Here is a 144,179-nt window from a genome sequence, read left to right on the forward strand (position 1 = left end):
ATTGCCACCCTTGCTGAGATTGCTCCCCACAATTAGGCCTAATTTTTTATCCCTCAATCTCTTCTTCTTACGCTTACGTACCAGCTTACGTACCATGCGACTTTGAACAATGCCGGTATTTCCCTCATGCGCAGTACAAAGCTTATAAAAGACTGATGTATCTACATTCAATTATACCTTATTAGCCCTAAAATATTTGTATTCGTCTCCACCGAGAAACTGACCTTTAAAACGTCACATGAAGTCACAATTCATGTGCAAGAAGTCGTTTTCGGATGTGGCTTCAGTACTAACCAGAGTTTTAAATTTTATAAGATTTTAGGACTGGGACTCGGTAGATCATCTCTAGTGTCTCAGCTGAACTCTTCGTTCTCTTACTGCATTGGGAGCTTGCACTATTCGGACTATTTACGTAGCAAGCTGATTCTAGGGCATGGAGTAATAATTGATGAAGGTGATGTTACCCCTCTTTAATTCATAGATGGACATTATTACATAACCCTTGAAGCTATAAGCGTTGATGGCAGAATGCTTGACATAAACCCTAATATTTTTAAAAGGGATGATAGTGGTGGCAGAGTCATCATTGACATGGAACATATGTAACTTGGCTTTTGAAAGAAGCCTGTGAGGCACTTCGTGATGAAGTTATGATACGTCTCGAAGGTAAGCAATGAGATCATATTCGTGGCCAGACGAATTGTGTTATCATGGGATCATGTCTCATTACCTCAAAGGGTTTCCTAGTGTTAGGTTTCATTTTGGGGGCGGATCTGAGTTGGCTTTGGAGAAAAAGAGCATGTTTTATCAACCGAGACCAGATGCATTTTGCATGGCTGTGAATCCGGCTTCTATTAATGATAGATACATAAACTTTTCACTTATTGGAATGATGGCTCAACATTTTACAATGTGGGTTATGAGTTATGACAATAGTGGGAAGCAGATAACTTTCCCGCGGATGGATTGTGAACTTCTTGATGATGATTGATATTTTATGATGATAGATCATTACATGGGGGTTGTAAGTTGAGCTTTTGATCATTAATTAATAAATTAGGAAAGAGTGATGGATAGAAGTATAATTTGTTTTTTTGAATTTATGTATAAGTAGAAAGTTTGATTGGATGCATAGTAAATTTTTCCACCAATTCGGTTCAGCAATAAATCACACCAAATTTTTCATTATGTTATTCAAATTTTTTGTTATATGTATTTTATTGTATTTCATTCCCAACTTTTTTATTGCGAGCTAAGCTGAGTTAGCTTTGGACATAAAAAACATGTTTTTGTAATTGGGGGTGCATGCATTTGGCATGGTTGTGAATCCGAGATTTATTAATGGTGATTACATAAGTTTGTCAACTATTGGAATAATGTCTCAACAAAATTACAATGTGGGATCGATTGTGAACTTTTTGATGATTGATACTTTATGATTATCATTAGTGATCATCGTATAGGGGGTTTGATTAAGTCTCAATATATGTTGTGATCACAATAAGTGATCAGAAGCTGAAACATCGTAATTTTTAACATTCTACAATTAAAGAGCTTAAAATTAAACAATTTATAAGTACAAATAATGTAAAGAAATGGGGATTGGTTGATATTGTACAGGTGACAATTTGAAATTACTCTCAACTCGAGGATAAAGGTAGGCTACCTTATTTATAGTTTTTAACTCGGCAATCAAAATCTCAAAGATCACATCAGCGATGAGGTTCCATTTGGTACAACTTATTAAATAAAGCTTATAAGAATATAGCTTATAAGAGTAAAGCTTATACCAGTAGAGCTTTTCACAAAAAGTTATTTGGTGTTTGGTTGTCAATTAAAAAAAACTCTTTTGAACCATTAGACTATTTGATTCTACAAAACTAAAAATTCTTTTTTGTAATTAAATTACCAAAAAAGATGTGTATTCATAATTATATAACTTATAACAAAATGCATCCAAGCTATCAATTAATAAGAAAAAAAAATTAGTTCACTCATTTCTTCAATGTTCAAAATTAAAAATGAATCAATGATATATTCTTCCAAACAAATAAAACTATCCAAATTAAAATGTTAATCAATAATATAACTAAAATGTTAATGGTACATGAGAAATATTGCAATTTGATCATATTCTTGGTCCATTTCACGTACATTGAATGAACTTGTACTTTGTTCTTCATTGTTATCTTCCCTCTAATTCTCACTTTCACTTGTTGGAAGCAATTACTCATCATTATCAAAAGGCTGAAATTCTTGGTCATTATCTTCATATTTTCTTATAAAATTGTGAAAAACCATTGAGCCAATCATAATTTTCACTTGCTCACTAAAAGGGAAACTAAGCATTTGGCGCAAAATTTTCCATTTGTTTTTCCAAACACCAAAAGTCCTCTCACTTGTGCATCTCAAGGAAGAGTTGACATGATTAAATATTTCTTTTTTTTCCTCTTGGTTGACTTCCACATCGAAAATCTGGAAGATAATATCACTCACCTTTATAATGACCTAAATAACCGGTCATGTGAGGATATCCAGCATCTACTAGGTAATACTTACCTGTAAAATAGAAATTCCATAATTGAAAAAAAAAATAAACAAACTTATATAGAAATGTAACATAAATGATAAATTATAACTAACTTGCAGGTGGATGAGGAAAGTGCAAATTCTCTCCATGTAAGACCTCTAAAAATATATGCATATCATGGGCAGTGCGTTCCCATCCAGCTCATGTAAATGTAAAACACATTAAAATCACATGCAGCCATCATATTATAGGTGAGGTGATATATAGGCATGTGGTGACAGAAAATATGACATTGTTCTGTGATTTCTTTGCATGCAATGACTCACATGGAAAACATTTATAGAAGGTAATGGTCAACTAGTTACGAAATCCATTGCAAAGTTGCACCCACACATGAACTTATTAAAGTTTTGGAAACAAAGACCGTATTTAAAAGAAACATGAAACAGTACCAAGTGGAGGCAATAAACGTATTGAATAATATAATAAAAACAAAGATTGAAAAGTAGCAGGAAGCATTACCTAGTGCGCTCCTCACCAAAAGTGTTGGCTATGACTATGAGTTTTCTCTCAATTGTTGGGTATGTGTAAGGTTTTGCATAGTTAAAGTGCCGGCTATTTTATTTGAAAATAAAAAAAATAAAAAAAGTGATGTGGCGGCAACAATTTTTATTGTGTAGGTTTTGTATATGATAGGGTATTATGTAATTAATGAAATATTATAAGGGTATTTTTGATATTAAATATTTTTTTGAAAAAACTCTCTAACCTCTACTATCAAAAGCTCAAATTCTGGGATTTTACAAGTAGAGATAAATTAGCTTATTTAAACCTAAAAACTCTACTAAAAAAAAAATCAAACACAAAATTTTTTTTTTAAAAGTGCTTATGCAATTAAATAAACACTTATGGCTATTAGATAAGTCATACCAAACAGGCACTTAGAAACTCTCATGTGAATTTTATACTAGAAATCATGTCTGTTAGAATTACGTGATTTAAATCATCAAACCTGATTATTTTATGGTTGTTAAACTTGATTATGGTTGTAGTGTCTAAACTTTATTATGATATAAAGAAGAGTTAACTAAGTCTGTCAAGACCACATAATCTAAATCACTCATTGTGGAGAGAAATTTGCATGAGACAGATTTACAACCCCAGAGCTAACGGTGCTATATTATGTGGTAAGGTTGTGAGACCTGATATGGGTCCCAATGATTTTTTAAATATAAAATATTATAGGTCCCGCTGTAAAATCCACCAGTAATCCCACCTTAGAACCCACTACTCAGCCATATGATAGAGTACCATTGGACATGCTCACCACCTTAGCATGTTGAGGTGGTAAGCTTGTCTCTCATGTAAGCTCTTCCCCTCATTGTGATTGGTGAAGAACCACATCACATGTGCTATATACAGGTAGATAAATGTAATTAATGAAATTATAGGTATAAGACCATAAAATAAGTTTTTGGGTATGAACATTTCCAATCTATAATACGTGTAAATTCACCTCATTTCAAAAAATGATTCACAAAAATTTAAAATAAAGAGAGAGTTTAAACAATTAATCAATTATATATTTTTCTTTACATAAGTCTCATTGTTAATCATTAATACAATTTTAACATAATTTAACTTAATTATTTTATCCTATAACAAAAATGACTAAATTATCTAAAACACGTGCTTTTGTGACATAAGTTTAAACAATTAACGAGGAATTGATTGGTTAATTGTTCAAATTTCTTCTTTATTTGAAATTATTAAAAATAATATGAATTTTCTATAATTACTCTTTTAAAGTGGGGTGGGTTTACAAAAACTGAGGGGTGAAAATATCATCACTCTAATTTTTTAATTAATCCATATTCCATGACAAACTTCAAAAAGCTCTGGGTACTCCAAAAAGCTCCAAATTAATTCAATTTAGCTCAATTCAATTCTATGGCTTGGTTTATTGGCTAGAATAATTTAATCCTGTACAATTCAATAAAAAAAATCATAATAATAATATATTGTTACTAAAACAACAATTATGAGTCCACTAAATTCATAATAATAAATAACATAATAAAGTCAAATAAATCAACATACTAAAGTCGAACACGATATAGACTTATATAATTTAGAAATCAACAATAAATTAAAAATCCACAATAATAAATAAAATTAGATCACAACAACATAAAAATCACATATAACAATATTAGAACTCCACATACCAACACGCACATCCACAAGACTTACATTATCTCTCAAAGTCAACAAAGAACAACAATTAAATAAATTAAAATAAATTATATACCTATCACGTTATGCTTACTTGTATTAACCAATATAAGATCTATTTTTAATTTTTAATTTCAGTTTTCAATTTTGTTCTCCTAACCATTTTGTTTGGTTTTAAACCGAATCGAACAAAAACCAATTGGTCTTGAGATTTATGAACTATTTAGTTTTTACTACTCGAACTAAACTAAATGCCTACCCCTAATGAAAACTCATATTTGCTATATTACATATTGGACTTCCATAATATAATTTTTTTATTTTTTCGCGTAAATTTTTTAACTAGACTTCAGTTTTGACATGTCAGGATAGATGCTAACAAACTTTGGACGGGACCTTGAAGTTTCGCGAGCATAATTTCAAACTGAACTAAATGCCTACCCCTAATGAAAACACATATTTGCTATATTACATACTGGACTTCTATGATGGTTCTTTTATCCCTGTTGCTAATATAAATTTTTTAACTAGACTTCATTTTGACATGTCAAGATAGATCTCAACAAATTTTGGACTAGACCTTAAAGTTTGGCAAGCATAGTTTCGAGATAAACTTGATGCATCGAGATGTCCCAACAAACATTCTACTAAAACGTTTTTTTTTTGGACTAAAATTTGAATGAGTCTAAATTTGACCGAAGTGTAAATAGGTTGAATACATATGTTTGAATGACAAGTTTATTTTTCTTTTTCCAATATATGATTGTAAGTGTTAAGTTATTTTTTTTTAAAAAAAAATTGAAATATGATATTTTGACATATTGACAAAGCATGAAAAATTAAAAAAAAAATTAAGACATGTATTTTTTTAGTAAATTACATGAATTTTTTTCTTGTTAATTATTAAGCCAATCAAGAATTGTTCAATCATTTAAATTAAAATTAATGTATTAAAAATATTCAAAATCTATTTAAAAAATTGTAATTATAAATACAAGAGTTGGATGTATTATAAAACAGATCCACTTAATTTAAAGTTCTCATTCACATTTAAAAAAATTGATAGTTGAATGCACTCCAAAAAAAGAAAAGGGAAGCTAATAAATAAAAATAATAATAAAAGAATAATTTATACAATAGGAAATAAATGTGTTTAATATGAATATTAATGAGAGAAAATATTAAAGTTCTATTCAGTCGTTTAATATTAAATAAAAGTCAGATAATTTAACTTTTTCTATTCATATTTGAAAATAAGTTATAGAAAACAAATAAATTAAAAACTCTAAACATCTAAAAATAATTAAATTTCAGACTTTGACAAAAAAATTAAAATAATTAAATTTTAGACTTTGACAAAAAATTAAAAAAGCTCTACGTTTTCACTCTCCACAGATATTAGCTAAATTATACTTGAAATCAGTTAAAATAAAAATTAAAAAAAAAAGAAAAATTACATCAACTTGTTTAATAAAACGTCATATTATATATATGGCAATCCCTATTTACATGCATGTAAGATAGGGGATCCCTATATGTATTATTCCAAATAAAATGATTAAAAATTAATGAGGAAGGAAATATTGCCCAAATAACTTCGGTCTGCAATTTAACCGGTCCAACTCAGAGAGGAGAAGAAAGGAGCCGAGACTCGGTAGTAATGGAAAGCAAAACCCTGGTAGAAGCGGCGCTTAGAGTTCTAAACACACCCGACCCTTTCGAGAAAGCCCGACTCGGCGACTCGGTTGCGTGCAGATGGCTCGACGGAACCATCACTCAGCCTTACAACCGTTCTCTGGACCTTCCCGTACCTGACCGCCCAGCTAGGCTCACCAACGTCTCTAGTCTCTACTTGTTCATCTTCTGTTTTTCATTCTGTTAAGCGTTCGATGAAATGCGTCAATGAAATAACAAAATGGGTGCAGGTTAAATTGGTTTCGCCAAGTTTAATGCCGAAGCTTGGTAAAGCTGGGAGCTTGCAGAGTAGGCAGGCTATTGTGCATAGCCTTGCGCACACTGAGAGCTGGGCCATTGATTTGTCTTGGGTATTTATTTTTTTTTTTTGACCTTTTCTGTTATGTTCATGTTATGCATATATTATATAATGCTAATGATTTAGTCGACCATTTCATGGTAAGTGGTTTAGTTCTTGTGTCAGTGAAGCCTAAGTTTCACTTTTAGCTTTAATCGGTTTTTGGCTAAGCATATATGTGGTATTATGTGGATTTTTTAGCTATTAATACTTTTGTATTTTTCATGTAGGATATAGTTGCTCGTTTTGGTAAGCAAGAAGCGATGCCAAGGGAATTCTTCACAGATTTTGTGAAGGTGGCCCAAGACGAAGGCCGACACTTCACTCTCCTTGCAGCACGATTGGAGGAACTAGGTTCTTCTTATGGAGCTTTGCCAGCTCATGATGGCCTCTGGGACTCGGCCATTGCTACATCCAAGGACCTGCTGGCGCGTTTGGCAATAGAGCATTGTGTCCATGAGGTGCATAATTCTCAATTTTTTTTTTTAAGTTTGCTTTATTAGAAGGCACCTAACAGCATAATGGAGGTGAAATAATACTGAAACTCTGCTCATGACTTTGAATAAACAATTTATTTTACTAACAATGGCATTGCACTATAGCCATCTTCTTACAAAATGCAGCATTCTGTTTGAGGCAGGGTGTGTTTAATGCTTCAATATAAGTATCATCTTTTTACTGAATTTAAAAAATAAAAAAATAAAAAAATAAAAAATTTGACCTCTAGAGTCCTACCTACATTTCAATTTCCAAATATGGCATTAATGAATGATAATTTGATGAATATATTGTATTATACTTGCAGGCCAGGGGACTCGATGTGCTGCCCACCACCATCTCTCGTTTCCGCAATGGAGGTGATAATGAGACCGCAAAGTTACTAGAAACGGTGGTTTACCCAGAAGAAATTACACATTGTGCTGCTGGAGTAAGGTGGTTTAGATATCTTTGCTTGAGGTCTAGGGATCCGGCTTTACTTCGAGACAGCTTGGCACCTCCTGAAAGTGAAGCAGGAGAGAACGTATGTACAATAGAAGAAAATGAAGAGGTTATTCGGAAGTTTCATGCCATAGTGAGAACACACTTTAGGGGGCCATTGAAGCCACCTTTTAATGAGGTAGCAAGGAAAGCTGCTGGTTTTGGTCCTCAATGGTATGAGCCACTTGCCACCAAAGAGAGTGCTCCCTGACTGCAAGCCAATAGTGAACTGATTTTAAGAAACAATATTGATGAAGACCATGAACTTGTTGCAGAAATTTCTTCTGAAAATTTTCAAGGATGATTATGTTTCTTGATTTTGTCGAGGCAGCTGTTTTGTGCATATGGTTCGCCGTCAAACCGAGTGATGTATCTTATACCGCAGGCTAACAAGATATCAATTCTCAGCTTCTACAAATTTGCTTCCCGCAAAGACGGTGACACTGAGGATTATGATATGTCAATTCCCTGGCCGTCAGCTTGTGGCTTGATTGTTGGCGCCCAGTTTAATTTTGGTTTATATTCAGTGAAAATATAATCGTATTATGTTTATTTGCTTTTAATAAGAATTCGCTGTACGTGCTGCGAAATTTTTTCTTTTTCTTTTTTTTCAAAATGCTTTCTTGAATATCCTGACCTACCCATGGAATTTTGTTACCACGCAGCTGGAAGAAACGATCGTCTAAACACATCATCACCAATCAGACCAAAATCAGCAATTTATTAGTTCAATTTTGATATTCTTGGTACATTATTTTATGAGGACAAAACATGATGCCGCGGCATGACCTGGGAAAAAATGAAGTCAAATACCTTGAAAATTTTGAAACCTAACATCACCTAGAATAAAATACATCAATCAGAACCTTAAGATTACAGTTCTCACTCTGAAAAGAAAGATGAGACCAATGAATTGAAGTGGGAAAAAATAAATAAAAATGGCGTACCAATACCAAGACGCACAACAATTGCTGCAGCAAACGGATATCCCTGGAACAATTACAATAATTTTGAAAATTTTAATAAGAAGCTATAGGACAATGGCCTCCACCATTCCTGATTTCTCGGCTTCCCAACATTCAGTTAAAAGGGTTTTCCTCATGATTACAAAAGCAGTCTTCGGATGTCACTGAAGTTAGAACACAAAGCTGAAAAGAAAGCACCTGCAGAATAAATAGCTTTAACTTTAGGTTCAAATCCCATAAAGAAATGAATAGAAGGAAGTTTCAGTTATTATGGACAGGCAGGCAACATTTGAAGTAGTTAAATAGTGCATCACATCCAGGCCAAATGAAAACAGAACCCCATTTTGAACCTCTAACCATCTTTACAACAAGAGAAAATCATAAACTTTCAAGAATGGCAATTCAGTAAATCTCAAAACTCATGTATGGTGTAATACTTCCCGGATTTTCTGATAACCAACATCATCCACTCACAAACATGAAAGAATTTGTCCTCTTAAAATTAGAAAATTAAATAAAATACCAGGGCTAAATCTGGCATTTAACGCTACCCATATGTCATGATTTCAATGCAGCATTACACAAAATAAAATCCACTTATGGCAGGAGCAGGAAATGAGCCAGGAAGCAGCCTAGTTATAATCATTAGCAACAAAAATGGAGAACTATTTTCCACATTTCTAAAGAAATTTGTTATTTCAAAGATGGATAAATTTTGCTCCATTACGTACCTCCAACTTTTCCCTCAAAAACACGATGATCAGCGGATAGTGTCAAATTCATCTTTGTAACAACTGCAGGTGTCTCGTTTCCTGCTCACAATTAATCCAGGTTATATACACAACTCATTCAATAACTCCAAAATACTACAAATACAACCCACATCTTACCGTCACTTCCAATAACCGGTTCGACAACTTGGTTTCCTCTGCCAACAGCAAGGATACCAGCCTGAAAAATATACAAGATAAATTCGTTCACAAGATAAGCAATGGCACAGTGACATAGACAACGCCAATTGTTCCTGATAGCAAATCTATTTAAAAAAATGTAGACCCAAGGCACAAAATGGCTGGGTACTTTCTTTACTTAAAACATATCTGACAAAGAGACTTCCAGAAAACAGAAAACATAGAAGAAGTTATTTTCCATAACTTCTAACATGAGTATTGCATCTAATAAATCTGTATATAAGAGTAATCCTAACTTTCAATGTTCCATTTGAGGAAATATAAGTGTTAAAAACCAACTAGTTATCGCCTACCCCAACAGCCTCTTTGTTCAGTTAAAAGAGTTCTTATTTCAAAGAGGAATGAAGAGACTAGTATGAGCAAACAAATAGTTTTATGCATTTTTTAGTACTTTATACACATGCTGTGGTATGTGCTTGTGTGCATGAGTTTGTATGCATGCGCTTGAGAGAGAGAGAGAGAGAGAGAACCTGTGGTGGATTTATAATTGCACAAAATTGGTCCACAGGGAACATACCCAGGTTTGAAATGCTGCAGAAAAATACAAAAGAATGATCTTCATCTCCCAACCAAAATAAAAAGAAAAAAGTACCAAATGCATGTTTATAATTCTGGTAGTCTATCCATTGAAAAATCAACAGCGAAATATCGAGATTAGTCACTGGCAATGCCAGTGGAAATACTATCCTTCATTGCCAGTGGAAATACTATCCTTCATTCTAGATTTAATTTGGTCAGGGAACAAAATTCCCCTTAGTTTCTGGTAAAAATAGTGTTGCCTTACACAATCTTTCAAATCAGCTTGATCTGGTCACCAACAAAAGTTTCAGCAACCACAGGTTAGACCATGTCTCCACTAAAACGAGGCCGATGAATCAAAAAAAAAAAAAATTCCCATCACAATGTGCAATAGAACTGATTGTAGTAAATACTTTTTTCACAATGGCTACAAAGCCATGACAAAGAAGGGGGAAAAAAAGTGTTTTTAGCTTGCTAGTATCATTGTGAAGCAAAAGGGACTCTAAATCGAAGGTGAGCGAAAGATATGCTAATTGATAAAATTTGGATCACTCATCCATTTACCGTATAAAAGAAATAGCAGGATTTACATCTAAGTAAATTGAGGACTCAGCTCTCTACCCATAATGTGCATAAGTTAGCGATACCCCTATAACCTAGATATTATACCTGAAAGTGCCTCCTTGGAACTCATGCGGCGCAAGCTTCCCAGCCCTTGCCTTTTCAGCTAGTTCCTTGACCTGAAATTCAAGTGACCAGATACAATATTGATCATCAAGTTAATGGAGGACTAGACTATTGAATAACTGGACAAATAAACAAATAAAGAATAAGCTTAAGGATAAAAACAATTTATCAACTCCTCATCTTCTGATTTCCAAAACAATCATTGAATTACTGAAGAATTTATGTGTAACTGAATTTAACACAAATTTATAAATGTTCACTGCAAGAGATGTTTCTTCATCTCTTGATCTAAAAGCTCCACTTTTTATGGACAGGCAGACCCCGAACAAGGTTCTCAAACTAGACAGAACAACAATTAAAGTACCTCCATGGAGATTGCAGAAATAGATTTCTGATCGGCGTTCCTTACAATGGGAGTCATTAGCCCCTGCTTAAAAAAAATTATAATGAAGTCTGGATGCTATCCGCAGATTTAAAGCAATAAATTATGAAGCATACCTTCTCAGTAGCAACTGCTATCGATATATCAATGGCATCACACAAAACAATTTCTCCTTTTTCGACATCCCAGTAAGCTGCCATGTAATACCACAATCAAATTTATTATCAGAAATATTAGTAAAAAAGCACAGATATACTACGTTAACAGTGAAGATAATGTTGATAACTAATGCTCTGCCATTTTTTTCTTTAGCTTAATTAATAGAGTTTAGTGACATTCTTTGTAGCCAACAACCAAGATTCACGACAATATAATAAAAAATATATATATTTTAACCTTCTTTATTTCTTCCGGGTGAGAAAAAGGAGAGCGGTAAAAGGGATAGCAAGCTTTCTTCCTCATCATTTTTTGACAAAGATTTAAGAATTTAGGAAACAGCATTTAATTTTCATTATTTCCAGTTGCATCGCAAAAGACAAGTTTAAAGGATATAGCCAAATATTTATCTGAACAAGATGAACAACTAACGGATTATTCATAATTATTGAATAGCAAAACAAAGGTCAGTAGGGTACATAAAAATTGTGTCTCACTGAAGGGTATCAACAAAGATTGTCTAATTCTATATGTAGAAATAATTGTCCTCATACTCAGCTAGCAGTTTAGTACTCCCTAATATAATTGTGAGCAATCTCATTACCAGTATAGAAACAGCACTTAGCTTACCATTAGCTTCTGGAACATTTTTGAGAGCGACTGCTACAGCTTTAATGACAATGTCATTTACCGAAACCTTCGTATTATGTTTCTCTGGAAATTGGTAAGCAAAATAAAATAAGCAGTCTGTCAAATTAGAATTTTCCAATAGAACAATAAAGAAATAGAAATATATATTCCATACCTTTCAGCTCCTTTCTGAAAGAAAGCAGAGGATCCAGCACAACGTCTGATAGACACCATTATATGCTTTTAGATAACACATTAAATAACATCTAAAAAAATTGTATGGGTTATAGAGTTTCAGAAACCTGAAGATAAATATAAATGTGGTGTGTTCTGTTTCGATTCTAGCAACCTTCTTGCGATAACCTGCAAAAAATACCCACCAACTTAACTAAATCAACATCCTATGTCATGAATTTAATTCTGTCATAAGAACCATAGCCTTGAATATGTTGGTTGGACCGGACTTAAAGGGTTTAATAATAAGAACATTTATTAAATATCCATTTTTTTGCACAAGATTCCCCAATATTCAGAGAATTATACATAATAACTATTATCAATATATAAATAGCCATTACAAAATACAGAGGATATTAAAAAAGTTCATAATCACACGCCAGCAATCTTCTTAGCCAAAATATATGATTCTGCACAACCAAAAGAGAGAATAAATGCCACCAAGGGCGTGGCCAAGAAGTTTTCAAGTAGCTTTATTTAGCCGGCCATTTGTGTTATAATCTTGGGTTGGGTAATTTGGGCTTTGCCCACCTCCTTACCATTTAAATAAAGGCATATATATATGTGTGTGTGTGTGTGTGTGTGTGTGTGTGTGTGTATAAGATAAATAAAAGGACTTTATCTGATGAGTTCAACTTCTTGACAGTTCTTTTCAGACAACATAAAGGTATGAATTACTGATCCCGCAAACATACAGAACTATAATGAATACCATTCAATTGGAATCTTAAGTAGCTGTTCTGTAGATAATAATGATCTCATATCCTAAGTGAAGCTCTAATAACTGTAGCATGGATAAGCCTTATATTATACACAAACTTAACAGGCATGCCTGACAAAGGAACAGAAAAACTTCCATTAAACAGCCAAAAACCTTCTTGACTTATAAAATTGAGCAAATCAAACTTTGTATTACATTCATGTTACAGTTTATACTTCTTGGTAAAAGATAAAGATATCTTATGTTTCAGGCATATCCCATTCTTTAGTCCAGGCATAAGATATAGCTTCACTACTTAGTAAGGCTTTACTGAATTGTGTGATTTGTGAGGTGCACATTTCTATTCTTTTGTAGGTATTTTTTGTGTTCAATAAGAAGTAAATTCAGGATCTGTCTAATAAATTTTACCTTGCGAATTTGAGTATTGGGAAAATCTTCGAAGGAATCTGACAATTCTAAGTCAGATTTTGACCCTGGAGATACTGCAGTTGAAGTTTGTGGGAGGGGTGATGGGGATGTCTTCTCTGTGTGTGAAGAAATTCTTGAAGATACCTTTCCTGACTTAATTGCAGCCAAAACATCCCCTTTTAGTAGAGTACCATAAGGACCTGATGCCTGCAATGATGATGCATCCAATCCATGTTCTAAAATAAGCAATTTAGCTGATGGACTGATCTTTGTAAAACTCCCTTTCTGCACTTTAACAACATCTTTAGAATCATGGTGGGTTTCTTTTTCCCCTTTGACCTCTGCACCACTGGTAACAGAATTCTTCACAGTTCCAACATCACCCGGATCTTCAACCTTACAAAACAGCAAGCATTAGTTCCATGCCAAAGGTATTCTGTTGAAATGAAAATCACAAACAAGTACTTAGTACAATGATTTCACAAATTAAAAAATCAATGTAGAAAACAGCACTGACAAGTTATCTATAGGGTTAGGTTATTTCAACATAAATTTTTGCTTATCAAAAAAAAAAAAAAAAAACCTTATATTTTTTAATTAAGCTTTTAACACAATTTTTGAGCCATTGATCTCATACAATACAACGGTGGATGAATCGGCATCATTAAATGCGACTTTGGCTTTCAATATCTACTATTGAACTGCATGAAATCAATGGCTCAAAATTTTGACAATGGCTCAAAATTTGTCAAAATTTTAAGTCAAAAATTTAAGTTGAAATAACACCTTCCTATATATAACTAGCAGTGGAGGACAATTTCAATTTCTTTTTTTTTTTTCACAAACTCATTGCAAAGTAAGCATAATTATAACTTACTGTTATAGCAATGGGTTGACCCACGGCTACATCCTTTGAACCTTCAGGTGCCAGTATCTTTGCCAAGTACCTGTACCATAAATTTTCCATCAGATAAAATAAGCAGAGGAATCAACCATCACCAATGTAGTCACATTGTACCAAACCTTTTTTAAAGTCAAATTTACTTGTAGGATAATCCCAAAACTGAATGCTATCCTAAGGAAAATGAATTCTAGCAATAATCTATGATCCAAGAGCAACAAAGCATGGAACCAAGAGAATCTTCTTTCATCTATTAAAATTTTTAGTGAAATATTAATCATATGTTGACTATTTAGAACTTTTAATTGTGTTAAACTTAAATACGAGTTGTTCTGTTACAGTTTAGTCTCATAAACCTCAATCCTCAACGATGACTCGATGAGACTAATACTTCATCATAGGTGACAAAACAAGGTGCATAAAGCTTCAGCTTTCAAGAATTTGTGGTGTCGACGACACTAAAATGCTTATCTAATTAAAACAAATCAATGACACCAAGGCATTCACTTAAATATCCACAATGAAACTCATTCCAACACTTCGAAAACTTATTTAATCTTAAGTTTTATCTCCTCTGCCTTTGTTCTATTTGTTATTTTCCTTTCTGACAAGATACTGTAGAGATTCTGCTTACTGTGCCTACACTTTGTCCTGGATAATCAGTAGCACTTATTTCATTCATACATAGAGCAAATAAGGTAGCAAATTTATCATACTGGAAAATCAAGGCTGCAAAAGATTATGTTTCATAACTTGAAACAATCAATGCAAACATGCAAACTACTACTGTTTTAAGTCAAATTAACTTCGGCCAGACCACGTGTGCTCCCAACAGATAGGTATAGCAAAACTCCCCTTCTCTAAGACTTGTTTCTCATTGTAAAATCAATGAAAGTGCAGTATAAGTATGAATGTTACCCCTCTTCAAGACACTCAAATTCAAGGGTCGCTTTGTCCGTCTCTATCTCACATATCACATCTCCCACTTCTATCTGTCAAATTAAGACATTAGAAAACAAAGCTTTTCACATGCTGGGTGATTTATACTTTCACTTGATTAGATTAGAAAGCATTTTATAAATTCAATAACTCAACAAAACTAACCTTGTCTCCTTCATTCTTTCTCCACTTAGCAATGTTACCCTGGTTCTGCAGAAGACATTTAAAACAATTCTAAGTTCTGAGATAAGGAAAGAAAGAAAGATTGGAAGGAGAGAAAAAAGGTAAAAGAGAAAATCAGCATGGGAAGCCAAACAATTTAAAACATCTGAACACAAGATTTGTTACCATAGTTGGGGATAGTGCTGGCATTTCTAGAACAACACGAGGGGGAAGTTCTGATGTGTTGATCCTAGAAGCACTTGTTTCCTGTACCGCTTCCTTTTTAACATCCTGATGAGTTGAACTTTGTTCTTTAGCCTCTGCTCCACCAGCAATAGTAGCAGGGATATGCTGGATATCATCTGCATCCTCAACCTTGTAAACACATAAAAGTAAGTGTGAACAGTCCCCTTCCCAAATGTTACTCTTAATGGAGATAATCGAAAATCGAAAACCCCATTTCCATGTATCAACATTATTGACAACAACACAAGTATAAAGTAATGGTTGAAAAATATCAAATATCCCTAGAGAACTGCACCAGGAAAAGGAAGGACAAGAAGGGAAGAAAAAAGGAGAATATATGTACACTTACTGAGGCATACATAAGGAGGGTTATGCGAACGCATTTCAATATAGGATTTTATTTTCAAGATCAAACTAGCACATATAACTGTGCACAATATTGAACAGAGAAATAATGAAGCAACTTATGTTCAAGGATTTTCAGTTTACCGTTATTGCAATAGGTTGTCCCACAGGCACATCCTTTGAACCTTCAAGTACTAGTATCTTAGCCAAAAACCTGTAAAAAGGTTTTTTTAAAAAAAAACTATAATAAAATAAAGAAATAAAAAAATCATCTAATAAAGCTTTGCCAAAAATATCCAAGGATGGAACCCCACAATCAGGTATCTACTTTGTGTGTGCCTTAAAAAATCCCACAATGAAGCTTTAACAAAAAAATTTTAGGATCATTTCTCGTGATCAGACATCTAACTTGTTTGTGCCTTTCCTCTGGTCAAAAATAATGACACAGAAAAAAATTGTAAGGAGCAAAAGAAATCAAGGTAGGATATTCAAAGAAGATAAACTGTTGAATAGGAAAATAAAAGACAGCAGATAGGAGAAAGGATTCCAAAATAAGATTATGAGAGCATTCTCATTAGAATTCCAGACTAAAACATGAGATAAAGAGTGGACCAAAAGAGGTGCCATTCCAAACTGTCATAAATCACAAGTATGAAATAATAGCAATCACACGAGGAGAAGAAAAGGATATGGTCTAAAGATTACCCCTCTTCAAGACTTTCAAACTCAACTGTAGCTTTGTCCGTCTCTATTTCACATAATATATCACCGATTTCTATCTGTCAGATAGGATCAACAAAAGTCAACAAATTGATTCGACTCTGTATGAAAAAGGGCTTATCTTTCACTTATCATCTTTAAACCATATCAAGCATGGACAGAACTGACTTCATAACTTCCATTTTAGCACCTTATAACTCACCTTATCTCCTTCTTTCTTCCTCCATTTAGCAATGTTACCTTGGCTCTGCACAAAAGCATCAAGCTCACAATGTGATTCAGGCAGAAAAGACGAATATCCCACCTAAAGACAAGATAAGGCAAATGGTCCACCTACAATCTTCCACTAATTCTTACCATTGTCGGGGATAAAGCTGGCATTCCCACAACGGTGTGTGAAGGAAGTTCTGCAAATATAGACTAGTGAGATAGTAGAACCATTTAAAACGCATACCTAGGCATTTTAAACAAATGACTCTCCATTAAGAATGATAAATCAAATTTTAGATAACAAGCCAAGAATATAACATAATTTCTATTGAAATTGTTGATGTAAGTACATGGCTATTTTGAGATTTTAGGAAGCTAGCTCTGAGAAATTAAATTTTCTGTGCAACCCCAAAAGCCTGAGGCAACATCCAACTCAACCATATAATTTATTTCAGACTGGGTCTTAGTTATTGTCATTAGTTTTATGCGCAATGAGCAGAGGACAATGGGTAAGTTAATCACCTAACATCTAATATTAACCTACGACTAAACCAATTTAACTAATGCTTGAACTGGAAAGGCAGGGGATACACATAGCTCCCTTTGAATTCACTCTAAACACCAATGACCTTCGTTATCTAATATTTCCACAGAGATATATTTCCATCAATCATAATATGTCACAAGTCCTCGTGAAGCAATATTAAATTCTAGTTTCAAGTAAAATTTATTGCTACCATTTTAACATAGATGCTAAAATATATAGCAAAATGAAAAATCCTGAAAAGCATCTTGCAGAATTTCCATGGTCATGCAGGATGTTGCCCTGCTACCTTTATCAATAGGGACAACAGGCTAAGCAGCACAATTCGAAGCAGCCTTAGTAATAGCTGAACTTGATGAAAATTCGAATGCATCAAATGTAAGTTCTCATCCTAGAATTCCTTCTCTTGAACAATGTGTCAAGACATGACACTGTCCTAACAACAGAGTAGGCTTCCTAAGACCTCAATACATTACGCAAGACCTTACGAGCTTTGCTATACTCTAGTGTAACCAAACCATCTACCCAGACTAAAAATAGACATGAAACTAAGTCAGATATATATGTTATAAATGGAAAAAAACTACACGAACAAAATTGATAAAAACCTGAAGATGAGAAATGCCGCACTCCAATTTGCATCTGTAAAATGACAAACATAAGAAGAAAGCCTCAATTCCAACTAGCAAAAGTTCTATTAATTATAAATTCAAACACTAACCTTGAGCTTTAAAGGACTATCATGTACTTCAGGGGCCAAAGTTGATGACAAAGGCCTGATGAATGACTATAGTCATCAGTAAATTGCAACACAAAGAAAACAGCAAAGAAGCAGGAAGAAAAATTAAATAGGAACTGCAAGCTGTTTTGGTCCAAATGAAGCATAACAGACCAACCTAAGTCAAATATATGGATGTATATCATTCATTCAATGACAACATCTGGCTCACATTATGAACAAAAATAATATTAGAAGATCTATTTCACCCAACTCAAGCTTCAACTAAAGTTACAAGGTTGATGAGCAGTATAAATCAACATAAGAAATGAAAAGTAAACAGATTCAAACCTTAACAAAATGCCATTTACATCCACAAAAGAGTTTTTCCCACTGGAAATACTGCATCAAAAAGCAAAAATAAGCAAAAGAATGAGCGAAGATGAGGTGAGAGTTTACACCCACAGAAACATCAAGTCTGCAAAAGGGCAGCCAGGAACACTTACAGAAATCCTAATCAAATTTGTCCAATGAACTAATCATATAGCCAAAAGGAGGGGGGGGAAACACAACTTCAACAGCATTTTGTCAGGCAACTATATACTATTATCTTTACACCATATTAGAGAATTAAAAGGATAGAACTGAGTAATGGAGTAAGAGTGCCACAACCGGAGCGTGCCTAGCCACAATGTTCAAGGACTTAAAGCATGACTTCAAGTGCTATGTTCAATAAATGCAGTTACAACTTCCTAAACCAAATGTCGATAAAATGATTTGTTGGAACTAATAGCAATAAAATAAATATTCTCAGATGAAAAAATAACGTTAACTTTACCTATAAATGTACATTTTAAGATATAAAAGTTTGGCTCTTGGCCGTCCAATTACTGAAAGTATATCTTCCTTCAGCACATAGTCAAAATTGTTCACGCTCATTGATCGCTATTCTCACAAACACTTTGAAATAAAATATAATTCAACCCAATTGACTATCATAACAACTAAAATCAATTTTAAAAAGCAATCCAGAATCTAAATTCACTTTAAACAAAATTGTAAGTGTGTGTGTATATATATATAGACACATATATATATATATATGAGAGTACCGAGCGAGGGAGGTGGAGGAGGAGAAGGAAGAGAGGCTGAGGCGAGCTCTGAAGAGTGACAGAGTTCGGGCGATCACCGGTTGTCGAAGCCGTGAAAGCGCCATCGCGGTTAAACTCTTCAAAATCAAACAAGATCTTGATTCATTCACTTCACGAATCACGCTTCATCAAAGACTTGTTTTTTTTTTTTTTTGAGAATATCAAAGACTTTTATTTATTTACGGCTTTAACAGATTTTTTTAATACACTTATTTACCTTTTTATTTCATTTTAAAATGGGTGCTGCTTGTGTTTGTTAAAAAAAATTAATTATATTTCAAAAAGTAATTAAATATAAAATAGTATTGCAAAATACTTTTGAGTATTGGGTCCTTTCTTAAAAATTTGTTCTCATTATTATTATTAACATGGTTAGAACTCTCCCTTACGATGTCCATAAGTTTGAGCCCCACAATGTATTATGAGAATTTAATTTTTTCTCAATTTGACTTAAGTAAGTCTTCTCTATTTTAAAATTTAAGTGACGCAAATGTTTTTCATTTGAGTTTTAAAAGGTAGAAGATATCCCTCATCTGGGCAGTATTATATGAGATTTATAAATTTAATCGTCTCTCATGTGGGTAGTATTATATAAGATTTATAAATTTAATCGTCCCTTATTTGGGTAGTATTATATAATATTTATAAATTTAATCTTAGTAATTATTTAATTTTAAATATCAGTAAAATAATCTCATAAAATATGAGTTATAATCTAAATAATAGTCTCATATAATTCAAAAAAAGATGTTGAAAAATAAAACTTATTGTAGGAGAATGTAAGTCAATTGAGTGTGCTAGATGGGTATAAACAAAGTAATTATTTATTTTTACTCATCATATATTATTTTTAATATTATTCTTAATAGTAAATTGTATCATGTATATTTTTAATGAATAATTTTATTAAATGTAGAATGTTTAAAGTATATTTTAGAGTGCAAGTAACCTCACATTTTTAAGATATTTTTTAAAAAAGATTTACTGCAGTTTATATATTCCAAATAAATAAATTTAGATTTTTAATTATCTTTAAAAAAATTTATGAACTTCTTATTTGTTGAATTTTATGTAGTAACTTATATAATAGCAATAAGTGCTTAATTAATTCTAAAGGTTCTTTCCCAAAAAACAATTATTGTATGATTTTTTTTTTAGTAGAGCTTTTAGGATAAATAAATAATTTTGTCTCTATTAATAAAAACTCAAATTTTCAAATTTTAGAGGTAAAGATTAGAAAGACTTTTTAGAAAGTTAAATTATCTAAAATGCATGTTATTTATTTTATAATATTATTTTACTTCTTTCGTAACATAACTTTAAAAATTTATCTATTAAAATAATTTGACTGGCGCATCAAATGGAGTTTGAGAGAATTCTTATATCATCTGAATTAATTAATTCACATGATTTATTTTATTATTGTTTATTATTTTTAGAGTTAGACTATTGGCACCCATACAAATACCTCTTGAAACCCCTTTAATTATTTTACAATTTAACCTTTATTTAAATTATATAATAAGATAATTCCTAATTAAACCTCCACTTAAAAATAAAATATTTTTTCCCTTAAAAAAATGTAACATTTTAGAAATTGAAAAGATTACTTTTTCCTTTAATTTTAAGATGAGTAATTTACCACTAGTGGTCGTAATGTAGAGAAAAAAACTCATTGACTTTTTCTTTTGAATGAAAGAAACCTCGATGTTGAAATAGGGTTTAATAATAAAAATAAAAAATAGGGTTTACATTAATAAGTTTTTATTAAGAATAGTTTTGTCATTGTTGGAGATTTTAAAAGAATTTTATATATTTTTAAAATATTTTAGTGAGATTAATTAAAAAAAATGTGCTAAGAGATATTCAAAAGGGTGCCAATAGTCCCACTATTATTTTTATTTTAATTTTCATTATTGTTTAATTTCACAGTATGTAAATGGCCGCTCAATGTTGACCAAAAATGTACCAAACATATTGGCACGTGCGCCCACCAACTGTTCTGGTGGATTTCGTTCTTCAAATACTATTGACAATGAAATATATATGTGATTGATTTCTTTAAAGAATAATAATAATGAATAAATTATCAGGCTCTCAAAAATAATAAAATAGATCAACTCAACCTTTGGAATTCCAAGAACAGTTGTACATGGAGACATTTAAAAATTTTAAAATTAACTTCTAAAGAAATTGTTTTTAAATAAGGTGGTGATATTTTCACACATAAATTCGGTAAATCCAACCTACTTCTAGAAAACGAAAGTTTATATAATTTTTAAAAATTTTCAAATAAAGAAGAATTCTGAATAATTAATCAATTAAATCTATTTTAATTATTTTATGTGACTTAGATTTTTTTATTATATTTGAATACTAAGATTGCTTCAGCCTAAATTTAAATTAATTGTTTACCCTTCACACTAAAAATAGGAAAAAATTACTTTAACTTTATTTTTTTATTTATACAAAATTCATTGTTTCTAAATGATCAATTTCACTTTATTAGTCTGATTATTAACCTTTAATTAAACTAACATAATATCTTTATGAGATAATACTCATGTAAATTGTTAGGTTGTCAAATTTATATCATTTAATTTAAATGTAAAATATTAAAAATTATTAGACTTCATTTAAAAAGTTAAATTAAAATTCATAAAAATAAGTACCTAAAATATTAGATACAAAAACGCATATCTCATTGGGTAATCCGGTCATTTTATATCACAAAGTAAAATAATTAAATAGAACTTATATTAAAGCAACTTTAATAGAAAAATAATAATCTAAGAAAAAATATAAGAATGATTTTAATTGATTAATTATACAAATATTTTTGTTGATTTGTATTTATTAAAAATAACGCGAATTTATTATAAATATTCTTTATACGTGCGATGGGTTTACACAGATAATGGGGTGGAAATATCCCCACTATTTTAAATATAGGGTTAATTTTAGATTATCTTCAAATCACTCCTTATTTTTAAAAACTTCAATTTACCCTCATTTTTTTTAAGAAAACAAAAAAAAAATTATATCAACTCACCCCTAATTTTCTCTTATTAGTTATTTTCTAGAAAAAAAAAGGCAAATTGAGATTTTCAAAAATAAAGAAGGTGATTTGAAAATAGTCAATTCATAAAAGGAGTAATCTGAGATTAACTCTTAAATATAATAAATAACTTACTTGTAGACATTCTGTATTTCTATTTGCACATTAAACAAGTAATTACAAAAAAAAATCTTAAAAGTGTAGTTTATTTTAAAGGTTATTTGCTTCGATCAAATATTTAATCATAATATTCTACTAATCTAAAATTTAAAATAACTTGGAAGATGTAATCTAAAATGAAACTTTGACTGAATTTTTAAATTTTTTGAAAATGATTTAATTAATTAATTAATTATACAAACTACTAATTATGTAAAATTGATCAATAATTAACGACTTTGTTATCCAATTAAAGTAAGGAAAAATTTGAGTCCCAATATAAAGATCAGTACCTGAACTTGTGCCCCTAAATTTTAGAGGGCTAAAAGGTCAATGACTAGTTGAAAATTTTAGCCAAAAAATGAATATAATCTTCCTATTATTTAGTGAAACTAAGAAATGACATTTTAAAATAAATCTAAACGTCTTTATCATTATAGCAATGTTATTTTACTACTGTAACCCTTTACCTTGAGTTATTAAATTAAAAATTGAAATTAAATTTATCTAACAAATTACAAGTGTATCTCAAATTCCTCTTTCGACAATCAATTGGCTGCTTTCAGTCCACTCAACATCCTCTCCAATCCTTCACTTCACTCTTTCAATTGACTCTTCAAAATTATACTTTTATCCTCAGAACACTTATCGCTCATTTCGCATTGCTTTTGAAAGACTCAAAGATGATTTTAAAAATCTAAAAATTAATTTTGGTATTTGGTAAATTTTTTTAAAAAATCACTTTTAATAAAATCATTCTATTATATAGTAAATTTTAAAAAGTAAGAAAGAAGTAATTTTTCAAAATTTAATTTTGAAAATCATAATACAACTTCGTATATATCCTCATATATATTATAAAAATTTAAAATTATCCTTATTGAGTAGAAAATAAAATCATTATCTTAAAGGAGGAGATGATGATGATGATGATGATTATTATTATTATTATTATTAATTAGCAACTATATTTAGATAACAAAAAAATAAAATTAATAATTTAAGATATTTATTTTATTTATCAATTATTATATATACAAAATTAAAAACATTTTGCATACATGTTTATAAATGTGTAAATAAATTTTAATCAATATTATTTCTAATGCAGTCATTTATATTGTTATAGTAGTTTAATAGTAAGATTCACTAAACATAAACAATTGCTTTTACAACTCACAATACTTTTAAAAAACATTTTTTATCAAATATTTAACTGATTCTCTTCATAGTTAGTTATTTTTATAGCACAATTAACAAAAATTATTTTAAAAACTACAGTATTAACAAATTGGTCCTTTACTCGTTGCCCTTCTCAATCCTCCAATTTCCTTCTCAACTTTTTTCTATGGACTGCTTCAACTTGAACCTACATCATTTAGTCTTTAAAAATCCTCAACTTCCGAAAGCATTATTTATGCCCGAAGCAAATCCTTAGATTTCAAAGACACACTTCTAATCATTTTCCCAAACACTAACAAGGCCTCCAAAAGTAAGAAATTTCTTAGTGCTATCACTCTCATTGTGGCTTCTTTAGCTTCGGCATGGCCTTCCAGCTCTAATGAGGTGACAATATAGCTAGAATTACCCAATGTGCTCTTCTTTACTTGCACAAGGAAAACATGATAAGAAAAAAAAAACAAGAGACTAAACTTATGCTGAATAATGACTTTTATTGCTCACACACTACACTTTAAGCTTACAAATTATGCTCTTTATATAGAGCACAGTCAACGAACATGAGCAGAAAAATAGGACTCTGCACCACTAAGCTAAAGACTAGATAATCAAATCAGATTTAATAACTAACACCTAAATACTAGAACAATACAAGACTTATATAAGACTTATTCTCTGCAACATAGATTAAATGAATAAAAATCTCCAACAATCCCTCCCTTAAACTGATGCTGTAAACATCAAGTTTAACTGTAACAACCCTGTAACATAAACTCTCCCTCAAATTGAATTCTCTAATACCAAGTAAACTTTTAAGCTTCTAGAATGCTGCCAATTTGAGGGGCTTTGTGAATATGTCAGCAACTTGGTCTTCACTCTTGCAGTAAATGAGATCAACCGTTCCATCTTTTGTAAGGCGTCGTAAAAAGTGGTATTTTACATTAATATATTTGCTTCTTCCATGTAGAACAAGATTCTTAGAGAGCAATATTATTGAACTGCTATCACAGTAAATGGCAGTAGACCCTTCTTGCTTGAAAAGAAGTTCCTTAAGTATATTCCGTAACCAAATTGCTTGATAAGCGCACGCTACTGCAGCTATAAACTCAGCTTTCGTAGTCGATAAAGTTACAATTGATTACTTTTTTTAGGACCATGAAATTACTGCTAAACCCATAATGAAAACATCCCCTGATGTACTTTCTCTATCATCTGGATATCCTACATAGTCACTGTCTGTATAGCCAAATAACTCTGTCATTTTCCCCTTCTTGTAGAGCAAACCATAATTAGTTGTAACTTGTAAGCATCGAGAATTCTTTTGGCTGCCAGTAAATGTGTCTCCATTGGGCACTCCATGTATCTGCTGATAAGGCTTACATAATGCATTATATCTGGTCTTATTATTGTTAAGTATATCAAACTACCCACAATTTACTTGTAAAGAGTGCTGTCAACCTTCTTTCCTCTTGGATTTCTAATAACTTTCAGCCCCATTTCAGTTGGAGTTTTAACAGAATTACAATTTTGCATTTGAAATTTGTCTAAAATTTCTTCAGCATATTGATAACTCTATGAAATGAGAGTTATTATGGCAATTCTAGACTTAAATCAAAATCACTTAGAGAGTAAATAGTGTTTTTATTGCATTTTTGTTAAAGTTTGTATAAACATTCATTTTAGTTTAGTCTTAATAAGTTTTGCTTGATTTAAAGTAATTCGTACTCAAAACATGTGCATAATTGTAGGTTTCCTGAAGTTTATAATTCATGGAAGGGATACCGATGCAGTAGGTTAGTAAAAAGGAGAAAGAATATAGTCACAAAAGAAGTGAAACAAAACCTGGAGCAGTGCAGTGTTATAGTCGTTGCTGGAGCAACCATTACTATAGCAATCCTAGAACAACGACAGAGAAAACTTAGCGCGGGATATCTGTAAAATTGCGATCTGCAGTTTCCTAATCTGACTCATGTGCACCATATGCTTTTGTTTACCCTAGTTTTCAGTTATAAAAAAGGGCACGCATCACATAAAACATCGCAAGGAATTAACATTGGAAAAATAGAGAGGAAAAGAAGAAAACAATCGGAATTCAAGGGAACCAATTCTGCATCAGGGAAGAATCCAACAGAGCTATTTGGATTCAATCTTCATCATTCTTTACTTGTTCTTTTCTTTACTCTTTGATTGAACCGATGTATTTCATGACCAATAATTTGCTATTTGTTTTTCTTTTTCAAAGTATAAACTAAGTTTGCTTGTAGTTGAATGACAAACAATTTAAATGAGTTTTTGACTGGTTTTATGAGTTGCTATATAATTGCTGTAGCATTTTACTCTAGTAGTTATTATTATAATCATTATTTCGGTTGACCACCCATTTAATGGTTCAAGTTAAGATAGAGTTGTAAAATGGCCTGTCTTAGTGTATATTATTAGAGTAATACTTGATCTTAATTTAAGTTTCCTGGATTAAGTTTTTCTTGAATCTCATAAAGGCTATACTTGAAGTTAAGACTTATGAAGAACTAGACATAGGTACTCATCTTGTAGGCTAAAGAGATTAGATGTTCATAATGCCATACCTTAGGTAGAATAACAATTGGTCATTGTTATGATACTTAAGGGTATGAGAAGTCCAACACGCGACAGCTAAGGATGCAAAATGATTCTGCCCAGTGCTGTAGCAAATGTTGTAGCAACCGAGCCAAACATTAGAAAAACAGTCAAAACCATTAAGAGAGTTTATTCACTCAACTACTCTATATTTCCATTGGTTTTATTCTTGAGCTTAACGTGATAATTTACTTTGTTATATTTTATTACTGCGTTTTTATTTTAATTAGTATATTAGTTTCAGTAATTGTTTTATTTTAATTTAGAACAAAATCTGCATTGTTAAAATTGTTGTAGTAAGTCTGATAACATCAATCCACGTGGAGACGAACTTGAATACTCATTACTTTATTACTCGTTGTGTACACTTGCACATTGACATCAATAGCAACTGAGTAGAAATTAACCAACACATATTTTCTTTGGGAAATAAAAATACAAGTAGTAGATTGCACAACTTCTAAGCCAAGAAAGTAATGCAACAATCCAAGATCAGATTATAAAGAGTGTATGTTTAAATTTTATAAAGAGTGTATGTTCATAAGGACATTTTTTTTAAACCATGCTTCAAAAAATAAGCTTCTATACAACCATACAAGCTCGTGTGCTTCAAACAATAAGCTTCCATACGACCATACAAGCTCATGGAGCTTATTTTAATCCGTATAAAGCTTTGTTTAATTTATACATCTTATGCTCACTACCATGAATGACATAACTAGGGGGTTGATCAATAAATACATATTCCTCCAAATGCCTATGTAAAAATGCTGACTTTACATCCAAGTGAAAGATAAGCCATGAATTTTGTGTTGTTAGTGATATAACTAGTCTGATTATATCATGCCTTCCGACAAAAGCAAAAACTTCCTTATAATCAACTTTATACTCTTGTTTATAGCCTTTGGCTACCAACCGCGCTTTGTATTTGTCAACTTCGCCATTTTCTTTTAGTTTTGTCCTATACACCCATTTCATACTAATGGTCTTTTGCCCTTTAGGAAGCTCTACCAACTTCCAAGTGTTATTTTTCTCAATGGCTGTAATTTTAGCATCCATGGCCTTCTGCTACTTTGATTATTTGACAGCATCTTAAAAAACTATTGGATCACAATTTGAAAAAAGAGCAAAATATGCAAGTGGATCCTCTGAATGATCAGCCCCAGCTACCTCATAATCCAACATCCATGTTAGCCGTCTTTTAACTTGTTGAGGTCTTTCTCTATTTGTTTTAATAATGGCTAGACTTAGAGGAATTATAAGAACTGTATGTATTGATTGTTGCTCAATCTCATCTCGTTGTTGCTCAATGACATCGTGCTATTGCTCAGCTTCATTTTCTGCATAAAAAACATTAGAAATTTATTGCCCAACAATGTTATTCTTCCATGACCAAAATTTTTTTTCATCATATATGACATCACGACTGACAACAATCTTTTTGGTGATAGGATTATATAATTTGTAGGCTTTTGACTGATTAATAACACCAAGAAAATGCATTTTTGTCCTTTATCATCTAGTTTTCTCCTTTTTTGATCAGGAACATGGGAGTAAGCAATATTCTCAAAAATTATGAAATGATCAACTGTAGGTTTGTTTCCATTCCAAGCTTCTTCAAGGGTCATATTTTGAATAGCAAAAGTGGGGCTTCTGTTTAAAATATGAATGCTCTAGTTAACAGCTTCAGGCCAAAAAGTTTTTGGAACTTGACTTGTTACTAGCATGCTTCTCACCATATTCAGGATCTTTCGATTTTTTCTTTTACATACACTGTTTTGCTGTGGTGTATAGCTGCTGTAAGTTGTCTTTTGATGCCATTTGACTCACAAAAAATTACAAATTCATGTGAGTTGTATTCTCCTCCACGATTAGTGTGAAGTACTTTTATTTAGTTGCCAATTTCTTTCTTAACAAGAACTTTATAATTCTTTAAAGCTATGAGAGCATCAATTTTTTTCTTGTAGAAAATAAACCCATGTTTTGCGACTACAATCATCAATGAAAGTAATGAAATAACATTTACCTCCATTAGATGTTGGTTTTATTGGCCCGCAAATATCAGAATGAACTAGCTCCAACAACTTCTTTGCTCTCTATAATTTTCCTTTGGGAAAGGGCTCGCGATGCTGTTTACCAAAAATGCAGTCTTCACAGACATCCGAGGGATGTTCAAATTGTGAAAAACTAGTAACCATGTTCCTTTGTTGTAGAGTCTTCAAATCACCAAAGTTTAGGTGTCTATAACAATAGTGCCAAAGCCAAGCTACCTCCTTTAATCTTACTGAGAAACATGAATGAATAGAGTTGTGTAGGTAAAGCGGAAACATTTGGTCTGCTGTCATGCCGACTTGAGCAATTAAGCCCAATTTTTCATTTCAAATTGGATAGACACTATCTTTAATGAGAAACTCATACCCATTCTCTTGCAATTGAACTACACTAAGTAAATTCGTCTTTAACTCTGGAACAAAAAAAACATTAGAGATGGTCTGTGTTGAGCTTCCCTTAGTCTGGATAGAAACTCTTCCTTTTCCCATAACAGAAACTGTAGAATTGTCTCCAAACTTTACTATATCATGGTAAGTTTCACCCAAATACGGGAATGCAGACTTTTCTCCACTCATATGATTGCTGCAACCGGTATCTAAATACCATAAGTTTTGTGGGTTTCCTTATTTAAATTACACACCATCAAAAGCCATACTTCTTCTTCTTCATTTTCTGTAAAATTAGATATTTCCCCACAATATTTATTTAAATTTGTACGACATTCTGAGCGATAATGACCGAACTTGTGACAATGATAACATTCAATCTTACTTTTGTCGATTGACTTTGATTTATGTTTTGTAGAACTTTGAGCATCATAACCCTTCCAGTTTCCTTGAGTCTCAACACCTTTATTTTCTCCATTTCTCTAGTGTGTATTCTTGTATTTCCATCCACCCTTTCCATGCCCTTTTGAGTTGGTTGCTGCCTGCAATGCTTGTTTTTCACTTTCGTGCCGTGTTATCTTTTGCTCATGAACTTGTAAGGAATTTTTTAATTCATCTATTTAAAGAATATCAAGATCTTTAGATTCCTCAATAGAGCAAATCATAAAATTAAACTTAGAAGTCATTGAACGAAGAATCTTTTCAACAGTCGTGACATCCTGTAGATTTTCTCTATGATTCCGCATCGTGTTTGCAATTGCCATTATCCTCGAAACATACTCTAAAACAGACTCCCCCAACTTCATTTGAAGAGCCTCGAATTCTCAACAAAGAGCTTGAAGTTGCACACGTTTTGCCCTTACATTCCCTTGATACTTCTTCTTCATGGAGTCCTAAATTTGCTTGGAAGTATCCTTGCAAAGAATGGTTTCCATGATTGAACGATCAATAGCTTGAAAGAGATAATTCTTGACCTTTAAGTCTTTCAACTTTAATGCCTCTTGTTCAGTCTTTGTGCTTCTGTTAAAAGAACCTCGTCACGCCACCTTCGATCACTTACCAATATTCTTTGGACCTTAAAAAATTCTCCATCAACATGCTCCAATGATCATAATGACCATCAAAGTGTGGGATTGGAGGCTGAACATAGTTATTAGAAGCCATGTAGAAACTACTGCTGCAATGAAAGAAAAATTATTATTGCTGCACACTTTTTTTTACTTTTCCCTCTCGGCGGCTCTAATACCACTGATAAGGAAAAAAAAATGAGAGGCTAAACTTATGCTGAATAATGACTTTTGTTGCTCATACATTAGACTTTAAGCTTACAAATTCTACTCTTTATATAGAGCACAATCAACAAACATTAGTAGAAAAATAGAACTCTGCACTACTAAGTTAAAGACTAGGTAATCAAATTAGATTTAACAGCTAACAATACAAGACTTATTCTCTGTAACAAAGATTAAATAAATAAAACCGAACCAAAACCAATCGGTTCTAAAGAAGATGAACCGAATTTAGAAACCGAACCGAATTGAACCAAAATATTTCGGTTTGGTTCGGTTTCTAAATTTGGTTCGATTCATTTTGATTCAGTTTGGTAACAACATTTCTGTTTAATCAAAATATTCAGTTTAGCTAAATACTGTCTACCACTGATAATTTAATTATAAGTTTATTTTAACTTATATAGTTGCAGTAACAACATTTCCGTTTTGATGATTTTAAAATAATAAGAAATCTAAAATTAGTTAAGAGCATGCATATAATATTGTGTTAACTTGCAACGATTACTCCGATGTCATGAGACCCAAATCGAATAAAATAAAATGAAAATGATTTGAAATTGATTGAGATTTGAGGTAGAATGAGATGTTGGGTATTGATCCGACACCATTACGATGGACCCAAAAACTCAAGTTATTGAGCAAAATCCCAATGTTAGTAATAAAGATAATTCGGCATAGAGTATGTGGTAGAGAGATACAGACAGACGAGCCATGGCATAAATTAAAAAAAAAATAGAAACCCACATGCTGCAGCCCAAGATGACCGTGTGTGAGGGTTAACGACGGCGTCACCGTGCTTGAGGGGGGGCTGTGCTGCTACTGAGAGGCTGTGCTAGGCGCTGATCGTGGTGTGAGGTGAGGGAGAGACCAAGAGGGATTGAGTTGAATTGCGCCTTGCACACGCAAGGGGAAAGATACCGTTGAGGGGTGGTGCTGACACTGAGGAGCTACACCATGAGGAGAGGGAGAGAGGCGAGGGCAGTAGTCTATAGATGCAATCGTGAATTCGTGATTTCCAATTTAGGGTTTTGATTTTTTGTGATTGAAATTTGATTTTAGGTTTATATATTTTACTTTAAATATTTTATAATTAAATTGAACCGAACCGATTGATTTTTCGGTTCAGTTTAGTTTTAAACTGAACCGAACAAAAACCAATCAGTTCGGTACTTTTTAAACTATTCGGTTTTTTATCATAGAACCGAATCGAATCGAACAAAATTTTTTCGGTTCGGTTCGGTTTGCCCACCCCTATCTCCAACAAACAGATATATTTGGAATTTTGGATTTAGATTAAAGTTAGGCAAGATTTGGATTTATGGTTAGATATTGGCAACTTTTTTCAAAATTTTGATAATGATTATGTATCTATTTTTTTTGAAAAATATGAATTTATGTTTTAATTTTATATTTACAAATTACATTTTTACCCAACACAAAGGATATAATGATTAAATTTATTAGAAAGCTAACATCATTATAATGGTAGAGAGCTTGGACTTATTTCAAGATATCATATTTTTCTTAATTTCACCAAACAACATGGACCATAAACTTCTTTTTTTTTTTTTTCAATTTTAACACTATGTACTAGATTGTTAAGTATAATTAATAAAAAAGGCTCAAGATGAAAGATATATGCACACCCATGTAAATAAGTATTACTTAGGGAGGATGAGTTGCCATGAAAACTTGAATCCAATCTATCCCCTTTATGTTCTAATATTATTGTTATTTGCTTTAAATTTTGCATTTAACATACTCAAAAATCCTATGAACTTGAACATCTATCTAGGCAACCCAACACAGTAACAATCAAATTGAGCACTAAATGGTCAAACTAAGAGTAGAGAGTTTAGAGAGAGCAAGCACAATCATGCTCAATAATATTGACTTATGTCCATGCCTCCTATCCAACCAAGTTTAAGGATTCTATTAGAATAGCCTTGTACCTTAGAGCTAAATTCTTTATGGTCAAATTGAGTAATAAATAGTCAAACTAAGAGTAGAGAATTTAGAGAGAACAAGCACAATGATACTTAGCAATGTTGACTTCCATATCTCCAAGCCAACCGAGATTAAGGATTCTATGAGAATAGCCTTGTATCTTAGAGCTAAATTCTTTATAGTTGATTTCCAAGATACCAATGGACTTAGAGGGTAGCATTTACTTTTTGGAATGAAGTAGAAATCCTGAAGAGTGAGAATTCTAAGATTGGAAGTGTAGAGTAAGAGTGAGAGCATGTTACTTACTTACACTAAAAAAGAAGTTTATAATCTCATTTATGTGTTTATTTTGTCTTAAATTGAGAGTGAATTATTTTAAATTACAACTTTATCTTTATTTAAAAATACAAAGTAAATAAAAAATATATTTGTAAAATAAACTATTAATTTTATTATTAGTTTAGTTATAAAAATTAATAATAATAATTAATATCCTTAATTATATAAATCACAATTTTTATTAATTTTATTTATATAAATTAAAAATTGATAAGAGTAACACAAATGAAAGATTATTATTAATAATCTAGTACAAAATTAATATTTTCTTAGAACAAACTATTTATTATTATTAATTATTCATATCAAATAAAAATAATACTATTATTTTTAAATAAATATAATAATATTATATTTTCAAATAGAGATATTATATAGAAATATTATTAATTCTCTATGAATATAATAATAATATTTTTAAGTAGTTTTATCTTAGACTCAATTTAAATTATTATTTTAAACTAAACATAGTAATATTATATTCAAGTAAATTTAACATCAATATTTTTAGATAAATATAATATTATATTATTTTCATAAATATAATTATATTATATATAATAAGAAATGGTGAAAAAAGAAGATTTCGACTCCCACCTCTCCCCATCGGAGTGAGAATGCCATTCCTGACTTAAAAATTAGTAGGGCCCACGCTATCTTCATTAAGTGAGCAAGTAAATTTAGGAGTCATAAGAATCCACACTCCCCACTCTCACTCAAGTAAGTGGACACAACCTTAGAAGTTTGTGATATCTCTTATACACTCAATAGTCAAACACATAATTTTTAAGAGAAAAAAGATTCCCATAGAAGAAAAATTATTCACTAGAGTAAATACACAAATCTAACTATAAGTTTGTATAATATTATGAATGAAATAAAATGAGAGTTCAATAGTATTTTCAAGTTGAGAGAATAAGCTAATTTTTGTCTATAAAAATTGTTCTCATTGTTAGAATGTAATTTTCTATAGTTCAAGCGAAAACTAGTTATTGGAAACATGGGGAAAAAAATTGAGAACTTTAAATTTGTGCAAAAACGGCTGGCAGCTTTTACTAACCGGTCTATTAGTTAACTCATTTGATTTTTCACATGATCGGTCGGCCGGTTACTCTTTGCCTCAACATTGTTAGCTGCCTGTTTTCGAGGCTACAATAAATGATTGGCTGGATATTTTAGTAATTACCCTTTGAACTCATTTATAATTACACTTATGTTCCAAAATGTTAAACTTGTTTGGATCAGTCCAAATCATTTTGAAAATCGTACAGGTGGGCCAATTAACTTGAGTTTTGAAAAGTTTGCGATAGGTCCCTATTGGCTTTTACATGTTTTGCAAATAGTTCATATGTTTATAAGAAAATACAGTTGATAATTGAATTTGAGTATCTATTTTCTTTAATCATGTTTAAAGTATATTTTTAACCAAACCATAGTAAAATAAAAAATTAAGGAGTTTCGAGAAGGTAAAGCTTGGGTGATAGTATAGACATTTGCTAATTTTGCATAAATAAAAAATATCACCTCAGCTAAGGTTTTAAGCTCAAGTTTTGTCCTAATGAATCATTGACATTATACTTAAGCTTGCCCTCACGTACATGAATCTTCTACTGAAAGAGTTACTGAGAAGAAAAAGCATAAACCAATAATGCTTAGAAAACAGAATTTGTTATTATAAATTTCGTTATTATAAAATCCAAGTTTTTATGACCATTTAGGTAAGCGCCTAGTATGAAGAGTGGTTATTAAAATACCATTTGAAACAAAAATTGGAATGTCACATGTTGTTGAGTAAGTCGTATATTAAAAAAAAATGCATTGAAAAATCACGAAATAAGTATATGACTTATAAACTACTAAGTTCTTAATAGTGGTAACCTTATATCCCCACTATTTGATAAAGTTGAGGGTATAAGTTCGAATTTTTATAGGAACTTAAACATTATTCCCATGATCCTATTATAAATGTGAGTTGGGATACATATTTTCTCAAATTTTTGGGTAGTATTGTAAGTGTATTATTTAGCCAGATTAAATTTTTTTTTGTAGAATTTAACCCACTAAAAAAATCATGTATTCACCGAAAGAAAAGAAAGAAAAATTCACTAAAAGCACTTTATTCGATGCACATATTAGTTGTTTTGCAGATGAAAAATAGCTAAAACATTGTTAGGCGTGACCACGAAATTGTTTAGATTTCCCCAAAAAGGGTATTTTGGACCTTTTGATTCTCTTTCGCAGTTTTAGTAATCGTTGAGCTATTTAGAAATAAATTTTAATTAAAATCCCAAATTTTTCTGACTTCATGATTCATGACGTGGCATGAAATTGAGCATAATTAGCAAGTAAATTTGAGTAATTCGCCGACTGACCAACAAAAAGAATAGATAGGAATTGCAGAAACCTGCGTGAATTTTTCTATCTAAATTTGAGGCTAAAAGTTCTGTTACCCACGCTCCTAAACAGTGCGTGTAACAACCGCCTAGCCAAAAGTGGTGATCCAGTAAATACGAGTTCACATTAGCACATGACAGAAGCACTCCGTCATATGATATGATAGTGCGATTCCTCCGAGCTTTGAACGCACGTGGGACTCTATCTGCCCTTTCATATCCTGTCCATGTAATTACACATTTACCCCGAAAGGTACTACTTTCTCCCCAGCACAAGGCCAATCACACTTCAAAGTTCAAACCCATCAACGCTATCAAGTCAACGTGTACCAATCAAAGTCGAATACCACACATAAGCACAAGATTTTTCCCTGTGAGTATCATACACGTAAACAAAACGAACACGTGTCCTGTAATTATAGAAGCAATTGAGGGATGTTTCGGTAATTTTAGACCTCGTAGAAAGGGTAGATTAAAAAAATTATTAAAAAAAAAGAGGTTGTTGATTAATTGCACGCCGGGAATAATTTAACGGTGAACGAAGAAAATAACGGGCGGGGGATGGGCCCTCTATTTCCTATATAAACCCCGTCACCACGGCCATTTCTCTCATTCGAATTAGCAAAACATTTGCGCTCTCTCTGCTACTCCTTCGCCTCTCGGTCCCTATTGATATACCCCCTCAATTAGTACTATTTTTCCTTCGAAGGCTTTTTATTTATTTATTATTTAGAAAAATAAAAAGGCAATTAAATTATTAAAAAATAAAAAAGGAAGAAAAAAAACAGTAAAGGAGAAAAAAACAAACTAATCTGTCTCTTGCCATTTTCTTCGAACCATACCAAAACCAAAACAGCCAATTTTTTTTTTCACCTTTTCACTTTAAGTCCCTAAAATACCACTGCACCGCCGCTCGCCGTTGTCTTTGCGCCTTCCGGCGGGATCTCCGATCTAAGTCACGGATCTAAAACCCGCGGCCGGGACCTCCTCACGCCGCGCCGTCCGCCGCATCGCGCGCTACTGCTCACCGTGGGAAATTATTTGTAAGGTTTAACGATCCTCGAGTGTTTTGTAATTAGTTAATTTTTTGGAATTTCCAATAAATATGGAATCATATGATGGTGGTTGAAACGGTATGTGATGATTATAATCTTATTAAAAATCGTTCCTTATAATTTGGTTGTTGTTTTATTTCCAGTTATTGTTCTGTTTCTCCTCACTCTGTGTTGGAAGATTTCTGTGGGGGCTAGGGTACTGGTGCACTATGTGTAATTAATTGTATTGTATGTTTGGCCTGTCGTGTTGTGAATTATTTTGACTTCAGCAAGTTAGAAAATAGTGTTTTGAGATTAGGGTGAGCCTGTAGCATTATTGGATTTTTTAGTTTGATTTGATCTAGTATTCGGATTCAAGGTTAATGACTTATGTTTGAGTGTCTATGTTGTTTCTGGGTATCATATATTAAATTCCCACATTATTATTAGGGGCTTCTTTGTTGAGTCCTTGATGTTGCTATCACCAGGCTATAAGTTTTGTGTCAATTTGTTATCATCTTCTTAAGCGGTTATTATACTTATCTACATGTCTTGTAGATAATTTTTGTTGACTTGCATAGCACACTGAGTTGTTAGAGCTATTTTGAGATGTGGCAGGGCTTTTATTTTTTTATTTATTTGTTCCTGTGCAGGTGGCATGTCATGTCCACTTTTTGCTGAAAATAACACTAAAAGAGCGGCAGCTGGGTTTATTTCAACACACGCTTTAGTTTGTATGAATTTACATATGAAATGGGCTCTCGGGGAAAGTTGTTATTTGATCTTAATGAACCCCCTGCTGAGGATGATGAGGAGAATGATCGAATCTTCAGTTCCCAGCCGCAGAAAGCACTTCCATCTGCTAATCCCCACACTTCTGAGTTGTTTGTAGCATCAGCAGCTCCTCAAGGAATAATAAATAACAATGCTTTCTCACATGCACCATCAGTATCTGGTTTTCAGCCTTTCAATCGAGCCAAAGCTGCCCAAGGCCATGGAGTGGAAGTTGAGCCGAAGAAGGCTGAGGATCAGAATCGAAGAGTTGCATCATCTTCTTCAAAGCCAGGTAATGGAGAGGACATTAAAGCTGCATCATCATCAGTTCCAGGTTCTGAAAATGCTGCAGCTGATGAAAGAGAAGAAGGTGAATGGTCTGATGCTGAGGGTTCTGTCGATGCTTATGCTAGTAATCTTTTGAATGAACAGGGTAAAGCATCACAAGGGCAAGGGGTTTCTGAAGTGGTGGATACTGCCACTGGTGTGGATATTAAAGTTCCTGAAAGTAGCCAGGATGGAAGTAATAGTCATGGTGTGCTAGGATCGGATCAAGATCCAAGTGACCAGAAAAGGAACAGAAGCCGACATTCAGAAGCCAACATTAAAGGCGAAAAATCTGTGGATGGTCAGGAAGAACCTTGCTTGCTCCCCAAACAAAGAGAAATTAAAGGTACTGAAGCAAGTCACACAACTAAGGGTGCAAATAATTTGGGCAAGAGAAAGATAGACCAGCAGAAAGAAGCAATGCTAGGAAAGAAACGCAACAGACAGACAGTGTTTCTTAATTTGGAAGATGTCAAGCAAGCTGGTTCTTTGAAAACTTCGACACCGAGGAGGCAGAATCCACCGGTTGTTACTCGCACTGTTAAAGAAGCTCGAACTATTCCTTCACCTGCTGAACGGGGTGGGGAAAAACAGAGTCAAGCCATTAATAAGGATCAAAAACAATATGATGTATCATCATGTAATGAAGGAGGCACTTCTGTGGAAGCTTTAGAACCTAAACCTGAATGCAATGGTGACATGAATTTTGGACTACCAGGTAGGCCAAGGAGGCCAAACAGTAGCTCTGATTTTCCCGCAGAGGCATCCCAACCGCCCATTCCAAGACACAGTTCATGGAAGCAGCCTGCAGATACAAGGCAACTAAAGAACTCACAGTTTTCTAATAAAAGGCCTGCTCCAGTGGGGCAAGGTTCCACAGATCCAAAGTTGGGAACTAAGAAACATCCTCCTGCCAAAAAGCAGACTGCTACTGCTAACTTGTACCAAGATACATCAGTTGAACGTCTTATACGGGAGGTGACGAATGAAAAGTTTTGGCATCACCCTGGTAAATGGTCCTCAATTGATTATTGTTCAAGTGTTGACTGATTATGTTGATTTCTTGTGCATGGATTGTTGCAATTGGATTTTTTTTGTGCACATGCATTTACGGCTCTCATGATTTTTCTCATGCCAGTTGTCCATGTCCCTCCAATTAGAACCCTATTGAGAATCGTAACACTCAAAGGACATGGAAAGGTGATGAGATTTATGTTCTGCAAGCAGGATTCTAAATTGTATTGGTACAACTTATTCACTCATTTTCCCTATATCTTATCACCCTCTTATGCCTCTTGTGTGTTACAACTTATAATTCTCATAGTGGTTTTTTGGAGAGAGGAGTAATGGGCTTTGTTGCTACGTATGCATGTTATGTAGGTTCTGCTACTTTAATTGTGTTGCAGAACCTGTTTGATTGTGTATTGTCTTTAATTGTGTATTGTCTTTCAAAATATAGAATTGTGTAGTGCGAGCCTGTTTGATGAAATATATTTGTAAAGTATGATGTTATTATGTCTCATTAGGAGAGCCATAGTTCCATGTGATTTTGAATTTCTCAGGCCAGATTAAGATTAGGTTTCTTGAAATATTATTGTCTATAAATATATGCCATGTTTGCATGGATGTATGAAGTTTAGAAGCTACTTGCATAAGTGTTACTGACTGCACAGACTGCTTGATTGTCTCTCTGTTAGCTTGAGTGTTTCCTTTGCTTGTTAGCACTTTGTTTATATGTGGGTGGTGCATTCTTGTTTTGCATTGACCATATTGTTATTTTGAGGTTTTCTCTTTTTCTCCATTTTCCTCTGAGGGTGTGTTTTTGCATATTGTTCCTTTTTTATGCTTCTGTATCTAATTAGATCTATGATGCATCAGAGGAGAGTGAGCTCCAATGCGTCCCTGGTCGGTTTGAATCTGTAGAAGAGTATGTTAGAGTATTTGAGCCTTTGCTTTTTGAGGAATGCCGAGCACAACTATACAGCACGTGGGAGGAGTTGACTGAAACAGGTTCGAGAGATACACATGTAATGGTTCGTATAAGAAATATTGAAAGGCGAGAGAGAGGTACCCATTTTTCAAAGTATATTCTTTTCTGTTATTTCCATAATTTCATTGTGAATGAAATCTCAAACTGAAGTTTTATTTACTTTAGGTTGCTATATGATACTTGCCCTTGATGTGCATCTCATTGATGAGAGAAACAAATGTATTTGAAATATTATATTATGGTTCTTTTATTTTATTACTTTTTTCTTCTAATTTTCTTTGTTCTGAGCTAGGTGGAATCTGGATTTCAAGTGGCACTCTTTTTTGTAAAATATTGTTGCTGTATATTCAGAATGTTCTAGCTGGAAATTAACAAGGTCTATGTCTTGGTTTTGACTGAAGACTTCCTTTTGTTGGCTTAGGGTGGTATGATGTGATAGTGCTTCCGGTGAACGAGTGCAAGTGGTCATTTAAGGAGGGTGACGTTGCTGTTCTTTCAACCCCAAGACCTGGTTCAGGTATGATAAGTGATATTGAGGCCTTTTTACTTCTAAGCTTCATCTCTTATAACTTCGCTCATGTTGCCAAGCAGTTAGGGGCAAGAGGAACCATTCCTTGGCAGCAGAAGATGATGAGGAAGCTGAGGTATCCGGGCGTGTAGCTGGTACTGTAAGACGACATTTTCCTGTTGATGCTCGTGATCCTCCCGGGGCAATTCTTCATTTTTATGTTGGGGACTCATATGATCCTAGCAGCAGGTTATTTCAGAAATCTTGATTGTTTACTGGTTTGGTGTGGACGCTTTTGAATGGGAACTCTGTGATTTGTCCAGAAAAATGTATAATCGTTGCTAAATATTCCCAAATACAAATTTTCTCTCTCACTTTCTAATTGTAACATTATCTTTTTCAGCATGGACGATGATGATCATATTCTGAGGAAACTGCAGCCAAAAGGCATTTGGTATCTGACTATGCTTGGTTCCCTTGCAACCACTCAACGAGAGTATGTTGCCTTGCATGCATTTTGTCGTCTCAATTCACAGGTAGCTGCTGGTTCTTTGTTCTGTACGAGTAAAACTTATTTGTTTTAGCTCATAATGCCTCTTTTTTAATGGAATTAATATTATCTCTGTCTGTAGATGCAAACTGCAATCCTTAAGCCCAGTCCAGAGCACTTTCCAAAATATGAGCATCAGACCCCTACCATGCCTGAATGCTTCACACAAAATTTTATTGATCATTTGCATAGAACCTTTAATGGACCCCAGCTTGCAGCAATCCAATGGGCTGCAATACATACTGCTGCCGGCACCAGCAGTGGAATGACTAAGAGTCCATGGCCTTTCACTCTTGTTCAAGGGCCACCAGGAACAGGTAAGACGCACACTGTGTGGGGAATGCTAAATGTCATCCATCTGGTACAGTATCAGCACTACTATAATTCTTTGCTAAAGAAACTTGCGCCTGAGAGCTACAAGCAGCCTAATGAAAGTAATTCTGACAATGTTAGTATGGGATCAATTGATGAAGTTCTTCAGAATATGGACCAGAATCTTTTACGTACCCTTCCAAAACTTTGCCCAAAGCCCAGAATGTTAGTTTGTGCTCCTTCTAATGCTGCAACTGATGAACTTCTTACGCGTGTTCTTGATCGTGGATTTATTGATGGTGAGATGAAAGTTTACAGGCCAGATGTGGCTCGAGTTGGTGTGGATTCACAGACACGGGCAGCACAGGCAGTGTCCGTTGAGCGGAGAACAGAACAGCTTTTAGTTAAGAGCCGGGAAGAAGTTATAGGATGGATGCACAATTTAAAAGGGCGTGAAGCTGTATTGTCTCAGCAAATAGCTAATCTTCAAAGGGAACTTAATGCTGCAGCATTTGCTGTTCGTTCGCAAGGATCTGTAGGTGTCGATCCTGATGTTCTTATGGCTCGTGACCAGAACCGGGACACATTGTTGCAGAACCTTGCTGCTGCTGTTGAAAACAGGGATAAAGTTCTAGTTGAGATGTCTCGCTTCCACATTTTAGAAGGTAGATTCCGTCCTGGTAGCAACTTCAATTTGGAAGAAGCCCGTGCTAGTCTTGAGGCAAGTTTTGCCAACGAGGCTGAGATAGTTTTCACAACTGTCTCAAGCAGTGGTCGCAAATTGTTCTCTCGTCTTACTCATGGTTTTGATATGGTGGTCATTGATGAGGCAGCCCAAGCTAGCGAAGTGGGTGTTCTTCCTCCCCTTTCTCTTGGTGCAGCACGATGCGTTCTGGTGGGGGATCCTCAGCAGCTCCCTGCAACAGTTATCAGCAAGGCAGCCGGCACCTTGATGTACAGTAGGAGTCTTTTTGAGAGGTTCCAGCAAGCTGGATGCCCGGCGATGTTATTATCTGTACAGTATAGGATGCATCCTCATATCAGGGATTTTCCTTCAAGGCACTTCTACCAGGGACGTCTTACAGACAGTGAAAGTGTTATTAATTTACCCGATGAGGTATACTACAAGGATCCCGTACTTAGGCCTTATGTATTTTTTGATGTCATTCATGGGAGGGAGTCCCATAGAGGTGGATCTGTTTCTTATCAAAACGTTGATGAAGCAAAATTTGGTGTTTGCTTGTATGAGCATCTTCAGAAAACTCTGAAGTCTATGGGTTTGGGGAAAGTCACTGTAGGCATCATTACACCATACAAGCTGCAATTGAAATGCCTTCAACATGAGTTCCGTAATGTTTTAAATTCAGAAGAAGGAAAAGATTTATATATTAATACTGTAGATGCTTTCCAAGGCCAAGAGCGTGATGTAATTATCATGTCTTGCGTGCGAGCATCAAATCATGGGGTTGGCTTTGTTGCAGATATTCGACGTATGAATGTTGCTCTTACTCGTGCAAGAAGAGCTCTTTGGGTATGGTTGAACTTTTCTTTTTTTTTTTTTTTTGCCCCAATCCTCTGTGACTTATTTTGTTATGCACCAACTTATCCACCCGTGTAAATGGCTTTGACTTGAGGCTTATAACTTAAAATATTGGACTTGGAATTATAACAGGTTATGGGAAATGCTGGTGCTCTCACACAATCTGATGATTGGGCTGCATTGATTGCTGATTCCAAAGCAAGGAATTGTTATATGGACATGGACTCCCTCCCTAAAGAGTTTTCTGTAGCACTAGCAGCAAAGGCACCAGGTTATGGTCCATTGCAGGGCAAGATTCCTCATAATGCAAGGGGCTTGAGATCTGCTGGGCAAAGACATCGATCATTCGATATGAATATGGAGTCCAGGTCTGGAACACCATCAGAAGATGATGAGAAGGTATCTAGAAATGGAAATTACCGCCCCTTTAAGCCACCATTGGAGAATTCCTTGGATGATTTTGATCAATCAGGTGAAAAATATAGAGATGCTTGGCAACATGGCATACAGAAGAAGCAAAGTTCTGGTGGGGTTATGACAAAGAGAGAGTTTTAGCCGTTCCCAGGATCTTTTTGTGGTGTGGGAACTTGGCACCAGAAGGGCTCTCCAAGGCTTGAGGACTTGGTGGATGCTTTCTGGTGGGTGGGTTTGTACTATACCCTGACACTTACAGGCTCCGAAGGTAAGGATTGCTTCATCTTAAGTGTTCTTGTGTGTTTTGCTATTTGGACATTCATTTCAATGATCCGAATGTGTTATGTATATAATACAGGAATTGAATTGTCGCATCAAGTTTGCGGATCTCCCAACAGCACTAGGGTAATGGATCTGTGTAAGAATATTCTTATACGTAGGCATACATAATCTTCTTGATTTTGATTTTGTAAATTACATCTGATGAGAAAAAATTCATTAATTTACATTTTTTTGAAAGTGATTCTTTTCAATGCAAAATGTGTTTTGATTAAACCATTCATACACCTTGTGCAGGAGGGAGCCAGTCGATGTAAAGATGTCGATTGGGCTGCTTTTTCCTGCACAAGTTGATGCTTTTGAATTATTATTTACATTCTAGCTATTATCTATATTACAATGTCCCAGGAGTCTTCTGGAAAATCTGCTCCAACAATGGTGAGATTTTAAGCTTTTGTTGAATTGCTTCTTCTACTGTAGGATTAAAATTTTACGAACTGATTACAGAATACACCATTCAAATGTACTTTATATGTATCATTTTTCTGCATTGCGACTCTCAGGGATTGTTGAGAAGATATTCTTGACAAATAATGGCATAGTAATGATATAGCATATGAATGAGTTTTCAAGAATCATGCTGATGTTTGTGCCACCAGCACCAGGCAGTTGAAAATTGAAAGTTGAAATTTCATTTTCATTGCAATGAAATGATAATGAAGTACTCTTGAGAAAAATTGGAAAAGTTGGATGCATGGGCGTACCTTTATCCAAAAGTTGAGAGGAATTCTCACTTGTATAATATCAATCGGTCCCCTTTTTGTTATATTATTTATACTTAATTATTTTTCTTACTAATTCATCCAGCTTGAATTCACTACAGATTCATGACCTCTAAATTGTTCAATTTTAAGCTCTTCAATTGTATTTTAGGAGTCTTCACTGCATGTCTTCTTATCCCCAGTGAATTCAGTCCTTATGTTGGTGTAAAAGTTTGACCTACCATTTACTGTGGTGTAAAGGGCATTTTTAGCCCGATAAAGGCCCTTATATCGACGTTAAAGAGTGTTCGCATTTGAGCATTTATATAAGTTGTACTTCTCTAGTCTCTTAAAATATAATATATGTAATACAAAATGTTTTGAATGAAATATAGCAAAAAGTTTGAAAAAAGTAATAAAAAATTTGGTGTACGCACCCGATTTCTAAGGAACATTTGTACAAATATACGAATCTGCTATTGCCCCCTATATACGAATAAAAAAAAATTAAGTGAAAAACATTAATAAAAAAATTAATTAAAAAAAAAAAACGTTTGTACTTCTATATATCACTGTTGTGACCGCGTCGCCGCGGTAATCAGATTTGATCAATCCCCTCTATGACGATGATCACCATAAAATATCAATCATCGAGAAGCTTACAATCGATCATCTGGAAAGTTATCTGCTTTCCACCAATATCGTATAACCCACGATGTAATTTTGCTGGGCCGTCGTTTCAATAAGTGACAATTTCATGTGTTGACCATTGATTATAGTCGGATTCACAGCCATGCAAAATGCATCCAGCCCCGCTTGATAAAACATGCGGAGATGTGATCCCACAATAAAGTTAGAGCCCATAATAAAGGCAGACTGATTCTTAGCTTATGTGGAATTGCATTTACTGGATACCTTAAAAATCGGTATTTTAAACGGAATAACATCTAGGGATGGCAAATTAATCCGGATTCGGATCGGATCCGGATTAATCCGGATAAATCGGTCCGGATTTAACCCTCACCGGAGGATAATATAATGCGGATCCGGAAAGAATAATTTGAACTCGGATATATTCCGGTTCGGATCCGGTTTTATCTTAACCCGGATGTCTGAAACCCGGACCCGGATAATTTAAGTATAAAACAAAAGAAAAACCCTAATGCCTTAAGTCTTAACCTACTGCAGCCGCTTCTTTCTTCTCCAATTTCTCTTTCTTTCTTCTCCATCTTCTCTTTTCATTAAAACCCACTGCAGCTGCTTTCTTTCTTCTCCAATTTCTCTTTCATTCACTTAAATGACTTGGAAAAATCTTTGTATTGAAAGGAAGACAAAGAGGAATGCGCCCATTAAGGGTGATCCTCATGTTTTGTCACTTTTGCTGGTTTTTGACAGCTGCTTTCCGCCACTCTTGCTGGTTTTTTGTCACCAGAAACTGCCGAATCTCCACAGCAACTTTCTGACGATGCTCTCCTCGACGCCGACGACAACACCAATGCCACCAAAAATCTGAAAACTCAACAATCCTCCCTCAACATTCATTTAGCTATGGTTTCGGGATTTTGGTGATTTGAGGAAGTAACATTGAGAGAAAAAAAAAATTGTAATAGATATCCGGGTTTGGAACCCGCAATCCGGAAAGTGAATTTTTCCGGATTCAACCCGATCTGGACCCGAAATTAAAATATCCGGATCCGGTATAGCAAAATTGTCATCCGGGTCCGGAATCGGAAAGACCGAACCCGGACCCGGACCCGGATTTTGCTATGTTGTTAAAAATCACTTGTCATGTATATTTTAATAATAATTATATAGATAAGATTTAACTTAATTATTTATTTTTTTATTTACATACTAAGCCCATCCATTGTTTTCAGCTAATGTGGGTATTTCCTTAGAGCACCTTGTCAAATAAATGTTGGCCGATTCGTAGCCTATGCGGAATTGTATCTCCTTGACACCCTAATAACCGGTCTTTTAATTTGTTCTATTTTGCTAGGTGGAAAGAAAATGTGACAAATATATTTTTGAATTAATGATATATTGTTGGTTAATATTTAGCGACATAAGTTTTTTTTTTTCCCTAGAAAAAAGAAAAATTTCATCATTTCTGATACATTATTTTCGAGCAAGATGTTTGAAGAAGTTTGAGGTCCTCCCTGATGCAAAAACTTTTTGAATCTTTTTATCAGTGACATGGAAGGTGACAATTATTTTGTGTCTCATCTCGAGTACGCAACAAGCCACGTAGACAACAACTACAGAAAGATAAGACCCTTGAGTTTTGTTGCTTGAATTGGAGATTTGAAGCTTCTACGACATCTTGACTTATCCGAAACCAAAACTGAATGCAAATTGCCACCCGAGTTCGGAACTTCTTATAGATGCGTGGCCAACAAGACCATCTCATTGAAAGTTTCATAAAGAAAGCAATACAAGAAGTATAACAGCAAGAGTACTAGATTCTATGTAGATGAGAAGACTAGCTAGCTAGGTCTAGGTCCGCTCGCACATCCGCAATAGAACTCGAGTGTTACATTATACCTTAACCGGTCGACGACTCTTTCTACATAAACCGGATAACCAATGTTAACAATATTCGGGTCCACATGCGGGTGAGGCAAATTAGTCGGTGTCCGCGGCAAAGAACTATCTGTAGTCACGACTTCAAGCTTCTGTCCTGCTTCACGGTGGCCTGGAAAGTCGGACAGAAAGTAGTAGTGGCTACGAAATTTGAGATGGATTGAGTCGGAGCCAGTGTTGAAGGCCTTGATCGGCCGAGTTCTTCGGATGCATGACTCAGACTCTCTGCGTTGAACTAGCTTCACGTTATCTGTCCGGTTGTTGTACGCGAACCCGATGGTGTCTCCAGTAGTGAAGTTCCTGGAAGATGCCCATTTCTTGTAATAATCCACGTCCATGCCCTCCTCTGGATTTGGTTTTCCCCATTCAACTTTGTGAGTTTTAGAAAAACCATCACCTCCGAGACTCACTACTTTCTCCTGACCAATTTTACCATCAACACGCAACACAGAAGTTGCCATCAGCAGCAGGAAAGCAGCTTGTATCATCTTTGTAAAAGCCATTACTGATCTGGTCGACCAAATTTAGATAATCAAATCAAATCAATACTAAAAGATCAAGAAAGAGCTAGAGGACCCAGATTAATTATATATATATATATATGATCGTAAAAGACAACAGTCTCTGCCTCCTTAGTCTTATATATACAGAAGAGAGGCTTGCTATATAATATATTCTGAATCCTGACTTGAAAATGTTTTCCTCTTTCGTTCCTCTGTTCTTGCCCATCATTGGTTTGAAATCTGGCCATAGCTGAGCCGTTCCTCTTTAAAACGACCACTAAATGCCACTAAATTATTTAATCCGACAAGAAGAAGCTCTATAACAATGCCGCTGAGGAGAACCAGGCTGGGTTCGTGTTCGTGAAGGGGTTTCGGGTCGACGATAACGGCTTAACGTCGGCGATTCAAAAGCTGAACACTTCGTAAGACTTTTTTTTTCACCGTTTTTTAGTTTTTTTAGGTGGAGTTTTTATAATTTTTGGTTAATGTGCATCTGTTCTGGTTGTCCTATTTTGTTTGGTTTCCAAGAAAATTGAGGGACAAAGAAATTTTGTTGAGATTGTGACAGTGCCTGAAGCGGAGGACTAGGTGTTGATCATAAGTTGTTGCTGCTGTCCTTAATCCTGTTGAGGGGAAGAGAAGGCAAGGAAGTTCCAGGCTACTGATTCTCCTCTATCGCATTTGCATTCTTGTTAATTCCACCAAGTAAGCCTATTTTTGGTATATTTGTTTGTTTGCTACAAATAATTTCAACATATAATTTGATAGAATTGTTTTGTGTCACTTGGGTTAATGAAGAAATAGAAACTGAAACTTTGGTGCAGTGTAGAGATTTGGACGAAATTGAAGTTGCAAAAAAATATTGGGTTTGGTATACTTCCGTTTCTGGGTAAATTTTCTGTTGTATTTAGGCTGATTTGCTGCTGTTTTGGGGTTAAATTTTTTGGTAAATTTTCCTAGTGTTTTTGGCTTTATTTGTTGCTGTTTTTGGGTTAAATTTTCTGCTGTTTTTGGGTAAATTTGCTGCTGTTTTTTAGTTTAATTTTATGTTGTTTTTAGATAAATTTACTGCTGTTTTTGGGTTAAATTTTTTGCTATCTCTAGATAATTTTTTTTTGGTGTTTTGGGCTTCATTTGCTGCAAATTTTTGGGTAATTTTGCTGCTGTTTTTTACTTAAATTTTTTGCTGTTTTTGGATAAATTTATTGATATTTTTGGGCTACATTTTATGTTGTTTATGGGTAAATTTACTACTATTTTTTAGTTAAATTTTTTGCTGTTTTTGGATAAATTTACTACTATTTTTTGGTTAAATTTTTTTATTGTTTTTAGGTAAATTCGCTGTTGTTTTTGTGTATGGAGTTGGCTGGAAAATGGTCATGATGCATTTTGAATGGGGAATGATGGGGACTGATAGTAAAAGTTTCTTGTGTTGTTCTTGCTGCTACTTGCTCCATTTGAGCTTCTAGAATTTGTTAAAAGTAGAGGGGAAGAAGAAAGAGATGATGAGAAGTGCAAACTGTTTGCGAGCTTTAGATTGATGTAACAAGCCAACAATCATATTGCAAAACATCTATATATCTTTTTTAAGTTTTTATTTTTATTTTTTTTAGGATTATAACTAATGCTATAAATGGTTATTGTATGTCACTGTTCTGGAAGCAAATACTAGTTTAACTTTCCAGGAAAGGTGTTCGTAATTCTTACTTGGGCGATTGAATTTTGTATTGAAATGTTTATATATAAAATATTTTTACAGGGTCCAAAACTTGTGATTTTTGACATTTCTTTTGATGCCTAATATCTTTGTGTACAAGTTCTTTTTGTAAACTCAAAAATGACTGAAAATGTAAATAAGGCTAGCGAGAATGATTTCGAGGAGCATGATAATGTGAACCATGAAAATGAAATTTTAAGAAAAAATCGGCCTTTCATTGAGTATTTGTAAGTCTTCTTACATTAAATATCATGTGTTTGATTGTTGGTAAATTTATAAATATTTAGTAAAGTCAAGGATAATAATGTGATAGTGCACTGACTATATTTTTTTCAAAATATTTAATTGACTGCAACAAGCAAGAATCAAAAATATTATGGGAACAAAGAAAAAAAGTGGTGAATGCGGCTACGATATCAATTAATTTCCATTAAATTTGGGACATGTTTTAAGTAATAACTTATTGTTATATTTTTTAATTTTTAAAGGATTGAATTAAATTAGGGAAATGTTTCAAAAATTTGAGTGAAAAGAGAAGGCTAAATTTAGAATGGTTGGTAGTGATATAGCACAAAATAAAGACAAAGACGATGATTTAAAGTCTTTTGCACAAAAATTGTGGTCGACTGAAATGAGATTTATGTTCATCGAGAGGAGTATCAATCTTGAAATGCAAGTTATGCAACCCAAGAGGGGGGTGAATTGTGATTTTAAATATTACGCTAAACAATTAACACAACAATTTAATCTATTGCCTTAATCAAATCAAAAACAATAAATTCAATAAAACACAATAATAAAAGAGTAAGGGAAGAGAGAGCAAACACAACAATTTTTATGTAGATCGACAATCTCCGCCTACGTCCACGCCTTCAAGTCAACCAAGATCGATGATTTCACTATCTAAACCTCTCAAGGCTTCAAGTTATTTACAATTGACTTCTTAGGTGTCAATAAACCTTTACAACCAAGAGATTATCTCACAATCTCTTCACTCAAGTGTTTCTCACACTTATACACTCACAAATTTGATGAGAAAATAAAGATTACAACAAAGAACTCTCTTTTAGAGTAGATATACAAATGATAACTCAATGAAAATTTAATCTATAATAATTTGTGAATTGGAAGTTCAAAATATGTTGTTTTAAAATTGTTTATGCTCGCAAGAGTTTTAAAATTAAAGTTGGAATTGAGTTTTTATAATTAAAGCCCAAAAACTAGCCGTTATAGACAAATTCCAGTAAGCAAGCGGTTAGCTGCTTAATTTATCCAGCTCCCGCTTCAGAACAATAAAGCTATCGTTGAATTTGAATTTTGCTACAATAATACTGTTCATAAAATTACATTTTTGCCCAATTTTATTTTGTAATTGTACTATGGCCCAAAACGTCATAGAACTTTACAAATAAGTCCTATTTCAGAATTTCTAAATAATACTTATTATTTCCAAAACTTTCTGACATTGTGATATGATCCAATATATGATAATATTTTCTAAAATAGTCCTTTTCAAAATTTAACATAATATTTATAAATTTTAAAGTTTTCAAAATTTTTTTAATTTAGTACAAAATTTGAAAATGTGAAGTTTTCCTCAGGCGGCTAGCCACTAGCCCTTAGGCGGTTAGCCGCTAACTCTCTGTCCACTTATGATATTTACACTTAGGGCCTCAAACTTTCATAAATTATATCATGGCCCAAAAAGTTTTGAATATTTGCAAATTAGTCCAACTCCGGAATTCAAAACAATACTTTTTAAAATCAAAGATTACAAAACTTTTCATTTTAGTCAACATCTTGGAAAACAACTTAATTGCATAAAATACTTGGCTTATAATTGTAAAACCTTTGGTTCATGAAAAATGATGATTTATTAATCAAAATCTTGAACTTCTCAAATTCTAAACCATTCATATATTAAATCACACCAGCTTTACAAGAATTGTCGTAATAATGAGTCATTGAGTTCTAAACTTTATTCTTGATCGCGTTGTTATCCGTTGATTGTCTTGAACTTGATTTCGCATGATTCACTTCATCATAAATATTATCCTTCAAGAGCTAGTGAAATGTGAAATACCATATTTTTCAAATTACTTAAGACACATGTTCGTTATCATCAAAATTATAATATGTGTAGCCCTTTAGGCTAACAAATCTGTCACCTCAAGATTTTGAGTACATTATGGGAATAAAAGATGGTGGAATCGACACTGATGTGGATCTTGGTATTGATGACATAGATATATTGAAGGATGAATATTGTGATGACAGTGGATACATTAAGCTGAAAAGTTTAGAGTCAAAATTGGTGAATTAAAGGGAGGTGAATGATGACTTTAAAAGAAGTTTTGTTTTGTTTGCTATAGCTACACTTATTTTTCCTAAATCGAGGTTGAATTAAGCCCCTTATTACTTGGTTTGTTTTTTTAAAGACACGAATGCCATTAAAAATTTTTTTTGGGCAATGTGGGCTTTTAAAGGGCTCGTTGAGGGCATACAAAAGTTTAAGGCAGGACAACAAAAAGTTATTAATAGTTGTATACAATTTTTGGAGGTAATAATTTTTTAAAAAATGATTTCATCAATTAAAATGTTATTTTCTTTTTGCTTTATCTGGATCATTTTGTTAGTTATGTCGCAGCGTTTTTACATGGATACTATATCATTTGCACGAAAATTTATTGATAAATCTTTGAGTCCAATAACAACATGGATAAATCGAGATGTAACTAACTTCTTGAGTTTTGTTAAGAAAAACAGTGGTTATGGAGGCTCAAAGGTATGGCATCTACTTTTTATTAATTAAATATTAACGTATCATATTGAAATAACATGTATTTAACAATATGTGGTATTTATTAGGTTAATTTGTGAGAAATCCATCCTCAACAAAACACGGCCCAAGAAACATTTGATGGAATAAGTAGGAAGAATGAAGAGTGCATACATAATTGCCAACATCAGAAGGAATTATCACTTGTTCGAAAAGATATTGGCTGCATGGCATTGGAGCTTGATGGTTTAAAACATTCAATGGGTAACTTGATGCAGCAAATGCAACAAGTAATGGAAACACTTATGGTGTGTTTATTTGTGGGTTTGGGGAATGAGAATGAAACCTATGTTTACTTGGCAAAATGTAATTTGGGAATGAGAATAAAATGTGTGGGTCCCACACAATTTGGGAATAAGGAATGAGAATCCCATTCCCATGGGGGGGTTGGGAATGAAAATGTGGGAATGGGAATGAAACATATATTTACTTTTCTATCCTTCTAATTTTTTCATATTTCCTAAATTACCCATATTCAAATCACAAATAATTTATTATTTTAAATGTCATTAATAATAATAATAACAATTATTATTATTAAATTTTATTAACTTTATTATTTTAGTTATTATTAATTATTGTTATTATTATTTTTATTAATATTATCATTATTAACAATAAAAATAATGATAAAAATTATAATTAATAAAAATAATTAATTTATCATTATTAACAATATTATCATTATTGTTGTTGTTATTATTATTATTATTATTATTATTATTAATAAAAATAAAAATAACAATAATTAATAATAACTAAAATAATAAAGTTAATAAAATTTAATAATAATAATAATAAATGTTAATAATGATAATATTAATAAAAATAATATTAAAAGTAATTAATAATAACTAAAATAATAAAATTAATTAAATATAATAATAATAATAGTATTATTAATAATAAATGTTAATAATGATAATATTAATAAAAATAATATTAACAATAATTAATAATAACTAAAATAATAAAGTTAATAAAATTTAATAATAATAATAATAAATGTTAATAATAGTAATATTATTATTTTTAATAATAATAATAATAATAATAATAATAATAATAATAATAATAACAACAACAACAACAATGATAATATTGTTAATAATGATAAATTAATTATTTTTATTAATTATTAATACTATGGGTATTTTGGTACCTTAATTTTCATTCTCATTCCTCATTCCCATTTATTTTGTCAAGTAAACACATCAATAACATTCCAGCACATTCTCATTCCCATTTATTTTTGCCAAGTAAACATTGAAATCTCATTCACATTCTTTATTCCCATTCCTAGCCCATTCTCATTCCACCCCATTCCCATTCCCAGGAAGTAAACACACCATTAAAGAGAACTTAAACCAAAAGCAAGTAGAACAGCAAAAGGAGAATAATGGCACTCTTGTTGGAATTACTTCTCCTTCCCGAAAGCAACAAAAGTTCGATGAATCAAGCCATGAAAATTTTAATTTTGACGAACTAATGAAGAGAGCCAAAGAAAGGGCAGAGGGAGATGATATTCTTGAGAAGAAATTACTTGATAAGGAGAATGTTGAAGAGAAACATGATGAGAGAATTTTGTTGAGTAAGTCATACCTAAGTGAGGGAAAGTGTAAGCAAATTTTTAACAATGCAACTACACAAGTATTTAGTAATAAATTGTGATATTCTTTTTTTCACAAGTAAAACATAATAGTGCATAAATGAGTATTAAGTTATAAAACATCATTTTTTCCCTTTGTAGGATAATGGCCGAAATGAGGATTGTTTTGTTGAAGAGGAATCATCAAACCAACTTAGTGTATTTGAGGTTAAAGATATGCTCTCCTGAAAGCGAAAGCCTGGTCCATACCAAAAATCCCCTTATAATCAATTTCCTAAAAGAAGAAGTAAAGAAAAAATTTGTCATGATTCAATCACTTGACTAAATTCATTTTTAGAGGAAGATATGAAGTTGCTATAATATATATTTCAAGAAGAATTGCCTAAAAAGTAATTAGATTTTCTCATAACCCACTTTCCTTATGTTATTATTTTTTCATTAACATTGTTGTAGTTTTAATTTTATTTTTGGATTCTTAATACAATGAGCATATTGTTGATAGAATTAGTTTTTTTTGTCTCTCACCAAGAGATGTTTTCTTTGGCTCCTAATACTTGGATCATTGACACAGTAAGCATACCTTCCTTATATTTAGTTTAATCATTCAATTTATTTATTTTCTTTCTAAGTATTTCAGTCTTCTTGTTTAATGGCTCCACTTGTAGGTTATAGATTGTCTCGTCAACTACTTGACAAAAAAAAAAGTGCAAAAACGAGCCCAGAAATGCGTAATTGGTATTTTCCCACTATATTTTCGGTGAGTTGTAAATGTTATACTATGAATTTTGTTACCGACAGTTGACTATATATGTTGATAATATACTATTTTTTTATTTATTTTATGAGTTTTGCAGCAAAACATGACCTGCAAAAAGAAATCAAGCATTGAAGACTTTGTCAAAAAATCATAACATTCGAGATAAATACATGTCAGAACTTGCAGCATGTGAAAAGGTAAGAAATTAAATGCAAAATTATGATAATTCATGGCATTGCTTAAGACATTTAATGGTAGTTATTAAAATTTATGCATTTGTCATGTAGATCTATGTTCCTATAAATAATCGCTCTGCGCATTGGTATATAGCGGTGTTGATTGTTAAAATACAAATTGTTGAAATTTGCGACTCTTTACCTAGTCATAGTTTGAATTCACATCGAGAGGAAATTGTTAGAGCAATTGTAAGTGAAGCTTGCATTTCACCTATATTATACCAATAAATACAAATGTATGTTGACTATTATCATCACTATCACAGTTGTAAGGACTTGACAAAGTTTTCCTAGATGATTATTTGAGAAAATTTCATCTACTTTGGGATTTTTTTAGTTTTAAAATTTCATATCCAGATAATGTCCCAGTACAACCAAATGGAACTGGCTGTGCCTTGTTTTTGAGGAAGTTCATGGAGACGTTATGTGATTTATTATCTATAAAATATGTATGTGACATTAATTTTATATCATAGTGATTCAAACTTTTATAATAAATGATGACTCTATTTCTTTTTTTTTTCTCGTACTGTATTTAGTATAACTCAATAATAGAAAGATATCGCGTTGCACTCCACCTTGTTAACGGAGATACAAATAAAGTAAGAGATAGTATCAAAGATAAGACTGAATTATTTCATGAGTCACACAAGAATAATCTTCCACCGAACAAAGCGACAAACAAAGTTAATGGTCAAAAGAATATGAAGAAGAAAATGTGTAGCCCAAGAGCCTGCAACATGTTAAGATTATGTTCTCTTTAACTATCTATTTCTTGCTTTTTCTTTTCTCCTGTTATGTTTCATGGTTTGTATTAGTTGTTCATTAATTATTGCAATTATAATTGTTGTTTTACATAAAATTAATTAGAAGCAATTTCCAATTCTCAATTGCCTAGCAAATTAAAAAGGTAGTTCTTACCTATTGCTATGTCAGTTACTTGGTTGTTGGTGGAAGAAACCATGTGTTAAGCAATTTAATGATCATCTATTTTGGTAATTTTCAATTCACTTGTTTCACTCACTTATTTGTTCAATAGGAATTTTGTTTTCTATATTGTTGAGCAAGAGGAAAGTCAAGCGTATACTAACATATTTTCTAAATGAGGTCTTTTATTTCATCTGGGAAGTCAATAAATTGGACGTGTACAATAAGCTTTTTGAAGTTAGCCATAGATTTGGTGATATCACTTGTTGGTATAATGTGTAAGAGCCGTGTTTGTCTTATTGATTCATTCTTTTTGGTTGGTTTGTAATGAAGATGATTTCATTTCAATTGTTCAGATTAATAGGCTCTTGCACATTGAGCAATTAAGGATCTGATGGACCGATGATCAATCACCTTCACATCCGCACATGCCAATTAGTAAATTTAGATTTTGCTAACTAATTTTAATTATGTTATATGAATGATTTATTCTTTTCATTGTCGGTTCTGGATTTAGGTTTTTAAACATTTTACTTATTTGAAAAATACAACTCTATTAAATATTAGTTGTTGTTTATCATAATTGGCTGCACCATTTTTATTGTGTAGATAAAGATCTAGTAGTAAAACAAATGGCTAAATCTATTAATCACAATCATTAATTCATCATATCAAAGATTTATGTTACAAAATAAATCATTAATCACAATCTTTGATTACATGAAAGGACATGGACAAGATTTATGTTACAAAAGAAGCTTGGAGCTGATAAATGATGCGGTATGAGTGAATTTTTTGTCAGTCTTTGAGGAATATTTCTACAAAATTTTGATGTAGCAATTATTTTGACTTTTTCTACAAAATTTTGATATAGCTATTATTTTGACTCTTGCATTGATACTCAAGAGGAAAAATCGAACATAAGGAATTAAGGTTGATTTCATAATTTTGTGGCTTGATGAGTACTTTCAAAATAAATAGAGTTGATTGTTATATTTTGACTTAATGGGGACTGGTTTGAAATTAACCCTATTAAAATTCTTTACAACTTCGTATACCAAGTAGTTAAACGTTCTGGCTTTCGACAACTTTGTTTCAAACCTATTTCCTTGCCTTGTAACAATGATATCACAATGGACGACGAATGACAAGAAGGTAAGTTCTTTATTGTCTTTCAATGATTTGTATATTGTTGCTATTATTTTTAACTATTGCTGTTTAACCTTGTGAAACAAAATAGTTTTTTTTTTTTAAATTCAACAATCAAATTTCATAATAATCAATTTCGTCCATTATAGTAGCATTTACAGTTATAACTAATAAAACAAAGAAAAACAAAAATTTTGTTCAAATTTTATTTACACTCTGTACAACTCAGCACCTGTGTTTCTCATTCATCAAATAAATTTGCCACTTCACAATCAGCGTTAAAGAATCCTGCATCAGTCATTTAAAAAAAAAACATGAATTTTTATCAACTAAGTGCATGTGTTTCTCATTCATCAAATAAATTTGCTATTCCCAGTGAGCGTCAAACCTTGCATCCTTCATTTCAAAAAATCAGCGTCACAAAAAATGTACATGCTAAAGTCTCCAACCCACTAGCATAACTTTCCTAGAACAAAAATGCCTTAAAACTTATTAGTAAATACAACATCGCAACCACTGTAAATATAGTCATTGTATTTTTTTCTTTTTTTACAATTCAGTAGGGTTTAAAGCCTTGTAAAAGTGAGAGGGTGATTTGATTGAACTATTAACAATAATGGTCTATAGTAGTCATATTTTGACTTTTATACTAATTACAAGTTCATTTCACTGATTGTAAATATGTTCTTATTGTGTTATGACAGGTATTGACAAAAATTACATAGTGCCAAAGTTTGATGTTCCGTCATCAAACAATATTCCTTCAGCAGCTATGGCAAAAAAACTATAAGGTATTTTAGTAATTAATAACAAAATAATAGTCTTACATGAATTTAATTGTTAATAATAAAATAATAGTTCTTGTTGTATTATGACAGGGAGGGATGGTTCCTCTAATTTTATTTATTGTAATGGTAAAAACATGTATGAACTCACTACCGAAGACATTATTGGAAGGCAGTTTACATCACTTGAAGAAGCTACATATTTTTATAAAAAATACTAAAAAATAATGGGTTTTAGCGTTTGCATTCACGATGAGAGACATGATACAAATGGTGCACCCATAATGAAACACTGGGTTTGTAGTACAGAAGATGAAAAGGGATAAGAAGTATATTAAGCGTGTAAACAAAATTCATGAACCTAGAGCTATTAGAAGAGTCAAATGTCGAGCAACATTCAAGGTAAATTTAGATAAGAAGTCCAAAACTTGGGTTACTAGGAGCTTTGTTCCAGAACACTCTCATGAGTTTGCAGCAAATTTTAAGACTCAATTTCTTCGATCTCATCAAATGGTTAAAGATTCTGACAATGCTATACCTAATTCAATGAAAACAGTTGGTATAAAGACAAGAGATTATGGACTTCTTTGTCAATTAGGCTAGGGGTTATGACAATTTGAGCTTTAGATTAAAGGATTTATATAACGATTTAGATAATGAACGTCGATCTATGATAATTGAAACAAACTCATAAGCAACACTGGCATACTTAAATGCAAAAATTGACATAGATAAAAGTTGACATAGATCCAGACTTCTTTTGTAAGTACTTTGTAGATGAGGAGAATAGAGTTGCAAACTTGTTTTGGGTAGATTCTATTGCTCGTTTGGATTATAGTTACTTTGGGGATGTTTTGGCTTTCGATAGCACTTACAAGACAAATGAGTATAGGAAGCCTTTGGTTATTCTACTTGGTGTTAACAATCATTATGCAATAACTGTTTTTGGATGTGCAATTCTCGCGGATGAGATAGTTGAGACCTACACATGGGTGCTTGAAACATTCTTATTTGCTATGAATAATAAAAAGCCATATTTATCATCACTGATGGAGATAGAACGATGCATAAAGCAATTAAAAAGGTAGTTCCTGAAGCTTGACATCAACTGTGTATTTGGCATCTACAAAGAAATGCACAGTATAATGTACATAAAATGCCTGAATTTGTCACAAGGTTTAAGAATTTTATGTTGGGCAATGACAGACCTGAAGAATTTGAGCAATTATGGAAGAACATGGTGGAAGAGCTTGGTTTTCAAAATAATGATTTGGTTAAGAAGATATACTCAAAACTAGAGAGATGGGCAGAAGCATTCTTACGGGGTCATGTCTTTGGCGGCATGCACACAACACAACGATATAAGGGTATGAATGCATATATGAATAGATTTCTTCAAAGAAAGTTGAAGTTGCATGAATTTGTTTGTCAAATCGATTGAGCCTTGATATGTATAAGGAATAACGATTGAAGGCAAAATTTTAAAACTAAGCATTCTACTCCAATGATTAGTACTCTTCTTCTAAGCTTGGAGAAGCATGCTGCAGGGGTTTACACTCAAAAGATATTTTACAAGGTTCGTAAACAGATTTGCAAAGAAGACTGGTTTATATTGTTGAACAATGTCACTTTACTAGATATTCAAGTGTACACATTGACTAGGCATCTACAAGCAAATAAGAAGTGGACTGTGGTTTATTACCTAAAACAACAACGTTTTGAATGCTCTTGTAAGAAGTTCGAATCTACTGGAATACCATGCCCTTACTTATATTGTGTGATGAAACATATACATGTTAATGAGATGCTTGCTTCATTGATTAATAAAAGATGGACCATTGATGTGAAAGTTTACAGACAATATCCAATGCCATTGGAAAGTCAATCTAAAGATGTTCTTAACAATATTCGGTATGGGTCATTAAATGCCGAATTCAATGAAACTAGTTTTTATGCCTTCAAATCTAATGTTGCATATTGGAAATTAAAAGGTCATCTTGTTCAACTGAAGAGTGAGATAAAGGAGTTGAGCGTAAGTAATGAAAGAGATAGAGATCGACAATTCAGTGTAGAAAAGAAAGCAAGAATTGTAAAAAATCCTCTAGTTGTGAAGACAAAGGGTGCACCCAGTACAAATGTTAATAAAGGCGTTAACACAAGAAAATGTGGATATTGCAAACAAGAGGAACACACCGCACAGAAATGCTGATGTAAGAATGGCCAGGTTACAAGTGTGGACAACTTCACTGGACTATTAAACAGCTTCACAAAATTTATTTGGTATGGGAAAATAGGTCATTATTTCAATAGATTTTTTTTAGTGGAAATCATTGTGTTATAGTAATAGTTATTTTGTTCACATTTTGTGCAAATTATATCCTAAGGAGGCTGCCTCACTTGCGTCGGTGCACACAAAATTATAATAAAATATTCTACATATGCCTAAGGGTTTGGATTTGGACAAGCTATGTGCATTTTATTAGACACAATTTTGACCAAGTATTTTTTAGATTATGGTTATGGCCATGTGATGTAGTCTTATATTTTTTTGCACTATTAGAATAATGATGAATATCACACCTGTCATGAACCTAGTGGTTTCTCCTATTTTAATGACAATGTAATATGAAAGGAACCTTGAACAATGCAATATTCACGAAATTTTAAGCTTACAAAACAGGGCCTAACAATGATATTCTAACTCTTAACACATCAATTGATCTTATTTTCTAAGAAATTGCTACATGCATCAATTGGGTATGCTAGTTCTTTATACATCACTAGTAAACTTGTAAACCATACCAAAGTTGCAATGTAACATTCTTTATTACCTTTCTGATTAGAAACTTTAGTGGCCAAATGCTAACTATATCAACTCTTGCTTCTCCATAGTTGAGTGAAATTCTTAATTTATATAATCAAGGCGACAATAGAATAAATCATTTTTTTTTAAAGAAAACAGTTTGTGCTTTTTACATTTGGGCCGAACCTGTTATTTCTAGAGACCAATATGGTCGAAGTGCAAAAGCCTTCTTCTTCATTCTCTAGAAAGAAGAACAACTAATTGACCAAGTCACCATGCGAGAGAGCTCATAAAAGAAATTATTTAGTGTATTCCCAATCACAAGAAACAAGTTGACTTAACATCGATTCTACGATTTCAGAAAATAGCCTTATTAAAATATTCTCCCACCCATATTGTTAACATGTATGTGATTTGATGATAACAGACAAGAATAAGAACGATTAAGTTTTTAAAAATTCAAATTATTTTTCATACATTTTAAATAAATCACTATTTCGATAATAGAAAGATTTTATTTTTAAAGGAAAAGTGATTTCATGAAATTGGTTATTTTTCAAGTTCATGGTCTAATTGAAAAAGTTTTGAAAGCTTTGAAATCAACTAGTATTGTTTCGAAACTCTTAAAATGGACTTATTTGTAAAGTTTAATGAAGATTTAAGCTATAGTACAATTATAGAAAGCTTTTGGGTAAAACTATAATTTTAAAAAATAGTTTCACTGTAGCAATCATTGTAGCAAATGGATAATCGTTTAGGAGATAACAGCTAACTGTCATCGAACAAAATTGAAGATTAGCTTCTGGACATTGATAGCAAACCGACATCTAGAAAACGGTGATTCGACAATTTGAAATTATAGCACAACGGTCACTTGCTCAAGTCAAAACAGCAATCCGAGAAAGGCTAATGGTGATCCGATTGTGCGTAGAAAGTCAACAAGGGCTAGTTTTCAGCTCTAACTATAAAATGACTCAATCAAATTCAAATCTAGAGACATTTAAGAGTTATTATTGAGCTTGCTATTGAGTATACAACTATTGTTGAGCTTTAAACTTGTTTTTGTTTAATTGATTCACGCTTTGAGCTTTCATTTGTAACCATATACATTGTGTGAGAGAAAATTCATTTGTAATCTTTATTTTTGTGTGATTGCAAGTGTTGGGATACACAGGGGTTAAGAGATTGAGGATAATCTCTTGTTGTAAAGGTCTATTGACACCTTGAAAGTCAATTGTAAATGTTGTTGAAGCCTTGGAGGCTTGCTTAATGAAATTCTCAAGCCCAGTGAGCTTGGAGATGTGGACGTAGGCACGGTTGGCCGAACTACGTAAAAATCATGTGTTTGCTCTCTCTTACCCTATCTCTTTATTTTTCATTGCACGTTAATTTGCTTATTTCGAATTTTGTTGCTTAGTTTAAATTGCATTAAGTTTTAGTTGTTTAAATTTTTAAAATCTCAATTCACCCTCCTCTTGGGTTGCCTAGTTAGTATTTCACATATGTTACCGTTTGTAACTTATATTGTGGAGCTGGAGTTTGAAAATAACAAATAGAAGAAAGGCAGAGCAGATAAACTTTAGACTTAAATAGGTTTTTGAAGTGTTGGAATGAGCTTTTATTGTGGATGTTCAAGTGGATGCCTTGGTCTCATTGATTTATTTAAATTAAACATGCATTTTGGTGTCTTTGACATCACAATTTCCTAAAAGCCGAAGCTTTGTGCGCCCTTTTTTTTTTGGTGTATTAATTCATTTGGTATCCGAAAATCACATTGGGTCTCGACTAATCCAAATTCGAGCCGAGTATGACCACTAGGGCAGTAAAACTCTCCCAACAAATATTTAATGCAACTGCATTTCCAAGTCTCGAACCGAGAACCTTAGTTAAGTTAGAACAACCCCATGCCAATTGATCTACACGCTTGTTGATTTTGTGCACCCTGTTTTGTCACCATATGATGAAGCATTAGCCTCAAAGTTGAGGATAGAGGTTTATGAGGCTATACTGTAACAGAACAACACGTGTTTAACACAGTTAAAAGTTCTATCTAGATAGTCAACATGTGATTAATATTCCACTAAAAATTTTAATAGGCGGAAGAAGATTCTTTCGATTAAATGTTTTGTTGCACCTAGGTCATAGATTATTGCTAGAATTTATTTTCCTTTGATGGGATAACATGCAGTTTGGGGATTATCCTACAAATAATTTTGACATTCAATAAGGTTCACTTAGAAATATTACTAAATAGGTGATAGTTGATACCTCTGCTTACATTATCTAATGGAAAATTTATGGTGCAGGTACTTGGCCAAGATACTAGCACTTGAAGGCTCAAAGGACATAGCCGTGGGTCAACCCATTGCTATAATTGTAAGTAATAATTATGACTACTTTGCAATAATTTTTTTTTTAAATGAAATTGTCCTCTCGTGCTAGTTGTAGGTGAGGGTGGTCTTATCCATCTTAAATATTTTATTTAAAATTTTAACATAAATTTTGAGCCATTAATTTTAAATGATAAATATTAAAAGTCAGAATAGTATTTAATGATGATAATGGGTAATTTTTGGAAACCTCCCATAAGGTTTGCCCTTGTTACACTTGGAGAGAATGTACGCATATATTGACATATAGTACCCCTGACCGTGTATCAGTGTTAGACTGCCGTTTGCTATGCTACCGAAAGTACAATAATGCCCTTCCCTTCACAATTCAATAACTGACAATACTTGCAGCAATATGGAGTTGCAGACTTGACGATGCTTCTTGAATTGTAGAAGATAACAAAACAGAAGCTTTTAACTTAATTAAAAGGCTTGGCGAATCAAGATTTTGGCATGATTTTGTTAAGATCTTAGGGTTTGATTGAAAGAACTGTGCAACACCGTTTGCAACACACACGCAACGTTCACAGCACACCCTCTCTCGCTCTCTCCCTCATGGCTCATGCCACTAATCTCACCAAGCCACACGGTTCACTCTCTCTCTCCCCCCTTCAATTCCAGCAGCCGTGGGTCACTCTCTCCCCCCTCCAATTTGACATGATTTTATTTTCTAACATGGGGTTAGAATTTTTGTTGACTAACAAAGCAATACAACAAAGTGGTGGTGATGCAAGAATGGTGGCCTTTGTTTTTCAGCTTTACTGATAAAAGAACGAAATGGGTGGGGAGGAAGGGGGGGGGGGGGGGAAGAGAAAGAAAAGAAGAATTTTTTTTTTCCTTTTCTGCCTCCAAATTCTTTTGAGAGAGAGAGAAAGAATAAGAACGAAGACAAGGAGAGGAAGCAAAAGCTATTGCATTCTTTCTGCAGTCAGCCTCTTTATTTTTGCAATTACGTTATTACCCTTAACAACCAAACGACACTCTAACGCTCATACACGGTCAGGGGTGCTATATATCAATATATGCATACATTCTCTCTAAGTGTAGTAAGGACAAACCTCAGGGGAGGTTTCAAAAAATTACCCTGATGACAATCCATCCACTATAATATTGTATGGGATCAACGGCTCAAAAATTATGTTAAAAGTTTAAGTCAAAAATTTAATTTTTTTTTATAAGTAAAAGTTTATGTTGAAATAACCTAGCCGTATAATTTGTCGCCACTGTTTTCTACATTGATGTTTTAATTTGTGAGAACATTGTGCTTAAGTACTAATCTGTGATTTTCATTTCAACAGAATCCCTTTGGTGTGGAACTAATGCTTGTTGTTTTGTAAGGTTGAAGATCCAGGTGATATTGGATCTGTGAAGAATTCTGTTACCAGTGGTACTGAGATCAATGGGGAAAAAAAACCCACCATGATTCTAAAGATGATGCTAAGGTGCAGAAAAGGAGTTTTACAAAGATCAGTCCATCAGCTAAATTGCTTATCCCAGAACATGGATTGGACGCATCATCATTGCAGGCATCTGGTCCTTATGGCACTCTACTCAAAGGGGATGTTTTGGCTGCAATTAAGTCTGAAAAGGCATCTTCAAGAAGTTCTTCACACACAGAGAAGACATCCCCATCATTCCACCCACAAACCTCACCTGCGGTATCTCAAGGGTCAAACTTAGAACTGTCAGATTCCTTTGAAGATTTGCCCAATACTCAAATTCGCAAGGTAAAATTCATTAGAGAGAACCTGAATTTACCTCTTATTGAACACATAAAAATTACCTCCAAAAGGATAGAAATGTTTAAATCAGCAAAGCCTTACTAAGTAGTGAAGCTATATCTTGTGCTCAGGCCAAAGAAGGGGATATGCATGAAGCATAAGATATCTTCATCTTTTACAAAGAAGTATAAAATGTAACATGAATATGATACAAAGTTTGATTTGCTTAATTTTATAGTGTCAATATTGCATTTAGATTCAGTGAAGAAGGTTTTTGGCTGTTTAATGGAAGTTTTTCTGTTCCTTCTGTTGAGTTTGCGTATAACAGAAGGCTTATCCATGCATGCCTTACAGTTATTATAATGTCATGGTCTTTTCTAAACAGGGCTTCACTTAGGATATGAGAACATTATTATCTACAGAACAGCTACCTAAGATTCCGAGTGAATGGTATTCATTATAGTCCTGTATGTTTGCATGGTTGGTTATATATGCAAGTATGCAGTTCACCTTTATGTTGTTTGAAGAGAACTGTCAAGAAGCTGAACTCATCTATCAAATAAAGTCCTTTTATTTATCTTCTATATATTCTCTTTGTTGGTTTTTTTTTTCCTTTACTTAAAAGGTAAGGGGATGGGCAAAGCCCAAATTCATCTTTTGGCCCCTTACCTCTCCCAAGATCTAACTCAGGTGGCAGCCAAATGAAGCTGCTCGAAAACCACTCGACCATGCCCTTGGGGGCATATATTCTCATTTTTTGTTGTGGCAGAATCATATACTTCTGGCTAAGAAGATTGTTGGCTTGGGATTATGAACTTTTGTCATCCTCTGTAGTTTGTAATGGCCAATTTATATATTGATGATAATTATTATGTACAATTCTCTGATGATTGGGGAATCTTGTGCAACCAACATATATGTTCTTGTTGGTAAACCCTTTAAATCCTGTCCAACCCACATATTCAAGGATACTGATACTGGTTCTTATGACAGAATTAAATTCATAAAATCGACTGTTGATCTAGTTAAGTTGGTGGTTATTTTGCAGGCTATTGCAAGAAGGTTGCTGGAATTGAAACAGACCGCACCACATTTATATTTATCTTCAAGTTTGAGAAACCCAAACATTTTTTTAGCTGTTATTTAATATGTTATCTAAAAGCATATAATGGTAGCTATCAGACATTGTACTGGATCCTCTGCTTTTTTTCAGAAAGGAGCTGAAAGTTATGGAATATATACTTCTATTTCTTTATTGTTCTATTGGAAAATCTAATTTTGATGGACTGGTTATTTTATTTTGCTTTCCAATTTCCAGAGAAACATAATATAAAGGTTTCGGTGAACGACATTGTCATTAAAGCTGTAGCAGTTGCTCTAAAAAATGTTCCAGAAGCTAATTGTAAGCTATGTGTTATTTCTATACTGGTAAAGAGATTGCTCACAAATATATTAGGGAATACAAACTTGCTTTATGGACATGATGACAATTATTTCTACGGATAGAATTAGACAATGCTTTGTTTGTTGATACCCTTCAGTCAAACAAATTTTTTGTGTAGCCTACTGACATTTGATTTGCCATTCAATAATTTTGAATAATCTGTTAGTTGTTCATCTTCCTCAGATAAATATTTGGCTATATCCTATAGACTTTTCTTTTGCGATGCAACTGAAACTAATGAAAGTTAGATGCCTTTTCCTAAATTCTTAAATATTTGTCAGAAAATGATGAGAAAGAAAGCTTGTTATCCCTTTTGCCAACTGTCCTTTTTTCACCCGGAAAAAAAAAAAAGAAAGATAAAATAATATTTCTTATTATGTTGTTGTGAAACTTGGTAGTTGGCTACAAAAAATATCACTAAACTCTATCAATTAAGCTCAATCTGAAGAAGACAATGGCAGAGCATTAGTTATCAACACTATCTTCACAGTTTACATATAATATATGGGCTATACTTATATTTCTGATAATAAATTTTGGTCATGGTATTACGTGGTAGCTTACTGGAATGTCGAAACAGAAGAAATTGTTTTGTTTGATGCCATTGATATATCGATAGCAGTTGCTACTGAGAAGGTATGCTTCATAATTTATTGATTCAAATCTGTGGGTAGCATCCAGACTTCATTATAATTTATTTATTTTTTACAGGGACTAATGACTCCCATCGTACGGAACGCAGATCAGAAATCTATTTCTGCAATCTCCATGGAGGTACCTTAAATTGTTGTTCTGTTTTCAGTTTGATAACCTTATTGGTCGTTTACCAGTCCACAACAAGTGGAGCTTTTAGATCAAGAGATGAAGAAACATCTCTTGCAATGTGCTTGCTCTTGGGAACAATTATAGATTTGTGTTAAATTCAATTATACATAAATTCTGCAATAAGTTAATGATTGCTTTGGAAATGAAAAGATTTATCCAGTTATTGAATAGCTAGTCCTTCATTAACTTAATGATCGATATCGTATCTGGTCACTTGAATCTCAGGTTAAGGAACTAGCTGAAAGGGCAGGGAAGCTTGCGCCGCACGAGTTCCAAGGAGGCACTTTCAGGTATAATATCTAGGTTATATGGGTATCTCTAACTTACGCACATCATGGGGAAAGAGTTGAGTCCTCACTTTACTCGGTATAAATACTGTATATTTCTTTTATACAACAAATATATAAGTGACTCAAATTTTATCAATTAGAATATCTTTCTTTGACCTCCTATTTAATGTCCCTTTAGCTTCACAATGACACCAGCGAACTGAAAAACACCTTTTTTTTCTTCCCCTGTCCTGTTTGTCATGGCTTTGTAGCCATTGTAAAAATAGAATTTGATGGGAGTTGTTTTGTTTTGATACATCAGCCTCCTTTTGGTGGAGACATGGTCTAACTTGTAGTTTCAGTTGGTGACCAGATCAGAGCTGATTTGAACATTTTGTGTAAGGCAACGCTATTTTTACCAGAAAGTAATGGGAATGTTGTTCCCTAGCCAAATTAAATCTAGAATGAAGGATGGTATTTCCACTGGCATTGCCAATGACTAATCTGGATATTTGCGTGTTGATTTTGCAATGGATAGTATACCGGAATTGTAAACATGCACTTGTTACTTTTTTCTTTTCGTATTTTTCTGCAGCATTTCAAACCTTGGTATGTTCCCAGTGGACCAATTTTGTGCGATTATAAATACACCTCTGGTGCTCTCTCTCTCTCTCTCAAGTGCATGCATACACACTCATGCACACAAACACATACCACAACACGTGTATAAAGTGCTCAAAGATGCATAAAACAATTTGTTTACTCATCCAGTCATACTAGTCTCTTAATACCTCTTTAAAACAGTAACACATGATTCTGTTTGTTAGTTCCACCTATTTTACTGTAATAAAAATCGTCTGAGATTAATATGAACTCTTTTAACCGAAGAAAGAGGAAGAACTCTTTTAAATTAACAAGGAGCTTTTGGGGTAGGCAATAACTAGTCAGTTTTTAACACTTATATTGCCGTAAATGCAACATTGAAAGGAAGGGTTACTCTTATAAAGATTTATTAGTTGCAATACTCATGTTAGAAGTCATGGAAATATGTTTTCTGGAAGTCCTCGTTGTCTGATATGTTTAAGCAAAGAAAGCACCCACCCATTTTGTGTCCTGTGTCTGCATTTTTTAAAATATATTTGCTGTCAGGAACAATTGGCGTTGTCTATGTCGGTATGCCATTGCTTATCTTGTGAACAAATTTATCTTGTGAACGAATTTATCTTGTATATTTTTCAGGCTGGTATCCTTGTTGTTGGCAGAGGAAACCAAGTTGTCGAACTGGTTATTGGAAGTGACGTTAAGATGTTGGTTGTATTTGTAGTATTTTGGAGTTATTGAATGAGTTGCGTATATGACCTGGATTAACTCTGTGCAGGAAATGAGATACCTGCAGTCGTTACAAAGATGAACTTGACACTATCTGCTGATCATCGTGTCTTTGAGGGAAAAGTTGGATGTGCGTAATGGTGCAAAATTTATCCATCTTCAAAATAAGAAATATTGAAAATAGTTCTCCGTTTTTGTTGCTAATGACTATAACTAAGCTGCTTCCTGGATCATTTTCCTGCTCCTGCCATAAGTGGATTTTTATTTTGTGTAATGCTGCATTGAAAATCATGGCATATGGGTAGCATTAAAAATGCCAGATTGAGTCCTGGTATTTTATTTAGTTATCTATTTTTAAGAGGACAAATTCACATGTTTGTGAGTGGATGATGTTGGTAATCAGAAAATCCGGGAAAGATTATACCATACATGAGTTTTGAGATTTACTGAATTGCTGTTTTTGAAAGTTTATGATTTTCTCTTATTGTAAAGGTGATTAGAGGTTCAAGGTGGGGTTCTGTTTCCATTTGGCCTGGACGTGATGCACTATTTAACTACTTCAAATGTTGCCTGATGGTCCACAACAACTGAAACTTGCTTTTAACCTATTCTTTATGAGATTTGAACCTAAAGTTAAAGCTATTTATATTGCAGGTGCTTTCTTTTCAGCTTTGTGTTCTAACTTCAGGGACATATGAAGACTGCTTCTATAATCATGAGGAAAGCCCTTTAACTGAATGTTGGGTCTGAGAGACCAGGAATGGTTGATGTCATCGTCCTATAGCTTGTTAGTAAAATTTTCAAATTCCATTGTAATTGTTCCAGGTATATCCATTTACCGCAAAAATTGTTGTGCCTCTTGGAATTGGTATACCAATTTTTTTTGGTCAATTCATTGGTCTCGCTTTTCTTTTCAGAGTGAGAACCGTAATCTTAAGATTCTGATTGATGTACGTATTTTATTCTCGGTGATATTAGGTTTCAAAATTTTCAAGGTTTTTGATTTCGTTTTTTCGCAGATCATGCGACGGAATCATGTTTTGTCTTCATAAAATAATGTACAAGAATTCCAAATATCAAAATTGAACTAATAAATTGATGATTTTTGTCTGATTGGTGATGATGTGTTCAGACAATCTTTTCTTCTAGCTGCATGGTATCAAAATTTCATGGGTAGGTCAGGATATTCAAGAAAGCTTTATTTGAAGTTAAATATTTCTCAGACGTACAACAAATTCTTATTAAAACCAAGCAAAAGATATAACCATTTTATTTTCACTTAATATAAACCAAAATTGAACTGGGCGCCAACAATCTAGCCACAAGCTGACGGCTAGGGCATTTCCATATCATAATCCTCAGTACTCACCGTCTTTGGAGGAAGCAAATTTGTAGAAGCTAAGAATTGTTATCTTGTTAAAAGCCTGTGGTATAATTAGAGTTGGTAAAACGGGTCATCGGTTCATGTTAATGTCGTGTTAAATTTGTGTCATGTCAAATTTAGATTGATCCAAACCCGATCTATTTAATAATCATGTCAAAATATTGAGACCAAAACCTGACATAGAAAAATAATTGGGTTACCCAATAACCCGCTTAATACTATATATTAAACAAAATTTACATCAAACATTTACATATTGTCATACATACTTAATTTATCCATATTATAAAATATACATATCTACTAAAATATTACACATTTACACCATTGAAGTTTTATTATATATATGTAAATAATATTATATATCGATATTATAAAATATATATGTCTACCAATATTTTACATATTTATACTATTAAAGCTCTAAATGTATATAAAATTTTATAAATAAAACACTGTGTTTATATTCATCTTTTCAAAAATAAAAAAAAAGAAGATCATCTCTAATATTTGAGTTTTGATGACAAAAACTTACAAATTATTTTAAAATAGAAAATATAATCATGTTATTGATCGGGTAAATGGATCAAAAACTTTAACCCTAATCCGACACGAAAAAAAATCGTGTTGACCCGGACCCAATCCACTTAATAATCGTATTAAATTCAACAACCCATACCCATTTATTCATGTCGGGTAATCGGGTTGTGTCAAATTTTACCAGCTCTAGGTATAATAAAACATCACTGGGTGTGATGGTAACCATAAGAATACAACAACTGCCTTGACAAAATGATGAAACATGTTCATCCTTGAAAATTTCCAGAAGAAATTTCAGAAACAAGTTCGTGGTCTTCATTGATATTACTTCTTAAAGTCAATTCACTTATAATCTTGTGGTTAGGAGCACTCTCTTTGGTTGCAAGCGGTTCATACCATTGAGGACCAAAACCGGCAGCTTTTCTTACTACCTCATTAAAAGGTGGCTTCAATGGCCCCGAAAGTGTGTCCTCACCATGGCGCGAAAGTTCTGAATGAACTCTTCATTTTCCTCTGTTGTACATCCGTTTTCTCCTGCTTCACTTTCTAAAGGTGCCAAGCTGTCTTGGAGTAAAGTCGGATACCCAGACCTCAAGCAAAGATATCTAAACCACCTTACTCTAGCAGCACAATGTGTAATCTCTTCTCGGTAAACCACCCTTTCTAATAACTCTGCAGTCTCATTATCACCTCCATTGCGGAAACGAGAGATGGCCGTGGGCAGCACATTAAGTCCCCTGGCTTGCAAGTATAATACAATATATTCATCAAATTATCATTCATTAATGCCTTATTTGGAAACTTGACTCTAGGAAGCATTCTAGAGATCAATAATCCTTTTCTTATTCGGTAAAAAGAACATATATATACTGAAACAATAAACACACCTTACCCCAAACAAAATGCTGCATTTTGTAAGAAGTTGGATATGGTGGAATGCCTTTGTTAGTAACATGATTTGTTTATTCAAAGCCATGAGCAGAATTTCAGTACTATTTCACTTCCATTATGCTGTTAGGTACCTTCTAATAAAGCAAACCAAAAAAGAAAATTAATGAGAATTATGAACCTCATGGACACAATGCTCTATTGCTAAACGCGCCAGCAGGTCCTTGGATGTAGCAATGGCCGAGTCCTAGAGGCTGTCATGAGCTGGTAAAGCTCCATAAGAAGAACCTAGTTCCTCCAATTGTGCTGCAAGGAGAGTGAAGTGTCGGCCTTTGTCTTGAGCCACCTTCACAAAATCCATGAAGAATTCCCTTGGCATCGCTTTTTGCTTACCAAAACGAGCAATTATATCCTACATGAAAAATACAAAAGTATTTATGGCTAAAAAATCCACATAGTACCACATATATGCTTAGCCAAAAACCAAATAAAGCTAAAAGTGACAGGCTTCACTGACACAAAAGCTAAAACACTTATCGTGAAATGATCGACTAAATCATTAGCATTATATATCTATAACATGAAATAACAGAGAAGGTGAAAAAAAAAAAGCACCCAAGACAAGTCAATGGCCCAGCTCTCAGTGTGCGCAAGGCTATGCACAATAGCCTGCCTATTCTGCAAGCCCTGCTTTACCAAGCTTCGGCATTAAACTTGCGACACCAATTTAACCTCCCATTTTGTTATTTCATTGACGCATTTCATCGAACACTTAACAGGAAGAAAAAAGAAAAATGAATGAGTAGGTACTGTAGACATTGCCGAGCCTAGCTGGGCGGCAAGATACGGGAAGGTCCAGAGCAGGGTTGTAGGGCTGAGTGATGGTTCGCCGAGCCATCGGCAAGCAACCGAGCCGCCGAGTCGGGCTTTCTCTAAAGGGTCGGGTGTGTTTAGAACTCCAAGCGCCGCTTCTACCAGGGTCTAGCTTTCCATTACCACCAAGTCTCGGCTCATTTCTTCTCCTCTCTGAGTTGGACCGATTAAATTGCTTTAACGGTTATTTGTGTTGTAAATCGTGGTGGATCCCACCAAAATAATGCTCTCCCATTATCTGTTAAATTGATGCATGTTGCCTTCCGGAAGAGTAATCAACAAGAGGAGCGTGATCTTATAAGAGAAGAATTATAGTAATATTGGATACACATGTATTGTACTCTTTTTTCCTTTTGACCAGGTGTTCCCATTGGGTTTTTACCGGCAAAAGTTTTTAATAAGGCAGTGTCCAATGTCATCGGGGGAGCACATCTAATAAATAATTGGTGAATCCAAGGGGAAGTGTTGTAAATTTTGGTGGATTCCACCAAAATAATGCTCTCCCATTATCTTCTTTATTGCTCTTCCCATTATCCTTTTTATAATTAATAATTGTGAATAACTCCACCTTCTAATGCCTATATATATACCCTTTCTTTGCTAATGAATAAATACAATTCAATTTCTCGTTCAAGGCATTTTGCTTGTTTTCTTCAATCTTCATTTGAGTATTCCTTACTTAGATACCATCATTAAATAATTGCTTACATACAATCCCTTTAAATTATAACATCCATTATCTCCAAATTTATAACACGTTATCAGCACAAATTTCGCCCCGGTACATGAAGTATTCTATCCATTTATTCTTTTATATATATTTTTAATTATTCTTATCTCTTTTCAATATTTATTATACTAATCTCTTTTATTTGTTTGTGATAATGTCTCACTTGACAAAATTGGAGTTTAATGCTTTGCATATATCAGACGAGAATTATTTATCCTAGATCATAGATGCCGAAATTCATCTTGATGCTATGGGCCTTAGTAACACCATAAAAAATAATAATGACTCATCCACTCAAGATCGAGCCGAGGCCATGATTTTTCTACGGCATCATCTCCACTAAGCACTTAAATTGGAATATCTCACTATAATGGATCCATATGTTCTGTAGAGCAGTTTGTACGAAAGATATGGTCATTTACGGTCAGCCATTCTTCCCAATGCTTGTAGTGAATGGAATGCCTTCAGGCTACAAGACTTTAAGTCAGTACATGAATATAATTATGTACTATGCATAATTACTTCATAGTTAAAACTGTGTGGAGAAAATATTACTGATGAAGATATGTTGGAAAAAACATTTACAACATTTCATGCTTCCAACATGGTTTTACAGCAACAATATAGAGCTAGTCAGTATACAAAATATTCTAACTTGATTGCATGCCTTCTTGTGGCAGAGAAGAATAATGAATTATTAATGAAAATCATCAAGTCTATCCTATTGGTACAAAACCAATTTTTGAAGCAAATGTTGTCTCACATGATTGTGAAGACAATTATGAAAATGGGCATGGCCGCGGGCATAACCGTGGCCGTAGACATAGTCGTGGCTGTGGTCGTGGCTATTATCGAGGCCGAGGAAAAAATAAAAATCATTATTATCGACCTCATGGTGGATATAAGAACCACAAAAAAAGGGAAAAATGAGGACCAACATAATACTCAAGAAAACACTTGTGATAGATGTGGAATGTCCGGTCATTTTTGGAGACAATGTCGTACTCCCAGACATCATGCGGATATGTTTCAGGCATCCTTAAAATCAAAAGGAAAAAATATTAAAACAAACTATATTGATGACTCGGATCCAGTGGATGTTACACATCTTGATGTTTCAGACTTCTTTGAAGATAATGATGGAAAAATTGATCACTTGATTGGTGATGGAAATGTTCATCACATTTAAAATTTTATTTGTGCTTTATGTTTGTTCATGCAATTTTTATTTTTCGTGTTTTCTAATATGTATTTCTCTTTTTACTTTTGTTTAAGGATATGGATTTTAATAAAATGTTTGATGGAGAAATATGTTTGGCTGATAGTGCAATTACACATACAATTCTTCGAAACAAGATGTATTTTTTAAATTTAAATTTAATTAAGGTAAATGTGAATACAATATCAGGTCCAGTAGATCTGATTGAAGGTACTGGAAGAGCAATGATCATATTAGCAAAAAGTACGAAATTGGATATTTATAATGCTCTGTATTCACCTAAATAAAAAAGAAATTTACTTGGTTTTAAAGACATTCGTCGTAATAATTTTATTTAGAAACAATGAATGAGAATAATATAGAATATCTATACATTACCTCTAACATGTCTGGAAAGAAAGAGATATTAGAAAAGCTTCCAGCTTTCTGATCTGTCTTATATTATACGACGATAAAATCAATGGAAAGTTACGTAGTCATAAAAGATAAGTTATCTGATCCAAAATCTTTATACTTTGGCATGACCGCCTTGGTCACCCTAGATCAATAATGATGCGTAGAATTATTGAAAATTCTCATGGACATCCATTGAAAGATTTGAAAATTTTATTGTCAAATGAGAATAGTTGCACTACTTATTCACAAGGAAAATTGGTAGTTTTAAACCATCACCCAGTAAAATTGATTCTAAATCTACATCATTTTTACAAAGGATTCAAGGAGATATATGTGGGCCTATTCACCCACCAAGTGGATAATTTCGTTATTTCATGGTTTTGATTGATGCATCTGCACGATGGTCACATGTTTGTTTAATATATACACGTAACATTGCATTTACATGATTGCTTGCGCAGATAATCAGGTTACATGATAATTTCTAGATTATCCAATCAAGACCATACGTCTAGATAATCCTGGTGAGTTTACTTCGAAAATATTTGATGATTATTGCATGACAGTTGGGATTGACGTAGAACACCCAGTACCACATGTACATACTCAGAATAGATTAGCAGAATCTCTTACCAAGCATCTTCAGGTAATTGCTAGAACTTTATTATTACGAAGTCAATTACCTATTTCGACATGGGGACATACTATTTTGCATGCTGCAACATTAATCCGCTTGAGGCCTATTGCCTATCATAAATATTCCCTATTGCAATTGGTATTGGGACATCAAATTTATCCCATTTACGCATTTTTGGTTGCGCAGTATAAGTGCCAATTGCCCCCCCATAACGTACTAAAATGGGACCCCAACGACGTTTGGGAATTTATGTGGGATTTGACTCACCATCTATTATCAGATATCTTGAACCATTGACGGGTGATGTATTTACCACACGATTTGCGGATTGTCATTTTGATGAGACAAATTTTCCTCCATTAGGAGAAAGAAAAAAAGTCCATGAGGTTAGGCATGATCCTCAATGGAAAGTGACTTATCTATCTCATTTAGATCCACGCACATCTCAGAGTGAAAATGAAGTGCGAAGGATAGTTCATTTGCAGCAAATTGTAGAACAATTGCCAGATGTATTTATAAACGCAGCTAAAGTAACCAAATCATATATACCAGCTGCTAATATATCCGGCCGGGTCATTGTACATAAAGAACAATTAATGAAAAGTGCAACTGAGGAATTATCTGTGGCACGCCAGAAGCTTGGTAGACCAATTGGTTCAAAAGACAGTGTTTCGAGAAAAAGAAAAATGATTAAACAGGGTTCTACTGCAAATGATTATAAAAATCTAAAAGAACAAATTGCTTCAGAAAAGCAACGAGTCTCTGAAAAGATTAAAAACCCTGATAATGCACAAACTCTTCATGAGGAACAAAACCTTGAAAAGGCACATAAATCCAAAAATAGTGAGATTTCTGTTGATTATACTCATGATAATATTTTGAAAAGGTATTTTGTCTTTAATGAGACCAAATACCCTGAAAGACTCTTTAAAAAGGCATATGCTCAAGATATGGCTCAAGCTCTTGAAGTAACTGAAGATAAAAAAATTATCATAAATGATATGTTTGCATTTACAGTAACTATTGACATTGTAAATGATCATGATCCACAAACGATTGATGAATGTAGACTGAGGCATGATTGGCTTAAGTGGAAAGAAGCAATCCAGGCAGAATTGACTTCTTTAGCCAAACGTGAAGTATTCGGACCTGTAGTCTAAACACCTAAGGATGTTAAACATGTTGGGTACAAATGGGTATTTGTACAGAAACATAATGAAAATGATGAAGTTGTAAGATATAAAGCACGACTTGTTGCATAAGGCTTCTCACAGAGACCTGCTATTGATTATAATGAAACATACTCTCCAGTAATGTGTGCAATTACGTTTCGATTTTTAATTGGTTTGGTTGTATCAGAAAATCTTGATATGCGTCTCATGGATGTGGTGACAGCTTATCTATATGAGTCACTTGACACAGATATATATATATGAAAATCCCTGAAGGATTTAAAATGCCAAAATCTTGTCAATCATCACATTGTGGCTTGTATTCAATAAAGCTACAAAAGTCTTTATATGGATTAAAACAATATGGATGCATGTGGTATAATCGTCTCAGTGAATATTTGATAAAAATAGGATACGTTAATGATCCTATCTGTCCATGTGGTTATTATCAAGTAATCAAAATCTGGAATTGCTATTGTTGCTATTTATGTTGATGATTTGAATTTAATAGGAACTCCTGAAGAGCTCCAAAAGACCGCTCAATGTTTGAAAAATGAATTTGAAATGAAAGATTTGGGAAAAATTAAGTATTGTCTCGGGCTGCAGACCGAACACAAACCTAATGGTATATTTATCCATCAGTCAACTTATACTGAGAAAATTTTAAAACGTTTCAACATGGATAAAGCTTACGCATTGAGTACCCCAATGGTAGTCCGGTCTCTTGATCTTAAAAAGATTCATTCCGTCTTAAAGAAGATGATGAACGGATACTTGGTCCTAAAGTACCATATCTAAATGTAATTGGTGCTCTGATGTATTTAGCACAATGTACTAGACCAGACATAACATTATCTGTTAATCTGTTATCTCGATTTAGCTCTGAACCAACTAGAAGACATTGAAATGGTGTCAACACATTTTTCATTATCTTCGAAGAACAATTGATTTAGGTTTATTTTATTCTAATGAACTAACAAAAAATCCAAGTCTTGTTGGTTTGCTGATGTAAGTTATTTATCTGATCTCCATAAAGTTTGTTCACAAACAAGATATATTTTCACTTTCAATGGTACAACGATTTCTTGGAAATCTACAAAACAGACTCTCGTTGCAACATCCTCCATTAATTCTAAAATTCTTGCACTACATGAAGCTAGTCAAGAATGCATATGTTTGCGATCTGTAATCCATCATATTCAAAGTACGTGTAGAATATCTTCAAGTTCAGATATCCCAACAGTGATATATGAAAATAATGCTGGATGTATAGCTCAACTCATAGGAGGATACATTAAAGGGGACAGAACACAACATATTTCACCGAAATTCTTCTACACTCATGAGCTAAAACAGAACAGGAAGATTGATATCAAACATATACGCTCCATGGAAAATTTAACTGATATGTTTACAAAAGCTCTACCTACCTACATATACACCCTTTCTTTGCTAATGAATTAATACAATTCAATTTCTCACTCAAGGCATTTTGCTTGTTTTCTTTAATCTTCATTTGAGTATTCCTTACTTAGATATCATCATTAAATAATTGTTTACATACAATCCCTTTAAATTATAACATCCATTATCTCCAAATTTATAACAATTTGAGCAATATTTCCCTCGTTATTAATTTTTAATTATTTTATTTCCAATAAAAAATTAATGTTTTTATTTTTCATGTTTTGTTAATATACCAAAATATTATATTTTAGTTTTTTAAAAAAATAAATAAATTCACACTTATATTCAAGATATTAAAAAAAGAAAAATAAACATGTAATTCAAACATATATATTCAAACTATTCACATTTCAGCCTAATTCAGACCCATTCAGATTTTAGATTTTAAAAAAAGACTTTAATGTAATGTCTGTTGGGGCATTTCGATGTAATTTAAGGTCCAATCTAACGTTTGTTAATATCGGTCTTGACATGTCAAAACTAAAGTTCAATTAAAAAGTTTTGCGCAAAAAAAAAAAAATCGTTACAGAAGTCCGTAATATAGCATATATAAGTTTTCACTAGGGGCAAGCATTCAGTTCAGTTCAGGCAGTAAAAATAATATTTTCACAAATTTTAAAACCAATTGGTTTTTGTTTGGTTTGGTTTAAAAGCAAACAAAACAATTTAGAGAAAAAAATTAAAAATTAAAAATTAAATTTAAGTTGATTAATACAAGTAAGTATTAATGCAATAGGTATGCAATTTATTTTAATTTGTTTAATTGTTGATCTTGGCTCATTCTAAGAGGTAATGTAAGTATTGTAGATGTGTATATTGGTATGTGGAGTTCTAACATCGTTACATGTGATTTTTATGTTGTTGATTTCTTATTTTATTTATTATTGTCGATTTATAATTTATAGTGGATTTTTAGATTATATATGTAAGTTTGTTTCGTATTGGTAGGGATGGCAATAGGCACTGCCTACTATGAGTTGTTATTATTAAACATGTATCCATACAAAATTTAAATTACCAAACTCACTCATTGTTGAGTGTTAGAAAATGCATATTTATAAAGGAGAAAACCGTCATTTTACATTTTAAGTCTTACTAACAACCCTTACTTTTATATATTTAACCTTCTTGTGATTTAATTACATGTGTTTTATTTTAATTAAGTATTTTATGTATTTTAGGGGCATTATAGTCATTTCACAATAAAGGAGAGATCAGACGGCAAAACGGACATCACTTTTGAACTCAGGACGGTCGAAAACCTTAGGAGGAGCATAAAAGGAAAAATGACACTATTCACATGTACGGTACTATTCACGTGTACGGTACTGTATACGTTACTGTTCACGACACTGTTCACATAGACGGATGATGACGTGGCATTGACCGATGATGTGGCATTGACTGATGAGGTGTCACGATCCTGTTGGACTAAAATTCTTATGTACTGTTGATGGTGACGTGGCAGCATATCAGTGGACGAAAAATCTCGCGTACGGTGCATGCATCACACAGGATTATTTTCAACCAAACCGCGTTACTGTTCATCCGGGTCAAACCGCGTTACTGTTCAAAGTCGGGTCAAACCGTGTTACTGTTCATCCGCGTGGTCAAACCGTGGACTGTTGACTGATGACGTGGCGCAATCCTGAGCGTCCAAACTGTTTTTAATCCGATGGCCATGATTTACTCCATGTATCTATAAAAAGGGGGCCTCCCCCCCTAATTTGATATCTCTGAATCCATTTTTGGGATCCATTTTCTGTAATTCCTTCTCCATCTTGTATTTTCTTCGTATTTTAATAAATTCCCATTTTACCCCTAGTTCAATTATGAGTGGCTAATTTTCTTTCAAGCTTGGGTTGAAGGTGAAGTCTCAACATGTGTCATGGGCTTTATTTGGTAAATTTATTTTCTCATCCCCTCTAGTTTTTGTGGATGTTTTGACTTCTCGTCGACAAATAATACTAATCTTGTCTAGTACCGCCTTGGTTTCACCGGCCCTCTAGTATAAGATTATTATTATTTGGCACGATAAGCCCTTAGCACCATATTGATTAGAGCGTGGTTCATGAGGTGTGGATTCCCCCCTCATGATTTAATTGGCATTAATACGGATTATTTAGCCCATGATGCATGTTGATACGGATCCAGATACCCAAGTACGTTATTTCAATAGAATTCTCTTCAATTTCTTCTCGCCATTTCAATACCAATTTTAGAATTTATTCTCGCCATTTTAATTTAAGTTGTAGCATATTCCAAATCATTTCCACCACAAATCCAATCACTCATTCACAAAATTAATTCTACACAATTAAAATCCACCTCCTCGTGGGATCGACACTCGTCACCATTGATCTATACTATAATAGATTCGTGCGCTTGCGAGTACATTAAAATTTGCACAACAAGTTTTTGGCGCCGTTGCCGGGGAGGTAAGTAATTTTAATTCATAGAATTAATTTTTTTTGAATAATTTCTTTTATTTTTTTTTCTTGTATTTTTTTTTAAATTAAAAAAAAGAAAAAAAAAGTGAATCTACATTTAAAGGTTAGTATTTCTTTTCTTTTTCTCTTCTTTAAAATTCTGTAATTTAATTTTCCATTTATTTTTCTTTGTAATTTTTTTTGTTTATCTTATTAATTTAATTTTTAGTTAATTTCTTTCACGTATTTATTTTTGTGTATTTTTATAGAAAGGTTGTAATAGCGCAATAAGGTTAGTATCGTAATTTCTCACTCTTCTTTATTTTTATTTGTTTTGTTCCCATCTTTATTTTTTGTTTTGTTTGCATCTTTATTTTTATTTTATTTATTTTGCATGCATGGTCGTAGGTCATTATTACCTAATCTTGAACCTATAGACCTTGAATTAGAAAAAACACTTCGCACACACAAACACGTTAAAAATAAAATGGATTTACAAGCACCACAGGAGAGGCCATTTAAGGACTATTTTAGTCCCTTAGCTAATTTGAGCACGTCATGCATAAGATACCCAAATGTAGCTGCTAGGAGTTTTGAATTAAAACCTAGTGTGTTAAATTGTCTCCCTACATTTTATGGCCTAGAAAATGAGGATCCATATAATCATTTGAATGATTTTCATGCCATTTGTCAAACATTCAAATATGAGAATTTTTCAGATGATGATGTTAAACTTAGACTATTCCCATTTTCTTTAAAAGATAGAGCTCGTACATGGTTAAATACTTTACCTGCTAATAGCATTTCATCATGGGAACAAATGGTAACGAAATTTTTGAATAAATATTTCCCAGTGCATAAAACCAATGCTATTCGCAGGGAAATCTCGGAGTTTACCCAGAGAGAGGACGAGCAATTTTTCGAAACATGGGAGCGATTCAATGGGCTACTCTTGAAGTGTCCACATCATGGGTACGAGAAATGGCACCAATGCCAATACTTCTTGGAGGGATTATTGCCGAATGTGCAAGAATGGCTAATGGCAACAAGTGGAGGAGAGCTAATGTCAAAAAGTGCATCAGAGATTTGGGAATTCTTCCAGCGACAAGCGGATAATTCCCAACAACGGAGTCGATCACTCAGGAATACTAGAAGAATTAAAGGAGTGAATGAGGTTCAAATTGGCGAGTCAACTTCGGGAATCAAAGAAGTCAAGGAGATGGTTGAAGGTCTTGCTCGACAAATAGCATCGTTATCGACTGCTAAATCAACAGAACCACATGACCATGACTCATACTCAGATCAAGCCAATGCCATAGGTGTAATGAGAAAACCATCTAATTACAACCCATACTCCAACACATATAACTCTGGATGGAGAGACCACCCCAATTTTTCATGGTCTCAAGGATTCCAACAGAATGGACCAGCAACTCCAGCTCCACCAATGCAACAAATTCCTCAAAATCCTCAAGCCTCTCAGCCCCCATTTAGACCATTCAATCAGAACCAGAACCACTCTCAACCTAGACCATGGGAGGATGCATTCCAGAATTTTAGGAATGTTACTCACTCCACGATTGAGCAACAGAACCGCACCATTGATGGACTACGAAATGAGTTGAGAGCAGGCTTCAACTCACAAGCTCAATCTGTTTCAAGCCTCGAGAAGATGGTGGGACAACTTGCTTCTTCAGTTCAAACCTTGGCACTGACCGTTGAGAAAGGTAAGTTTCCAAGTCAACCAGTGCCTAATCCTAAAGGAGTACGTGAAGCAAGTACCAGTTCACCACAGCAGCATGGAGAGGTCAAAGCAGTTATGACCTTGCGAAAAGGAAAAGAAGTCGACAACAAAGTGGAGATGCCGGTAACCAAAGAAAATCAAATTGTACCTGTGAATGTTGAAGACTCATCACCGGAGGAGAAAGAAGAAACCAACCCACGAGAATACGTTTCGAAAGCTCCATTTCCTCAAAGGTTAGCGAAAGGAAAGAAGGGAAAATCCACAGGTGAGATTCTCGAAATCTTCAAACAGGTAAGTGTTAATATCCCTTTGCTTGATGCTATTAAACAAGTTCCATCTTATGCCAAGTTTCTTAAAGATTTGTGTACTAAAAAGAGAAACATGCATGTTCAAAAGAAGGCATTTTTAACAGAAAACGTTAGTTCTATACTCCAACATAAAATTCCTTTAAAATGCAAAGACCCAGGCTCCCCCACTATCTCATGTAGTATAGGGAACCACACAATTGAGAATGCTTTGTTGGATTTAGGAGCTAGTGTAAATTTATTGCCTTACTCTGTGTTTGTGAAACTTGGACTGGGAGAATTACACCCAACTCCAGTGGTGTTACAACTTGCAGATCGGTCCACAAAAATACCTCGTGGTATTGTGGAGGACGTGCTTATCCAGGTAGACAAGTTTTATTTTCCTGTTGATTTCATTGTAATTGACACTCAACCAATACAGGATTCAAGGAAGCACATCCCCATTATTCTAGGCCGACCTTTCTTGGCAACTGCGGATGCTCACATTCAATGCAGGACTGGAAATATGCAATTGTCTTTCGGCAACATGACTATGGAGCTGAACATCTTCAACATTGCCAAACAACCTCACAGTGCAGATGATGGAATTGTTGATGTGGATTTAATCGAAGCATTAGTTGATGACACTTTTCTTTCAAACCTTAGTGATGATCCTTTACAAACATGTTTAACTCACTTTGGTTTTGATTTTGATATTGACAGATCGGTTGATGAGGTCAACGCCCTGCTTGACTCAGCACCATCTATGGACACTAATAAATGGAAGTCAAGAGTTGAGCAACTAGCACCATCAGAGAAGCAACTCATTCCATCATCAGAATCACCACCGAAACTCGAGCTCAAACCATTGCCCAACACTTTGGAATATGCGTTTTTGGGAGAAGAAAGTACTCTGCCGGTAATCATCTCATCATCCCTAAATGACGAACAAAAAGGTAAGTTGTTGGATGTTTTAAAAGAGCACAAAGAAGCATTAGGATGGACCATAGCAGATATTAAAGGTATAAACCCAGTAGATTGCATGCATTACATTCACCTTGATGAAAATGCTAAAACTACTAGGGAGATGCAACGTCGGTTAAATCCTAACATGAAAGAAGTTGTTAGAACTGAGGTCCTTAAGCTATTAGATGCAGGTATCATTTACCCAATTTCTGATAGTTCATGGGTCAGTCCTGTACAAGTTGTCCCTAAAAAGTCAGGAGTCACAGTAGTTACCAATGCTGATAATGAATTGATACCCACTAGAGTGACTACAGGATGGCGTGTATGCATTGATTATAGAAAATTGAATTCTGTCACACGTAAAGACCATTTTCCTTTACCATTTATTGATCAAATGCTTGATAGATTAGCAGGCCATGAATTTTATTGCTTTCTAGATGGTTACTCAGGATATAATCAGATTCCCATAGCACCAAAAGATCAAGAGAAAACTACTTTCACTTGCCCTTTTGGCACATTTGCATATAGGAGAATGCCATTTGGATTATGTAATGCACCTGCTACATTTCAACGATGCATGTTGAGCATTTTTTCTGATATGGTGGAACGATTCCTTGAAGTCTTTATGGATGATTTTTCTGTCTTTGGTGACTCGTTTGATCAATGTTTACATCATCTAACACTAGTTCTGCAGAGATGTATCGAGAAGAACTTGGTCTTAAATTGGGAGAAATGCCATTTTATGGTAAAACAAGGTATTGTTCTCGGTCACATCATTTCGAGCAAAGGTATTGAGGTTGACAAAGCCAAGATGGATCTCATTTCTAATCTTCCTCCACCCAGAACAGTCAGAGAAGTAAGATCTTTCCTTGGGCATGCTGGTTTCTATAGACGTTTCATTAAAGATTTTAGCAAAGTTTCTAGACCCTTATGCAATTTACTTGCTAAGGATGTACCTTTTATCTTTAATGATTCATGTCTTATGGCGTTTGAAAAATTAAAACAGTTGTTGACATCATCACCCATCATTCAGGCCCCAAACTGGAACTTACCATTTGAGCTAATGTGTGATGCATCTGATTATGCAGTAGGAGCAGTATTAGGACAAAGAGTTGATCGAATTCCCCATGTTATTTACTATGCTAGTATGACATTGAATGATGCACAGTTGAACTATTCAACTACTGAAAAAGAAATGCTAGCAGTAGTGTTTGCATTGGAAAAATTTCGATCATATCTCATTGGTTGTAAAATAATTATATTCACAGATCATGCTGCTCTTAAATATCTTCTCACAAAGAAAGATGCAAAAGCCAGACTAATTCGTTGGGTGTTACTTTTGCAGGAATTTGACTTGGAATTCAAAGATAAAAAAGGGACAGAAAATGTTGTGGCGGACCACCTCTCTCGTCTCCATTTTGACACAATAATAGAACAATTACCATTAAATGAGTCATTTCCAGATGAACAATTAATGAGTGTGGAAGTATTACCTTGGTATGCTGATATAGTTAATTATCTTGTTACAGGTAAACTTCCAGAGCATTGGACCAAGCAAGACAAGGCTAAATTCTTTGCAGAGATAAAGAATTTCTTTTGGGATGACCCGTATTTGTTCAAGTATTGTGCGGATCAAATTGTTAGACGATGTGTCCCAGAAAGTGAAATTCAGAATATCCTTTCATTCTGCCATGAACAAGCTTGTGGAGGCCATTTCAGTGCTAAGAAGACAGCGACTAAAGTTTTACAATGTGGTTTCTATTGGCCATCTATATTTCGAGACGCTTACACTTTCTGTTCTTCATGTGATAGGTGTCAACGAATGGGAAGCATTACACGAAGGAACATGATGCCACTAAATCCAATTTTAGTGGTTGAGATTTTTGACGTATGGGGTATCGACTTCATGGGACCCTTTCCCCCGTCTTTTGGCCATCAATACATATTGGTTGCTGTTGACTACGTATCAAAATGGGTAGAAGCAATTCCATGTAGAACCAATGATCACAAGGTGGTAATAGCATTTTTGAAAAGCAACATTGTTTCACGCTTTGGATTCCCTCGAGCAATAATCAGTGATGGTGGTGCCCACTTTTGTAACAAAGCATTCAAAGCACTTTTGACAAAGTATTCAATCACACACAAAGTGGCGACCCCGTATCATCCGCAAACCAGTGGCCAAGTTGAGATCTCCAATCGAGAAATAAAGCACATATTAGAAAAGACGGTGAGGCCAGACAGGAAAGATTGGTCATTAAGACTTGATGATGCATTATGGGCATATAGAACGGCTTTCAAGACCCCGATTGGGATGTCACCCTACAGGCTAGTGTATGGAAAAGCTTGCCACCTACCTGTGGAACTCGAGCATCGTGCGTATTGGGCCATCAAGAAATTCAATTTTGACATGCAGCAAGCCAACTCAGAAAGAAGATTACAACTGGCAGAACTTGAAGAAATTCGCAATGACGCGTACGAAAATGCCAAGATTTACAAGCAACGAATGAAAGTCTTCCATGATAAGCAAATTATGAGAAAATCGTTCACTCCAGGTCAGAAAGTGCTTTTATTCAATTCTCGCTTGCACCTATTCCCAGGTAAGTTACGCTCTCGTTGGTCTGGCCCATTTATTGTTCATACTGTTTTTCCACATGGGGCAATTGAAATTAAAGACCCAAAGAATGGTGTCACGTTTAAAGTTAATGGTCAAAGATTAAAGCCATATCTAGAGTACCAACCACATGAAGAAGACACCGAAATAAATTTGAGTGACCCACCAAATTTGAATTGATTTTTTTTTTCTTTTCGTTAATTTGATTTTTCTTTCTTTCTTTTTATTATTATTCTTTTGCTAATTGAAATTGTTTTTGCATAAGTGTGTTTATTTTACCATTAAGTTTTCTCTTATCATTTTTAATCATGAGTCTCATACTTAGACCGTTCCTCCTGAACATTCTTAAACCACTTCAACGTGTCAAAACTCATCTCAAAAGACAGATTCAATTTTGTAAAACACATCGCATTTGGACTCTACAACCACCAGAGTTAGTACCCTATGTTGAGGGTTTAGAACACCAACTCAGAGACATTGAGAGAAGTGTTTACGACATCCAGTTGGAGCTTGAGGTAAATTCAATAAGAGGACGATTTTAATTTTCTTTGTGTGTTTTAATTTGTTTTTCTATTTGTGTGCTTTAGTTTGTTACCCCGGTGAAGTGGCGGATAACGGTACTCCGTGACAATCAAGTCGGTTACTTCAGTTTCCCATAATAACTGATATTTTGAGGCGAAGGTATGGACAGAAACGAGATTCTAGCGAAGCTTCACAAGCGATTCCCTTCACTTCCTCAGAATGCCCTCCTTACGATCTATAAAGCTCGGTCCGAACGCATGCGATTACTCATGAGAAATAACATACCTGCTGACATCCGTTGGTTAATCGAGGCTAAAGTACGATCGGCAGGTGAGTTACCTCCAAAATTTATTGCATACATGCCTGGTTGTGGTAAAGGAAATTATGCAAGAAAACGACGAGCTCGAAGAATTTCTGTTGCTTGTCATAAGTGTGCCAGAATGAGTTGCAATAAAAACCCATGTTCTTTAGGAATGGTGTCTGATAACAGGGAAGATAAGATTCAATTCATTAGGGATGGCTTGAATAAGGAGTCATTGGATGATATCCTTTTGTCTCTTGAAACGCATCCCAGTGGATATGTGCAAGGAGCGATTCTCCAGTTATGGCCATTATTCCAGAAAGAGCATGCACGATATAGTCTCGGGAATCTGACTATAAACGACCCTGTTTGCCAGTTTATAAGAAAACTGGATAGGAAGCCTATCCTCGACCCATAGAGGGCGTTCAAGCCGTTTCTGGACGTAAAACCAGAGGAAGATGTGAGCCACAGTCGCAACTACCTGTAAATATCCTTTTACTTTATTGTTATTTTATTTCACTATTGTCTTATTGTTTGCATTATTGTCTTTAATAATTTTATTACTGTTTGCTTTTTCCTTTTTACTGTTTTCTTTTTGACTTGCGAGCCACGTGCTTTACGCGTTATTTGACACTGACATATTACCTCATACACAACCATGACCCACTATCACCAAGACTCTTAAATGTGATTTCTTTTTTGTCAAGCACTCACAAATTGTTTTTGAGAAGTATCACAATGTCAGCTACTCCCAATAGACAATTCAAGAACATTTGTGTGCTTTCTGGATTTACATATGGCAAACATAAAGAGTTCGTTGAGGCAGCCATAGATCTTGGTCGAAGCATAGCAGCGAGAAATTTACATTTGGTGTATGGAGGAGGTAACCGAGGGTTATCAAAAATGGTCTCCGAAGCAGCTTTTATCAGAGGAAGTCAAGTGTTAGGCATCATCCCAAGAGTCTTAAAACCATTGGGCAGTTCGTCTGACTCATCAACTGGAGAAGAGTTAGTCGTCTCAGGTATGCAAGAAAGAATAACTGAAATGCTTAATCATGCTGATGCTTTTATTTTCCTTCCAGGAGATCTTGCAACACTAGAGGCACTTATCACGCTAGCATCTTGGGCCCATCTGCACATCCACCAAAAACCCATCGGTTTGTTAAATGTCAATAACTTTTATGATGGCTTTATCGCATTTCTTAACCATGCAATAAAAAACTATTTCATTCCCGCTAATGTGAAAAAACTCTTTATTTGTGCTCACACTGCTAATGAGCTACTTGATCTGTTACAAGCGTATAAACCGGAGCCAGACCCCTGGACCTTTGTGTTGGAGCGCCCAAATAATGATGGTAACAGTAGCAGCAGTAAGAAGTACAAATTAGATTTAACTCTCCGCCTGTAAATATTTTCTTCTGTGTTGCACCACCCAGGTGATGTCTTCTAAACTCTACTTCTTTCATTTCAAACATTGAGGACAATGTTTCGTTCTGGTTGGGGGGAGAGAATAGTCGACAATTATGAAATTTTGGTTAAGTTTTTACTAATTTTTTGTTGTAAAAACTAACTGTTGCTAACTTTTTGTGTTGAAGATGGCTGAATATGGAGTGTAGTTCCTCTAGAAACGCATCTTCTTTAAAAAAAATAATAAAAAAATCATTTTCTTTTCTATCATTTTAAATGTAACTTTTCTAAATTAATTTTTCTACATCATTTTCACATTTCTGCATGCATATATTTTTTTTTTTTTATGTTTAGAATAGGTTGGGGGGTAGAATGTTTTTAAAAAAAAAAAAAAAATTTTGATTTGTTTTAACATTGGGTGACATGATTAATTTAAATTTTAGTATTTGTATTATCTTTGGTCTTAAGTGATGTTACATTATGTTTGCTACTCTACATGTTGATGTTGGAGACATATATGAGTTGCTTGAAGGAATGAACATGTCATAATAAGTACCAAGTGAGTTTTTGAGCCTATCATTTTTCTTGGAGAGTAACCCTTTTGCCCATTCTTTATACAGCTTAACAGTTTATTATTGTATACACGATCTCTAGATTTCTTTTGAGTTAACCCTTAATAAAAAAAAAAAAAAGTGTGTTGCTACATTTGGAGGCCCATCTAACTAGTAGATATGGAAGGTTATTCAGAGCCCTAAAAGACGATGGAAAGGCCATCTTTGATCCGTTTGAGCCTTTCTAGCCATCCCTTTTATTAAATATCCATAGTTAACCCTTTTGAGCCTTTAAAAAAAAAAAAAAACATTTTCTTTGTCAACTTATCATCTTGACCCACTCCGATTTGGAGTATTACCCGATGTCTTATAAGTTCCATCACCTATTTATGTTTGAGAAAATGTAAATAATTATGTTGTTCAGTGAAGTTATGCCAAAAAAAAAAACAAAAAAAAAAAAACAAAAACAAAAGTTGTTGTTTCAAAAGAATAAAAATAGGTGAAATCCACCTTGCAACTTCCAAAAAAAAAAAAAAAAAAAATTCTCTGCATTTTTCTCAAACATACACTTTGTTTTCCTTATTTCCCTTCTTTGTTAACCATGTCCCTAGCCTACGTTACGTCCTAATAAAAGTCCTTCTTGATTTTAGGGAACTATAGTCCGAAGTAGAAGCTAGTTATATGGGCTAAAAAGATGTAGTGATGCATAATTAAAAAAAAAAAAAAAGATAAATAAAGTGGGTTGACTAACATTTTATTTGACTTGAGATCGTATTATTTCTAAGCTGAGGGCATATTTATTTCATCTTGGTGAGAGCATGTGATATCACTTCTTTATTATTTTCTCTCTCAATTACCATTCATTGGAGTGACTATTTTTATTGGGATTAATTTATTTGTGAGAGTGTCACTACTTCCAGTGAGATTTTGGGGTTTGACATGTCATTCTTGAGAGTAGCTAAAACAAAGTCTACTGGGCTAATTCATGTGGATGGTTGATGTGGGTGTGATGTTGCTTTAGACTGGAGATAATGCTTATACTTTTATTTGATTGCTATCATTAATCTGATGGAATAAATACGAGTGTTTCTATTAAAAAAATATATATATTTTGAATTTGAATTTTATTTTCGCTTTATTTGCTAGGGACTAGCAATAAGCTGGTTGGGGGGTGTGTTAAGTGTTAGAAAATGCATATTTATAAAGGAGAAAACCGTCATTTTACATTTTAAGTCTTACTAACAACCCTTACTTTTATATATTTAACCTTCTTGTGATTTAATTACATGTGTTTTATTTTAATTAAGTATTTTATGTATTTTAGGGGCATTATAGTCATTTCACAATAAAGGAGAGATCAGACGGCAAAACGGACATCACTTTTGAACTCAGGACGGTCGAAAACCTTAGGAGGAGCATAAAAGGAAAAATGACACTATTCACATGTACGGTACTATTCACGTGTACGGTACTGTATACGTTACTGTTCACGACACTGTTCACATAGACGGATGATGACGTGGCATTGACCGATGATGTGGCATTGACTGATGAGGTGTCACGATCCTGTTGGACTAAAATTCTTATGTACTGTTGATGGTGACGTGGCAGCATATCAGTGGACGAAAAATCTCGCGTACGGTGCATGCATCACACAGGATTATTTTCAACCAAACCGCGTTACTGTTCATCCGGGTCAAACCGCGTTACTGTTCAAAGTCGGGTCAAACCGTGTTACTGTTCATCCGCGTGGTCAAACCGTGGACTGTTGACTGATGACGTGGCGCAATCCTGAGCGTCCAAACTGTTTTTAATCCGATGGCCATGATTTACTCCATGTATCTATAAAAAGGGGGCCTCCCCCCCCTAATTTGATATCTCTGAATCCATTTTTGGGATCCATTTTCTGTAATTCCTTCTCCATCTTGTATTTTCTTCGTATTTTAATAAATTCCCATTTTACCCCTAGTTCAATTATGAGTGGCTAATTTTCTTTCAAGCTTGGGTTGAAGGTGAAGTCTCAACATGTGTCATGGGCTTTATTTGGTAAATTTATTTTCTCATCCCCTCTAGTTTTTGTGGATGTTTTGACTTCTCGTCGACAAATAATACTAATCTTGTCTAGTACCGCCTTGGTTTCACCGGCCCTCTAGTATAAGATTATTATTATTTGGCACGATAAGCCCTTAGCACCATATTGATTAGAGCGTGGTTCATGAGGTGTGGATTCCCCCCTCATGATTTAATTGGCATTAATACGGATTATTTAGCCCATGATGCATGTTGATACGGATCCAGATACCCAAGTACGTTATTTCAATAGAATTCTCTTCAATTTCTTCTCGCCATTTCAATACCAATTTTAGAATTTATTCTCGCCATTTTAATTTAAGTTGTAGCATATTCCAAATCATTTCCACCACAAATCCAATCACTCATTCACAAAATTAATTCTACACAATTAAAATCCACCTCCTCGTGGGATCGACACTCGTCACCATTGATCTATACTATAATAGATTCGTGCGCTTGCGAGTACATTAAAATTTGCACAACACTCATAACCCACTGCGGGTTTTTAATTTTTTAGAAAAATCCACCTGTTGTGGGTTTATAACTCAATATATAAGTTCTCGTTCACCCTAAATTGTTTAACAAATATCACGATGCGCCTTTTTTTTTTTTTAATGTGTCACTTCACTACACCCAAATTGTTAAATTGATTTATGCATAGTACATACAACTTATAACTAGCAAATATGGATTTTTTTAAAAAAATTGATTGAATACAATCTTTTTCCAACGTTAGCAACAACGCAAATAGTGATAAGCTAATTGTAATATATTTGCATTGTTGGAGAATATAATTAATTACCTTGATGCACTGCAGATTTCCCTCTCAATTACTGGACAATATGTTCTCCAATTTTATTTACTTTCCTACTTCTATTTCTTTAATTTAGGGATTGTACAGCTTTACATTTAGTTGCTTTCCTTTATTTGTCTTTAGAAGTCAACTAGAGTTTTGTAGATAATTTTTTTTTTGTATTTTACGATGTAAAGTGAATAAGATATGAAAGCATTTTTTAGAACTTTCATTTTTATCATGGTACCGGAGCAATAATTCTTATTGCTATTCATTTCCCCTTTTTTTTCAAACTTTGGACATCAATCATCATGACTGGCGAGTCAGATGTCACAAAAGACAACAAAGATATTGCTCTTACTTTACATCCTTCAAATAATTCTAGAACCATTCTGGTTTTCTTCCATTAAATGGAGAAAATTACACCATGCGGAGTAGAACCATGATCAAAGCACTAAGTGCCAAAAACAAATATGGTTTTATCAATGGTGTAATAAAAAAGCTTTCCATGTCATATTCAAACTTTGAATTGTGGAAACAATGTGACAACATGGTAGCCTCTTGGATTGTGAATGCTATTACTCCAAAACTTGCAAAAGACACTATTTATGCTGAGACAACTCATGATTTTATGGGTGGTTCATCTTCAAGAAAGATTTTCTCAAATTAACAGGCTTCGTATTTTCGAACTACAACAAAGAATCAGTTCTATATCCCAAAGTTTGGACTCCACTACAACCTATTACTTTAAGCTAAAAGGTTTATGGGATGAATTAAATATATATTCTCCCATGCCCACTTGTACATGTGATTCTAACAAGACTTTTGAGGCATATTGTAACACCTGAAAACTAACGTGTGCGGAGCACGCGACGAAGGAGTTTACTAATAAATTGTAATCCTTACTCATAAATTTCAAACTGAAATACCTCAAATTTTTATTCAAATAAATCAACAAATCCACATGTGTAATGTTTAATAATCTCTCCCGAAGGCATAAAAATAACACGAGTATTAAAACTCCAAATTACAAGTTCATAACACAAATAAACTTAAAAGAAACATGAGTCTATCTTTCTCTTATTCAATTAGCAAAAGGAAACAAAATCTGTAACTCCAATGATAAGCACGCCTCTCAATAAGGAACTTAATCTGCAAAAAGTAATGGCGAGGGGTGAGCCGTCAACTCGGTAAGTAAAACCATTCCCAACACACTAGGCCTATCGATACTAAAATTATTGCAAGCCTTTTTTTAGTAAAACATATATCATAATTCATAAATTTTATTAAACAAAATATCACGATAAAATAACATAAATTCATACTAATTTAGAATATCAAAAGCATAGTTATTTACAAAAGCAAATCATATAATACATTCATAGGAACAAAAAAGTTAGCTCATGTCACATAATGTCACCTATAGTCCTGGTAACCCGGCCAGAACCAGAATTGGAATCAGAATATCGTGTGCACACTCAAAACAGAAACCCAGTACTTGTCCAGAACATATATATCGTATAATACGATCAGAATCATAATCAGAATGACTACAGACAATGAACCAAAACATTCAAATTAATTTTTTACATGTAATGATTTATACGTGGCACTTTGCATTATATGTGGCACTTTGCGGCGCTCTAACCCTCAAGAGGTGGCCCCCATAAAGCCTCAACAGGTGGCCCCCGTACAATCATAAATAATTAAAATCATACATGGGCACAAAACATTCGTGTCAGATTCATAAAAGTCCATAGCGATAATTTAGGCTTGCAAAATATTTTATAGACAAAATCATAAAAGGTAGTCATGTAACAAAATAACTTACATATTTAAAATCATTTATAAAATATTTTGTTAAAAATAATTTAGATTTGAAGACATTTACATAAACTGATTTTGTTATGAAAATCAATTAATCTTCTAAGTAGTATAAAAGCATTTATACTTACAATAATATCAAAATAATTATACAAATCCATTACATTAAGAATGAAGTTATTTACCTCGATAAAAGAATTTGAACTAACACACCTCTAAGACTCTAAGAGCCTCAAACACCTTCAACATCTTAAACAAATACAAGATATAACTATCAATAACTTATTCTAAGAATCTGATTTTCTAATTCATACCCGTACTAGTCTGATTCTCAGAATTTTAACTTTTAATCTAAAAATTAGAATGACATAATATTCTACATAATGATTTTGAACATCCATGGATAAATTATATAAAAGTTTCAAGAGGATCCAATACCAAAAACATTTTCAAAATTATTTATTAGTTGACAAATTCGAAAATGTTTCACAGTACCTAACCGAACAGAACGGATTCTGAGATTTATATAAAATCATATACTAATAAGAAAATTATGAAATTAAAAATAAAAATACTAGACAAATATTTTAACTTCTCTATAAAATTTCAGAATTGTTTGAGTTCATTTGATGGTACAAATAATTTTTTGAAGCTTGTTGCTTTGCTGGAGTCGCAGTTTTCCAGTGCATTAGTGTCAGTTTCGAAAATCTATAAAAAATTGAAAACAAAGTCAAATCTTATGAAACAAAATTTAATCAATAAGCCCTACATGTTTAATTTTTAGAAATATAAAGTTAAGAAAAATCATTCAGAAAATATATGTTTGAATTCGAGATACTCATGCTGTCCAGAATTGTCCAATATGCTTAATGCACCAACGAATGATTAATAAGACTCACAATAAATCAAAGCCCTAAACAGAACCTAAACACATTCTAAATCATGTATTATGATATGTAACAATCTAAAATCGTGCCAACTCAAACCCTAGATAGAGTGATTGAAAATTTTGTGGAGAATAAAGAAAGTAAACTTACCACTCGCTGTGATTCTCTCCTAAACAAATGTTTGACTCCTAGGGTTTGGGTAAGAGAGTAATGAGCAACAGAGAAAAGGAAGAAATGTCTTGGACTTAGGGTTATGGAAAAGGGAAAAATATGAATTTATAGAGAGTCTTAAGAAACCCTATTAAATTTGAAAAAATAACCTTTTTCCAAAAATTACCCCATGAATAACCCTATTTATGAGGGCAATAATGTCATTTACAAATTCCATTAAAACAAAATAAAATAATGGAAATTAGGGCATTACACATAAAGACAGAGATCGTACCATGGAGTTTCTTATGGACTTAAATGAAACATACACAATCATGAGAGGCCAAATTTTACTGATGAATCCAATTCCACCTATTGGAAAAGTCTTCTCGTTGGTTCTTCAAGAAGAGCAACAGTGCGGCATCAGTAGTACCCAACCTGCATGACACATGAATCCGCTGCTTTGGCTACTAAAAGAAATAATGCTTCAGGTAAATTTCCAAGGCAAAATACATCCAATTATAATAAACCAACCTGTGATTTTTGTGGATATGTGGGACATGTGAAAGAAAAATGCTACAAGTTGTATGGATATCCTCCTGGCCATAAGTTGTATAAGGGTCAAAATCAGCCTGATGCCAACCAAGCTTCTATGAATTCTCCAGTATTGCAAGCCTCTTCTTTCACTCCAAAACAATATCAACAGATCTTGGCATTAATCAACACTCAACCAAGATCAAATCTAATAAGTAACAATGTTCCATAAAGTAATTTGACAGGTATTGCCCTCAATATTGTTCATTTACCACATTCCATTTCTTGGATTATTGATTCTGGAGCCACTGATCATATGGTTAGCTCTCCCTTAATTCTTTCACACATCACGTCTCACTGTTCAAGGACAGTTAAGCTGCCTAATGGGGTAGATGCCTCAGTCATTGATATTGGTACAATTCAATTGACACCAAATATTGTTTTGAATAATGTTCTTTGTATTCTCAGCTTCTAATTTAATTTGATTTCAGTTGGAAAACTCACTCATGCTGCAAAATGCATTGTAACTTTCTTACCTAATTCTTGTCTTATACAAGACCAATCCTCGAGGAAGGTTATTGGAGCAGGTAAGTTACATGATGACCTTTTCTTATTTCAATTACCGGTCACTCATCCAAAATTTCTACAATCCATGTCTTTTCTAACTTGTGGCACCAACACTTGGGACATCCAAGCCATCTATGTCTTCAGTTACTTTCCAATTATATATTTGATTTAAATGTTTCTACTCTAAATCAAGTTTGTGAAGTCTATCCACTAGCTAAACAAACTCGTCTTCCTTTTACTTTAAGTGATAAAAATTCTCTGGAGCCTTTTAATTTAATCCATTGTGACATATGGGGAAAATATCATGTTGCTTTTTTATTCGGTGCACATTATTTCTTACTATTGTTGATGATTATACAAGATGTACATGGATTTTTCTTATAAAGTGTAAATGTTAGATTTGCTTACTCATACAATCTTTTTGTTCTTATGTTGAAATCCAATTTAACAAGAAAATTAAAATTCTACGTTTTGATAATGGGTTGGAATTTAACATGCTAGATTTTTATCGTATGAAAGGAATCAGTCATGAGAAGAGTTGTGTTAACACACCCCAACAAAATGGGATTGTGGAAAGAAAAAATGGTCATCTATTGAATGTAGCCCGTGCTTTACGATTCCAATCAGCACTTCCCTTACAGTTTTAAGGAGAATGTGTTTTGACTGCTACTTATCTTATAAATTAGACACTAACTCCTCTTCTTATGGTAAAACACCCTATGAAATGCTTTTTGGAGCAATTTCTTCTTACTCGCATTTAAAAGTCTTTGGGTGTTTGTGTTTGTGTTATGTGTTAGGTCCCAGTCAGATGCAGCTAACGATTACAAGTAGTGCTAGTGATATTGTTTCTGCTTGTGGTGAGAAATAACCAAATAATTGCAGTTTGAAATCTCAATGCCTTTATTCATATTCTGGAGCTTATTTATAATCACAAGACCTTGATTTTCAACCTACAATCACGGCTGAAATCAATAAAACAAATATTAAAATAATGACTTAGCTAATATTTCGTAAAAGATAATCAAAAGCAACTTGTTAAGGTCATCCCAAAATCACGGCTCCAGTACTCATCTTTACAATTTCCACACGTGAAACTGCACATGCATGTGTCATGCATGGCTTGCATGGGAGTCAACTTATGCTCTCACGTAATATACTTATGGTTTGGCTTTGGCATTCTTCCAGATCTTCGTGGCTCATGCACTTGCTTTCTATCATTGCCTCTGCCACGAAGAATACCCTTGTCCTCAAGGGTCTGATGAGGGAATTGCTGGCGCAGCATTGTGGCATCCTCCCATGTTGCGTCTTCAGCCGTCATTTTTTTCCAACAGACTAGATTCTACTCGATCACTTTACCTCCTCTCTTCACCCAACGTGTGTCAAGGATAGCTTCAGGGTCCATGATCACCGAGCCTTCATCATCCACAGGTGGTAAATCGACGCCGTTGCTAAGGAAATCACCCATAGCTTTCTTAAGCAAAGAGACGTGAAACACCAGGTGAATTCGAGCATTCTCTGGTAATTGTAGTTCGTAGGCAACAACTCCAACTTTGCGAAGAACTAAATACGGCCTAAAGTACCTGCAAGCTAATTTCTGATGTGCCCTTCTGAACACTGAAGTCTGCCGATAGGGCTGCAACTTTAATAACACCATATCTCCCTGTTTGAACTCAACGTCGTAGCGGCCCTTGTCAGCTGTTTGGTTCATCCTGTTAGCTGATGTGGCTAAGTTTTTCTTTAATTGTAAGAGCAGTTCATCACGCGAATGTAAGGCTTGATCAACCTCATGCACCGGCGAGGAACCAAGTTGATACATGGGCACGGCTGGAGGTGGTCTTCCATACAAAGCTTGGAATGGAGTCATTTCGATGGAGACGTAGAATGTGGTGTTGTACCAAAATTCTGCCCACGGCAAAAAAGAATGCCACTTTCGCGGGCACTGGTGAACAAAACATCTCAAGTACTGTTCCAAGCATCGATTAATTACCTCCGTTTGGCCGTCGGTTTGTGGGTGGTACGCCGAGCTCATTTTGAGTTTGGTGCCGGAAAAATTGAAGAACTCTTGCCAAAATCTGCTGATGAATATAGGGTCTCAGTCGCTAATGATTGATTTGGGCATGCCGTACAGCTTCACTACTCCCTCAATAAATTTTTCCGCCACTATTTTTGCTGAGTAAAGATGAGAAAGAGCCATAAAATGTGCTGATTTACTCAATCGATCTACCACCACCAAAATAGCATTCTTCCCTTGTGAGCAAGGTAAATCTTCAATAAAGTCTAGTGTAATATCATCCCACACCTGACGCGGGATTGGCAGAGGCTGGAGAAGTCCTGCCGGCTTGAGCGTTTCTGCCTTTGTTTGTTGACAAGTTGCACATTTACTCACGTATTCACGTACAGTTTGGAACATGGATGGCCAGTAGAACTGTTGTGATAAACGTTTGAATGTACGAAGAATTCTAGAGTGACCTCATATCTTTGTGTCATGTGCTTCAAATAGGAGTGTGTCCCGTAACGCTTGTGGAACTACTACTTTATTCTTAAAAAATATCAGGCCATCCCACAACGTGTAAGGCCCTGAAGGTTGGGTTTGCACAACTGAATTTATTTTCTTCATGTACTCATTGTTGCTGGCCGCGTTTTTGATTTCTTCCCATATAGCAACCTGCGGAACAAAGACATGAAATAGAGTTGGGCTATCAGAACGTCGTGACAACGCATCTGCGGTTGTATTTTCTCAACCCGACCTATAAATAATTTCATAATCGTAGCCCATTAATTTTGCCATCCATTTTTGTTGCTCCGGTGTTGTGACTTTCTGTTCCAGGAAGAATTTGATGTTGCGATGGTCAGTTTGGATTGTGAAACGCTGCCCTAACAAGTATGGCCTCTGTATTCGAATAACTTCCACAATGGCGAGCATCTCTTTGTTGTAAACTGACCAAGCTTTCTTTGTGATGCCGAGAGCTCTACTCATGTACGCTATTGGTTTTTCTTGCTGCTGTAACACCGCACCAATACCATCGTCGGAAGCGTCAGTTTCAATAATGAAAGTATCATTGAAGTTGGGCATGGCGAGCATTGGAGTACTAGTCATAGCCTTCTTTAAATTGTCAAAAGCTTTTCCGCTTCGTCACTCCAGCCGAACTATCCTTCTTCAAAAGATTAGTAAGTGGCCGAGCAAGCAACCCATACCCTTGCACGAATTTTCTGTAATATCCGGTGAGACCAAGGAATCCTCTCAGCTCGGAGATGTTTTGTGGTCGGGGCCAAGTTACCATCGCCGCAATTTTCTTGCCGTCCACCTTTGTGCCATGACAAGTGACGATGTGACCTAGATACTCCAATTCCTGCTGCCTGAAATTGCACTTGCTTGCCTTGATAAAGAGTTGTTGTTCTCGAAGAATTTCTAGTGCCTGTTTCACATGTTTCAAATGGCAGCTCCACGTGGGGCTGTAAATTAGTATGTCATCAAGAAATACTAGTATAAATTTTCTGAGGTAAGGACGGAAAATAGAATTCATCAAAGTCTGAAACGTTGATGGTGCATTGCACAATCCGAACGGAATCACTAGGTATTCATAATGCCAGTTGTGAGTTCGGAATGCGGTTTTGTGGACATCCACTGGATTAACTCGCACCTGATGATACCCTGCCCTTAAATCCAATTTTGTGAAATATGCGGCACCATGGAGATCGTCTAACATGTCATCAACCGTTGGAATTGGAAAACGATCTTTGATGGTGACTTGATATAGAGCTCTGTAGTTATTACAAAAGCGCCAACTGTCGTCCTTCTTTTCCACCAACAGCACTGGCGAGGAGAAAGGACTGGTGCTTGGCCGGATTAACCCCGAAGTTAGCATCTCTTGTACTTGTTTTTCAATTTCTGCTTCTTGGAAATAAGCGTACCGGTAGGGTTTCACATTAATTGCCTCGGTACCTTCCTTTAATGGAATTCAGTGATCAATGTCTCGTGGAGAAGGGAGTTGTTGGTGTATAAATACTAATGATATTGGTGTCAATGTGCAAGTGTACACAACAAGTAATAAAGTGATGAGTATTTAAGATCGTCTCAACAGCGATTGATGTTATCAGATTTACTACAACAATCTTAACAGTGCAGATTTTTGTGCTAAAATAAAATAAAACAATTGGTGAAACTATTATACTAATCAAAATAAAAGCGCAATAAATAAAATGCAACAAAATAGATTATCACGTCAAACTCAAGGATAAAACTAATGGGAATATAAAGTAGTTGAGTGAGCAAACTCTCCTAATGGTCTTGACTATTTTCTAATGGTTGGCTCGGTTGCTGCAGTATCTGCTATAGCACTGGGCAGAATCCTTATGTATCCTCAGCCGTTGCATATTGGATATCTTATATCTATATGCAGCCTAACAATGATCAATTGTTATGCCAACATAAGATATATCATTACACGCTTAGGTTCTATTTACCCTACAAGGTGAATCCTTATGTCTAGTTCATCACTAATCTTAAATCAAGCATGGCCCTTTTGGGACTCAAGTACAACTCAATCCAGGAAACTCAATTTAAGATCAAGTATTGTTATGATATGTTCCACTAAGATAGGCCCTTTTGCAGCTCTCTCCTAACTTGTATCATTAAATGGGTGATCAACCGAAATAATGAATAAAAATAAATACTATCAAAACAAACTGCTACAGCAAACATGCAACAACACATATATTCAGTCAATAAACCATCAAGATTGTTTATCACTCAACCACAAATAAATTTAGTTCATAGTTTGTAAAAGAAAAATAAAGAACAAAGTTTCAGCCATGAAACACATCCCCATAAATAAATAGAAAACGAGAAAGCAAGAGAAGAATAAGAAAGATTGAGCTCCCAATTGATTTCTACAAATTCTCCTCTTGTGCAGCCCTTAATCTCTCCCTTGAATCTTGTTTTTCTTTTGTTTCTTTATGTTTTTTCTCCTTGGGTGACGGCCCTCCCTAATCCTTATGATGTGTGCTTCTTTTATAGTTGAAAATTAGGGTAAACGGAAGCCTAAGGCGTGCATAAGTCAGATTAGGAAACTGCAGATCGCAATTCTGCAAGTATCCCGCGCGGAATTTTCTTTGTCGTTGTTCTAGGATTGCTACAGCAATGGCTACAGCAACTGCATTGTTCCAGATTTGTTTCAACTCTTTTGTAGCCATGTTCTTTCCTTATTTTTGCAAGCCTATTGCATAGCATTCATTCCATGAATTATAAGCTTCTGGAAACCTACAATTATGCACACAATTTGAGCACAAATTACTTTAAATCAAGCAAAACTTATTAACGCGCATAAGTCAGATTAGGAAACTGCAGATCGCAATTCTGCAAGTATCCCGCGCGGAATTTTCTTTGTCGTTGTTCCAGGATTGCTACAGCAACTGCACTGTTCCAGATTTGTTTCAACTCTTTTGTAGCCATGTTCTTTCCTTATTTTTGCAAGCCTATTGCATAGCATTCATTCCATGAATTATAAGCTTCTGGAAACCTACAATTATGCACACAATTTGAGCACAAATTACTTTAAATCGAGCAAAACTTATTAAGACTGACTAAAATGATTATTTATGCAAAATATAACAAAAATGCAATAGAAACACATAATTTACTCTCTAAGTAATATTGATTTAAGTCTAAAAGTGCCATGATAACTCTCATTTCATAGAGTTATCACACCCCCAAACTTAAACCATTACTTATCCTCAAGTAATGACAACAACGCTAACACTTCAATCACACAATCATGCAACAAATAACTTAGCTCTGTCATCAGATTTGCAAGGATTCTTCCACCCTCATATCACACTTTTAATCATGCAAAATAGTCATAGCAATTTAGTTCTAGACTTAGGCTTCATTCTGTCCAGAGTGTGTGTGTGCCACTTTGATCAAATTCTAGAGGTGCTACAACATTACACAGACATATAATTCAGAGATAGAACACAAATATATTCACATATGGGGGAGTAGAATTCAAAAATAAACTAAAACTGTGCTACAATAATAATACTTTTTTTTCAGTTAAACCCTTCAATGCAACATTGAGCTTTCATGTGAATGCCTATCACTTGTAATGACGACACTCAATTACTCATTCAAAGTACATGTTAGAGTTGCTACAGCAACGCATTCAGGATGTTATATCTAGGTCATACCTTTGGACGCCTTTGACTCAAGGCTGAACATGGGGCTCATGAACAAACCAGGTTACTCAGTATCCTAGGTAGCGGACCTCTTTATCACTTTTTTTTTGTTTTTTTTATAATTGCTGCAGCACTGCTCGTAGCTTGTGTTGCTTTTGGACTCAAGTTTGCATATGAGGTACATACTCAACCCTGGTTACTTAGTAACTTAAACCATTGAAGCAGAATTTATTTCATAACAGGCACAGTCTAACAAAAAGTTTCCCCCAAACTTGAGATATTTTCTACTCTTTTTTTTTGGGTTTTCTTGGCTCTGCTACAGCATGCTCATAAAACTCAACCAAAGTCTAAGTGTCAGGACAGAAGTTTAACCTCTATCTATAACTATCTCTACTTGACTTTCTCATAAATATTGAATAACACTCCATTTATCTTCATTAGGTTTTCAAATCCATACACAAATATTAGATAACAGAGCTTCACACAACACAAGCATAAACACATGCACTCATAAACACAACCCCCACAAACTTGAGTGGTGTTGTGTCCTCACAAGCACACGAAACAAAACCACATGAACCGGACATGCATATACTAAATAAAAGGACATGCAGAATGAGTTAGAAAATTAAAACTAAATGAAAGAAAAATTTTGCAGCAAGAAGTAAAATAAACTAGCGGTTAGGGGTACTGCCCTGTTGCTGGAAGCACTGCTGCAGCACAGGCTGTAAAGGGTCACTTCTTATTTGATCCACTTCTCAAACGCTCCTTATCATAAAATCTGATCAATTCATTTGCTGCTGCAAAAGCAAGAATGCCTCTGTTGTTTGAGAATTTTCTGTTATATCATGTTGTAAGTGATGCTGTAGCAATTCCCTCATTTTTTTCACTTTTTTTTTAGTGTAATTTAACACAAAAACATAAAAAATTAGATGCACACTTAAAATAATGAAAAGACAAATTAAATAATTTAAAAGCTAAATTCAATGCCTTAAAAACTTGAAACAACTTCCCTTATTGGGTTGCCTCCCAATTAGCACTTGATTTTAGGTCCTTTAGCCTGACCTTTCTTGTTTCCTCAACCTGGATCTTTCAAGAACCGATCACTCTTTAGGCTGTTCACATCAGCTCCAAGATAGTGCTTCACTCTCGGTCCGTTAACTTTGAATTCTTGTTGGTCTGGAGTGAGTTCTCTTTGTTGGATTTGCTCGTCAATTCTGAAGGGTTGCTTCTCTCCTGACCATGCTATGTTAGCTGCTCCATGATCTTCACCATCAAGTTCTTCCAATGTTACAACATTGATTTCTTCCTTACTGCAGCAACTGTGTAATTTCTCTGTTACAACAAAGTCCACAACACTGATAAAATTACAATCTTCAATCTCATCGGGACTCTTCATGGCATCCAGCACATTGAATGTAATTTGCTGGTCATTTACCCTCATGGTTGATTCTCTTGTTTTAACATCAATTAAAGTCTTTCCCGTGGCTAAGAAAGGTCTCTCTAGAATGATTGGCACTTCTTTGTCTGCCTCAAAGTCTAGCACAATGAAATCTACCAGAAAAATAAATTTATCCACCTTCACCAATACATCTTCAATCTTCCCTTCTGGATATGCATGAGATCTGTCAGCAAGTTGTAAAGTTAGTGTTGTTGGTCTACATTCACCAACTCCCAATTGCTTAAACACTGATAAAGGCATGAGATTGATGCTAGCCCCCAAATCACAAAGTGCTTTGCCACTGTATTTAGTGCCTATGGAGCATTAGATTGTGAAGCTTCCTGGATCCTTCATCTTCTGTGGTATCTTACTTTGAAGCATTCGGCTGCTCTCTTGTGTTAAAGCAATTGTTTCAAACTCTCCAAGTCTTATTTTCTTTGTCAAAATATCCTTAAAAAATTTCGCATAGTTTGGCATTTGCTCTAGCACTTCCACAAAAATGATATTGATATGCAGCTGTTTTAGCATTCCCAAGATTTTGCTAAACTGTTTGTCTTGTTGTTGCTTCTGAAATCTTTGAGGGAAGGGTGGTGGGTGTCTAAACTGCTGTGCTGCAGCAGGTTGTGCAAACTGCTTCTCTTTTGCTCTACTCAGGTCTGTTGTTGTTGGTGCTGTAGCTTCTTCACCACCAGGTGCTGGATCATAACTTTCTACAGATGCTGTAGCAGAACTGTATTGATTTGCATTCTGAAAAGTGGAAGACTGTGACTCATTCTCTACTTGAGTGTCTTTTTGGCCTTTGTTGGACTCAATTCTTCTTTTTGGCACACCAACTGAATTATCAACGTCCTTTCCAGATCTCAAGTTAATCACCTTGCAGTGCTCTTTCCCTTCTCTTCTTGGGTTCTTTGTATTGCTGGGTAAACTGCCTTGAGGTCTGTTGCTCAATGCTGTAGCAAGCTGTCCAATTTGATTTTCCAAGTTTCTCAAAGATACAATATGACTTTGAACAACTGCTTCATTCTTCACAATATAATCCTTAATCAAACCTTCAAGGGAGCTAAGTTGATCATTGTTGATACTTCTTTGCTCTTGATTTTGCTGATAAAATTCAGGTGGTTGAGCAAGTCTGTTCTGTCCACTAGGTGCTGCAACAATCTGGTTCTGATAACTCCATGAAAAGTTCAGGTGCTGTCTCCATCTAGGGTTGTAAGTGTTTGAATATGGATTATCCTGGTTCTGTTTATTAAAGCTGCCCATATAGTTAACCGAAGCTGGATTACCAGGACAATTGTCAAATAAATGCCCTTCTCCACAATAAATGCAAGACATATCAGAAATTTGGTTAACAGTTGCTGGAGCAGTAGTCATAGCCTTTACCATCCTTGTTAATGAAGTTACTTGGGCTGACAATGTTGTCAAGGCATCTACGTTATGAACTCCTACTGTTTCTCTTGCTGCAGCTTGTCTGGTTGATGGCCACTGATAGTTATTGTTGACTATCCTCTCCAAAATTTCATAAGCCTCATTGTAAGACTTAGATAACAATGCCCTATTTGCTGAAGCGTCCACCATTAATCTAGTGCTTGGGTTGAGACCATTATAGAAAGTTTCCAACTATATGCAGCAAGGAATACCATGATGAGGACATTTTCTAAGTAACTCCTTAAATCTCTCCCATGCGTCACACAAGCTCTCATCTTCAAGTTGATGGAAAGATGTGATCTCATTCCTCAACTTTGCATTCTTGGTTGGCGGGAAGTATTTCAACAAAAATTTGTCAGCCAAGTCACTCAATGTAGTGATAGAATCTGGTGGTAGAGAAGTCAACCATACTCTTGCCCGATCTCTCAAAGAAAACGGGAAAAGTCTGAATCTCAATGCTTCTTGCGATGCTCCAGCAATCTTGAAAGCATCACTTACTTCCAAAAATAACTTAAGGTGTAGATGAGGATCTTCGGATGGCAAATAATTAAATTGCCCCACTGTTTGAAGCATCTGAAACATCACGGGTTTGAGTTCACAATTGTCAGCTTGAACGTCGGGTCTAACTATTCCCGGATGTATGGCTTGAGGAGTCAACACTGCGTAGTCTCGAATGGCTCTATCTCTATCATTCGCCATGTGAATAATGTTGTTGTTCCCTGGTTGCCTTTGAACATATTGTCCATTCAGACCATCATGTACATTGACTGGTTGTATCTCCTCTCTACGGTTCAAGTTTCTCAAATCTTGCAAATCATCCATTGCTACAGCAGCTTGTAATTCCTAATGCTCTCTTCTCAATCTCCTTGCAGTTCTTTCAATTTCTAGATCAAACTGGAAGTCAACAGATTTATATTTACACATGCAAGGGTTGCTAGATCACCTATGTCAACAAAATAAACAAATTAAAATAAAATAAAAAATTAGCACCGTTAAAACTAATTTCACAAATCACAATTAACAATCAATCCCCGGCAACGGCACCAAAAAATTGTTGGTGTATAAATACTAATGATATTTGTGTCAATGTGCAAGTGTACACAACAAGTAATAAAGTGATGAGTATTCAAGATCGTCTCCACAGTGATTGATGTTATCAGATTTACTACAGCAATCTTAACAGTTCAGATTTTTGTGCTAAAATAAAATAAAACAATTGGTGAAACTATTATACTAATTAAAATAAAAGCGCAATAAATAAAATGCAACAAAATAGATTATCACGTCAAACTCAAGGATAAAACTAATGGGAATATAAAGTAGTTGAGTGAGTAAACTCTCCTAATGGTCTTGACTATTTTCTAATGGTTGGCTCGGTTGCTGCAGTATCTGCTATAGCACTGGGCAGAATCCTTATGTATCCTCAGCCGTCGCATGTTGGATATCTTATATCTATATGCAACCTAACAGTGATAAATTGTTATGCCAACATAAGATATAATATTACACGCTTAGGTTCTATTTACCCTACAAGGTGCATCCGTACGTCTAGTTCATCACTAATCTTAAATCAAGCATGGCACTTTTGGGACTCAAATAAAACTCAATCCAGGAAACTCAATTTAAGATCAAGTATTGTTCTGATATGTTCCACTAAGATAGGCCCTTTTGCGGCTCTCTCCTAACTTGTATCATTAAATGGGTGATCAACCGAAATAATGAATAAAAATAAATACTATCAAAACAAACTGCTACAGCAAACATGCAACAACACATATATTCAGTCAATAAACCATCAAGATTGTTTATCACTCAACCACAAATAAATTTAGTTCATGGTTTGTAAAAGAAAAATAAAGAACAAAGTTTCAGCCATGAAACACATCCCCATAAATAAATAGAAAACGAGAAAGCAAGAGAAGAATAAGAAAGATTGAGCTCCCAATTGATTTCTACAAATTCTCCTCTTGTACAGCCCTTAATCTCTCTCTTGAATCTTGTTTTTCTTTTGTTTCTTTGTGTTTTTTCTCCTTGGGTGACGGCCCTACCTAATCCTTATGACGTGTGCTTCTTTTATAGTTGAAAATTAGGGTAAACGAAAGCCTAAGGCGCGTATAAGTCAGATTAGGAAATTACAGATCGCAATTCTGCAAGTATCCCACGTGGAATTTGCTTTGTCGTTGTTCCAGGATTACCACAGCAACGGCTACAGCAACTGCACTGTTCCAGATTTGTTTCAACTCTTTTGTAGCCATGTTCTTTCCTTATTTTTGCAAGCCTATTGCATAGCATTCCTTCCATGAATTATAAGCTTCTGAAAACCTACAATTATGCACACAATTTGAGCACAAATTACTTTAAATCGAGCAAAACTTATTAAGACTAACTAAAATGATTATTTATGCAAAATATAACAAAAATGCAATAGAAACACATAATTTACTCTCTTAGTAGTATTGATTTAAGCCTAAAAGTGCCATGATAACTCTCATTTCATAGAGTTATAAGAGCTGTGTGGGCTCACGAAACAATGCCTCATAATTTGATAACAGCTGCTGCATATCTGGTGGTAACGTGCCCATCGACTCTTCTAGTTTTATTTGGAAACAAATTGCATATACCTCATGACCTTGTTTAATTTCCTTCGTTACTTCTGTCACCGATGCTGGCTGTACCATTTGCGGATTTATCCCTTGTAGGCGTTGTTGCTAATTTCCCCACTCAAACTCCATAGTTAATGTCTTCCAATTACATACGACTGAACCTAATAATTCGAGCCATTGCACACCCAGTACTATATCCAATTCTGATATCGATAGAGAATAAACCGTAAGTGAAAAAGAAATATCTTGAATGAAAAGTTGTACCTGTTCAAACTTCCCTTGACATGTCAATCTTTCATCGTTGGCAACGCATACTGTGAAAGTCTCCATTGGTTTGATGGGTAATTGCAGCATATTAGCAAGTTTAGTGTTAATGAAATTGTGGGTGGACCCACTGTCTATTAAGACTATTATTTGGTACGGCCCAATCCTTGCCATGACTCGCATTGTTCGAGGTGCAGCCCATCCTGTTAATGCATATAAAGAGATTTTAGGTTTTACCATTTCTGTTGGTCCCGTTGTTGGATCATCTTCCGTGACCTCTTCATAGATGAATTCTTCTGTTTGTGGTTCGCCTTCTAAAATCAGTAATTGTGCCTTGGTACATTTGTGGCCAACGGTAAACTTGTCATTACAGTTGAAGCATAACCCTTATGTACGTCAACGTTGCATCTCCTCCCAAGACAGTCGTTTGAAGGGTACTGTTGGTGATGCTCGATTGGGGACCGGCGGTGTTTGGCTGACAATTGTTGGTCAGAATAATCTCCGTTGGCGTGTTATCTGGTCGTCTTTCATACGAGCAAGGCTAATGGCTTCCTTTAACGTTCGTGGCCTGAACATCCGTATATCCTCTGCAATCTCCGTTTTCAACCCTCCCGTGAAAGTGCCTACCAACGCTTTCTGTGACCACCCATGAACTCAGTTTCCCAACCTCTCGAATTCCTTCTGATATTCTCTCAAAGAACCTGTTTGTTTGACCTGAGACAATGCTTCATCAAAGTCTTCATAATTTGTTGGTCCGAAGCGCGCCCACAGCTTGTCAACAAATGTTTCCCACGTAACCGGTCGGCCTTCTTCTCGGTAAGCCTTGTGCATCCACTGCCACCATTGATTTGCTTCGCCCTCCAAGTGATATGCCGCTAAGACTACTTTCTGCTTATCTGTGGTTTCTTGGTACTCAAAATACTACGTTACCCGATTGAACCACTCTGTTGGGTCGTCGCCGGCATAGCGGGGAAACTCCAACTTAGCAAGTCTTGTCGGCATCGGTGGTCGACCTCTTTCACTTTCCTCGCGGAATGGTCGTAAAGATCCAATGTTCACGTTAGTGTCGTGACTGGCAGTGCCTCTGGTTGCACTAAAAGATTCAGCCAATTTGTTCATGGTATCCTCCAGACGTTGTAGCTTGTCATTGAACCCAATTTCCATTTGTTCCATCTTGTTCTGTAAGCTCCCGATATCATCTTCAATTCATTCGATATGCTCTTTGTTGGTCATCATTAATAGCTAGCTCTGATACCAATGTTAGGTCCCAGTCAGATGCAGCTAACGATTACAAGTAGTGCTAGTGATATTGTTTCTGCTTGTGGTGAGAAATAACCAAATAATTGCAGTTTGCAATCTCAATGCCTTTATTCATATTCTGGAGCTTATTTATAATCACAAGACCTTGATTTTCAACCTACAATCACAGCTGAAATCGATAAAACAAATATTAAAATAATGACTTAGTTAATATTTCGTAAAAGATAATCAAAAGCAACTTGATAAGGTTATCCCAAAAGCAACTTGATAAGGTCATCCCAAAATCACGGCTCCAGTACTCATCTTTACAATTTCCACATGTGAAACTGCACATGCATGTGTCATACATGGCTTGCATGGGAGTCAACTTATGCTCTCATGTAATATACTTATGGTTTGGCTTTAGCATTCTTCTAGATCTTCGTGGCTCATGCACTTGCTTTCTATCATTATTATACCAATATAAACACTTCAAAGACAAAATTTGATGCTAGAGCCACTCGTTGTATTTTCCTTGGTTATCCATATGCTACAAAAGGTTATAAATTGTATAACTTAAGTAACAAAAGAATTTTTATATCTAAAGATTAACAATTTCATGAAACTATTTTTCCTTTCCTTTAAAAGATTTCTTCACATTCTAATAAAATTATTCTGCTCCATTCTCTTGTTGAACAAAATCATGAAGACCCTAGTCCAACACCTATCACTATAATTGATGAAATAGTATGTCAGGAAAATGACTAGTTAATTGATGACCCACCAGCAATGATTCGACGATCCACTCGAGACACGCGTCCTCCTTCTTATCTAAAAAATTATCACTGCAAGTTGGCCTTATGTGATTTATCATCTCCAGCATCTTCTTCATGCCTTGTAAGTAAGTCCCTCCATCATCATTTACATCATTTTCTTGCATACGATAGATTTTCTCCTTTTTATCGTTTCTTTTAGCATCAATTTCATCCACCACAGAACTAAAGAGCTTTAAACAAGCCATGCTTGATGAAAATTAGAGGAATACAATGTCTAAAGAAATTACAGCTTTGGAGGATAATCAGACTTGGAACCTTACATCTCTACCACCAAATAAAAAGGCTATTGGTGGTAAATGGGTGTATAAAATCAAGTATAAAGTATATGGGACTATTGAACGCTATAAAGCTCGCTTAGTGGCCAAAAGATATAATCAACAAGAAGGACTTGACTGCTAAGAAACTTTTGCCCAAGTAACAAAGCTAACTACCATGCATTGTTTATTAACTATTGCAGCTGTGAAAAATTGGAGTCTCCACCAACTTGATATTAATAATGTTTTCCTACATGGAGACTTAAATAAAGAAGTCTATATGCAACTCCCTCTTGGTTACAAAGAATTAGAAAATTGAGATGTAGTATGTAAGCATTAAAAGTCCTTGTACGGCCTTAAACAACCCCCCCCCCCCCCCCCCCCCACCAATGGTTTGCAAAACTTTCCAATAAGTTGCTAGATGCTGGATATCATCAATCAAAGGTGGACTATTCTTTGTTTACTAAGATAGTGAATAATTCATTCACTGTGATTCTTGCGCATGTAGACGATATCATCATTACATGTCATAATGTTGTCGAAATACAAAAACTTAAGGAAGGGGTTGTAAAGCAATTTCGAAGTGAGGGATCTTGGCAACTAAAAGTTCTTCCTTGGCACTAAAGTTGCTCTTTCCAAAAGAGGATTTATTTAGGTCAACAAAAATATGTTCTTGAATTACTTGAGGATTTTGGTCTTATTGCCTCTTGTCTGTCCAAAACCCCCATGGAACAAAATTTGAAGTTGACAAATTCAGATGGTGAGCTTATCTCCAATGTATCCTCTTATTAGCGATTAATCGAATGATTACTCTACCTTACAGTTTCTAGACCATACATAGCCTATTGTGTTCAAACTCTCAATCAATTCCTTAGTGAACCACGTTAATCTCATTACCTTGCTGCAGTCAAGATATTACAATATTTAAAAAGGCATACTTCTCTCATCATCTAGTGCACTACATTCACAAGCATATTGTGACTCAGATTGGGCAAGTTGCCCAAATACTAGGCGTTCTGTCACAGGTTATTGTATTCTTTTTTGTCAATCTTTGATATCATGGAAATCTAAGAAGCAATCAATTGTATCTCGCTTCTTTGCCGAGGCTAAATACAGAGTAATGGTAACAACTTATTGTGAGATCAGTTGGATATTATATTTACTTAAAGAACTTGGAGTTAATCATCTTTAACCTGCACTTCTTTATTGTAGCAATAAAGCTGCCTTGCACATTGTTGCCAATCCCACTTTCTGTGAACGAACTAAGCATATCGAAATTGATTGCCACTTAGTTGGAGATAAAATTCAGAGAGGCATTGTTCGCACAACCTTCATTCATTCACAACAATAACTAGCGGTCATTTTTACTAAACCTCTTAGGGCTAATTCTTTCCATCGAATGCTTTCCAAGATGGGCGTTCAAGACCTTCACCTGCCATCTTGAGGGAGAGTGTTGGAGAATATAATTAATTACCTTGATGCATTGCAAATTTTCCTCTCAATTACCGGACAATCTGTTCTCCAATTTTATTTGCTTTCCTACTTCTATTTCTTCAATTTAGGGATTGTACAAATTTACATTTAGTTGCTTTCCTTTATTAGTCTTTAGAAGTCAACCAAAATTTTGTATATAATTCTTTGTATTTGACGATGTAAAGTGAATAAGATATGAAAGCATTTTCTAGAACTTTCATCTTTATCACAAACAATAATAAACTAATTGTAATGAACATAGCATTAACGTTCAAAAACTGCATAAACAATGAAAAAATATTTGCAATGTAGCTAGCTTGAATCAAATTAAGTCGATATTGAGTCCGTTGTTTTTGTTTAGAAAATAAAATTTCAATAACAAGAAAACTTACAACTGATCGATAGATCGATCTCTTTCAAGGATTATAGTCAATGTTATTATCTCTCATTCAACATATTATTATCATCGATCGGTAACCATGGCCATGAATTCGCGAGTTTAACTCTATCTTGTTTTGCATTTTAATATAAGAAAACATAGGGTGTGTTTGTGATTGAGGTACTGTAGCTTTTAAGCTACAGCTGCTGTGAAAAAAATGTTATAACTATGAAACAAAAAGTAGTAATATATAGTAAATGTAGATTTTAAATAATAATTTTGATAAAATTATTAAAGATATAATAGATTTTTCATTATACAAGTGAAAAATTATATCAATATAATTTCCAAGTTACAGCAGTTAGTGTTTACCAAACACTTTAGTGCTGTAACTTTTAAGTTACAGCTGCCCAACCTCAATCTCAAACACACGCATACTTTTACTATATTTATATATATATATGTTATTGTTATTCCTTCCATATGAATGTATACATCTACTGTGATGCTTATACAAGTGTGGGTCAGCAGATACTTATGCAGGTATCCATTGGATGTTTAGTATATACCAAACCTCCCCATAACTCGCAGTGTGTTTTAATTTGTAATAATAAACCTGCCTGCAACTCGCAAAATTACCCGTAATTGGCGAGTTTTAACTGGTGGGTTTGGGCACCTTTGCTAGACACCATTGTCATCCCAACATGTTGGACTTTATCATGTTGATTTATTTGAATTTATGTTGTTATTTATTATTTATGAATTTATGTACTCATGATTGTTGTTGTAGTAATAATATATTACTATTATATAAATTTTTTTTGTTGAATGTATAAGATAAAATTAATCTAACCAAAAAGACCAAACGATCAAATTGAACTAAGCTAAACTGAATTACTTTGGAGTTTTTTGGAGTACCCTACTGGAGCTTTTTGGAGTTTGTCACAGAATATAGATTAATCAAAAAATTAGAGTCGTGGTATTTTCACCCCTCAATTTTTGTAAACCCACCCCACTTCAAAAATGTAATTATAAAAAATTCATATTATTTTTAATAATTTCAAATAAAGAAGAAATTTGAAGAATTAACCAATTAAATCCTTGTTAATTGTTTAAACTTATGTTAGAAAAGCACATGTTTTAGATAATTCAATTATTTTTGTTATAGGATAAAATAATAAATTAAATTACATTAAAATAATATTAATGATTAACAATGAGACTTATGTAAAGAAAAAGACATAATTGATTAATTGTTTAAATCTCTCTTTATTTTAAATTTTATAACTTTTGTAAATTATTTTTTGAGAAGACGTAATTTTACACGTATTGTAGGTTGGATATATCCATACCCAGAAACTTATTGCATAGTAGGAATGGCAATGAGCACCGTCTGCAGAGGGTTTACCATGACCAAATCAAAACCCGCACAAAATTTAAATTATCAAACCCACCCGCAACCCGCAGCGGGTTTTAATTTTTTTAAGATACCCATCTGCTGGGGGTTTTGACAATTGCCAAATCCGCAATGGTATCCGGCAGATTTTTTGCGGGTTTGTACATTTAAAATCACAAATGTTGAATATATAAATTTACAAAAATAACCTCAAATTCTACATAACATACTCAATTTTAAATTTAACCAATGTAAATGAAAAATTAAAATTTCAACATCAATACAACATAAATTCTCAAATTTAAGTATAAAATACACAAATCCATTAAAAAAAAACCACAAATTAGTATCTAAAAATAGCAATTACATTTCATACTATTGTTCAACACAAGCTCCAAGAGAAGATCTTCATTTCATTCACCATCGTTAGCACCCATCTAAAATTATGCCTACAATAATGATTAAGATTAATACTTTTCAAATAGTAATCCGAAAAAAATTATAATAATGAAATAATTCATGCATTAAGTTAAAGAAAAATAGTCCATACAACAACACTTTGATTATTTGGCACTTTTTATAATTACATTATTTTCCTTATATATTTTTTAGATTTAAATTTCTTTCAAGTAAAATTAAATTAAAAATATTTAAAAAAACATTGTGGGTTTAGTGGATATCCATGCGGGTATCCACCGGATATTGGACTAATACCAAACCCACCCGCATCCAAGTACAGGTTTTAATTTGTAATACCAAACCCGCCCATAATCCGCAAAATTATCCGCAGTGGTCGGGTTTTGACAGGTGGATTTAGGCGGGTTTGCAGGCATAATTGCCATCCCTATTGCATAGTCTCATTCATATTCCTATAGTTTCATTAATTATATTTATATACGTGTATATAGCACACGTGATGTGGTTCTTCACTAATCACAATGAAGAGAAAATTTTGCATGAAACAAGTTTATCACCTTAGCATGTTGAGGTAGTTAGTCTGTCCAATAATACTCTACCATCTGGTAGAGTAGTGGCTCTTGAGGTGGGATTAATAATGGATTCTACTGTAGGAGCTACAATATTTTATATTTAAAAAATTAGTGGGACCCAATATATGTCCCATAACTTTACCACATAGTAGGGTACTATTAGCTCTCAGATGGTAAGTTTATATCATGCAAGTTTCTCTCCATAATGAGTGAGTGATATAGATCACGCGATCTCAACAAACTTGAGTTAACTCTTCATTATAAGATCATAAAATTTATAAACTATAACATAATCAGGTTTAGCACCTGTAAAATAATTAGTTTTGATCATTTAGATCACGTGATCGCAACGGACATGATTTCTAGAATAAAATTCACATGAAAGATCCTAAATTACCGATATGATCATTGAGATTTTGATTGCCGAATTATAAACTATAAATGAGGCAGCCTACCTTCATCCAAGACAAGACAGCAATTTCACATTTTCACTTGTACAATATCAACCAGCCCCCATTTCTTTATATTATTTATACTTAATTTTCTTATTAATTCATTCTTCTTGAATTCGCAACAGAATCATAAATGTAAATTGTTTAATTTTAAGCTATTTAATTGTAGAATGTTAACAATTTCGATGTTTCTGTTTTTCTTCACATATTGTGATCATGATATATACTGAGACTTGAACAACCCCCATATTATGATATCTGATGATTATCCTAAAGTATTTGATGAGCATATAATATATACATATTTTACTTTTATTATATATTCGCTAGTTATTTGTTATTTTTAGATAATAAATTTATTTTATTAAACAGTAAAATAATTCGAAGATTAGGGAATAAACGTGCTTTAAGGAATCAAAATTAAAGAGAATAGAAGCTTACCAGATTAGATGCATGGGCTTGGATAAATTAAGCGAAGCAAGATCAAATATGGTCCATTATGTTGACCACGTGAAAAGCACTCAAGAAAAGGAAAATTTAACAATTGAAGTAATGTTGATTTTGATTTCAAACTGAGTGCACGTACATGGCATTAAAAAGGAGTGAAAATCCTAATGTGACTAAATTACTTGGAAGGCAAGCCGATTGGACGGCATTAATTTGCTTGGTCATCGCGGTTTTGGAAAAGGCTAAAGGTTACCAAACAAGTCCACCAAGCATAGGGATGACAATGGGTATCGCCAATAGTAGATTTGTCATTATTGAACCCGCAGCTCCAAAAATTTTAAATTACCAAATCCACCCATAGCGACTACAGGGTTTTAGTTTTATAAAAAAAAACCCGCCCATTGTGAGTTTTAACAATTATCAAACCCTGTAACCTGCAGCTGTGGTAGTAGCAACAGATTTATTTAAAATCACTGGGTTTGGTCATACTCGCAACAATGGTAGCAGTAACATATTTATTTCAAATCATAACACCACATCCACAATCATAATACCACATTAAAAAAAAAAGATTTATCCAAACATTTCTATAAAAATATACTTTTACTATTGCATACAAATATACAAATAACTCTGCACTAAAAGTTATGCTTAAGCTTTTGATTAGATTAGTAGCCAAGTTTGGGTGGAGTTTTAGCCAAAACCGACAAATCTAAGATAGACCAATTTCATCTAATATGGATATCCTTTCATTGATAGCTACACAAGTGTCTTTAAAAAATATATGGATATGTATTGTGAAGAGAATGATGTGAATCAAGCTAGCAGCAATAATTATGTATTTTTAAAATTAAATATTTCTATAATGAAGAAGATTAGGTTTGGTTTTAAGCGACAAATGGCTGTCAATAATGTAGTTTACATATTTCTATAACTAAATATTTTTATTGTTATTTTAATAATTAAATTTATAAAAAAACAATTAAAATAAATTTTCTTACTGAATTTTTGTTAATACCAAACCCACCCGCAGCCTGCAATGAATTTAAATTTATAATATCAAACCCACCCGCAACTCATAAAATTGCCCGCATCGAGCAGTTTTTGGTGGGCAAGTGTTGGACGAATTGCAGGTTTGCGGATACCATTGCCATTCCTAGCCAAGCATTATATATAAGCCAAGCTTTTGGCTTTTGAAAGGGGGACAGAGACGGATGCAGACGAAAGATAGAGAGAAAAAAAATTAGAGCGACAGTCGTATGATGGGTTTTATTAGTTCTATTGTCCTCGGTCTCTTTTTGTCTTTCCAATTTTTTTTACTAGGGTTAAGGATAAAACCTTGTTCAATAAAATAACTTACTTTTTATTCAATTAATTCCATACTTATGTGCTTTAATGTTATGGTTCTTGTTTCACATATTTGGTTGATTATAGTTAAATCTTTTCACTAATTTGTCATGCATTATTGATTGTTAGGATTAATATTTGAATAAACCAATAGTTGGATTTATAAAGTTTATATGTGATTATTTATGATTCTTTGTCTTTCATTAAATTGTTTATACGGAATGCATAAGAAAACTTTGACTCTTTATTATTCAATATGTTTACATGGGATACTTTGATATCATACTATTAAGCAGGACAAGAACCTATATAAGATTAATCTTAATTGGGTTTAATTGTTATATTCATGAGTAGACATAAATTGATTTCGAGTTGTCACTTTAAAATTAGGTATTGATCGGTAATTAGATAATTGTTAAGTTGAATTGTGGTGGATTCTGAAACCTTGATAGCTTCAATCTCTTGAATTCTTATGTTAATTTACTCAATTTAATTTTAATTACATCGTTAGTTTAAATCTTTTCAAACAAAATATTTTCTAACTAGAGTAGTCTCAATTAGCTTAGATTAAACTTAGCTTTTGTAAAAATTAACAGTCCTTATGAGTTTGACCTCATTATTCCTAATCTACACTCCAATAAACTCATGTACTTGTGAATGTATTAAAATTTGCACAACAGTATCAATCATCAAGAAGTTCACAATCGGTCCTCTATAAAGTTATCTATCTGCTTCCCACCAATATCATAATCCACTTTGTATTTTTGTTGAGACATATTATTCCAATAAAGATGGGAATGAAGTATAGTATATTTAATGCATATAACAAAAAGTTTGAAAAACATAATGAATGATTTGGTGTGATTTATTAGTGGAAACTTTTACTATACATCCAATCAAACTTTCTACTTATATATATATATATATATATATATATATATATATATATATATATATACTCATTATACTTCTATCCATCACTCTCTCTTAATTTATTAATTAATGATCGAAAGCTCAATTTACAATCCCCATATGATGATCTGTGATGATCTATCATCATAAAATATCAATCATCATCAAGAACTTCACAATCCATCCTCTGGAAAGTTTTCTGCTTCCTGCCAATGTCATAACCCACATTGTAAAATTGTTGAGCCATCATTCCAATAAGTGAAAAGTTTACGTATCTATTATTAATAGAAGCCGGATTCACAGCCATGCAAAATGCATCTGGCCTCGGTTGATAAAACATGCTGTCTTTCTCCAAAGCCAACTTAGCTCCGCCCCTAAAATGAAACCTAACAGTTGGAAACCCCTTGAGGTCACTAGACATGATCCCATGATAACACAATTTGTCTGGCCACGAATATGATCTCATCTGCTCCCCTTCGAGACGGATCATAACTTCGTCACGAAGTGCCTCGTAAGCTTCTTTCACAAGCCAAGTTACATCTGTTCCACTGTCAATCATAACTCCACCACCACTATCATCCATTTTGAAAATATTAGGGTTTATGTCAAGCATTCTGCCATCAACGCTTATGGCTTCAAGGGTTATGTAATAATGTCCATCTATGAATTGAAGAGGGGTAGCATCACCTTCATCAATTATTGCTCCATCCCCTAGAATCAGCTTGTTATGTAAATAGTCCGGATCTTGCAAGCTCCCAATGCAGTAAGAGAACGAAGAGTTCAGCAGAGAAACTAGAGATGATCTACCGATTCCCAGACCAAAAATCCCAGAAAATTTAAAATTCCGGTTAGTACTGAAGCCACATCCGAAAACGACATCTTGCACATGAATTGTGCTTTCGTCTGTGTTTTTGAAGGTGAGTTGCTCGGTGGAGACGAATATAGATGTTTCAGGGCCAATAAGGTATAATTGAGTGTAGATACATCGGTGTTTATAAGCACTGCACCGCGCATAAGGGAAATACCGGCATTGTTCAAAGTCGCAACACCCATCTGTTGAAAATGGGGCGCCACTCTTCTAGAAGAGTGGTGCACCCACAATTGTTGGAACGGTGCATCACAATTTGTACCCGCGTGGGTTGACTTCCCCCCCCCCCCCCCCCTTCCCCCCAAACAAAAAAAAGGATGAAAAATAGCCAACCAATTGGCTAAAGGAGGGGTGCTCCCCCTCATTTGGTGCATCCCAATCTATTTAATTTCTTCAGTTCTTCTCCTCTATTTTGAGAGGGAGAAATCAAGAGTTAAGTGAGAGATTAAGAGTTTTTAATACTCTTATGTGATTAGTGATTTGAGAGGTTGTATGTATTGAGGTTCTGGTAAAGTTTTATCCTTTTGTCTTTTCTTGTGAACGTGGGTTAAAAGTCAAACCATGTAATTTCTAATGTCCTCTTTGTGTGCTTGTTCTTCATTTTACTCCAATGTCATTTTAGTTGTAATTGTGCTTCTCCCATCAATTTCCTAACAATGGTACCAGAGCTATTAATTATATTTTAGAATCAGGGTACTGTTTCACGTACGGTAAAATATATATCCAATCGTAATACTCAATTGTCTGCATATAATATATATCCACAATCGTGTATTAGAGGCCTATTGTGGGTCTATGGGTGTGTGCTAATTTGGTTATAAACTTATACAGTGAAACCTCTATAACTAAATAAATTAATAAAACCTCTATTATATAATAAATTTTTACAGTCCCGACTTGGGCAAAGGGCTAAATTAATAAGAGCATTACCAAAAAACTCTTCAAATAAAATTTTACTACTTAGTTGAAGAGCCACTTCAACATTTAAGACTTTAGAAAAACAATTCTATTAAAATTTTTCTAATAAGAAATATTTCTCTCTTTTCAATTTTGTAGAGTGCTTTCTCTCTCTTTAATTTATATTTAATTACTTTTTATTAGAAAGAAAGAGAGAAGTGTCTTAATTACTATTTATTTTTCCTTTAAAAAAATAGTTATTTGATTAAAGTAATATTAACTTATTTCTATTTGAGGAATTTCTTGGAGGATATAATATTTTTTCACTCTCCTATTTGCCACATAGATAAGCAAATATATATTCGAAAAGTAAAATTAGTAAAGACTTTTGGTGATGCTTTAAGATAATGCTTTTTTTTGGAAACAATCTTACACAATTTTGTGTTCACATTCATATCGTAAATTAATAATTTGTTGAAATTACAAATATAATTGTTATGATATTTTTTATTTAAAATATGACTATATTGTTACTTTTTTTTTAGAAATTTAAATATAATTTTAATCTCATCCTTAATTTTGCTTATTACTTCTAGAAGTTCTGGGGTTGAATTATGAAATTGTAAGCATTTTTTATTTTTTATTTATTTAATTGTTTAGTGGATTAATTCATTTTCAATTGATTAGATTGGTAAAATATTAAAAGATGTGTCCATTGTAATGTATATACACTTTATAAATTATTATTTTATCAATTAAATTAATTCCCCTTTAAATTAATAGGTTTTGTATGGTCCTAATATTATCAATTTACATAGGTTATACTGTAATTAATAATAGGCAGACATTTTGAAAAAGGGCTTTGGATAACTAATTAAATACTTGGACACTTTGGCAAGCAAGATTAGATTGGACTAATTATTAAAATTACACTAGATTAGATTTGTTTGGATCCGACTAAATTATATAATATTGTCTTATATTTGGTATAATATCGATTGAACTGTATTAAATTATATTTGAATGACACTAAATACCATTTAAGTTGACATTTAATTATAAGTAAGAACTATTCATGAATATTTAATAATAAAATAATTATTAAAATTAATTTAAAATACAATTAACTAAAAATTAAATATATAAAAAATTAGTTATTAAGTAGTCATAATTTATAATAAACAAAATATAAATTAGATTAAATTAAATTAAATTAAAAATTATTTAAATATTTAATTAATTTTATTACATATTTTAGTATATTTTATTTTATCAAAAATTGAGCAAATAATATATGTAAAAGCAACCAATTACTGATATTATTAATTTTCATGATTAATTTTAATATAGTGATTATTAAAGTAAACATACAAGCATTATACAAGTATTGTTTTTAAAATTAATCCTAACTAAACCCATGTGTAAATTTATCCTAATTAAATGCATCTGTAAATTGGGTTTGCTAATCCCATGATTTTAGGAGTAAGTTCAAATTTTATCCTCTAATCTAATTCAAAGTGAAACTTGCCAAATGTAGTATAAATAATTAATTCCAAAACCAATCCAATCCCACAAGTAATCCTTGCCCCAAAACGTCTATGATTGACAAAAAAAAAAAAAGAATAAAAAATAGTAAAAGACTGTTACGATGATGTTGATTATTTGAATAACAACCATAATAGAATAGGGTTAAGAAAAATCAAATCCTAAATAAACTAAACTAAACTAACAAAATTTGAGTCAAATAAACTAAAAAGAGTACTTTTCTGTCCACTATTAATTAATTCAATATAGTTATATTAAGAAGATCTGATTAGGAGGGGAGGATTCGGATCCGAATAATTTCTACATGAATCATGGCGAATGAATGGGAAAGAAAAAGCAAAGGTGCTATCAACATATAGTTTGGGCAAACGCGGCCTCGGCGGCCGGTAACCTTCTCTAACCAGGATTTCGAACTTCTGTCCTGCTTGACAGTGGCCTGGAAAACCGCTCCAAAAGTAGTGGCTGCCGGTAAATGTGAGAAGGATTGAGTCAGAGCCAGTAGTGGAGGCCCCACGGTTGAGGGATTTTGTTCTGCATGACTCAAAATCTTGGCGGTTACGTGACACGATCACGTTGTCTGACTGCCTGTTGTACTCGAACACGATGGTGTCTCCAACGCTGAAGTTCCTCGAAGATGCCCATTTCTTGTAATAATCAACGTCGCCGATGTTTGCCTTTGGATTTGTCCATCCACCAGACTCACCACCAACTTTGTGTGTTTTAGAAAAACCAACACCTCCAAGACTCACTACTTTCTCAGCTCCACCACGACCACCAACACGCACAGTTGCTGCGGTTGCCATCACCAGCAAGAAACTTAAAGCAGCTACTATGATATATATTTTCGTCTTTGTAAAACCCATTACTAATGATTGATCGATCGATCAAAATTAGATAATCAAATCAATCAATAGTAAGAGACCGAGAAAAGAAATCATGAGAGGACCGAGACAGTGAGCTTATTATTATTTACTATTAGATATGATCCCATAAAATACACCAGTACGTGCTAATTGGTCTTATATAGACAATAAGACAAAGTTAATTTGCTATACAATATTCCGAATCCTGGCTTGAAAAGGCGTCCTATCAGTTTCAGGAATCGAATTTATTTATTATTTAGGATTCTTTCGTCACCCATCCTATTATTGGCTCACTATTGTAATATAGATCTGGACACGTGGCTAGTTTCTCTCATACATTTTCGAAATTTTATATTATTTACCACCTAGTTCTCAACTACTTCTTACTAACACCAATAAGACGTTATCAGCATGACATCGCTCTAGTATAAGAAATTTCTTATTTCTCATGATTGATTTTCTTCTAAACAAATTTTATTAACGCGATTGATGGTTAAAAACTAAAAAGTAGAGATAATTAAATTTTAATCATATAATAACACTAATTGAAAAAGTGATTTACGTGACTGTTACTTTGCCGTTACATATGACTTTTTGTGACGGCTTAAAGGGGTTACTTACGTACGCGGGTGCTACAAAAGCTTTGTGACCGCAAATTGTGTGTTGCAAAGTGTCTTTCGTAATGGCCATTCTTTCAAGAAAAAAAAAATTACAAATCTTAGTTTATGACGCGTTAGTTTCTCAAAATTGTGGATCAATAATAACACTTCACATTTCAATACTAATAAAGGACAGCCAATCCTATGATAAAGCTAACTGTTGAATTAAAAGTTATAACCTAAATAATCAAGAATTAAATAACATTATGAACTTTATTCCAAATTTCCAATAGTGAATTAACTATGATAGTTAATCTAAATTGGCCACTTAGACCATAAATAACTTATCAAGTTCCCTCACTATAAGAAAAATAATCTACTATGACAGGTAAAAACTATCATCTTAAGGATGAATGACGGTTATTCTTATTGTCATTGTAGCCGACATCAAGAAAAATGACAGAACAATACATGTCACATAGTTGTGATAAATATTACCACTCCTATGTCCGTCATAACATATTTTTCAAAAAAGTAAAAAAAAAATTTGAATTTAATTAGTAATTTTTGGTGAGAAATTCAAAATACATAATTTTTGTATTTTTGTTCCTGAAAATTATAAAATTAATATAAAAAATATAAAATGCAATCATAAGAATCATAATATTTACAAAATATTAATTCCAATCATTACAAATTTCCAAGTATATGTAACCAAATAATAGAGTCAATAAGATACATAACAGAAATGTGAAAAAAGCCATGTAGATGTCTCAAGTCTTCTACGTTCTTCTCCCACCAAAAAAAAAAAAAAATTGGTCTTCTACCTTCAAATTCACCATCACAATTTTCAGTGAGCCATATAGCTTTCTTAGGATCAACAATTGTTTTGGTTTGCCTGCAACTACTGCTGCAACCTCGGAATTAATTGCTTGCATTCTCCAATTCAAGTGCTCAACAACAAAAAAGCTCTATTATCTTTGTATGGTTTCGGATTCGAACAAAAACTTTGATTCACCCACCTATTAATAACACACCCATCATCATCATGACATATAAAGATTTAATAAAAATATAATTATTTCAAAATTAATATGTATTAGAGGAATATTAACCTGTAGATCTAGACAAAAATAGAACATCAGTCTCCTCTATTTTGGCTGCAAGACTCAAACAATCAAATTAAAGATTACATGCAATAAGAAATGCAAACTTTGGTCAATAGAAACTGAAATGAATGGCAACTTATGGGGTGATTCACAGACAAAACAAAACATGTACATATAGTTTATGGATAAATATGCACAAAGAGGTCCAAAACTGAAATGAGCATGAACTTGTTTAACCAAATAGGCCACTCGCATTGATCCAAAATGAAAAGCTTTTAAGAAAGGAATCAGCAAAAAAAATTGGATGAAATAGAGAACAAATACAATGAACAGCTTATTGGTATAAGTTGCATTAGTAATAATCTTTATTTACAAATACCAGTGAACAACAGAATGTATACAGGACTTAATCCTAATAGAAGGTTAAAATCGATACTTGGAGACTAGAGGAAACTGCTAAAAAGTAATTAAAGTCACATTAACAGAAAGAGTGCAGTAACAAAGGTAGGGAAAAGGTAAGTCCTAAAGGTCTACCTATCAATATGGAATGAATTATGATTAGATGAGTATTGCCTTGCACTTGTAGAAACAACAAGATTTGAATTGAAGATTAAAATTACGCAGTATCATTGTTATGAACAAGAATGGTTTACATGATTCAAAAATCGGCAGCCATTGACAAATTCTAAGAATATGAAAAAAAAAAACTAAATTGAAATAATTCTAAATTGTGTCATAATAAGAAAACAAAAGCCAAAGAAATTCAACTTAAGTACTTGCAAGCACTTGAGCCACAGCCCCAGTAAATATCCCAGCACTTATCACAATAAAATTGGCAATAATCATTGCAGGCTAAATTAAATTTAACAATAAAATTATAGTAATTAGATGTAAGGATGCAGTTAGGAATTTAATTGGGCTCGGGCACATTTAAAATATAATATAATTTTAAAAATTTATATTTTTTTTAGATTTCATTTGATTTTATTGATTTTTTAATGGATTTTATTTGATAAAGACAGTTCTCTTGTTGTCTTTATTAATTTTCGTCAAATTATAATAACTAATCAAATTATTTAGATTTAGACGTTTAAGTTAGGGGTAGTATGAAATTTTTTTAAATTACACGTGGCACTTTCAAAATTTTGCAATTCACTTGGGGTATTTTTATAAATAATAAATCAAATATATTTTTTTTAAGATAACCATAAAAAAAAAATTTAAAAGCGGCCCCGGCTGGCCCTATGCTGGGTACGCCCTTGATTAGATGAGTATGTAGGGACCTATCCTTACATACGGTTCCAGTCAAAGCAGGACAAAATAAATTTTCTAAAAATTGTTGATCAACAGTATAAAGAAAATCGTTTGCATCAAAGAACCTGGCCATGCGGACTCCCGCAATAATTTCAAACTCTTTGTTTTGAATATTGGGATGGCTAAGATTATAAAGGCATACTATATATTCTACTAAAGTCTTTACAACTTGTTCTAACTCTAATATCAATCAAGCTATATATAAGTTATTTCTTTCTTTTACTTTGATTTTTTGGAATAAAAGAATTTGATTTCAGGCTATTTGAAAAAATAAAAAATAAACACATCAGTATGGTAGATTGAATAATGCTGGGCAATATCATGTATTAATTTTGACACCTACGTTTTCATTCACAAATTCAAAATGTTTAGCAACCAGCTTGCTAAACCAACAATTGTCAGGAACACCAGCCAAATCAAATTTAATTATTGCAGAACAGCAAAAAGAACAAACAAAAGAAATACGAAACTAAGAAAATAATAACAATAATAAAAGCATATAGGAAGAAGATTGGAAACCAAGCTTTGGCTCCTGAGTAGGGATGGCAAATTTTTTCGGACCCGGCCCGAACTCGGACAAATCTGAACGATTCGGTCTGGGTTTAACCCAGACCGGACTCATGAAAAATGCGGATCCGGATAGTATTTTTCAAACTCGGATACATGCGGGTCCGGTTGCGGGTTCAGCTGAACTCGAACTTCAGGAACCCGGACTCGCACTACAGTATTAATAATTAATTAATTAATTAATTTTTATTATCAAATATAAATATAAAAGCCAAAAGTTAAAAAAAAAAGGAAAGAAAAGAAAAGAAACCCTAAATCCCCACCTAGCTGCCACCTCTATTTTCCTCTTCCTTAACATCAATTCAATGATTCATCATCCACCATCGTCAATTCATCATCAACAACAATAATAATTAATATCATCCTCAACATCAATTTAAATAATTGTCAATTCATCATCAATCATCATCAAAAGCAACAACAATCTTTGGCACCGTCAAATTCAACCTTATCTCTCATCTCTCATCAGATTCGATCTCATCTCTCGCTTGTTCATGGATGTTGGATCTCAAAACTTGCTCGCTGCTCTCATGGCTGCCGCCTCCTGGACTCGCTGGTGCCTCAACCGACACCTCAAAGCAACTGCTAATCCACTCTTGCTGGGTTTTTTGTCCATGTTTTGTTTGATGCCGGGATCTCTCATCTCTTATTTGGCATCTTGAGCTGGCGTCTTTGGCTTTCTTTTCTTTTGATTGGTTGAATTGATTTATTTAATTTTTTTTTGTTATGAACCGCCGAATGCAACATTTTAACATATAATATGGATGTAATTGTAAATTTTATTATTGAAGTAGGCAAATTTAGTTCAGATCCCATGAATTTATTCTTCCTTTTTTCTTCCTTTTTTATTGTTTCTGCAAATTCCAGAGTCAAAAAGGGGCATGCACAGAGGCTTCATCGTTCTAGCCTCCATCCAACTTTTCCAACTTTCCGGGTTTAAAACCCACAATCTGGAAATCCAAATTTTTCTGGGTTGAACCCGTACTGGACCCGGAGAAAGAAAATGCGGGTTTTTATCCACATCCGGGAAGGAGAATTGTCATCCGGGTCCAGAACTGGAAAGGCCAAATCCGGACCCGATTTTTGCCATCCCTACTCCTGAGTTGCCCCTCCCATAATCCCTTTACCAACATTTACAGGTTCAAAATCTTTGCGACAGGAAAAAAAAAAACTAAACAAAAAAAATGAGAAATCCACATGTTTTGGTAATACCTGCTCCAGGACAAGACCATATAATTCTTTTACTACAGTTTTCAAGTTGTTCTGCCAATCATGGCTTTAGAGTAATATTTGTGAACTCAGAGTATGATCACAAGTAGGTATTTAAATAATTGGAAGTTCTAGGTTTCATAAATAAATAAACATTAAAGACCAATAAAATAGATTCAAATTTAATAAGAACATTTTCAAGTTTTACATGTATATGGTTCGAATTTGACAAGAACACCTCCCGGACTTTCAAGTTTTAAATGGCTAGGGTTCGAATTTAACAAAAAAATTAAAATTGACATCAAACACAATACTACAACATGATTTACCTGAATTACTCGAACGGCTAGGCTCAATCGGTAATGAGTGAGTGAGGGTTCTCACTTCTCAGTTAGGGTTTTGAAATTCAATGGTGGCAGCATACTCATTCAGTGGGTACTCCATATAGTTCTCGGTGAATGCCAAAATCAACGACAAAAGATGAGAGAATGTCATGGCTATTTTTCTCATTACGATTTGGGTTTTGAGTAAGATTGATTTTTCGGCAGCAAAGAAAGATGATTAAGTGACAATGGCAGACACGAACAATGTCGAAAATAGCAGTGACAATAGAAATTAGTGAGAATGGCATAGAATGGCAAGTGTTTGGGCGTCGTCGGTTTGCTACGAGTTTCGAGGGTTTGCTAGATGTGTGCTATGTTTTGAGATTTCAAAGTGAGGCTTGAAAATTTTCTCAAACACTTAGAAATTTTTTTGTTTCCCTCCTCACAAAACGTTTCCCTCCTTGCATAACGCTGCGTTTTTTTTATTTATAAAATTTTCAATTATAATTTCAAATTATCAAAAAAATGACAACGTTTTACTTTTTTTGGTAATAAAATATTTTAAAAATAAAGTCAAAACCCACATAAATAAAGTCAAAATAAAAGATTAGTCATGCTTTCTTGATAGTCAAATAATCTATCACCGGTATATCATAGATTCTTGATAGATGATATTTCTATCACAAATATATAATAAATGCATGACAGAAAAAAACTATCATGTGTCTATCCTTATAGGTTTTCATATAAAAAACCGTCATACAGAGGACTATCATGTGTTTATCCTCAGGTTTTCAGATAAAAAACTGTCACATAGAAGACTGTCATAAATTCTTGATAGAGGATATTTCTATCACAAGTATATAATAAATGCATGACAGAAAAAAAAAAAAAAAACTATCATGTGTCTATCCTCATAGGTTTTCAGATCAAAATCCGTCATACAGAGGATTTTCACAGTCATACACATGACTATCATGTGTCTATCCTGATAGGTTTTCAGATAAAAAACCGTCATACAAAGGACTATCATATGTCTATCCTGATATGTTTTTAGATAAAAAAACGTCACACAGAGGACTGTCATAGATTATTGATAGATGATATTTCTATCACAAGTATGTAATAAATGCATGACAGAAAAAAACTATCATGTATCTATCCTCATAGATTTTTAGATAAAAAATCATCATACAGAGGACTGTCACAGTAGCTGTTTTTTCTTGTAGTGCCAACAAATCATACACAAAGCCAATAATGTTACACAATGCATCTAATGACATGAAACTTGGTATAGGTACTCACAAAAGAGGGGGGCGGGGGGGGGGGAAAGGGAAGAAGATAAATTACCTACACATCAAAGGCAAACCACAAAAAAACAATTAGGATGAGAAAGTCTTTCTAGAAAGTAAGTCTACAAAAGTAATCAAATTTAAATGAAAACAATTGCCAGTAGCATTGATCCTAGTGACATCGTTGAAAATATATTGTTTATTGAACAAAACCAATCTCTTTATTCAAATTTGAAAATTGCCATTGGCCTACACTTGATTAATAGAAAGGGCAGCACATACATATTTAGAAAGTTTGGTGGCATTCTTGAAGATAATTAATCTTATAAACACATTTTATCAATTATCAGTCTTAAAGTTTAATCAATGCAAAAATGATAAAACAGCGTCACATATGCTCCATTTTATTGTATGCTTTTTCGGGTAATTAAATATCAGACATGAAAAAAAAAAAAAAACCTGCGAATAAATGATGACTTTTAGTAAACGAAATTTTTTAGATTTTAAATATTCCTAGGGAACTGTAAATACCACGAAAAAAAGAACTTGTACAAACACTGCTACTTGCAATCATTTAGCAGAAGTCAAAAAATAGCACCAAACCTAGAAAAGAGCTACAACGCCAATAATAAGGTTGATTACATATATTATCCCTGTGGATTAAGACTGTGAGCAGTATAATCACAAACTTCTTTTTTTTTTCTTGTAAAAAACTCAAAAATATATTAATGACAAAGATAAAAAAAGATAGTGGATCAATTGTCCACTAAACTTCTAAACCTCTAAACTTCTAGGTGGCTTTTGGTTAGAAGGAGAGATAGAGAAGAGAAAAGTAATTTAAAATTATTTTTCATTTCCATAATATAGAATTTGAATTCCATACTGTGTGAAGAATTCAAATTCCTCTTCTGTTCGAAACTAAAACTTCTAAAATTACCCCTTCAACTGTTTAACTTATTTAATGCCATCAAATAATTATTATTCATAATTTTATTCATCAATTCAATATTATAAATAATTTCATAAATATTAATTAGATTTAAGTAATGATTCAAAAAACTTAACTAAATAAATAAATTTATTATTCATTTAATGTGAAAATATAGAAACATAAACTAACAATGGCTGGACTGTTGTGGACTGCCATCGGCACCACTACCACTAGCGCATCTAATGTCACCGCCAGTACCATTGAACTTACCATCCAACAAACAAGATCACTATGTTGTCATTGAGGTCAAAAACTCGATTTATGTTGTTCAAATCCGGTTAAAACTATTCTAGTAACTCTTTTAACTTCCATAGCTTTGAAAAAATATCAATTTTTAAAAAATTTAATTATAAATATAAATTTGTTATTTAAAATAATTTTTATTAGTTATTTATGTAAATATATTAAATAAAATTACTGTTCAATTTTTTGAATTATATTCATGATAAATATTGGAAGGCTAAAATTGTCTAAATAAAAAATTCAAAATTTCCTTTCTTTGTATAACTCTATAATAAAACATTAGAAAAGTGTTTCACTGTCCTCTACTCTCCTTTTCTCTCTTTTCCTCCACTTTCCTCTCCTCTCATTTTCTCACATCTCTTCCAACCAAACTATCACCCTAATTACAATAACCCAAAACGACAGAAATGTAAAGAAGAAGAAAACTTGCTAGTAAGATTGGTGATGGGGCTTCAATCTTAGACCAAATCGCAAGATATTACTGTGAAATTAAACTGAGTTGAGAACATAAAGCAAATAATTTGTAGATATGGGGTCAGCAAATAATTTAAGTGGCTACTGGTTGTGCAATGTGTACTTACAAAGCTATTATTGTTTGACATCGTGAGAACCGCATATCAATTACAAATCTCAAGCAAAAAAATTACAAAATCTTTTCTCTTAAGCCAATTTTATATATTAAATTAAGCTGTCTCTCTTAACATTTCTTTAGAAAAATACAAGTTTACACACGAAGTTTGGATGGATTGCCTTAGCATGTAAAGTAATATTTGCTTACATTAAGCACAAACAAAGCCTGTAACAATTTTTAATTAATTAGATACATTGAGCCTCATTTAATGCAGCAATTCTCTTCAACTCCTCAATCAACAAACTAAAATTCTAAACTGGAAAGAAGATCGTGACCTATTTTATTCATGTAGATAAGTAAATGCAACATTAGAGGCAGCTTTCCTCATATTTACATGCAAAAATTTAAAAATCATAATCAGAATTCAGCAATCAGTTCACAAAATTGTCACTCAGTTGAAACTGATTGCTTCTTTTAAAAATCTCATGTTCACACAAGCAGCAGTGCAGCACATTAGAGAATACACAAGCAGATCATATCATAAATTTTCTAGACAACAATAACTAATACCAAATTAAATTAAACAATTACTGTAAAACATTTGATAAAACAATAATCGAAGAATAATAATAGCAATGAGACCTGGTAGCTGCTAAATCAGAACTATTCAAGTCGCCGTAAGGAAGGTCTGTGGCGCGAGATGAAAAGGTTGCCGTTGTTAATGGTTGTTGGCAGGTAGCTGTTCAAAGAAATTGTTTGAGATGCCGGAAACGGAGGGTTCGCCGGAGATCGGGACATCATGCCGATGTAATTGGTGTGTGAACGGCAAAATCTAAGAGATGAAGATGAAGTCTAGGGTTTATAATTTGGTTCCTCAATTTTTTGTATTTTGTGAATGGAAGTAAATTTATTTTAAAAAAATTTAACAGATATAAATATATCTTTATGACCCGTTTGCCGGTCACAGACAAAATGACTAAATACAAATTTATGTTTTGTCACCCATCGTCCGGTCACATAATTATTGACTTTTGCGACCGTTACTTTTGCAGTTCCTAACAGGGTCAGATAAAGGGTATTTTCTTGTAGTGTAAAATCAAGAAAGCTCAGATAAAGAGCGGATCCTAATTTCTTTCTCGCTTTCTTGTTTATTTTGTCACTTATATATCGCTAACTAAAGAAAAATTAAAGAATCTATATCGTCACTCTTATTTTATTTGTTTATATATTTTGTCACTAATATCGCAAAGGGAGATCTGAAGAAAAAGTAAAGAATAAAATTGAAGATCGAAGAATACAAGAATCAAGATTGAAGATTACAGCTTCTGCATAGCGTGCAGTGAGGATGCACAAGAATATTAAACTGGTAGCAACTGATGAGAAGAGTGAGAGTGAATCTGAAATACCAAATATTATGAAGGCGGTGTCTTTCAGAAAAAATTAGTTTCCAAATTCACTGTTGTTACCACCCACAAAAATAAGTATCCGTGCTTTCTTGTTACAAAATACCATATAAATGGTGGCACTGAAGGCTACTATCATAAGTTTTGAATAAACTTTATAACGGCTTTGGCAGCATTCCTAGCTGCAAGGGACCCGAATGTGTCGCCCCATTTTGTCCCAACCGTCCGGTGGCTAAGTCCGATAGCCCTCGGATGACGATCATTGGGAAACCTGTTGGGAAAATATGCTCTTTAAAAGCATATGTGTTTATTTAATTGTAATAAACAATTTTTCTGATTAATAAAATAGATGAGGTATTTTATTCAAATATTTTAATTGCATTAATATTTGTATTAAAGTCCATTTAATCATATTATATGTATTTATGTGATCACCATGTGGATTCGCAGAAGATATAAATACAAGTTATCTTATGATTAAATAAATTTAGTTCGCAGTTGATAAATAAAGTTGGGCACTTTATTTAAGTACAGACTGTAATAAATTCATTGAATGATTTGTCTTAATCATGTATGAATTTGTTGATGTAGTATGACTACATTGAACAGGATCACATATGAGATTTAATTAACTTTGTAATAACTGTCAGACTTATTAAATCTCATAGGCATTGATTTTACTGTAATCTTAATCTTGAGTTAATTATGATTTCATGATTGTAATTGTTATTCCATTTGAGTTACCAATGGGCACGACACATCCTTGTGGTCAAGATTACTCGGTATCTTGGTGGGAGCAATTATGAGTATTGGAGTTATGGATTAACAATATAGAATTTGTACAACACATCGCTTGATGGGTTTTCGGCACTTGATCATAGAATTCTCTGGCCAGAGTGTGTCAATATATTTAATATGTTAAAAATGATCATTAGAGAAACCTAGTAAGGATCAAGGAATAAGATGTTATTAAATTGATTGGACAGTTGAGATATCAATTTAATTAACGATGTGGTACAAAGGATTGTGCAGTAAAGAAATCAATGTGGCTTGGGACGAATTATTATTCGAGCATACAATTATGGAAGTCAGTTCCAATCTTTTAGTGCAGTAGATTTAGAATTAAATAATTAGGCTAGTTTAATTACAGGCCTAATTGTTATAGCCACTATTGTATGTTCCCAAATGATCCTCGGGTTAGCTCATTTAATTGACTGCACCACTACTGGACTAATAAGCAAGATAACTAGCTATTTCGGTCAAAAGCCTAAATATATCATTTAGTGGGAGGCTCCATTTAATAAGCTTATGTGTAAGGGGCCTTATGTTATTTTACATGGTGGGTCCCCTATTAAATGAAAAGTAACGTGAGTTTTATTTTGGGCATTCTTGGAGCCTAGGATTTTCACTAAAGGGAGATATATAAGGCTTATTTTCTCTAAAAGAAAAGAGTGAAGCCACTTTATACAGATCAGAGAAAATTATTTTTCTCTCTATTGTTGAGAGAAAAATTTTTTCGTGCTAGTTGCTTTAGTAGTGATAAAGGCGCCCACATGTCAAGTGCAAATCGAACCTGAGTCATAACCTGGAAGATCATTGGTGACAATTCGTGATCTAACAAGCGTGGTGGTGATGGATCGTGATCTAACAGTACTGGTGGTGGCGGATCGTGATCTAGGAGCCTAAATCACTTCAACGAAAAAATCCAAATCGGATTTTGAAGGTACGATTTCTAGAATACAAATTCTTATATATTATATGAGAGCGATCTTTAAAAGGTTTTATAAAAATTTAAAAACCTAATTTTTCCCCAACAATTGGTATCAGAGACCATCTCATATTAATATATAAGAATTTCATATGAAATTAATCTTGAAATTATGTATTAGAGTGGCACAATTTATTCAGATATATATTATTTGTTTAATATATGAATAAAGCATGTTTTGGTTTGTCTTAATTTATGGTTAGATTTTTCGTTGTATTTTTCTTTGGATCTGTAACAAGAGGGGTGATTTTTTATCATCATGTTTCCCTCTTGATTTTTGTTTACTGTTATAGAATTTTTGTAAGCCAAAAATTGGCCTAGGAAATTTGTAAATCAACGGAAAATAATCACGGATGTCAGATCAGAGGAAATGGAGGCCGAAAATTTCATAAGCATGTTGCCAGCAGCCACGAGCAACAGCAGCTCGCGTGGGCAGCAGCGCGCGTGGCTCGCGTGGGCAGCAGCGCGCGCGGCTCGCGTGGGCAGCAGCGCGCGCGGCTCGCGTGAGCAGCAGCGTGCACGGCTCGCGTGGGCAGCAGCGCACGCTGCACGCCCAGCAGTTGAATTGTTAGGAAAGCCATGAATTAAGATTATTTAATTTTTTTTCTATATGTTATGTTTTGGATGATAACATGTCATGATAACATGTCATATAGAATAGGTAGTGCCACTCTATGCATAATGATACATGTCATTCATTAATAATGAATTTCATTATATTGTTTGAAATTTGCATATGCTAATAATATTTGATATCATCTAGATAATATTATAGGAAGCATGCAATTAACAATATATATGTTTTAAAAATAAAAAAACTAATTTTAAAATATTGAGTGGGAGAGGGAAATTTTAAGATAATTTTCCCACGGGCTCCATTGTTAGTTCAATAATAAAATTATATATATACCTCGACTTCATGATACGGTGATGCTCCCTTCGGAGGGTATATATATTAGATATTTTATTTGATGAACTTCTTCAAAGATAAAATTGAAATATTTTTCAATCGATTGTTCACCCCAACGGTGACTATTGAAATGAAAAATATCTAGATTGAAACAATGGTTATACATTCAACTAAAATTTGTTATTAACCTTCCCAACGAAGCTCTGTTAACAAATTTAGGCCCAAAAGGATAACGATAATTATTTATCATGTCTCTACATGAAAGTAAATAATCCAATGAGTAATTGGGTCTAGTAAGTATAGACATGACTTCCCCACCGGATAGCTTGTCAAAGCAGAACTAGATTATCGTTACAATAAATTAAAATGCATTTATGGTTTTATGCATTTTTGTCATTTATTGTGAATATTATTTCAAATTATTTATGCATGGATGTTTTATTTTTCAGAAAATGTCTTCCCTAAGCCCACTTACTATTATTCTGAGTCAAAACAAACTCACTGGAGAGAACTATATAGATTGGAAAAGAAATCTATTCATTGTCCTGACTGCTGAAAATTATAAATATGTCTTAACCCAGCCATGCCCCCCACTTCCAGCGGATGATGCTCATAGAAATCAGAGGAGGCTTTATGAGAAATGGCAAAAGGCCAATGAAATGGCAAAGTGCTACATTTTAGCCTCGATTTCTAATATTCTGCAGACCAAACATCAGAACTTGGAGACTGCCACTGAAATAATGGATAGTCTCCAACAGATGTTCGGGCAGAGTACTCGCTCTGCGAGACAAGCAACGCTGAAAGGATTATGAACAGTAAAATGGGGAAGGGCACAAGAGTTCGTGATCATGTCCTCAAAATGATGGACTATTTGAATGAGGCTGAGATTCAGGGAGCACAAATCGATGATAACTCAAAGATTGACATGGTGCTAGAATCTCTGCCAGAAACATTCAAGAAGTTTAAGGTCAATTATAACATGAACAAAAGAAATATGACCTTAACTGAATTGATGAACGAACTCCATTCTGCTGAAGAGATCTATCGTGCTGAGAAATCTCTGGGAAGCATAAATATTACTGAAAAAAGTTCATCTTCTGGGCCTAAGCCGAAAGGCAAATGCTTCAAGTGTGGATAGAAAGGTCACTGGAAAAAGGATTGCCCTAAGATTGTGAAACCAGGTATGGGAAATCTTTTTGTAATTGAGGCCTATTTAGTTCAGAATCCTATTGACACTTGGGTGTTGGATTCAGGAGCAACTAATCATATTTGTAATTCACTTTATTGGTTTCAGGAAACCAGGAAAATAAGTGAAGGAAGCGTCAAGTTGCAGTTAGGGACAGGACAGGACAGTTCGTGTCAGCAGTAAAGATTGGATCTGTTTTATTATCTTTTAATAATGAGACTTTAGTTTTGAATAATTGTTTTTATGTTCCAGACATTAAGAGGAATTTAATTTCAGTAGCTTGCTTGTCAAAGCAAGGGTACACTATAAATTTTGGATCTTCTGTTTCTATTTTTCATAATAAGAGACTTATTTGTTCTGGTACATTGGAAGATAATTTATATCATTTAAGTCCAATGATCCATTCTATGCATGACACAGTGATAAATAATGATGAGCATACACATTTATCTAAGAAAAGAAATATTTCTTCCAACCAATGTTACCTCTGGCATTTACGCTTGGGTCATATAAACCAAAATAGGATACAGAGAATGATCAAAGATGGGCTCTTGGGTCCATTAGAAAATGAATCATTGCCACTCTGTGAATCTTGTTTAGAAGGAAAAATGACCAAAAGGCCATTCTCGGCCAAAGGAGTACGTGCAATAGTACCACTTGAATTGGTACATACAGATGTATGTGGACCAATCAATATACAAGCTTAAGGAGGTTATGAGTATTTCATCACTTTTACTGATGATTACTCAAGATACGGTTATGTTTATCTGATGCGTCATAAGTTTGAAGCTCTTGAGAAATTCAAAGAGTATAGGGCTGAGACAGAAAAGCAATTAGATAAGAATATAAAGAAACTTTCATCTGATCGAGGTGGTGAATTTCTCTCAGGAGATTTCAAAGAGTATCTGGTTGAAAATGAGATTATATCTCAATTGACTGCCCCGGGAACACCACAACAAAATGGGGGAGCTGAAAGAAGAAATAGAACTCTTTTGGATATGGTGAGATCTATGCTTAGTTATTCGTCATTACCAATCTCTTTTTGGGGACTAGCACTGGAAACTGCAGTTTACCTTTTAAACTTAGTTCCATCTAAGTCAGTGCCTAAAACCCCAATAGAATTATGGTCAGGTCGCAAACCAAGTTTACGACATGTCCGTATTTGGGGATCACCAGCACATGTGCTGAAACCAAAGGCAGACAAAATGGATTCATGTTCTGAGGTTTGTATATTTGTGGGGTATCCCAAAGGAACAAGGGGAGGTTTATTTTATAGTCCTCAAGATAGGAAAGTGATCGTGAGCACACATTTCACTTCCCTTGAGGAAGACTATATGAATAACTTCAAACCTAAGAGTAAGGTAATACTTGAAGAGCTGTCAGGTGATCAGGTTGATGCTCAGCTCTCAACGCCTGTTACAGAACAGGAAGAACAGCAACAACCAGATGATCAACACAGGATTAACCCTGAACATCCATCACTTTTAGAACCTCGTCGTAGTGGGAGGGTAACTAGGTTACCTGCGAGATACATGCTTTTGGGAGAAACCTATACGGCTATCTCAGATGAACATGTACAAGATCCCACTAGTTACAACGAAGCTCTAATAGATAGAGATGTTGAATTTTGGAAAAAGGCCATGAATCAAGAAATGGAATCTATGTATTCCAATAAAGTCTGGGAACTTGTAGAAGCACCAAATGGGGTAAAACCTATAGGGTGCAAGTGGATCTACAAGAGAAAAAGAAGAGTAGACGGAAGGGTGGAAACATTTAAAGCAAGATTAGTAGCCAAAGGGTTTACTCAGAAAGAGGGAATCGATTATGAGGAAACTTTTTCTCCAGTTGCTATGCTTAAATCCATCAGGATTCTGCTCTCCATTGCTGCAATGCTAGATTATGAAATTTGGCAAATGGATGTCAAGACTGCCTTTCTTAACAGGCATCTTGAAGAAAACATCTACATGCAGCAACCATATGGATTTATACAAAAAGGCCAAGAACACATGGTATGTAAGTTACAGAAATCCATTTATGGATTGAAGCAAGCATCCCGGTCATGGAACATCAGATTTGATCAAGCGATTAAATCGTTTGGATTCATTCAGAACATTGATGAACCATGTGTGTACAAGAAAATTCAAGAAAAATCTGTAGCCTTCCTAATTCTTTATGTAGACGATATTCTCCTAATTGGAAACGATATAGGAGTATTGACTACAATAAAGAGTTGGTTAGCAAAACAATTTGATATGAAAGACCTGGGAGAGGCAAGTTATATTCTTGGTATCAAGTTACTACAAGACCGGAAGAATAAAACTTTAGCCTTGTCTCAAGCGGTATATATCGATAAGATATTGGCTAGATTTAGCATGGAAAATTCCAAGACTGGTTTATTACCATTCAGACATGGAATTACATTCTCTAAGGATCAATCACCTAAAACATCTGAAGAGATAGAGAGAATGAGACGAGTTCCCTATGCAGAAGCTGTGGGAAGTCTCATGTATGCCATGCTTTGCACTAGGCCAGACATCTGTTTTGCGGTATGGATGGTTAGTAGATATCAATCTAATCCTGGACCTGAACACTGGACTGCGGTCAAGCATATAATGAAGTATCTGAAAAGAACTAAAAATTATATGCTTGTGTATTCTGGTGATGAACTCATTCCAGTGGGTTATACTGATTCTGACTTTATGTCAGATAAGGATTCAAGAAAATCAACTTCCAGTTATTTGTTTACATTGGGAAGTGGAGCTATTAGTTGGAGGAGTGTGAAACAATCTTGTATCGCATACTCCACAACTAAAGCTGACTATGTGGCTGCATCCGAAGCTGCAAAAGAAGCTGTATGGCTCCGCAAGTTCCTACAAGATCTTGAGGTGGTACCTGCTGTAACTGCACCCCTGAAACTATTTTGCGATAATAGTGGTGCGGTAGCTCAATCTAAGGAACCAAGGAACCACAAGAAACAAAAACATATTGAGAGGAAGTATCATCTTATAAGGGATATAGTGCAGAGAGGTGATGTGGAGGTTACTCAGATTGCGTCACAGCAAAACTTGGCAGATCCTTTTACTAAGGCCATACTTGGGAAACCTTTTAACTTGCACTTAGAATCCATGGGCATGCGTGAGATGCCAAATATGCTTTGAGAGCTAATGGGAGATTGTTGGGAAAATATGCTCTTTAAAAGCATATGTGTTTATTTAATTGTAATAAACAATTTTTCTGATTAATAAAATAGATGAGGTATTTTATTCAAATATTTTAATTGCATTAATATTTGTATTAAAGTCCATTTAATCATATTATATGTATTTATGTGATCACCATGTGGATTCGCAGAAGATATAAATACAAGTTATCTTATGATTAAATAAATTTAGTTCGCAGTTGATAAATAAAGTTGGGCACTTTATTTAAGTACAGACTGTAATAAATTCATTGAATGATTTGTCTTAATCATGTATGAATTTGTTGATGTAGTATGACTACATTGAACAGGATCACATATGAGATTTAATTAACTTTGTAATAACTGTCAGACTTATTAAATCTCATAGGCATTGATTTTACTGTAATATTAATCTTGAGTTAATTATGATTTCATGATTGTAATTGTTATTCCATTTGAGTTACCAATGGGCACGACACATCCTTGTGGTCAAGATTACTCGGTATCTTGGTGGGAGCAATTATGAGTATTGGAGTTATGGATTAACAATATAGAATTTGTACAACACATCTCTTGATGGGTTTTCGGCACTTGATGGCCAGAGTGTGTCAACATATTTAATATGTTGAAAATGATCATTAGAGAAAACTAGTAAGGATCAAGGAATAAGATGTTATTAAATTGATTGGACAGTTGAGATATCAATTTAATTAACGATGTGGTACAAAGGATTGTGCAGTAAAGAAATCAATGTGGCTTGGGACGAATTATTATTCGAGCATACAATTATGGAAGTCAGTTCCAATCTTTTGGCGGAGTAGATTTGGAATTAAATAATTAGGCTAGTTTAATTACAGGCCTAATTGTTATAGCCACTATTGTATGTTCCCAAATGATCCCCGGGTTAGTTCATTTAATTGACTGCACCACTACTGGACTAATAAGCAAGATAACTAGCTATTTGGGTCAAAAGCCTAAATATATCATTTAGTAGGAGGCTCCATTTAATAAGCTTATGTGTAAGGGGCCTTATGTTATTTTACATGGTGGGTCCCCTATTAAATGAAAAGTAACGTGAGTTTTATTTTGGGCATTCTTGGAGCCTAGGGTTTTCACTAAAGGGAGATATATAAAGCTTATTTTCTCTAAAGGAAAAGAGTGAAGCCACTTTATACAGATCAGAGAAAAAGATTTTTCTCTCTATTGTTGAGAGAAAAATTTTCTCGTGCTAGTTGCTTTGATAGTGATAAAGGCGCCCACACGTCAAGTGCAGATCGAACCTGAGTCATAACCTGGAAGATCATTGGTGACAGTTAGTGATCTAACAAGCGTGGTGGTGACGGATCGTGATCTAACAGTACTGGTGGTGGCGGATCGTGATCTAGGAGCCTAAATCACTTCAACAGAAAAATTCAAATCGAATTTTCAAGGTACGATTTCCGGAATACAAATTCTTATATATTATATGAGAGCGATCTTTAAAAGGTTTTATAAAAATTTAAAAACCTAATTTTTCCCCAACAAAACCATCTGACAAGCTTGTCTACAAAATCCAGCAATATTAATTAGATTACAGTCGTACGATATTGCAGTACACGGCTTGTGATTTGTTATTCATTTGTTTAATTATATAAATTTTGTGACTAACATCGGATGTAGCAGTAGTCTTATACTTATAAAAAAAACTATAATCTTATTGGTTTTACTGTGATTTTCAATAATGATGAAGTGCAATAATTTTTCATCTTTTAATGAGATGTTAGAAAAGAATTCAAAATTTCAGGCACACCTAACGGCTTCACGCCGACTTACATGCACACCGATCCATTATTTAAAAGAATCTCTCTTAGAAACCAAAGTTGGTTGGTGTGAGTGGTTCGGCACTCTCACTCCTTAAGAGAGGTCAGGGGTTCAAGCCTCGCTCTCGTATGGAGTCATCACTTTGTCCAGCACTTTACCCCTTACGAGCCGACCCGGTGCGAGGGGGAATTAATCTGGGTTGTGGTACAGGCTTAAAAGTGCCTCCCGCAGTTGGGGCCCACTCAAGACCACCTCGTGGTTCAGACAAAAAAAAAAAAAAGAATCTCTCTTAGACTTCATTCATTTTGTCAATAATCATTCATTTTGTATTTCATTTCCCTTTGGCTATGAGATATTGTATAAAGTGAAGTATATAATATTTAATCTCTTTTTACATGATATGTAATCTGACTTATACTTTGTGTCTCTTACAGATGGAGAAGCCCATGAAAATATTGGACAAGATGACACTGGCAGGCATAACTCCGAATGAAACACACACAAACAACCCAATCATCATACATGGCTTGGCTTGGGTGATACCGGCAAGGCATTCCAGTAGTTTTACTAAATTGAGGAATGAGGGTTTGAGCTTCCGCTGTATTAAAAAATGGGAAAAAAAAAAAAAGAGCGGTCAAATGATTCCGAGAAACAATTGTTTATAACATTTTAATTGATGGGTATATATATAAATTGTTCATAATAATAATTACAGAATATGGTGCTCTCCCTGGAGGGTATCTCCTATGTGATGAATGTATATATTTGGTTATATCTCTCATTCAGTTGATGGGCTTGAACACGGGATCATGTTTAGGAGGCTGCTGACATTATGCTATAAATGAAATACTCAACCTGACATCCGTACACATCTTTCATAAATGCTTTATAGTAAGATTGGGGATATGCAGGTAAGTATCTCTCATCCTCTTTTTGACTAATAATTTATTTTATTTTACTTACTATGAACACCCACATGGTGATGAATGAACTGATGAGCATCTATTCCTTTTTATTTTTGTTTACTGGTTGATAGGAGAGCTAGTATCTCAGTGTGCCCAACTCTTATTTTCTCAAAACCTAATTAAACCGTTGAAGCATCAATTGTTCAGACTTGGAGTGGGTCATGGATCCAAAGGAAGGGCTGGAAAAATGGGTTACATGCATTTTGTTTAACCACTACTTTAGAACAATGGTACTTGGTTTTGCCTTTGAAAAAGTGCGTCGAATTATGTTAGAAATTATACAGTTAGTTTTAAACCCATGCCATATGCCTAGTAATTTCCTCCATTTCTCTATTTACCCAAAGCCTTAATTGCATAGAAATCAGAAGATTCGGTGAAATAAGAAACAAGAGATTGTTCAGCATTTTGGATGGTGAAAGCGTTACTTACCACTCATCTTTTTCAATTGAGCAAGATTATGATTTTAAATATGTGATTTTTATGGTTTATTATTCTTATAGCTATAACTACAACCATTTGGTTCGGATGCGTTTGGCAGGTAGAATACATTGCATTAAACTAATGCAGTTTTTATGTTTCGCCTATTTAAAGGCACATGCACCATAACGCAACTTTTGGTGCAATAGGCAGACTCACTTCCCCTTGGTTTGTGCGGGTTTCCAAGAGATTTGTATTTTTAAACAATACTTTTTTATACTATATAGTAAATAATAGTTAATATTAAAATGTATTCATAATATTATATGTAACGATAGATTTTCTTTTAAAAAAATAAAATTGCATGCATGTTGGTAGACTTGGGTAAGTCTTAATCTCTAAATTCACGGCATTCTTTTGAATCAACGTAAATTTAATTGTTCTTTTATTCCAACATTCTCTAGAATCAACGAAATATTTTGAACATTAAACTTCCGCTGCATCAGAAATGAATTCAACAAAATCTTTAATCAATTTTTATAAATGAATTCAAATATAAAGAGCACCATTAAAAAACACAACCATTATAGCTCTTGGAATTAGGCACAAATGTAATTTACTACCCATATAATTCCATCACATTTATAAATATATGATGATTATTAAATTGAATAACATATGTATTGAATCTAATATTTGAAAAAACACAATAACATCTGGTCTCATAACGAAATTAAAAGTATAATAGTCAATTAAATTCAAACTAACAAACAACTCAACAATATTGAGGTAAACTAAAATTCAAACACAATAAATAGCTAATTGGCTTCGACATTTTATAGTGGAGAATTAAATGTTAGCCCAAGGTGAAATTGTACTGTCCTACTCCTTGTTGACAAGGACAAATTCTTAATTTTGAGGCTAAGGTATTGTCCACAAAAATTGTGTATGCAATCCCACTGGTTGAGTGACATTGATTGAAGCCCAATTGGCTTGTTCAGAACTATTACCAATTGCTTGTTCATTGACATCTATCTATTGATATTGTGGGCTAGTTCCCCATTGTCTGAAAAAAAAAAAGATTTTAATTTCATTTAATTAAAAAATGTATCAATCTATCCGATACAAATCCACAATCAAATCAAACATGTACAATTAGTGAGGTCCTATTAGTTGCCTACACATCACCATGACCACCAAGTTATTAATCCATTTGATAACATAAAAAATATAATATAAAAAGAAATCTGCTTCCGTCAATAACAATATCATACTTAAGCAATTGATGAAGGGATAGTGCTTGCTTGCAGACAAAAAACATCACCAAGTTTCAAGCAATTTAATGAAAAAGAACAAAAAATATCTTTTAAAATTAAAATTTTCGTAACTAAATAAAACATGTTCACTTGATGAAGCCTAATTGCTTCCCTGCACACAACAAATATCACCAAGTTTTAAGTAATTTAATGAAAAAGAATAAAAAAATCCGTTTAAATTAAATTTTTATAATAAAATTAAACATGTGCATATGCTGAACCCCTATTTCTTCCCTACATAATATCAAAATTAATATTTGTTGACTTCACATATTGAAATTTAAAGAAGAAAATTAAATTGACTTTCAAATTATACCTTTGTGGTTTTTATAGTTTTTGGAAAATTGGGGCAGCCCTTTTATTATGACGAAGACATGTACAAGCACTACATTTGATGGTAAATCTTTTACTAGTTGGTTTGGCCTCACCAGTTTCCTTTATTCTTTTCTTTTTAAGTCTTCTAACTAGAACTTTTATGTCAGGTGGTCCAACTTTCACAGGCACCACAATATCAGGTGAGGTTCAGCTTCTAATTCAGGCCATGCACACTCATCAAGAATTGGATTTATAGTCCTCATGTATGTTGTCATAAAAGATTCCTTAGTTAGACAATGATTTACATAATCCTCAAGTTGCCCTCCCTTATGAAAAATAATAGCCACTGCATGTTTGCAAAGCAATCCACTAACCTGCCACATTCCACATTTGCACATTCCATCTATAATATGTACCTAAAAGTTTCTCCAGCCAGCTTGACAACATTCAAACAACTCCCCGTTATCTCCAAAGACCCTAATTCTTCTTGCCTCATTTGAGGATTGTTTTAATCTTTCTCTACCATATGGTGTCAAATGGTCTTGCCAAAATTTTCCCTACTTATATTTTTTGAACATTCTCACCATTAGTTGTCTACAAATGTGCTCAAGAATGCTTAGAATAGGCTTGTCCCAAACCTTATTTGCCTATTTGTAAAAAGATTCGATCATGTTGTTTGTAATTTGGTTAGATTTTACACAGTGATAAAATCCTCTTCTAGATCAAGGTGCAGGTGGTATTTTCTTAACCATTCACAACAATTTTGGTCTTTAGCCCTAATTTGACAAATTGTCCTCTCAAAATCATATTAATATATATCCCTACAAGCTTTCCAGAACAATTCCATGACATTCAAACTAGGAAACCTACATTTCAAATTGGCAAAGATATGCCAAGCACAATATTTAGTGCTAGCATTAAGCTAATATTTTTCCAATCCCCATAAAAGACCTTTTGTCTATCACTAATAATAGTCATAAGCCTATGATCATCAGCCCCGATGAATTCTTACAACAAAGATAATAATCCCAACTATCATAGTTATCCGCCTCACATGTGCAAAAAGCCAGTAGAAAAATTTCACTATTAGCATCTAATGCAACAGCCGATAACAATACTCCTTTGTATAGGCCCTTCAAGTGACACCCATCCAATCCTATGAAAGGTCTACACCCAATTAAGTACCCCACTTTAAGTGTAGGAAATTACAAAAAAAAAACACATTTTAAAAATTGAGCTATTTGACAATGGCCTATCAACCTTTACCTTGACATAAGCACCTCTATTCATTTTCATTAGAATGTAAGCATATTTGAGAAGCTTTCAATAGCAAGCAATATAGTCAGCACCTAGGTTTTTTAGTGCAATTTGTTTGCCCTGTATAGTTTCTGTTTGTCACATTCAATACCATATTTATCTTTCAACTCACTGATTAGGGCATCTACTTCAAACCCTAAGTTAGTATGAATAAGATCACCACAAACTTTAGCTATCTAAGATGTTGTTGCATCTTTGTAAAAAGATTTAGGTAATGTTTGTTTTTCTAGTCTGAAATCTGAATGGATCTACATTTTTCTTAAGTCTGAATGGGTCTAAATACAAAAATTCAAATCACATGTTTATTTTTCTTTTTTTAATATCTGAATATAAGTGGCATATTATTTGTTTTTATAATAAAAAATATCTTAAACTTGGTTCTTTGACATATATGTCCTTGTAAATCAAAATAAAAAAGGAGGATTCTATTTTATAGTTTAGGAAATAAATTATTTTATAGATATTTCTGAAATATAATATTTACTTATCATTCAGACCTTTTTTTTCATTTAGATAAAAGTCACAAAAGTTTACTTTTTCTATTCAAATATAAATATCTGAAAATCAGACATAAGCTACAAAAAATAAACAAATAAATTTAAAATATAGTCTGAAATTAGTAAAATTTCAGACTTAGACATTTAACGAATAACCTCTTAGTCTCATAATCGTGCTTCCCTTTAATATATCCAGTTTTTAAAGTTATCCCATTAATTGTTGATGAAGAATGAAGTTTCCAAGTGCATTTTGAATTGACACATCTACAAGTATACTTAACACCATCATTTTTAATCCTATTCAACCGAAAACCCTCTTGGATAGCATATTCCACCATAGCCTCTCTTAATAATGCAACAAATTCAAAGGTAATTCCTATTTTCAAACTAACTAAACCATTTGGATTTGGGTTTCACTCATTATCAACAATGGATTCATACATTTATGAAATACTATTTTCTTCATCAAATGAGTGTCCCCCAATAAAGTTGTCCTCACTAAATTTTGCAAACTTATCACTATCTACAGTAACACTTATATTGACAGGATTTTGAAATCCCATTGCGACACTTTCATGATTTCATTGACCATGTGACCCAGTGTGCACCTCAAACTCAATGATAGGACAACTATTGATTAAAACCTCCTAAAAAAACCCAATAAAGTTCACTATAGTTTGAAATTAGCTTCCTTTGCCTACATGTAATCCATGGTAACACAACAAAAATTTCAATCATATCCATTTCATTGTGTCCATGCTTAACCATGACTTCTTGAACTTGGTGAAACAACTTAATAACCTTATTTTCCTCTAGTTCCCTATATCCTATCTCATACACCACCCCATTAGTTTTAACCAACAAAAAGAAAAGGTAATAGAGTTACTTGCATCAATTTTAAACAAAAAGTATTGCATAAAAAAAAGCTAAACTAATACAATTTTATTTATC

At 33.8% G+C, this 144,179-nt stretch overlaps 9 protein-coding genes, 2 long non-coding RNA genes and 2 other non-coding genes across 17 annotated transcripts; 4 read left to right on the plus strand and 9 right to left on the minus strand.

The window, feature by feature from the left end:
• Positions 1–6,334: 6,334 nt before the first annotated feature.
• Positions 6,335–8,376, plus strand: LOC102607375 (hypothetical protein). Its single transcript, XM_006485182.3, has 4 exons — positions 6,335–6,602; positions 6,691–6,810; positions 7,028–7,258; positions 7,603–8,376. The coding sequence occupies exons 1-4, from the start codon at positions 6,426–6,428 to the stop codon at positions 7,984–7,986; spliced, it is 912 nt and encodes a 303-aa protein (XP_006485245.1). The 5' UTR covers positions 6,335–6,425; the 3' UTR covers positions 7,987–8,376.
• A 100-nt stretch (positions 8,377–8,476) lies between these two features.
• LOC102607666 (dihydrolipoyllysine-residue acetyltransferase component 1 of pyruvate dehydrogenase complex, mitochondrial) lies at positions 8,477–19,550 on the minus strand. 3 transcript variants are annotated; one of them, XR_003066377.2, is made up of 24 exons: positions 19,349–19,550; positions 18,588–18,638; positions 18,240–18,294; positions 18,127–18,160; positions 17,122–17,171; positions 16,967–17,011; positions 16,750–16,823; positions 16,189–16,258; positions 15,640–15,828; positions 15,457–15,501; positions 15,271–15,344; positions 14,329–14,398; positions 13,452–13,847; positions 12,388–12,448; positions 12,261–12,305; positions 12,086–12,169; positions 11,416–11,492; positions 11,282–11,344; positions 10,900–10,970; positions 10,182–10,242; positions 9,631–9,691; positions 9,472–9,552; positions 8,723–8,938; positions 8,477–8,564 (listed from the first exon to the last, which is right to left on the minus strand). XR_003066377.2 is itself a non-coding variant. In XM_006485183.4 (23 exons), exons 1-23 carry the CDS (start codon positions 19,450–19,452, stop codon positions 8,880–8,882), a joined length of 1,920 nt encoding a protein of 639 aa, XP_006485246.1. In that variant the 5' UTR covers positions 19,453–19,550; the 3' UTR covers positions 8,477–8,879. The 3 variants fall into 3 exon arrangements, 1 of the variants encoding a protein (XP_006485246.1); XR_003066376.2 differs by having other exon boundaries at positions 8,477–8,615; XM_006485183.4 differs by having other exon boundaries at positions 8,477–8,938.
• A 9,236-nt stretch (positions 19,551–28,786) lies between these two features.
• LOC127901736 (uncharacterized) lies at positions 28,787–30,985 on the minus strand. The gene is made up of 3 exons (XR_008053986.1): positions 30,874–30,985; positions 29,223–30,085; positions 28,787–29,123 (listed from the first exon to the last, which is right to left on the minus strand). It is a non-coding gene; the product is annotated as an uncharacterized LOC127901736 (long non-coding RNA).
• Positions 30,986–35,407: 4,422 nt separating this feature from the next.
• Positions 35,408–43,062, plus strand: LOC102607966 (uncharacterized ATP-dependent helicase C29A10.10c). Of its 3 annotated transcripts, XM_052439271.1 has the most exons (10): positions 35,408–35,851; positions 36,496–37,952; positions 38,822–39,010; positions 39,355–39,450; positions 39,525–39,690; positions 39,845–39,977; positions 40,074–41,834; positions 41,976–42,525; positions 42,616–42,662; positions 42,834–43,062. In XM_052439271.1, exons 2-8 carry the CDS (start codon positions 36,596–36,598, stop codon positions 42,396–42,398), a joined length of 4,125 nt encoding a protein of 1,374 aa, XP_052295231.1. In that variant the 5' UTR covers positions 35,408–35,851; positions 36,496–36,595; the 3' UTR covers positions 42,399–42,525; positions 42,616–42,662; positions 42,834–43,062. The 3 variants fall into 3 exon arrangements, with proteins under 3 accessions (XP_052295231.1, XP_006485248.1, XP_006485247.1); XM_006485185.3 differs by lacking the exon at positions 42,834–43,062 and having other exon boundaries at positions 35,408–35,856; positions 42,616–42,776; XM_006485184.3 differs by lacking the exon at positions 42,834–43,062 and having other exon boundaries at positions 42,616–42,776.
• Positions 43,063–45,518: 2,456 nt separating this feature from the next.
• Positions 45,519–46,804, minus strand: LOC112498966 (uncharacterized). Its single transcript, XM_025101153.2, has one exon. The coding sequence runs from the start codon at positions 46,381–46,383 to the stop codon at positions 45,784–45,786; it is 600 nt and encodes a 199-aa protein (XP_024956921.1). The 5' UTR covers positions 46,384–46,804; the 3' UTR covers positions 45,519–45,783.
• Positions 46,805–56,714: 9,910 nt separating this feature from the next.
• LOC102629198 (dihydrolipoyllysine-residue acetyltransferase component 1 of pyruvate dehydrogenase complex, mitochondrial) lies at positions 56,715–68,303 on the plus strand. The gene is given in 11 exon segments (XM_052439828.1): positions 56,715–56,961; positions 57,180–57,486; positions 61,512–61,581; positions 62,934–63,003; positions 63,006–63,322; positions 64,365–64,425; positions 64,499–64,542; positions 64,637–64,718; positions 65,320–65,396; positions 65,472–65,534; positions 65,811–68,303. Coding segments are annotated over 11 exon segments (1,416 nt in total). The 3' UTR covers positions 65,889–68,303.
• Positions 68,304–69,067: 764 nt separating this feature from the next.
• LOC102628455 (uncharacterized) lies at positions 69,068–71,418 on the minus strand. The gene is made up of 2 exons (XR_371334.4): positions 70,806–71,418; positions 69,068–70,407 (listed from the first exon to the last, which is right to left on the minus strand). It is a non-coding gene; the product is annotated as an uncharacterized LOC102628455 (long non-coding RNA).
• An 8,371-nt stretch (positions 71,419–79,789) lies between these two features.
• On the minus strand, positions 79,790–79,893 carry LOC127902008 (small nucleolar RNA R71). The gene has a single exon (XR_008054413.1). It is a non-coding gene; the product is annotated as a small nucleolar RNA R71 (small nucleolar RNA).
• A 15,577-nt stretch (positions 79,894–95,470) lies between these two features.
• LOC127901824 (uncharacterized) lies at positions 95,471–95,995 on the minus strand. Its single transcript, XM_052439829.1, has one exon. It carries the CDS (start codon positions 95,993–95,995, stop codon positions 95,471–95,473), a length of 525 nt encoding a protein of 174 aa, XP_052295789.1.
• A 5,388-nt stretch (positions 95,996–101,383) lies between these two features.
• On the minus strand, positions 101,384–103,321 carry LOC107177842 (uncharacterized). The gene is made up of 2 exons (XM_015532328.1): positions 102,294–103,321; positions 101,384–101,963 (listed from the first exon to the last, which is right to left on the minus strand). Exons 1-2 carry the CDS (start codon positions 103,319–103,321, stop codon positions 101,384–101,386), a joined length of 1,608 nt encoding a protein of 535 aa, XP_015387814.1.
• A 58-nt stretch (positions 103,322–103,379) lies between these two features.
• Positions 103,380–103,486, plus strand: LOC112499460 (small nucleolar RNA R71). Its single transcript, XR_003067055.2, has one exon. It is a non-coding gene; the product is annotated as a small nucleolar RNA R71 (small nucleolar RNA).
• Positions 103,487–115,916: 12,430 nt separating this feature from the next.
• Positions 115,917–116,815, minus strand: LOC112498903 (aspartyl protease UND-like). The gene is made up of 2 exons (XM_025100763.1): positions 116,649–116,815; positions 115,917–116,565 (listed from the first exon to the last, which is right to left on the minus strand). Exons 1-2 carry the CDS (start codon positions 116,813–116,815, stop codon positions 115,917–115,919), a joined length of 816 nt encoding a protein of 271 aa, XP_024956531.1.
• Positions 116,816–119,275: 2,460 nt separating this feature from the next.
• On the minus strand, positions 119,276–120,038 carry LOC112498902 (blue copper protein 1b-like). Its single transcript, XM_025100762.2, has one exon. The coding sequence runs from the start codon at positions 119,933–119,935 to the stop codon at positions 119,327–119,329; it is 609 nt and encodes a 202-aa protein (XP_024956530.1). The 5' UTR covers positions 119,936–120,038; the 3' UTR covers positions 119,276–119,326.
• Positions 120,039–144,179: the final 24,141 nt, after the last annotated feature.

The sequence above is a fragment of the Citrus sinensis genome, chromosome 4 (genome assembly GCF_022201045.2).
Source record: "Citrus sinensis cultivar Valencia sweet orange chromosome 4, DVS_A1.0, whole genome shotgun sequence".
NCBI lineage: Eukaryota > Viridiplantae > Streptophyta > Magnoliopsida > Sapindales > Rutaceae > Citrus > Citrus sinensis.

Excerpts from the sequence above, each read along its gene's own strand:
- LOC102607375 (XM_006485182.3), top strand. The coding sequence starts at position 6,426 with ATGGAAAGCAAAACCCTGGTAGAAGCGGCGCTTAGAGTTCTAAACACA. Across the intron at positions 6,811-7,027 it reads GGGCCATTGATTTGTCTTGG|GATATAGTTGCTCGTTTTGG; the intron begins GTATTTATTTTT and ends TTTTTCATGTAG. Across the intron at positions 7,259-7,602 it reads TAGAGCATTGTGTCCATGAG|GCCAGGGGACTCGATGTGCT; the intron begins GTGCATAATTCT and ends TTATACTTGCAG.
- LOC102607666 (XM_006485183.4), bottom strand. The coding sequence starts at position 19,452 with ATGGCGCTTTCACGGCTTCGACAACCGGTGATCGCCCGAACTCTGTCA. Across the intron at positions 16,259-16,749 it reads TTTGAAAGTCTTGAAGAGGG|GTTTTTGGCTAAGATACTAG; the intron begins GTAATCTTTAGA and ends ACCTTTTTACAG. Across the intron at positions 14,399-15,270 it reads TTTGAGTGTCTTGAAGAGGG|GTACTTGGCAAAGATACTGG; the intron begins GTAACATTCATA and ends TTTATGGTACAG.
- LOC102607966 (XM_052439271.1), top strand. The coding sequence starts at position 36,596 with ATGGGCTCTCGGGGAAAGTTGTTATTTGATCTTAATGAACCCCCTGCT. Across the intron at positions 39,011-39,354 it reads TATTGAAAGGCGAGAGAGAG|GGTGGTATGATGTGATAGTG; the intron begins GTACCCATTTTT and ends TTGTTGGCTTAG. Across the intron at positions 41,835-41,975 it reads GTGCAAGAAGAGCTCTTTGG|GTTATGGGAAATGCTGGTGC; the intron begins GTATGGTTGAAC and ends GAATTATAACAG.
- LOC112498966 (XM_025101153.2), bottom strand. The coding sequence starts at position 46,383 with ATGGCTTTTACAAAGATGATACAAGCTGCTTTCCTGCTGCTGATGGCA.
- LOC127901824 (XM_052439829.1), bottom strand. The coding sequence starts at position 95,995 with ATGACTCCATTCCAAGCTTTGTATGGAAGACCACCTCCAGCCGTGCCC.
- LOC107177842 (XM_015532328.1), bottom strand. The coding sequence starts at position 103,321 with ATGGTGGACGCTTCAGCAAATAGGGCATTGTTATCTAAGTCTTACAAT. Across the intron at positions 101,964-102,293 it reads AAGCAACAACAAGACAAACA|ACCAACAACACTAACTTTAC; the intron begins GTTTAGCAAAAT and ends TGGTGAATGTAG.
- LOC112498903 (XM_025100763.1), bottom strand. The coding sequence starts at position 116,815 with ATGGGTGTTGCGACTTTGAACAATGCCGGTATTTCCCTTATGCGCGGT. Across the intron at positions 116,566-116,648 it reads CAGACGAAAGCACAATTCAT|ATCATCTCTAGTTTCTCTGC; the intron begins GTGCAAGATGTC and ends GGGAATCGGTAG.
- LOC112498902 (XM_025100762.2), bottom strand. The coding sequence starts at position 119,935 with ATGGGTTTTACAAAGACGAAAATATATATCATAGTAGCTGCTTTAAGT.